Source organism: Sphaerodactylus townsendi, linkage group LG13, assembly GCF_021028975.2.
Source record: "Sphaerodactylus townsendi isolate TG3544 linkage group LG13, MPM_Stown_v2.3, whole genome shotgun sequence".
NCBI lineage: Eukaryota > Metazoa > Chordata > Lepidosauria > Squamata > Sphaerodactylidae > Sphaerodactylus > Sphaerodactylus townsendi.
The window spans coordinates 32,495,449-32,636,516 of record NC_059437.1 but is presented as its reverse complement, the minus strand read 5'-3'; the positions used below and the strand labels follow the sequence as shown (position 1 = coordinate 32,636,516).

Below are 141,068 nucleotides of genomic sequence, written 5' to 3'. Positions count from 1 at the left end.
CCTGCCCCATTTTGTTTTTATTTGTGTTCTTCATTGTTACTTGACCATGCACCGTTTGAACATCTGCAGCACAGCAAATTGTATGTTTTATAAACACAATAATATGTAGCAGTAAGAGTCATTCTGCTAATCCACCCACAACAGATTGTATAGGAACTAATAAATAAAGTACTCTGATTCAACCACTGTCACCTCTGGATTTCAGGCTGCAGGCAGGGCTGGAAGAGATCCTCAGCATTCCCTGCAAAGCACAGAACAACCCCAGGGAAATTCTTTGTGATCCAAGTGACATGTTACATTCTATTGGTGATTGCCAGGGTGATCTGCAGCCAAGCAAAAGCTGCAAGTTTCTCAACTCAATATGGAAATGCTGCAGAGCTCCAATTTGGATTGAGCACACAGTGTGAGGAAGGAAGGGCTCCATTCTTGCCATTCTTCCAATACAAAATGGCCTTGCACCCCAATAAAAGCCTCCCAGAGCCAAGAAAATAGTCCAGCATAGAAGGCAGGATCCCCTCTTTGCCCCACACTGCAGGCCTGACTAGAATGGTGCCCCTGTGGTGCTTCCGAATGGAGTTGGCCTCCTGCTGCAAATCCATAATGAGACCACATGCTAAATATAACATGCAGTTTGATCCACTGTCAAAAGCCAATGTTTTTGGCCCTTTGCAGCCCTCAGGATAGAAGCCAGGCACAAGTTTGCAAGAGTGTTCTTTATTTAAATAAACTTTAGATGCAAATAAGACTGGAGAGAGATAACTTCGCTAGTTTACAATATTTACAGTGGAATGTACTACAGACAAAAAAGCCTTTATCCTCATTCAGCAATAAACAAACATGGGCCACCAAGAGGTATACACTGCTTCTATCATCTTTCTCCATTACTTTCAAGAGGAACCAAATAAATACAAGAACTATTCTTCCAGGCGCACAAATCGATTCCCTCTGTAGACAATGAAGAAGACCCAGCACAAAAGAGTTTCATGTATGCTTTAAACCCTACCCAATTTTAAGTGGTTGTGGAATTGGTTTCAGAAACTTTTAGGGTTTGCGGAGGGAAGTTGGGCAAATGAACAATCTCCATACTTGATGAGATGATGCCCCAGAGTCTCCTCCGAAGAAAGCTGGCATTTGCCTTCCCCTTCCTGCACAGCCTTCTTTGAATTTGTAACTTTCCCCAAGTATTAGTCGAAATTAACGTTGTTCATTGTCATGGGCCAGTTCAATTTAAAAATTATGCAGATTAAAAAATACACCCTCCCCCCAAGCTGATCAAAGGGGTAAACAGCTCCATCATCTTCCTGCTTTCACTGCTGGGTTTGAAGACAGTCAAAATGACAAGCCAGCCTGATTACAAAATTGACTTTTTCTGTTGAAGAGTAGTTGCAATTGGGACTGGTTATTGGAAGAGACACCTGAAGTCTGATGAGATGAAGTTCACTGGTTCTTCAAGGCTGGGTGCTTGATACTACAGCAGACCAGGAGAATCCCTTTCCTTCTGCCCACACAGGACAAAGGTGCAACAGGAAAGTACACCAGCCAGGAAAAGAGGACACGGTCATTCACATCTCTGCAAAACAACCACAACAAAAAGTTATGTATATCTATATAGATACACAAACAGAATAAGTGCGATATCTCTGTGTTCTTTAAAGTACAAGCTTGCTTTGCAGGTCTTTGGCATTCAGAGCAGCCTTCCAAGTCATAAAACCTCCTAGTTTTCATTTCACGAGGAAAGCTTGCATATTAAAAGCTTGCATCACTGTACTTCACAGCGGGTTCACAAGATGCCAGAAATTGCAATTGCCCACACAAATGCCAACATTAACAGCAGAAGGCAAAAGCAGGGCAGATGGCGGACCACAAGGGAACAGAGTTCCTTTCAGTAAAGATTGTGTTGCATTACTGAAATGCAAAGTATGATGAAAGCAAACCAGGCATGCCGGGTTTTATGCAAAGCTCCTCAAAACCTGTCAAATAATTAAAAACAAATTATATACCTTCCAGTACTCTGTCCAGATCTGCAATGAAGTCCTCCAGCTCTCGGGTATCTCCAAGTTTGGCTAGAACACAAAGGAGAACAGCTTGGTCAGCTTTCCACATTCCCTCTCCTCTACCAATCCTACATGAAGTCAGTGAGTTTGCAGAATTTCAAATCTGAAATGCAAGGCTTGAGGTGGAAGAGGAAAATCTGCATATTTTGCCTTTGCAATACATGTCTGAGAGAATAACATTGCACAGACGTTAAGAGTGGTGGAGTATAATCTGGAGAAATGGGTTTGAATCCACACTCTTCCACATGAAGCCTGATGGGTGACCCTGGGCCAGTCCCAGTTCTCTCAGAACTCTCTCAGCCCATGAGGAGGCAGATAATAGAAAACCACCTCCAAACGTCTCTTGCCTTTAAAACTTTACAGGGTTATCATTAGTCAGTTGTGATTTGGAAGAACTTTCCACCACCACTAGTACATGTTTAAGACAAAAAAGGAATGTCTTTGGTCCCATTAAAGTGGCAAGGAAATAGGTTTAGGGGCGAACAGCACAGAAACAGCTAGGCCAGACCTAACTGCATGGTTGGCTTTCATGTAGGCACTGTGGAACATTTCCCAGGACACAGAAATATAGCCAGAGCTACCGAAAGATGGCACAGGAGTCCACCCCCTCTCTGCCATGGTAGAAAGCTGCTCCCGAGACCTTTGGAAATTGCACTTTTTAGGCTGGCTTCTAGCACTGCCCTTTGCTGTACACGCTGGCCTCCTGGCCTTACCAGTGGAGCAGGATGTGGGTGTGTTGAGATCTTCCTCACTGGTGTTCAAGCTGCTTCCAGGAGACGTGCTGTGGCCTGCAGGAAGAAGAACATTAAGTCTCAGTGGCACCGGACTCTTTGTGTGACGGATGGCCTGTCATTCCCAAACTGCAGCCAGTGAAGTATGGTCCCTTCACCCACCTGCTGACACCTTGATGGCAAATGCACTGCTATTGCTTAAGGTTACCATTCAATCAGTACCAGAAGCGTATCTAGGGAAAATGTAGCCCAGTGCAATATCTGAGTTTTCTGCCCCCCTCCCAATGGGTGGCTGCCCTCCACCACCACAACTAAACAACTTTTTTTGCACCAGGTGTTGAAGTCAGTGTATGGACCCAGGGGGAAGGAGGAGGAGTGTGGGGAGTGATTTTCCACCCCTACGTGACTAAATGGCTGCAGCCCGAGGACATTTGACTCCATACGTCCCCCTGGCACCGAAAGCATGCAAAAGGCTTTGCAGCACCAGGAACTATAGCCTGTCTGCCCGCCTAGCTTGCCATTTGGGTTAACTGCAAGGCAGACAAGACGCTGAGAGTGGGAGGGGGCGAGGTGGAAGAGATGTGTTATGAAGGGGCAAGAAGTAATGAAATGACAGGCGTTAATAATATCCTAGCCTATGCATGTGCACCCAGCAGATAACCAGGCGGCAGCAACTGAATTTGCAGCAGGCAGCAACATGCCTGAGGGAGGCTCAACTCTTCTGCCTCAGCGATATCGAGAGCTGGCGCAAGAGAGTGGGAACAGCCCTAACCATAATTGCAGATTCTTTTAGAGACCTTCGAGCTACCCAAGGACACCCCCACAAAGCCAGAGGATGGTGAGCAGCAGGAAAGAAACAGCCTGTCTTTTCCCAGCCACCCACAGAACTGGCTCAGGTCTCTCACTCACTCTCTGAGTCATCGATGCCGCTGTCATACAGGCTGGGCAGGGTCCTCCTCTTCAGCTCCTCCAAATGCTGCTCATACTGTGAAGGTCCCCTCTTGCCGAAGTCCTGCACCACCTGGTCGAACTCCAGCAGAAAGTCATCCAGGTCGCTGGTGGGCAGCCCTGAAGACGGCAAACAGATGGGCTGAGCACATGGACGCTGTTCACCAGAGCTTTCAGTGCAGGTGTCACGGCTTGACAACATTTGGACTGAGTTATATAACAATGTATATTATTACTAAAGCGGGGAGGGTACAACAGAGCTCCTCATATTGAGGGGCCTGCCATCCCCCCCTTCTTGGGGTGAGTTTTTAAATTGAGCCTGGACGCCTCTTGTTTAATTTGCTAATTGTTAGCCGCTGTTTTTATGTATTTTAAGATGTTTTATTGACGGAGCCTATGTTTGTATTGGACCTGCTTATTGTTTATATATTATGTTGTTCATCGCCCGGAGCCCTTTGGGGATCAGGCAGTATAGAAATTGAATTAATAATAATAATAATAATAATAATAATAATAATAATAATAATAATAATAATAATAATAATAATAATAAGGAGGAGGAGGAGGAGGAGGCCTACCTAGATTTTGATTTAAATTTACTGTGAGAGCCCAGATAACTCGAGGAATAATTCTGGCTCAGTCAGGCAAGATGGGAAGCCTCATGTTTCTCTTTGTCGGGCTATTTTGTCTTATTGTTTTGTGTTTGGGTTAGTTTGCATATTTTATGGAATTTTAATTGTAAAGGTGATGTGATTTGTAGTGTTTTATGATTATATTATTGTATACTTGGATTTTTTGTTCCTTTTGTTATTATTATTACCATTGCTTTTGCTGCTTTTTGTACTTGTGTATTTCTGTCTGTCTTATCTTATTTTAACTAAATAAAACACTAATAAAAATTCAGGTCTCTTAGAAGTGGGGGTGGGGTGGTTATTGCAGGCTTTATTTTATTCTGTATGATTTTCATTTGTGATTTGTAAGTCATATTTTTGCTTTGATCAGCAAGCCTCAACTCTACACACCTTTGCTACAAAGACTTTGAAATCATATGGAGCGGTGGCATGGGGGGTGCAGGTAGGGAAGCCCTCCATAGGTCCCCTTCTTTACTTTGTGGCTAAGAATGCTTCAGAAGCAACCTGCACCAGCAAATGAATGCTTAAAGCACATTTCCCCAAATACAAAAAAACCTCTTTTAAGTATGATGCAGACATGATTGCAGACAACAAAACAAAACGAGCTCCAACCCAAAAAAACTTCTGCCCTTTAAGCGTCAGACTCTAAGAGGAGTCACAAAACATAATTTAGGGTCTCTTTCACTGTGACACATTTCACAGCTCTACCTCACTGGAATTTCCTGCCCTGCTTGTGAGCTTCCCACAGGCATCTATTTGACCTCTCTTGGAAACACAACCATGAGCTAAGCTGCCCAGTCCCATTTGTCCCCCCTGGAGTTCCCGCACACACCGACTTCAAAGCAAAGTCGAAGCAAGCCTGAAAGGTGCTGGACATCATCTGTGCGAGAACACATCGCACCACAGACTGCTCTAACTCTGCTAGGTCAAGTCAGAACAATATCCAGGGTGAAGTGTTTGGGTCTCCTGCTGGGGATCTGTTCCAGTGACTTGTGCAGCTCCAGGGAGCCAGACCCATTGGAATGCAAGCCAGGTGAACAACTCACTTCAAACTCCAGAGGTCAATAAAGCTGGAGGAGCAAGTCACCTAACCAGGCACCCAGAACAGGATTCCCCAGCCTTGCTGAACCTGCAGCTACTATGCAGGTGGCCACATTAAAATGGCTGCCAGGAGGGCTGGGCCCAATCACAAAATGTTAGCCTTCTACCATTAACCAAACTGGTACACCTTGCAGACCTCCCTCCTGGGCTTCTCCCACTCGCCACAAGAAAAGCCAGCCCCAGGATGACAGCAGCAGAGAGCAGTTGGGTAACCCCAGGGACCACGCTGGCTGGGGGACTGCTGACCTACAGCAAGTCGAGGGCAGGGTCGGGAAGCAGCCGCCTAGATCTGATCCGGGTTCATTGCAAAGCCCACTTTCAGTTTATGGGTAGAGGCAAGCCAGATAGGCCAGAGGGGAGGTGGGCAGGGCACCAGTCAGCCGGCCTCTGCCCCCCTCACCCTTTGCCCAGAGGAAGGTTCGGGCCAAGGCGCACCCGTTCCCGGAGGGCTGGCCACAGGTTGGCAGGCGGCCGAAGGGGAGAGCGGTCAGTCGGCAGCCAGAGGGGCGGCCGGGCTCCCTGAGGTCCAGGGCCGCGCCTTCGAAGAGGGTCCCGGCCAGTCTCTGTCTTCTCCGGCGTAGCGCTCTGCGCAGGGGGGAAGAGGCGGCACTCCCAGGCCCGAGGGGCTTTCCGCGCCGCTTCCTGCCCGGGGGTTGTGTGACACGTGGACGTGCGCGGGTCTGGACGCCCAGCCCGGCGGGACGGAGCCGGTGGCAGGAGGGTCGCCTCTTCCAACGCTCCCCTCCTTCAACGCGTCGCACAGCCACAGCAGGAGACCCGCATAAAAAGGAGCGAGGCCAGAGGGATTCTCGCACCTCTATTCACACGTGACAGTGCAGGGAGCCCCCACGTACAGGAGTCAAACTTGCTCCTGTGGCCAGGGCAGACCCGCACCTGGATATGCCCCATGCCAGTCTTTCGGGGGAAGCGGCCCAGGGGCAGATCTTGGTCGATCCGCCAGTTCTTTTGCTTCCCCTAGTTGGAGGGAGAGCGCGACCACCCAGAGGTGCCGCCCCTGGTAGCCGGGAGAAGTGGTTCTCTTCCGCAGGGCCGATTCTCCGGTGAGCGGATGGAGGAGCCAGAGAAATTGGCAGCAGCCGAGTCAGCGGCACTCCGCGGGAACAGAACCCGAAGGGGCACGCGGAAGGCCCGCTGCAGTTCCCTCTCCTGGCCTTCCTTTTTACCTATTCACTCTTCAAAGGGTGAGGCCATCAAGAGACTCCCGCTTCACTATCCCACGCCCCCTTGACACCCAGACCGAATTTTGTAACTTCGATGTTCTCCTGTCCTCTGCTAAGACGGAGAATTATTTTGCGTCTTGCAGGTGCCGCAAGATCTCTGGGGAGCAGCCAGGAAGACCCAGCAGGTTTCCACGAAATCTGACCCCCCCGGCCCCCGCCCCCCCCATGCAGCCCCATGCAGGCTGCACATCCCCAACTGCACGCCTGCAAGCCCCGCAGGGGATCAGCAGCATTCACCGTAAAAGAAAAGTCCCGCCACCTGAACCCGTGCCTAGCTGTGCGCGGGCGGTGCCACTGACCGGCCTTGCTGGCGACGTCTCCGTCCATGCTGCACGCGCTGACCCCGGCCAACCTTCCGCGGTTCCTTGCTCTGGACCAGCCCTGAGTCGCGCGGCCACTTTTGTCCCGGAGGCCTCGCCCCCTTCCGCGACCGGCTCAGCCAATCGCCGGACGCTGTGGGCGGGGCTTGTCTGGGATCTGTCATCTTGCAAAGCGCGTGCAGATTCACAGCTCCAAGGAAGGCAGGAAAGAAGCGGAGTTGTTGGACGGCGGTTTTGCGGCTGGGCTGAGCAATTTCTTAGCAAACGGCCTGGGGACGTTTATTGCATTTGGGCAGGCCTGTACGTTAATGAAATCCACAAAGTCTCCAGCGTGATTGCCAGGGGTAACGCTTAACTCGGCACCCTAACAACAGGCGATAGCGCTCCTAAGTACATGCAGAATGCACCTTTTCCAAACCTGCTGATTAGCGTTGGAGGGAAGGGCCTTTGCCGCCTTGAGCTGCCCTATATATTTATCTCCAGATATCAATCGCCGTTTGGTGACTTCTTCATTCATGTATGACTGTATCTGGTTTTGGCAAATAAATGTGATTAAATGCGGGATTCGCTTTCAGACGGTTTTTAAGGGCAGGTTGGACGGATCCTAGGGAATAGGTCCATGAGCTGCTACTAGCCTTGACAGCTGAGACGAATCTCCATCTTCAGAGGCAGTAAACCTCTGAATACCAGTGGCACATCAAGTTGTCTTCTGTCCCTTGTTGTCAACCTTCCAGAGGAACTGGTTAGCCCCTGAGTGCGACAGGAAGCTGGTTTAGATGGACGGACTGCTGATCTGATCCACCAGGGCTCTTCTTATGCTCTTAAATGTATAGAACGAACCAACTGCTGCAACCATCCCAGTTCGGCTAAACTGGGGTTCTGCGCAGAGATCGATCCCACTCCTCAGCGGCTCAGAGACCGATCCCACTCCTCAGTGGCTCAGTGGCTCAAAGATCCCACTCCTGCTGCTGCTTATGAATAAGAGCTGCATCTTCTCTAATTCGTGTGTGCCACTTCAAGTGCTTTTCAGACCTTTCCCTATTGATGGTGTGAACGTCGCGCTAGTTTTCTGAATCCATTGATTGCCACGTCGACGGCTCCAATCCTAAGTACAGTGAAAACACGCAGGAATATTGGAATGGGAATTCTTGCCTTTACGTGCATTCAAAAGCCAGACAGTCCCAGCACATCTAGAAAGGAATCCTACTCAGGTGTATTCAATGGGACCTACTCCCAAGAAAGAGGTGTTAAGATTGCACTGAGTTGCCTTTATCTTTTTCAAACCTACATACCAGAGGGAGACGGGCTAAAAAATGCGTTGAGAGCTGCAAGGAAATATAGAGACATGCATCTCAATATTTATAAGGCGCATGTTTTTTCAAAGGAGCTGTGTAAGGGAAACGTCTCTCTAGCAAACAGTGCATCAGCACCTCCTGGTGGTAAAAAGCTGTTACAACCGCTGCTGTAACCTGTGTTTTGGAAAGCGTATGCGTATTTTTGAGCGTCTAAATTTTTACCAATTCTAGTTTTTAAAAAAGATTGGTAATTGATTGAAAAGTATGCAAGTGAGATTTAAAATGAACTTTGTACAATAAGGATTGGAGGGGAAAAAACATTAACTTCCCATACCGGGAGTCGAACCCGGGCCGCCTGGGTGAAAACCAGGAATCCTAACCGCTAGACCATATGGGAGGCCGTTGTGACAATCTGTTTTTTAGGGTCCTTGTTCTTCATTTTTTAAATATGTTTATGGAAAAGCTGTAGTTACAGATTGTAAAGGTCAGTGAAAGCATGAAATCAGGGGAAGCAAGCAGAAAATAATTCTAGTGGATTTGCACAGTAAGGTATGCCTAATTCTAGTGGATGTGCACAGTAAGGTATGCCTAATTTAATGAAATCAGTCGCTGTGCACTAGATCGGACTGCTCCGTGGAAATATTCGAATAAGACTGGACAGAAGAAATCGGACACAGAACAGCGCGTGGCAAACGCTCGACTTGAGTGGCAGGCGTGACCAGTACAAGCGGGGTTGCTTTCTGTGCTCACGTTGAGTCGTAGCTGAGAAGGCAACTACTTTTCGTTTCACAGCAATACCTGATAATACCAGCTTTTTTGCTTGTTCTACATCTTCGGTTTTGCACGCAGGATATCTTAGAAAACACTCCACGTAAAGCTTTTCCTGGCATGGAGATGAAGTCATTGGGAATACTTATCCTGCCTACTTGCTTCATGTCAGCAACGGAAAAGAGAGAGAACCGTGCGAAGGGAAGGAATCAAAACTTTCCCCTACCTGCCGTCTCCTTCCCACTTCCCTAATCGGCGTCTACCGGGGATCTCCATAAACCAGCTGCAACTGCACAGCAAAAAAGAAAGGAAGAAAGGAAGAAAGGAGGGGGCTTTTTTGCTGTCCTGTTACAGCAGGTTTATGGAGAGCCCGAAGACGTTCGCAGCTGGTTTGCCATCACCTGCCTGAGGCTGCCTCCACATCATGACCCTGGCATTCCTTGGAAGTGTCACATCCAAATATTAGGCAGGGCCGATCCTGGAGATCTAATGAAATCAGGCTAGTTCTGGCCTACCCAGGTCAGGGCTCCCAGATCTCCAGTATGTAGTTTGAAATGTGCCCACAAGAGAAATGGAGCGCCTGGCTTTGCTAAGGGCGGCAGTGATCGCCATTCTAGGCGAATCAATCTTTATGGTTGAGACGGCGCTGGTCACCTGACAGTAGTGGAGGACTAGCTAGGGAAGAGGAGGAGGGGCTGGCTCGGAGTTTGGTCACGTGATAGTCCCGAGACACTCTTGTGGGGTTGGGTTGTCCTGAGCGTCGAAGCTGAAGTCGGCAACACCTGCGCTGGGTGAGTGGATTACGCGAGGCCGGGGCCTGGAGGCCTGCATGCGGAGGAGGGAGCGGAGATCGCCCTCCACACCACGCCACTGCTGCCCAACTCTTTCGCCGGGTCGGATTAGAACAGAGGTGAGGGGGACTGGCAGGGACGGCTGAGGGAGTCTGCTGGGGGCAGCATTGGGGTGCCCCAGGTTCACCTACCTGCCCTCTCCGCTTCTGTGGGTTTCCCCCACAAGGAAGAATGGAGGGAGAGGAAAAGGTTCCGGGGGTTCAAGGCTGCCTGGAGCTGTCTGTGAAATAAAAGCCTCGTCTGGCTATGTCAGCCTCTCCGTACTGGTTCCGCAACTGCTCAGGAACGGTTTTAACATTGGAAGCAGACGCGGTGCTGAAAGTTTAACACAGCACAGGGAAAATGCGGTGGGAGTACAACTCCAAATGTTGCAGGATTTAAACGAGGGTCATTTGCTTCACACCTTAAAGAATTCTTGCATCGAAGGCACTTCTGTATTAGAGTTAACAAACTGTTGTAGAAGATACCTAGGCCCCTTCTGCACATGCAGAATAATGCACTTTCAATCCACTTTCACAATTGTTTATAAGTGGATTTTGCTATCCCACACAATAAAATCCAGCTGCAAAGTGCATTGAAAGTTGAAAGTGCACTATTCTGCATGTGCGGAAGTGGCCCTAGTGGGGATCCTAAATACAAGTCAGTTCCTTGTTTTATATCTATATGGAATCCTGCCTGTGCCAATATATGCATGGAATGTGAACATAAGAGCTGCTATGCAGGATCAGACCAGTGGTCAATCTAGTCCAGCAGCTTGTGTCCTGTTGTGGCTAACTAGATGCCCTTACAAAGCCTACAAGCACGTTACATGAGTCAAAGCATGCCTCTGTACTTGCCCTGAATAAGTTGGCTTTTTTAGTCCTCATGACTAATAGTCACTCGTAGACCCATTTTCTGTGAATTTATTGAATTCCTTTTAAAGCTAACTGAGCGTCTTGCTTGTTTAGAAGCATCTCAGTGTATTGACAAAAAGTAGCCCTTGCTAGGGAAGGAAAAAGCTTTGCTACTAAATAGGGCAAGCCTTTCATAATAAGCTTTGGCACAAAATCCTGGTTTAGGGTACAGTGTAGGAGATCTGCCTCCTTGTGTGCCCAAGAGTGGCCTTATGTCACATCTACCGAAAAGGGTATCCTGAAAGATTCACTGTTACACTTAGATACTTCTTGCTGCAGAGGTTTTCTTGCTTGGGGTGATAATGAAGGACTTGCATACCTTGAAGGACCTAAGGCAGTGTGTTCCCCACTGGCGAAAAAACTGTCTTTCTTGCTGGAATTCTTATGGCTGGGTGTAGCTTCAGAAGAGAAGCATTTGTGAGTGAGGCATTTGGAACAGCTAGCCAACACCCTGTCCATAATCTCTTCATCTGTGTTTGCAGGTGTGGGATGCCGAACACAGCCATGAAGAAGAAGGTAAGACTTGGGTCTGAAGCTTGATTTTGGCTGAAGCAGAAGGATGTTTGCCTACAAAATGCTGAGCTTTGTGTCTTCTAGGGCAATAGTTCACAACCTGGGGTATGTGTACCCCAAAGAGTATGCACCAGAGTGGTTGGCTATGCCAGAGTGGTTATGCAAAAAATTACATAATAGGTTTGCTAATATGAGGGTACAGTTTTAGGGAAATGAGTTGCCAAGGGATATGCAAGTGAAAAAAGATTGGGAACCACAGTTCTAGGGTAAATCTACTGTTGTATGTTTGTGTAAGCAGGAAATTGATGCAGTATATAACTAGGGCAAACATTTTGGAGTCCTTTCCCAACCAAGCAAACAACAGCTGATGGGGGCATTATCAATGACTTTATCTTCATCAAAGAGCTATTAGAAATAATTACGTTTGTTATCAGGTGCTGTTGATGGGAAAAAGTGGGTCTGGCAAGACCAGCATGCGATCCATTATTTTTGCAAACTACATTGCACGGGATACCCGACGCCTCGGAGCTACCAGTAAGAAGTTTTCTTTATTGAGCCTTTGAGGCTTTTCTGTGCCATTTTAAAAATTCAGTTCTCTTCTGTTTTCTACAAACAGAGGCAAATTAGTTTGTTTTGCAGAGTTCCCTAAGTAGGTAGCACTTAAGAGTGTTTGTTGCCAAGGGATAGGGATAGGGAGCCCAGAGCCAGTGCAGTCTGGATAGGGGGCCTCGGGATGTTTGACCTCCCCCTCAGCAAAAGGAGTGAAGAATGTCTGAAAACTGGTTCCACTGAACTCTGTTGCTTAATTCTCTTTTATTTGTGTTAAATCTAGCCATTCCCTAGCATAGGATATTGCTGTTATGCCAGTATGGCCTACTAGATTAGTCAGGGATGTCCTTTTGTGGAACACAGTTGCCCCAGGTTTCTACAGTGGGGCTTACAGAGAGATGTTCTAGGGGATCAACCTGAATATTTCTCCATGCACTGAAGGTTGTTTAAGTTCTGTCTGCTCTTTAGTAGCATGAGAACCTTTGGTTCTGCTCTGGTTAGTGTACTGGCCTCCTTTCTGAAAGGAGGTTTGGTGCGAATGTGGCTCAGTGCTTTACTTGCAGCAGGTATTACATATAATTTCTGGCATCCCTGAATCAAGTAGCAAGTAATGTGAAAGATCTGAGCTGTGGGTAGTCAGAGTAGACCACACCCACTTTAGTCTGATCCTATATGAGGCAGCTTTATGCATTCGTGAGAGATTATTCTGAGCCACAGCAAATGGCACCAGGGCACTGTCGTGGAGCTTCATGGTTTGTTGGGGTTCCTCTGTTGGGAGTTTGGAATCTGACAGCATCACACTCTTTCCGTAACAATAGCTGCGATATGGCAGGAATCTGAAGTGGGTGGACAGGCCAAAAAAAAAGCTGTCTGCTTTGATAGGGAGGGAGCCCTTCAGGGGAGGGCAGTATATAAACTAAAAGTCAAATCAAATCATAATAGTGATAGCACTTGTTTCTGGGGAGTCTTTTGTATGGGTGCCGGATAATATCAAGTGTAGGCCAGTCAAGGCTGTATCAGGCTTGTTTGTGTGTGAGCACTAACTTGCTGTTCTGTGACTAAGTCGATGGTGCTGCTGATCTTTGTTCCTCACCTGCAGTACAATGATCACATTTCTCCTGCCTTGTTTTTCAGTTGATGTGGAGCATTCTCATGTTCGGTTTCTGGGCAACTTGGTGTTAAACTTATGGGACTGTGGAGGGTAGGTATTTCTCATTTGCATGCTTCAAAATATTTGGAAGGCTGGCCAGAGTGTGATGGCAGCAGAGTTTATTTTCTTTAGAGGGCTGTTATGGGAAACTTTTAATAAGGTCAGAAAACATGCATATTGAAATACTTTTGAATGGATAGCCTTGAATATTATTGTATTGATATCAGGAGCAGGATGAATTGGAGAAGGAAACCAGGCTCTTTTTTTTAGAAATGTGAGGGATATGGCAAGACAAGCACATTTAATACCGGAGAAACAAAGGTTTTCATAGTGGTTGCACTGGACTCAATTACTTTCTTCCCCCCTCCAGACAGGACACCTTCATGGAGAATTATTTCACTAGCCAGCGTGATAACATCTTTCGTAACGTGGAGGTTCTGATCTACGTCTTTGATGTGGAGAGCCGGGAGCTTGAGAAGGACATGCACTATTACCAGTCATGTTTGGAAGCCATTCTGCAGAACTCATCAGATGCCAAAATCTTTTGTCTTGTGCATAAGATGGACTTAGTTCAGGAGGACCAGCGTGATCTGGTGAGGCTTGAGACGCCCAAAGTGATGCTGAGGATGCATTTCCCCCCAAAGTGAATTCCTCTTTTCCCCCTCTTTAACTTCTGGCTTGATTCTTAACTTTGGGAAACTTTCTCTCTCCTTTCAAAAGATAGCTATTGGAACAGCAGCTATTAAAAATCATTCAAGAGCTCCTAGGAACAAGACATAGTATTAAAGATGTTCTTGGTCAGCAGTGACCAAACTTGGCAAAGGAAAAGGCCGTAGCTTTATTCGGTACCTGTGTAAAATCCAGTATTAGATGTGTACTTCTTTCTTGCCAATTGCTATTTCAGACCGTAGCCAAAATCCTATGGGCTTTCCAAACTCAAGGCTTAGAAACAGTTGTATAACAATGGAATTATGGACATTTAACTTCCTAAATGGAGTGTCATTGGTAGAGAATTTGGACTCTTTGGGGTTCACAAGCCTTTCTATCATAGAAGGCGAATCACACTTAAAACAGCAAAAAAACTATGTCCTCATCAGAGACTGTCTGATTTTCGTTCTTTAGATTTTCAAAGAGAGAGAAGAAGACTTGAAACGTCTATCCCGTCCTTTGGAGTGTGCCTGCTTTAGAACATCCATCTGGGATGAAACTCTTTACAAGGTTTGTACTACTGTGTCTGCCCCCTGTGTTCATCTGGGCTTTTCCCTCTTATTTACCCAGATGTATTGTAAAGAAGAGGCAGAGTGAACCTTCCGACTGGATGTTCCTAAGGTTCTCTCTTGTACAGCAGCACATTTTTCTGTAGGTTCACCCCACAGCGCTAAAGTAACGTTGAAAAACTGGCTATGGAGTTCTGTTATGTCTTCTCTCTGAGCAGGCTTGGTCCAGTATAGTCTACCAGCTGATTCCCAATGTCCAACAACTGGAGACGAATCTCAGGAACTTTGCTCAGATCATAGAAGCTGATGAAGTTCTTCTGTTTGAAAGAGCCACGTTCCTGGTGAGAGAGAGCGGAATACCTTAGGTTCTGTCAGCTTTGTTACGCATGGTTTTTGGAAGCCTTTACATCACTGACCTGGGTTTAGGAACTTGCTCAATACTTTCCTTTTTCCAGTCTCAATGAGGAGTAGAAGTAATAGGACTATTGCTGAGGAAAAAGCAATTAGCTTTTCACACAAAAACTGATGGTTCATCCTCCTAAGAACCCAGATATAGTTGCTCCATTATTTATATTTTACGGATAAGGTTTTGTCCAAGAAGGGCTCATGGCAGGATATAACTTCTGTTCTCCCAGGATTGAACCACTGTTTTTTCTTTTGCTCATGGATGCAGCACCCAAAAAGACCTGAAAACAATAGTTTTATTGGTCTCCTTCCATTAGCTGAGTTCTTGGAGTTCTCATAGAATCTCTGGCTTGAGCTGTGGTGCTGCTGATTCTGTTCCTACTTATAGCAAATGTCTCTTCCAATAGGTCATTTCCCACTATCAGTGTAAAGAACAGCGTGACATCCACAGATTTGAGAAAATCAGCAACATTATTAAACAATTCAAGTTGAGCTGCAGGTGAGAGAGTGTTTTATTTTGATGGAGGTTGTTTTGAAAAGAGTTTTGTTTTGGAGCACCAAACGGCGCCATTATGCTAATAAATGTTATTTCTGTCTCCTTTCCCACCAGCAAACTGGCTGCCTCTTTCCAGAGCATGGAGGTCAGGAACTCCAACTTTGCAGCCTTCATCGATATCTTTACATCAAACACTTACGTGATGGTTGTCATGTCAGATCCTTCCATACGTATGTTTCAAAGAGCAGAGATTCTACACTGTAGCAGTGGTGGTAGCTACAAGTCATGCTAGCTGAATGGTGTGGGGAGGGGGCTTGGTGCTGAGTACCGACTGAGCAAGCAGCATTGCCAGATTGCCTTAGTTTCTTTGAGGCAGAGGTGCTGTTACGCCTCGCTTGCTATTCCAGTCTCCCTAGTTCAGTTGTCCTTCTCTGCACCAGTGCAGAGAGTCCCCTTTTGCACCTTCTGAATCTGATGCTGTCACTCATATCCTGTCTCTTCTCTTTCTCAGCTTCTGCAGCCACACTGATCAACATTCGCAATGCCAGGAAGCACTTTGAGAAGCTGGAGCGGGTGGATGGGCCAAAGCACAGCCTATTGATGCGCTGAGTAGTCAAGGGGGAGAGAGCACCAGCGGAAGGACTTCTCTGTTCCCAGGAGACTCTAACATTGTGGGTGTCTGTTTTGTGGGCTTTGAAATGAGTGTGCTGCTTTCCACCGCAATCTTGTTCTTTTCTCTTAACGTCGGCTGCTGGTCCACAGGACAATGTTGGGATATGCTGCGGACCTTCCAGAACTGCTTTGAGGAAGGTCTCCTACCGGGGCTAGGATTCAATCCTGGTCTTATAGGCAGCAAAGCCTTTCCCAAATGTCTGCTTAGTTCCAAACAATGATAAACTACAAAGAGGAAATATTTGCTATTTTATCAACAAGTTGCTAGAGTACATTTATAAACTTCTTGTCTTCAATCATGACAATAAATTTTGTTACCAGGAACTTCAGTTTCCATAGCACTGGAAATATGTACAGGGGTGTGTGTGAATACTTTAGCTTTATACTTGTATTACTCTGTGTTCCCAAGGTGTGTTACAGGCTGTTCATCTTAGTATTGCCTTGAGTCGTCACTGCTACTGTATTTGTTTTATTTCTACTCTGCTTTTCTGAAAAGGATCAGCAAAATATACAGAAAATTCTACAAACTGATGTTGAAATGAGCAACAGAATACTCAGTAATGATTGCCTGCTACCAAATTTTAAATTCTCACACCTGTAGAGCTTCCCCTGCCAAAAGAAAAAAAACTAAAGAAAACTTTTGCACATGTCCATAACAGCGATGTGAGATCTTATATCCTTGTACAAAGCTGTTCAGAGAACTGGTGTAACAGAGGAGATTAAACAGAGACCAAAGGAACTCTAGCAGCGGAGGAGTATAATCAAGAGTACTTGATGAGTAGCATTAACTATGTGTAGAAATTCAGGCCAGGAGATATCAGCTAGCATGGTATAGTGGTTAAGAGTAGCAAATTTTAATCTGGAGAACCAGGTTTCATTTCCCCACTCCTCTGCATGAGTGGTGGACTCTAATCTGGTTTTTTCCTACTCCTCCCCATGCAGCCTGCTGGGTGTCCTTGGGCTAGTCACAGTTCTCTCAGAACTCTCAGCTCCACATGTCTCACAAGGTTCCTGTGGTGGGGGGGGGGGGGGGAAGAGAACATGATTGTAAGCTGCTTTCAGGGTAAAAAACCGACTCTTTTCAGAGAGGTGGGCTCTAAGTTACAATGTTTGCAAAGGGCTTTAAAGATTACAACAATTTTGCACTGAATCTGAAATCTTAACTTGTAACCAGTGCTGCTATTTCAGCAATTGTGTGATATGTTTACAAGGACTTGTCTGTGTTGGTCAGTGGCTGCTGTATTGTTCTGCTTGCTGCTCCTGAGGTTTTCAAATGCAGCCTCATGTAGTGGGCATGACTGCAATTCTTGCCTAGAAAATTTTCTGTCCAGATGTAATAGGAAGAAAGGCATTCTTGGTGATGGCTCCCATTTGCTTGTTTCAATTGTACTCTTCATTTAGTGCCCTGCAGCTGTTGTCCAGTTCACTGTTACAGTCCTTAATAGGTCAGCAAACAGGCTTTGGACAGAAGTGCTTTTTGAAATGTTCCTACCCTGATTGCTTCTCTCCCTTGGGAGGCGAGGAGTGAGGTCAGAATTGTTATTATGTACAAGTTGACACCAGTAGTTTCCAGAGATGTATGGGGTAGAGCTGCTTCTAGTGCAGACACCAAGGAAAAAGATGCCCTATACATCAGCCCCAAACACGTCAGTGGAAGGCGAAAATTTGTCCATTGACTTGACCCCAGCTGCTAAGCAAAGGATAAGACTTTATAGTTACCGTTCCATACCACAATAAGCTATGTTTTAAACGCTATACAATTCCTATGCTGTATTTACATCTGCAGAGAAGAGTTTGGAAGATGAGAACTGGGGTGTGACAGTGGTCTTGTGTTTAGGTAGTCAGATACACAGAAGTAACTGGTGATTCTGCTGCTAGCTAAGGCTGAATTGCAGAACGAACGGAGGTGCTTGAGTGTAACAACAAGAGTGTTGGGGAAGGGGCTGAGGGTTCTAAGAACATGTGTATCTATAATCAGCGGTTTGAACTCACAGAAGGGATGGATGGCAGCTGTATTGGGCCACTAACAGGCATCACAACAACCCAAGGAGAGCTTTAATGTTAGACTTGACCAAGATTCTAGTCCAGCATCTTTCTCACTATGGCCAAGGTACTGGTTGTGCAAGAAGCCCATATATACAGAGCATGATGGCATCCATCCTCGCCTAGTGCCTCCAGCATGCTGCTTCTGAACATGGAGGTTCCATTTTGCTATCAAAGCTAATAGCTGTAATCCTGCACGGCTTTGTCCAATCCCTTTCCCCAGGCTAGTCCAATCTTATCAGATCTTGGAAGCTAAGCTGGGTCAGCCCTGGTGGATGGGAAACCACCAAGAAAGTCCAGGGCTGCTATGCAAAAGAAAGTCATGGCAAACCACCTCTGAATTTCTCTTGGCTTGAAAATCCTATGGAGTTGCTGTGAGTCAGCCATGGGTTGACAAACCACATCTTGTAGCACTGAACTCTATAAGTTAATTTTGTTGTGTGAAGAACTTTTTCGTGGGAACTCACAACTTCCCTCTCCCCCATCCCCCATGTTTCATCTTTTCTGCAGAGGAAGGAGTCAGTCCCTGGATTCTTTTCCTACTCCTTTTCCAGCTCTATGATAACCTCCGACTGGGATAACTAGAACTGAATGCAGCCACACCCTGCATTATGGGACTGCCTGTCATTCACTGGAGGCTTGCCTCTGCCCAGCAATCTTAATTGCAACATTTGGGATGGATGATCAGATCCTGTTTTTTTTTTATAAAAAGCAGCTCCAGTAAGGAGTGAGCAGCGTTTGGGGAGGAACTTTTAAAAATTCTTTGCCGCTTTTTTTCTTTGGAGCTGTTGTACCTCCTTGGAGCTGATTTCAAACTCAAATTTGGAAACAGTCAGATATCTGGCGTTCCCTCCCCCTCCCCATGAGGGCTTAAAGGAGACTGGAAAGGACAGTTTTTTGGAGCAAAGAGCTAACTACGTCACTAGTGCTAGACTAGTCTTGCTCCATCTCTCCCCCCCCCCCCCAATGGTTGTTACCTGAGACCAAATCACCGACTGGGAGATCTGATCATGAATCTCCAGCATCGCATGAATTTTGACACCAGGTATTCAATTCTGTTCTGACCTGTCTTATGTCTGGCTTAGTCTTTTGGAGACACTGCTGGATGCTGCCCAAGCTTTTTTGGGGGCCTGCCATGAGCACAGGGACCACAGGCAGAAGACATGCTCTTCGCCCACAAATCTGAGGCCAAGCTCTGCTCCAGTTTTTAAGCTCATACAGAAGGAGGAGGCCGAGGGCGTTGCCTCTGGGCCGTGGGGATGCATCTGCATGCTCCTGTTGTTGTCACTGGCGATGGTGGTTCTTGTGGCAGCTGCAGCTACAGGAACTATTCAAGGGCTTCTCCTGGCTCCTGCAGTGATGGGGCAGGACAGGCTTCTTGGCATCTGGCTTTCCCTTCAGGAGGCGCTGAAGAACTTGCTTGTCCAAGCGTTCCTTCCGGAAGTCATCTTCAAAGATCTTCAGCTACACAAAGGGAGACAGAAAAGGGAGACCAGGTGGCTCTCAGGGGCTAGCAGGAGTATGGCTAAGAAAATTGAAAGTAAAAACACAGAAGGTAGTATAAAGAAGGGGGGAAAGCCAGCTGCTGCCACCATGTTCTACCATTAGCTGTACAGCCCCTGCCCCACAGGGCCTTGTGCCCTGCAGGCAGAGGAGGGGCTGGAAGCAGTGAGAGGCAGGTGAACAAAGTATATTTGCTAAGCCTACAACTGCCCTTTTTCCTTGCATAGAATTTTCCAGTTTTCCATGCTTGCTTGGGACCAAACTACACCTTTTTAACGTGCAGTGTCTTGGTTTTTCTACTCTGACTTTGACTCAGGCACTCACATGTGAGTACAAGGGAATTTGCTTCACAAGTGTGCAGGATCCTGATAAACTTCAAAACCCTGGGATGGGGAGATGGTGCCACCATTCCCTCTGTGCCATTTTCCCCTGAGGAAGGGTGAAGCCACTTCTTCCCCTGAGCTGTGGTCCCAATTCAAATTGAGGCCCCACAAATCTGAAGCCAAGTTTGCTCGCATCCTTCGTTTGATTGCCTGAGTTAGTCAGGTGGGAAATACTGGTAGCCGCACATTAAAAACCATAACGTGTGACATGCTTTGGGCGCGGGGGTGACACGAGAGCGATTCAGTGACCCTACTTCCCCTGCAATCCTGCACAGCAGCCCCAGTCAGACCAGGAGTTGGTCACAGATATACAGAGGCAAGCCTAACAGCATAGGAGCGCATGTGGGATGGGCTGAGGACAGGGAACAGGATCTCATTATGGATTCTTCTTCACTGTCCTTGGAGACATCTTAAGTCAACTCTTCCTTAGCCTTCTTTCTCTCCTTGCTGGAGCCAATATGCCTTTGTGATGTTTGAATCTCTGGAGAAAGCCCAGTGCCATGGGAAGTACAGTCCATCTGCCATAAGGAGGGTTTCTGGCCACCCAGAGATGCCCACTTGCCTCCTTCAAGGTGTGTCTGTGCTCACCTGCTCTTGCAGCAAGGCCATCTGCTGCCTCATCTCCTCCTCCTTCTGCCGGAGCTTTGTGTTCTCTGCCTTGATTCGCTGCTGATCCTTTTGCTCAGTCCTGTAATCTGCCTCAAAAATCTCCGTCTGCAAAAAGCACAAAGCAGAGGCAGGCTGGGCCATCATTTATAAGACTTCTGACCACGTGATACAGCCTTCAAGGTGAATGTCCATGGCCAGATTGCTCTGCCGCTGCTTCTGACAGCTGGAGCTATCAGGCATTCTTGCTAGCAAGGCTCCTGGCCTGTAAACAGCTGAATGATTGACAGAAATTAAAGGGAGCCAGCTTTGCAGGCATAGAAAAAGCTTTACCAACATCGTGCCTGAAGCAGAAAGAGGTTGTGGATAGCCAGCACTGTTTCACATCTCCATTTCAAATGAGGGTGCTGGCAAGCTAAGACTTTACAACTCGTGGCCTGAAATATCTCCACATACACACCCCCATTTAAAGCATCCAGCCTGATGAAAATTTCTGAGGGGCTCAAAAGCTTGCTCATGGTTTGGTGCCATTTTAGTTGTCCCCAGTAAAAGTTATTTTGTGGTTTTTGGATTCTGCATCATTGTTTGTGTGTCATATGGATGTTAGCTGCCTTGATGTACCCCTGATTGGGTACAAAGGCTAAATAGAACTTCTGTAAATGCATTTGGAACAATTGGAAACACAGCAGTAGTACCTGCAAAGCCCTCCCATTTACCCAACCCAGATAGCCATAACTTTTACTGGAAGCCCTGGCTCATTTGACTGTCTCTTGCTTCATTCTACCAGCCAGCTCCCCATCTTGCCTTACAACACACCATGTTGCTCTCCATTGGCAAATGCATCAAGGTGGAGCTAGCTAGGTAGGAAGGTCCTGTCTCCTGCAGCAGTGGCCAAAGTGCTTTTCTCAATTACCTGGCATTTTAAGGCCTCCAAATGTTCTTTGAGGTCAGAGACCTCTTTCTCTGCAGCTGCATCCACACTCTGTAGAACTAAGCACTGATGCTCTTTGGGTTTGGAGTCACAGGTAGCTGGGGATGGTAGGTGGCACTGATTTGGGATGTTCTCTTTTGCGTTCTTTCCAGGAAGTGTGTGTTGGGGAGCTGAGAAGTCTTCAAAGGGGAGGGGAACAAATGCCCGGGATTCCTAAGGAGAATAGGAAGTTTTGGAGTTAGCCTAATCTTGATACAGACACTTCTGTAGACACAATGCAGTAATGACGTTTGTTAGTAATATAGACAAAATTGATGCCTGTGTTTTGAACTGTCTGCATCTTAAATGGTGAAATAAGGGAGATAAGTTCACATTTAATGTACATACAGCATAAAAGAAATAGATAAATTGGGAACATCTGCAATGAAAATGGGCAAAACTGCATACAAATAAATTAAAAGGAGGACATCCCTATTCCAAAGCCCTCTTGACCTGAGGCAGCAATTAGTTAAAGGTTGCTGTTATTTTGTTGGATGGGTGTTGTGAGGAGAAGAAGGGAAAGGAGTTTGTAAGCCTTGAGTCTCCTTAGGAGAGAGCCAGCAGGGGCTGATGGGAATTGTAGTCCATGAACATCTGAAGCGCCAGAGTTGGACACCTCTGCCTTAGAGCCAGGACCATTCAGCAGAGTCAGTGCTGCTGAACTGGGAGGAGCAGGATTTTGATGGTGTGAGGCAGCCCTCCTATCCTGAGAGCTAGCCAGACCAACTTCTCAATCCTCTTCCCATCAGGCCTGCCTTTTCCTTGGGGAGCTTCTGCTGAGTAGTAAACTCTGTAGTTGCAAGAGCCAGTCCCCCTTGGAACTCACAGCATCTGGCTGTCTGTCCATGCTGGAAAGCTGTCGGCGTTCCAGGTGCCTTACGTATTCCTGTAATGCCTGATTCCTCTTCAGCTCCTGGAAGAGGGCTTGTTCATAATACTCCTTCTTGTTCTGTGGCAGAGAGAATGAAGAAGCATAAAACTGCCTGAGAACTTATACGTGGTTCAGTCCCTGGTATTCTTGCCTTTGACTTACTCCAACCTTGACTTCCTTTGACTTACTCCATCCTAGGAAGAACATAGAGCTCCTTCTGTCATTGGAGCATGATAGGGTTGCCAACTTTGGGTTGGGAAGTTCCTGGAGATTCTGGGGGTGGAGCCTGGCAAGTAGGGTTTGAGGAGTGGAGTGACCTTAGCTGTGATTTGATAAGAAAGATTCCACCCTCCAGAAAATCTTGTTTTCTCCAGGAGAAGTGATTTATGCTGCCTGGGGAGTGGTTGTAATTCTGGAAGATCTCCAGGCCTCACCTGGAGGTTAGCAACTCTAGCTATGTGAGGGTTGTCCCACAGCTCTAGTCCTTGGATTATCTCAATGCCTCCTCCACCCTTTGTCCCATCAAAACCAATCTAACTGTTCCCTGCCCAACCCTTATCACAGTAGGTCACAGAACTCATGGGCACCATGGTGACCACTAATGGTTTTCCTGGTGCTCATTTGCTTCTTTTGTTGGCTTTTCTCTACCTCACTGGAGAAGGATGTGCTTCTGAAGATGTCCAGAGACATCAGCTTTGTGTCTGCAGGGAGCACCTTTTCCGGAGCCGCTGCCTCCATCACAGGATGATTGGCTTGAAACCTCTCAAAATCTTGTGATTGGGCCCAGTCAACCATTTTGTGGGTAGTGCCTGCTCCCCATTCTCAAAGTACTAAATAGTACCCAACACACTTAAATGAAATTGTGGAACCCCATCCTATACTGTACAGACTGGGGGGAGGGTAGTGAAGGGGCCAAACCACCACATGCACTCACCTGCTCATGTTCTAGCTTTGCAGAGAGGTTCTGTGCTTGCAGCTTGAGCTCAGCCACCTCCTCCTGTAGGGCACCCACTTTGTGCTGGAGCCCCAGGCTAGTGGAGTGATAGATGAAGTCCCAGTCCTGGTTTAGCTTCAACAGCTTCAGGAGATAGAAAGAGGAGGAAGTTGCAGGCAAGGATTGCATATGAGGGGGGTCTGCTGGAAGGGAGACTTTCCAATGGGAGGGTGAAGAGCACCCAAGAGGGACTGGCATATGTAGCTCTCAAATGGATTTCATAGGAAATCTGGAATGGGACACCTCATGGCTCCTTATTACTGAGCACATTATCCCAAAAGAGCATCTTTCATAAATGTAAAACACCCGACTTTCTGTATTACAGGATCAACTACTTAATAACAATAATAAAAGCATTTTCACAACATCTTTTTAAAAATGTAGACAGAAAACACAAACAGAGCCAGATCAGAAAACTTAAAGGGAACTCTCAGCCCTGGTCCTATAAATCTGCCCAGATCCTGGGCCTGGGAGTGCCCGTCGCCCTCCCTCCTGACACCCACCTCCTTGTTGATTCGACGCAGTTCAGTATTCTTGTTGAGAAGAAGCAGCTTCTCCTCATCAGCTGAAGTCACAGTCGTGTTTTCGGAGATGTAGGTGATAATTTCCTCCGAGTCATTTCTGCGGGGCAAGGCTACCCCAATGTGTACTTGGGGAGGGCCCTGCCTTTGATTAGAAGGGAAGGGGGTGTCAAGACCTCTTTAAAGGGAACGCAATTATCAAAATGGCTGCTGCACTTCTAGATACAGCCTATCTTACATCTACTCTCGCTATTATTTTAACCCCCAAACCCCCAAAAGATTAATCTCCACATGAAGTCACAACATATCATGAAATCACACAGCTTTCCTCCTCTCTTCCCCACCCCACCCCCATATTTGGGTATTTCCCAACCTTGATCTTCCTCTCTGGCTCATTTCTGAAACTCAGTGCAAACTCATTCTGAAAGGTGCGGCTCTTTCCAACTTCTTGCTGGGGGCCTTTGCTGTTGCTTCCCACACCTACTTCTCAGAAGAAGTACATCAGGCTTTCATAGTGAATCAAACCAACACAACCATCCCGAGATCTGTTACAGTAACTGGCCCTCGGTCTCTGAGAATTTCATGAGCAGGCTTGCAACACAATTCACCCTAGCACACATCCGAGAACCCACAAAGCTGAGCAATGCAAACACATCTCCACCCTTCTCCAGAGACCACGGGAGTTATTTAAAGAGATGGGTCTAACCCATTCCCAGTTTAGAAAAGGGGGTGCAGTTGGGAGCTCATCAGGTCCATATAAGAGGTTCGTGACTACAGTAGCCCATTCTGGAGTTCTTCATTCTGGGTATTTGTCCTAGCCCATTCCCCAGGGAGGCATTGTTTGACCCACCTGGGATAAGTCTCTGTATCCAGCCCCTTGGGACTCTTCTCATCTCCTTGAACTAGGACAAAGTCCCCAAGAGGGCTCTGCTTCTCCAGAGCAGCTAGGAGGTCTGTTCCATCATGCTGGAGAGCCAGAAATGAACCTGCCTCCATTGTAGCAGATATCTTTGTGTAGGGAGCTCTGTTCGTTCCTCTGAGACCTTAGAGTGGCTCAGCACCCTTCCACACGTGTAACCACAGCGCCTTGCCAAAGCAGGAAGTCTTGTGGGCTTCTGCAAAGGAAAGGAGTCACTGTCAGCTGCTGGGGAAGTTCCTCTCAAACAGCCCCAGCACAGCATTCTCAATCACTGGGCCTAGTATCAGTTCCCTCACCGCTAGGCTAGTCCCCCACCCATCCCCCAAAAATCATTGTGCCAAGGCAAACTTACAATGGCAAAAGCACATCCTTCAGCCATTAATTTACTGGAATGTTTCTATCAAGCCAATATTTTGCCATCCTCAACTTTCCATCTGTGAAATGGACATCGCAATACTAAAAACAAAAGCCATGCAATATTTTTTATTAAGCTTGCCTAAAAATGAAACAACATTGTGTGTCAGCATATAAGTTCTCCAGAATTCTTCAACTCAAAAATGTGCACACTATTTTGTGACATTGTTCATATTAAAAGGTATTGTTTGGCTTTTGTTTGTGGCTTTTGCTTTGGACCTGCCGCCTCTTCCTGCTGTAATAATATGGTCCTCCTTACAGGGTGTTTGTAAATATTAATGAGCAGCTACATACAGTTGTGTACAAGTGCTTTTTAATAATAATACTTGGAGCAAATATCTGTTTGATGGCCATTAATCACTTCACTGTGTGGGTATTTGAATTTTTAGTGCTTGCATTAATAAAGAGCCCTATGGCACAAAGTGGTAAGCTGCAATACTGCTGTCAGAGCTCTGCTAACGATCTGAGTTGATATAAGGTACCTGCTTAAGGTTGGCTTAGAGCCTACCATCCTTCTTAAGTTCGTAACAGGAGTACCCAGCTTGCTGATGGTAAAATGTGGGCCACCAGAGAAGACAATGGGAAACCACCCTGTAAATAGTCTGCCTAGTAAACGTCATGATGTGATGTCATCCCATGGGTCAGTAATGGTCCGTGCTTGTATCTTTGCCTTTTAATGAAGATTAGTAGAAGTAGAAAAGGGATCCTACTTCTTAAGTTTCAAAATGTGGCAGAGGAACTCCTGAATGACAGACAACAGAGAGCCAATAATAGTCTGTTGGTTTTATGGGGTGAAAGATTGTCCTCCTGAATGCCGGCTATCTCCTCAGCTCTCTTTCACCTAAGAAAGTAACCCTTTTGTCTTAAAGAGAGGCTTCGAATGGCTGGTTGGGGGTTGTTTTCCGGAAGTTGATCTTGTAGATCATATCTTAACAGTTTGAAAGAGGGAATGCATTTGGAACCTCAGAGGCTGTTATGTACTGCTGCAGATGTGGGACGGCTACACTTAAAACCTCATTCATGGAGGTCAAATTGAATGTTCTCCTTACTGTAGGTCCCAGAGTTTTGGGTGTGTTTTTTCCCCCTGCAAAACTAGTTCTTAGCTAGCAGACGCCTGATTTGGATCAGAATTGCAGAAAGAAGGGGTTTAAGTTTACCCCCTGCCTCAGTTTCTTGACCTGAAATGATGTTGTTTGCCCTGCTGGGGAAGTTTACTCAAGCTGAGGGAGCTTGGCAGCATGTGCTGGTAAAACAGCCATGGAAGGAGCGGTTTCAGCTGAAGCATTTCACAATACTGTATTTTGACGAAAGCCTTCACTGGTAGGTTAGTTTGGCAGTCAATTCTGGAGCCTTGGAGCTAAAGGCCTGTGAAGAGATACTTCTCAGGAAAGAGCGGGCAGGTGACAGCCCTATTTGCTATTTTCAGGTAAGGCTGCCCCCTCTCTAGTTGCAATGCAGTTTGCTGCCCACCTGCACACCTTGACTGTGGGGGCTGCTTGCCTTGCACAGAAATTGTATTTTGTGCTCTTAGAATACAGCTCTAGTTCAGTTAAACTTAATGTAGGAATAGAGGGAAAGTTTTGTTCCAACAAGGGCAATTCTTATGTGTGTGGTGGGAAATTTGGAAAAAGGTAAAAATGTATTTCATCCATGTTGTTTCTTTGCTATGGCAGCTCAGCTTGGGTCAGCATGATTTGGAGTACTGAAGCATTTTGTTTAAATAATAGCTACCTGTATAAACTGTAGAAAGGGAGATGAAAAAGGCTAGACAAAATTTCTACTGTTGTGAGGCATAAAATCTGAATGAGCTGCCTGTTGCTATTTACTGCGTAGAATATGAACGATGACTTGCTGAGCCTTGACAACCAAAGGAACATCATAAATTCCCAAATGGTGTGTAAAAATAATGTGATTTGAGACTGTACAATGTAGTGACCTACATTACAAAGTGCAACTGAAAACCAGACATTCTGCAAAAAAAAGTGTTGGAGTCGAAAATGATGGACTCAGAAGAATTACTTCTTGCCAGTCAGCTGAATGTACTAAAATGAATAGTGGAGAACAGCCCTTGGATTCAATTGCTTCCTTCCCAATGACCATAGAGATAACCCCTGGAATGCATTAAAACTAAGGTAACTGATTGTTTACACAGAAATCCCGAGGGGCTATCTCCAAATGGACAGACAGAAGTGTTGTTGTTGTTTTGTTTGTAAAAGTTTCAAGCCTTGGAATAAATGTTAGATCAATCTGTCTCTATTCCAAAAGCCATGGGAAATCATTGGCAAGTGTGAGGATCTTGAATGTAGACCAGAGGTGTTCAACTCTGGCACTTCAGATGTTCATGGACTACAATTCCCACCAGCCAATTGGCCATCCCAGCAGGGGCTGATAGGAATTGTAGTCCATTAACATCTGAAGTACCAGAATTGGACACCCCTGATCTAGACATTCTGGGCTTGGGAAACAAAGCCAGACAAAATTGTGTTTTTCTCATCCAAATAGGTGCATTAAATTAGTGATCTTGCATACTGTGTACAGTCACACTGTGTAATAATGTCAACTCTTAGATCAAAGCTCCCTCCCCTATCCCCTCCCTTTGTCATATGGACAACACTTAGCATTTATTGAGTGGTCTTTCGGGGGGGGGGGGGCGCAGAAATTTAAGTGGTGCTCACAATAATTTTGTCAGGTAGGCCACCTGTAGACACGTATCTTCTTTCCCAGTGCCCACGAAATGCAGTGGAAGGGGTCTGGTGCTGTACTGTTAACTATGAGAAACACTACTGTGATGAGATACAGAAGGGGAGAAGGTGCCCTTTGCTGGATAGAGGATCCTTTTCCAGCTGAGAGGGGTAACACTCCAGCCCTTTAGTATGTTAACAGTCGATTGGATTCAGGTTTGGCCAGGCTTGATTCCTAAGGCTTGGCACCTAGATTGGCTAAAGGCCATGAAGCATAGATGGGCTGGGAGTCTGAAAAGGGGAGAAGAGAGATCCTGGGGAAAACAGGGTCTGTGGTTGAGTGCGTTTGTGCATTTTACTATGAAAGATGAAGAGGAGAATGATGCTAAAGATTACTATTAAGCATGAGGCACTTCTCGTGTTTCCTTTCATCACAGGTACTTTAATAATGTTTGCAGACAGCAAAAAGACATTGGAAAAGACTCTGCTGTTTCCCACGTGTGGTGAATTGGGAAAGGGAAACATTTTAACATGGGAAATTTATGCTAAGCAATGCAAATAGTTTTCTGCCCACATCTCTGCAACTGTGCAAAGAAAGAAACAATGCCAGTCTTAAATAGCAAAACAAAATACTTTGCCTTAATGAGCACTCTACCATGCAAACAATATAAATGTTGCACGTTCTTTTCCATGTGGGTAGCATGGAGCCAATTTCCCCTCTTGCTGCAAAATTCTATTTGGCCTTGTCAGGTAAAGTTACTAGTGCATGATGCTTCATGATGAGTTGAACCTATGCTTTGATCCAAATCTGCTAGTGTCAGTAAGTATAGAATTAGTCACTGATCTCATAGAATAGCATTGATCTCTCTCTTTTCTTTGTTCTGTACAATTGAAGGAATGATTTCCTATGACTAGGCTTGGTCTGACTTCTTTTCCAGGGGCATATGTTGTACTCTGCCACGGTAACACCAATTCTTGTGCCAGCATATGGCCTTCTGACATGTGAATCATTCTTTCCTTCTCAAACGCAACAGAACAGACTTAAATGCTGGAAGCACCCCACGGTCATAATTATTGGATCAATGAATGGAATTTGCACTAGAATAATATTTTATGTGCTGTTCTTGCAAAAACCATTCTGTCTCATCGATCATCTGCTGCAATCCAAAGTGGGTATTTTGCCAGTTCCTTTGTCCCTTTCTCTAGAACTTTTCAAATCCATAATTGCCTGCTTTTCTTTAAAGACCGTGGGTTGAACCCAATCAGCTTTTTCACTCAATCACATCCAACTCTCCTCTTTAATTCAGCCCTCATTGCGCTTGGCTTTTGTGCATGCAGGTCTCATTATCTTCAGCATAGCCTTCTTGGGCGGTCAGAGAGGACTCTTTCTCTCCTTGTCATCCACAGAAAAACTGGTTGGATCCAGCCTTATAACACCTAGGTCAAGGCATCTAGGCCTTCTGCTAACAGCAATGTAGGGAACAAGTTGAGCCTTAATGAATGGTTCTTTGTGATCTAGGAAATGTTCCAACATGCTATGGTAACATATTTGACGTATGCATACTGGACATACTAAGATATTGTCCCTCACATAAAAATGCTTCTTGTAACATCAGGAAACACTGTCCAGGTTCCAGTGGTTTTAGTAGTTCCAATCTCCCTTTCCCTTTTATCTGCAATTCAGCAGGTGTATTCTCAGATCCATTATCTAGCTAAATGATGTTTTATTTTTGGGGTTCTTTTGGTATCAGTTTTGCTGGGAAATGTATTTCTGTTTAGATGGTTCTGAAAGGTCTCATTTAATAAAGAGTGTTATTTCTCAAGGGGACTTCAATTTTATGTTTATTTAAGAGCTTGGAGCGGACATAAAATCCATAAAACTTCTCCTGTGCTTCTGAGATCTTCCATGGTTTCAACAGGATTAATTGCTGATAAAAGATGTCCAGCAATTCAGCTGCCATTCTGGGTAACTTTGCTGTGATAGCAACATCTTGTGCTGATGAAGAAGCAAATATAACTTGCTTTGAGGGCCATGAGCATTGCATATTGCCAAATGTGAAGAATATAGATGCCACCAGCATCTTCAGATTCATTCAGTAGTTTGTCTTCTTTACACTTTCTACTGTAGCATGAACACCAACTTTAATGTCCTCGATTGTTTCAGTGGTGTGAAAAAAAACTTTGAAAAATGTTCTTCTGCTGCATTGTTTCTGAGTGGTGAAAATTCTTCTTTCAACTCATGTCTTCCTAAACCAGCGGTAGGGAACCTTTAACACTCAAAGAGCCATTTGGACCCGTTTTCCACGGGAAAAGAAAACACTTGGAGCCGCAAATAATTTTTGACATTTAAAATAAAGATAACACTATATATATAGTTTTTTTTACCTATTATTATTATTATTATTATTATTATTATTATTATTATTATTATTATTATTATTATTATTATTATTATTATTATTATTATTATTATTATTATTATAAACCGCCCTCCCCCGAAGGGCTCAGGGTGGTGAACAAAACATACTGATAGAGCACACAATTAAATAGCATTAAATAGTGGCTCTATATATGTTAAAAACTACCCCGTTAAAAGCAGCGTTCAGTCAGATAAATAAATAGATGGCGTCCTACTAACAGACTCCGCTCATTCTGAGAAGCGCATGGATGCGCCCGCCCTGCTGCCTGCAGGGCGGACAAGGATGAAGCCGGCGGCTCGGCTCATGGAGCCACAGTGAAAGGGCAGAAGAGCCGCAGGTTCCCTACCCCTGTCCTAAACCAAAACCATAACAAGCTTGCTCACATCCAGTAAAATTTGGCATGGAGAATATAATAAGCATTAAATGGAGGTTCCTTTAAAATGACTTTATACATATTACATCAATTCTTGAATGTATTAGGTTGTTATGAGTCTTTTCTTAAGACAGGATACTGATTTATAATAAAGCAGCTGCATAGGCCACCATCCCATGTTTGTCAAAGAACTGTTTCCAAAACTGACAGTTCTATACTTTTTCATAAAATTCTTGTACGGGCTTGTAATTTATGCTGCATGGCCTTTCACAATTAGAAGGCACACTCCATCCATAATTCTGTCCAAATGGTGATATCTTTTTTGTTTTATTTGGCATACCTCCAGGAACTGTCCATTGGCCCTCCTCCATCATTCTAGTGTACTTTATATAATTTTATTGAGTTATTTCATAAGTTTCAGTGTTTTAATACTTCAAATGCTTTAATGTGTGCCACTTTAGGGGCCCTAATCAGTTGGAAAGATGGCATAAAAGTATTTTAAAAAATACATACATCACTCACAGCTTTCATAGCATCCTCATCTGTTCAAAATGAGGTTTGAATCAATATTGCCCTAAAGAGAAACAAAGGACTGTGAGATTGGCAGTCAAGATGTTTCCTGCTCCCCCAGCTTTCCCTAAGAGTATCAGCATGACATATCCCCATCCGAGGGCAACACATAATTTTCCTTACACTCAGAGGTTCAGCAAGAATTCTTATACAAGACTGCAGAGACAAACCAAACCACAGCAGCTGTGACAATTCCTCAAATGCCTCAGTTACTTCCAGTGCAGACAATCACAGGAATATGAGCTGTAAGAGATGGCACACTGATATTGTGTTCCTTTTTTATGAGATGTCCTTCCACCTGCTTCCTACTGCCTAGCAGAATTCACAAGGATGGAATGGGCTGCATTGGTTATCAATGAGAATTCTACATCAGTTCTGCTCCCCCTCCCCCCTGTAATCAACACCTCTATACAGTCTCCTCATTATAATCCGCAGTATTTAGGTTCAAGGTGTTCATGATACATAGGAGAACAGATTACAGCTGGCAGCAGTCCATCTTTCTTTTGCAAGATGATGTGACCCTTCTTGTTGGATCACTTTATCATGATGCACTAAAACAAACCCCTGCAGTGAGAGGGGCATGGGAGGAAAAAGAACGCATCCATATGTGTGCTTACCCAAATCTTTTATAAAGCCAAGAATTTTTTGGTTCATGCTTGTAGATGCTGTGACTCACAAGCTGGATATAGCCAGCCATTGTCCCTCAGAGCTTTGACCTTCCCCCCTCCCCAACCACACTTGCAACTCAAATAACAGTGGCATTAACCAGCAGTTACTGGTACCTGGTGCATGGCTTTGACCTGTGAAACCTACTTTGTGCAGGTTTGCTTTAGTCCAAGAAGGAATGAGTACAGTCCCCTCCTTCAGTGGCGCAAATCCTGTAAATTATACTTCATGAAGAGCCTGAGCATCCTGATCAGAACTCCCTGAACTCTTCACAACATTCTCAGGATTGCTTCAAGAGACAGAGTGGCTTTCCAGCCAGTTTAAATCTGCTGTGCAGGTAGCAGAAGACGAAGCTTGAGGTTAGATCAGGAGAGTGGGTGGATCAAGAAGGCTTTACTTCCAGGGCAGGCAATCACAGGAATATTTGCTGTAAGAGATGGCACACTGATATTGGGTTCCTTTTTTAATGAGATGCTTCCTGTCATTGGTCCAAGAGAGGTCCCCAATCTCTGCATAAGCACAGAACTACACCTTCTTACCTTTTCTGGTGACATCAGCTGTCAGCTTAGTCTAGAAAGATGCTCTCAAAAATGTACCTGTCACTAGTCTCATACAGAATCTCCCCCATCCAGTGCATGTTCTGCCACTCACCATTCCAAGTGTGAAAGGGTGTCTCTGCTACACACAAACATACCACACACCCCTCCACCCAAGTACCGTACATTTGTGGGCCAGTTTATACACTGAATTTTTCCTGCAACTAGCTGTGTAGAGTGGGAGAGGAGGAGTGTTCACCAAAGTGTACACCATTTGTAGTTACACACAGTTACACACAGTGGCTTCCAAGACAAGTGACAATGTTGTTGCCACAGACCTTCTGTTCATGGCAGTATGCCTGATTCCCTATCCCAAATTTCCATGCTGGGGTGCTGTGTGAAACCTTATGACACTCAATTTGCTTGGGCTGCCTCTCTCTTTTTGGACACCACTGCCATCCAGTGGGCCAGACTGGCATTTTAGCTGGCTGCTTCGAAGAGTAAAACAGCATGGGAAAAAATATCCTCCTGCACATTTCCCAACAGTGGCCAGAAAGCCTTGATTGTGCAAATGTAGGTATTTGTTTTTGTTTGGCAATCTAAGGCTCCCTAACCAATTTATAAGGAAATTCCATCTGAGCCTACCTGCCAGCAGTCTTGGAGGAGAAATATATTGAAGTGCTGACAACGAATTTTGGATGTTACATCGCAGTACACACAATCTCCCACCTGCACGCAGCATCCTGATTGGCGGGGAATTCCTACTCACCATGTCTGAGGCATGTTCCCCCTCTCCCTCGGCACTTTCTTGCCTCTTGTCCATCTTCTCCTTTTTCCGGAGCCCACCTCTGCATCTCTCCACTTTCCTCCTGGCAGAAAGGGATGCTTGTGGTGAGGCTTCCTTACCACCAAAAATTCACTGTAGAGATATATATGCTGATCTGTTAATGTCAGACTTGCATGCAAATACTTAGTGAATTTACCTGCCTGCCTTGTATATTGCCAGATACTTTTCAATATTGTTCTAGGTAGGGCTCCTTTGCCTTTAACAGTTGCCTCCTGAGCTGCTAAAAGCAGAGGAGCTTTGCCAAAACAATTTGGCAGCTGTAGCAGGGATGAGGCAGAGTGCGGGAGCTGCCAAGCACATGAAATCTCCTAGTTACCTGAAGTGCTCCATTCTGGAGCTGGAGCTAGTGGCGTGTGAGAGGGGCAGCTGCTCTGGGCAGCAGGTAGAGAGGGGGCAGTGGCAGCTCAATTGCCCAGAAGAGGTGGCTTGTTCTGCAGCTCATGCACCCTGTTCCCTCAATTAGGCTGCTGCTAGAAGATGGGAGGCAGGGAGTGAAAGAGCCTGGGTCTCAGGGGGGAGTCACTGCCCTTTGTAAGGCAGAAACTGTGGCTGCTAGTCAAGCGATGATCAGAGATGTCAGGGTTCCATGCAGACCTGCAGGTAACCTTCCTTGCCCCGCTAACCTCCCTCCTCCAGCTAAGGTACCCTCCATTCTCCCTCCAGGAGCAGCAGTGGCGTAGGAGGTTAAGATCTTGTGTATCTAATCTGGAGGAACCGGGTTTGATTCTCCGCTCTGCTGCCTGAGCTGTGGAGGCTTATCTGGGGAATTCAGATTAGCCTGTACACTTCCACACACGCCAGCTGGGTGACCTTGGGCTAGTCACAGGTTTTCGGAGCTCTCTGAGCCCCACCCACCTCACAGGGTGTTTGTTGTGAGGGGGGAAGGGCAAGGAGATTGTAAGCCCCTTTGAGTCTCCTACAGGAGAGAAAGGGGGGATGATATAAATCCAAACTCTTCTTCTTCCAAACTCTTCTTCCTTCAAAACCTTCCAATTCCTTGTCGTCCCACCAACCCCCTTTCAAGGACTGCACATTGAAAGTCACTGTAGGGGGCTCTGGGCATGTGAGATGTCGGAGGACAGGGACTTTGGGTGCGTTCTAAACGCTCACAAGGGGGAAAGAGTTTTTTGGGGGGCTGGTGGTGATTGTTAATAGTTTAGAATGCCTGATGCATCCCTCTTTCCTGTCCCCTGCCTCGTGCTCTGTTTAACCTTTGCAACCCTTGAAGCAATCTGCAGTTGAATGGGGTGGTGGGATTCAAATAATTTAACAACCGGTTCTGGTGGTGGGATTCAAATAATTTAACAATTGGTTGTATACAAGCACCATTTTAACAACCGGTTCTGCTGAAGTGGTGCGAACCTGCTGAATCCCACCACTGGGTGTAGGGAAAGAGGATGGCGGTCTCTTCTTTTGCCTCTTCTCCCATTTAAAACTGGGAGTTGTGTTATGCTTAGCTCCGCTCAACTCCTCGAGTACACTTGCACCCTCATCTGATAGGTTTGGACTTGTCCAAAGTGCCTGATTTTATACCTTGAGAAGCCAGGGGGACAAGAATGGAGGACTTGCTCATGTGGGCTGTGTAAGCCACCAAGTAACTTCTGACATATTAATCAATGACCTTCAAACATCCCCTTGTTAACAGCCTTACACGAGTCATGCAAACTGGCTTCCTTGGTTGTGTCAATCTATCTCACAGTGGGTCATGCAAACTGGCTTCCTTGGTTGAGTCAATCTATCTCACAGTGGGTCTTCTTTTTCTACTGTCTTTAACGCTTCCTACCATTATGGCCTTTTCCAATGACTGAAGTACAGTAACTTAGTCACTTTACCTTCTAGCAGCATAATTACCACTTGAAAGCTTTTCTTGGGCTGTATTTTATCAGGCTGCAAAGGAGCATGAGATATGTTGGTGTTTCACATGTCAAAATTATACATGCTATATATTGTAAAAATGTCCAGAGAACGGCTAGGCTGATTTTTTCCTCTCTCATTGGCTTGGGTTTTTATGTGTGCAGAGGGGTTGAGAGAAAATTCCAACATTACAGATAGATAAAATAGTGTAAAAATGTAATTATTCATAGAAGTCAATATAATTTTTCATTTAAAAGAGTTTTTGGTTATATAAATTGATAATATACATGTAGAAAAATATGTATATAATAGACGACAAGATATATCATTTTGTACTTTTGCTCCCCCTCAAAACAAATGTAGATCTGGCTCTGCACCATTCAAAACTACTACTGTTAAGTTTGTGCTTGGAAAACTATTCTACCAATGTCACATGAAAGAGCAAGGGTGATGTGTTGCTCCAGGCAGGACACTTATGCCAGTCTGGGCTAGAGTTGCCCACTGAATAGGATAAAGAATACAGCCTGGTCTGCTCCAGGTTGTATTTTGTATCTTGATTTAGCAGGAGACTCTCCTCTCCCCCACCCCTGAAGCCTGCCTGGAAAAATATTTAAAAGGTATTTTGTAGTATACAAGATAGGTTGGTAAATTCTCATCCTTTCCCACCTATAGTGAACCTGAGTGCCAAGAATGTGAAGAAAGGAGGAGATGCTTCTCACAGCATGGAGATAAAGGTGAATGCCTGAATTACATGGATGTTAAAGGCACAGCTGCAAAGACCAGTTGCAGAGTTAGCAACCCATCTTGAGGTTAGGAGTAGTAAATTAAATGTTGGTGGCTAAGCCACAGGCGGGGGGAAGGAAGTGGAAAATCAGATGTGGAGGGAAATGCTCCTGGAGCATATCTGTAGAAGGCACACATTCCCAACTTTTAAAGAAATTTATGTGGCTGGTTGGCACTGGCAAGGTCCAGTGTACAAGATGGCAGCTGCAAGCAGAGATTGAGCTGCAGAGTGTCTGGCTTGCTTGCAGCCAGACACTTCCTCCCAGGGGCCTTCACAGCCTTCCAGGTGTTTTTCATTCCTACTCCCAGCAGGGTCTAGGCTTGGCCAATGTGCTTCCTTGCTTCCTGACCCATCTCTAGCATGAAAGAAATACAGCAGTATAGAACTTGGAATGGCACATCAGTTGCCATGGCAACCTGGATGGAATTGGGCATCTTGGATTGGCTGCTGGTGACGTCAGACTTTTTTCCCCGTCCTGCTGGGCCACCAGAACTAGAGAAGTTCCTGTTCTCACCCACCCTTTGTACCCTCTCGCCTTCTGGCTTCCTTGTGGCATGTTCTGGCTTGTCTGAGGGAAACTGGCTGCAGTTAAAATTCATGATGGGGTTCAGAAGGATGCTTGAATCTCTTAAAAAGGATTTGCTCTATGCTCTACACTGTTCCTAGTGCCACATTTGGGGTGAGGAGAGGGCTCCTTCTGCCTTGACTGGCCAAATCATTGGGTTTCTTCCCTCCCAGAGTGTGGCTTGACTCAGGGCGTTTCCCCACTCACCCCGATCCCCCCTATGCCGCACACCCGGGCATTCCCACAACCCCTTGCTCTGCGCGGGGTCATCAAAAGGTGCCGTTTACAAGAGCGCCAGGGATGCCGCGCACTGAGGGGGTGCAACAGCGTCAGCGTCGGGGCAGCTGCGCTGTCGTTGGCCCTGTCGTGGGGAGTGTCCCGGGACCCCGCGCTACTTGAGGAGAGTAGCGTGGGGCTTAAGGTAAGTGGGGAAAGGCCCTCACTTGCTAGAACCTTCTGCACAGTGGTGAGATTCAAATAATTTAACAACTGGTTCCAGTGGTGGGATTAAAATAATTTAAGTGGTTGTTTACAAGCACCATTTTAACAACTGGTTCTGCCGAAGTGGTGCGAACCTGCTGAATCCCACCACTGCTTCTGCACCATTTTGTTAGTCTCTGCCTTGTATGGAATGGGTTTATCAGGCATGTAAACTCTTGACCTCTGCTTTCTGGGTACACAAACAGGTCCCATTTAATCTGGGGAAGGCCACTAGGGTGGAGGCTGCAATTTTAGGTTAATTCCACACCTATTGCTGCCTGATGACGTTCTTACTCACACAAGACAATGCAAAGAGAAGCAAAGAGAGTTTGCAAGAACAAAGCCTGGAAGCTGTGGGATTCTGGTTTAACACCTAAAGTCGTGACCCAGGCCAGACCCAGCCCAGTTACTCTGCAGCTTGAACACTGGCAGTCTGTCTGGGTTCTGTGGGACATATTATAGAGAGAGACTGGAGCCCTGCAAACTGAACCCCCCCCCCTACCCCGCATAAAAGCATCCAACCAGCTCTTCAGAAGGAGAACATCCCTTTGGGTTGCTGCAATAAGAGCTGGTCTTCCCTTTCCATTTGTGCCAATGAGGCCAGAATGGCCACTGAGGGTAAAGCCTTCAAGCTCCCCCCTTGGAGGATTTTAACTGCCAACCAGTCAGCTATCAGCAAAGGACATTCCTCTGTCAATATGCAAACCAGACTCTCCCCCCTCCAGGATTCTCTAAGCTGTCAGGAGCTTGAGCTAGTTGATTTCCCCTCCTTCCTCCCCATCCCACCCAGAAGAAACTACGTTTTAGATTATTTATCAACCCCCTTTCGACCCAGTGCTGCTCACAACAGTATATTCGTAAAATAAAACAAACCAATTCCTACAAAATCCCTGCAATCTAGAGAGTTACATGGATCTTCTGCAGAAGAATATGATCACAGGTATGTCTTCCCAAAGCTTTCCCCCTCAACCACACCACTGCTTCACTGGCTTTCAGTGGACTTTGATTCCACATCAGGAATCTTGTCTGCTTGAGTGAATCTTTCCTCTAGTGCTGCAGACTTTACAAGGGTGGGAGTGGAGGTGGTGGCAGTGGTGGCAAACATTTACCATGCCCTAGTCTGTGGTGATTGGCTGCACTGCCTCTGGAGGAGGCTTCCGACTTCTAACACTGTAAACACAAGCATGTATTTCACAAATAAAACATGACCTATAAAAGTAAACCAATTTATTGAACTGTTTTAGCAGTATTAAATGGTATGTTTGCATCTCATCTGTTAAGTCTTCACAGTCTTAATGGGATGGATGTGCTTGATGCAAGGATATCAGCTTCTCAACATCAGGGTGAAAGGCAGCAAGAAGTCTTAAATCGCCACGTTCAGTAGTTATCAGTCTGTTTTTGCTTGGAAAGAAGCAGAGTGACTGCACTCTACTAAATAGGATGTTCATCTTGACTGCATCCCACAGTGCAGGACAGCAGTCAGGATGGTTTTTTTGAGAGAACCATGTAACAGGGCAGAGAGATTGATAATAAAGATGCCTTAGCTCCCACCCACCCCCCGCCCCCGCCACACCACTGGGCTACACAGCAAGGAGAGTGCTGCTGCTGCTTTTCCTTTAACCAAATCTTGCCTTGCAAAGCAGCAGTGATGGGGCTCTTTGCCTTGGCTCCTTCCCCACCCCCGCCAGGCTACACAGTGAGGAGAGTGCTGCTTTTCCTTAACCCCTGCCCCCCATCTTGCCTTGCAAAACAGCAATGGAGATCTTTGCCTTGGCTCTCTCCCCTCCCCCCCTTACATAGTGAAGAGAGTGTTATTGCAAAAAACAACAACAAAACCTCTTGCCTGGCTTGCAAAGCAGCAGTGAAGAGGCTCTTTGGCTTGACTTCCACCCTCCCCTCACCACGACACAGTGAGAACAGTTCTGCTGCAAAAAAATCAAACTCGTCCCATGCGCAGCAGCACCAATGGGGTTCTTTGCTTTGGCTCCCCCACCCTGGGCTACACAGTGAGGGGAGTGCTGCTGCTTTTCCTTTAAAACTCACCAGGCACCAGGTTGGAAGGACAAGACCTTTTCCCCATCAGCTGGCCCAGTGAGGAGAGTGCTGCCCCCTCCCCTACTGACCCAAACTTCTCTGCTGCCCCCCCTACTGCTCCCAAATTCCTCACTACCCTCATGGATGTTTCCATGGTACTGTCCCCTTTGGTAATCCCTATTCTACTTCATGCATTTGCTGGTTCTGATTCCCCCTGCAGGGTATGCTTCTGACCATCTGCAACATGCCCCTTAACCTGACAGGTATCTTTCATGGGTTCCCATAGAGATCTAAGCTAAAGCTCCTTTTATAGTGGCATGCTTAGCTGTCCAAACTCGCCACCTCTGGAACGCTGCTCACCCTTCCTCAGCTTCCCTGCGTCTATCTGTATTTGCTGGAGAGATGAATCTTTGCAGATTCACACTCAAATGGCTACAGGCCTCGCTGACATTTGCAAACAATAGGTTGCAGCTCATCCTTCTCACAGACGTGAAGAACTTGGTGGTGCACACTGGATCTATGATTGCTGCCTTCCATGACCGTCCTTGCATTTTGGCAGCTGTTGGAAATTCTTGTGTTATCTGCTCCTCAGTGGAAAGTATTTATAGCAACAAACCAAGGGAGGATTCCTGTCAGCCCCTCCCTTGCCCTGCCCAGCCTTAAGCCTGAACTGGTGCAAAGCAAGCTCCCTAGCATGCTACTTGGGTGGAGTGAAGCAGGGTGTGGTGGACCACAGGATCCCTTTCTTGTGTAGTGCAAGAATGAAGGCCAGAGAGCACCCTCTGAATTACACAACCATTCTGCAAAATATCAGACTAAATCGTAGTCACCAATGAGGAGGTCAAAGCCCACTGCAAGTCGAGAGAGTATCAAATACACCTTAGTCCAGTTATAGATATAAAATGTCTAATGTTGGCCTGTCCACAGGGTTCACTTTTATGGATTGGTTTTGTTGCCTGAAAAAAGCAGCAATATCTGAATGACAATGACAGTGCTGGTCAGGAACTGTGCTGGCACCTACAATATGGGTCTATTTCTTGTGTCAAAGATGTAAACCATCCTATAAGCCTTCATCCTAATTCCTGGATGAAGTCAATACACAATGCAAAAACCTGTAGGACTGATGTGGTTAACAGCAGAGTGACAGATTTTAATCTGGAGAACTGGGTCTGATTCCCCACTCCTCCACATGTGTGACCTTGGACCAGTCCCAGTTTTCTCAGAACTCTCTCAGCCCAAATGGAGACACACAATAGTAAACCACATCCAAATGTCTCTTGCCTTGAAAATACTATGAGGTTGCCATAAGTCAGCTGTGACTCAGAGGTGTACCTCCAAGGGGGTGGGGGGTGCACAATGCACCGGGGGGATGTGGCGGGGGCATTCCAGGGTGGGACGGGGATGTTCTGGGGGCGGAGGATGCACCAGTGCACAGGGTGCTTTCCCCCCTTGCTACGCCTCTGCTGTGACTTGATGCCACTTTCTACCTCTACCACCAAGTTCTTCCATGCATAATATCCCAGATGTCTTTACAAGAATAGTCAGTATCCTCCATCCAAGAGGCAACAAAGAACTTCCTACAAGGTGAGGCCCACTCAAACATTATCCTAAACATTATCCTGTCTCCTCTCTCTGCATTGACAGATAGAACCCTAGCCCAGTTTTCCACTATCTGGTTTGCTGTCAAAGTGGTATTGTGGCGAGAGTGTCTCAGGATCTGGGAGACCAAGGTTCAAATTCTCACTCTGCCATGGAAGCTTGCCGGGTGACCTTGGGCCAGCCACACATGCTCAGGGAATCGACCTCACAGTATTGTCATCATGAGGATAAAATGGAGGAGAGGAGAAAGATATAAACTGCTTTGAATTCCCATTGGGGAAAAAGAAGGGGTATAAATGAAGCAAATAATCATATAAATCTCTGGTTCTGAGCTACTGCAGATCTAAATCCAGTTTTCGGAAGTCTTTTTATTTTTAGCATGAGTAGAGTGTCCTGTGCCATTAAACACTTGAAATCCAGCAGAACAAAGACTCTACCACCAAAAGGCTAATCCCAGCAAGCTACTAATATTATTTATTTCATAGTTTGCCTATGTTTAAACTTCACTCAGAATTGAAGACATGGAGAAGGGAAAAAATAAATGCCAACTCGCAGGACCAAAAATGATAAAATTAGCCTATTTTGATTGATTTCCGCTAGCACCATATCTAACGCTAGGCCTCAGAAGTCTTTCCGGCAGAATGAAGTTAACAAGGGAAGGTGAAACCAGAAAGAAAAAGGTTGCAGGTGGGTGCATGGGTCCAAGCAAAACTCTAACACAAAAACCACATACATACATATTGAGAGCCAACATGGTGTAGTGGTTAAGAGCAGGTGCACTCTAATCTGGTGAACTGGGTTTGATTTCCTGCTTTGTCACCTGAGCTGTGGAGACTTATCTTGTGAACCAAATTAGCTTGTGCCCTCCAACAGGTGGCCTTGGGCTAGTCATAGTTCTTCGGAGCTCTCTCAGCCCCACCCACCCCACAGGGTGTTGGTGGGGGGGGGGGGGAAGGGAAAGGAGATTGTAAGCCTCTTTGAGTCTCCTTACGGGATAGAAAGGGGGGATATAAATCCAAACTCTTCTTCTTCATTAGAACCAAACAGCACAAAACAATGTGCAAGTTTTCAAGTTATCCAGAAGTCTTCATCAGGCTGGATGTTTTTTTAAAAAGGGGGGAAATGTTTCAGGCCTTGTCTTACAAGCAATCTATGTACAATGCTGAGCAGATATGCAGATTTAAAGTGATTCTGATGCCAGGAAGTTGACCCTCAGGATCCAGAACAGATTTGTGACCCCTGAGGTGAGATGGATGGCTCTCACTTGATGGGTCTGCCTGACCAATACCACTTGATGGGTCTGCCTTGCCCTAGTGGGGTCTCTCTTCTCCCATTTGGCCTCTCACTATACTTGTTGTCATGCTGACCCTGCAAAAAAGCAGCTGCAAATCAATACCAAACCCAGGCAGAGATGAAACACCTTGGAGAACCGATTCTTCTTGCAGAGAACAGCAGCTGAGCAAGAAGGAATGAGGGGACGGCTGCTGGTTCAGCCGGTTCCACTCCACTGTAGATTTGTGGCCCTCACAATGGAAGGTGAAATTCTGGAAACACCCTCACTACAAAGTATGGTATGTTGACATCTCCCCTTCCTCATGGAGACACAGGTCCTTCTGGTCAGTGGAGCTGTTAAAAAACAAGACAGGCATACCCAGTGGTGGGATCCAAAAATTTTAGTAACAGGTTCCCGTGGTGGTGGGATTCAAACTGTGGTGTAGCGCCAATGGGGCTGGGCGGGGCACGACAGGGGTGTGGTGGGGCATTCCTGGGCGGGGCTGTGGCAAGGACGCAGCCACTGCGCCGGTCCTTGGGTGGGAAACAAATGCACGCAGGCGCAGGCTGCCACGCACGCCGATGCACCTCCTGCTAGACTGCTTCAAGTTCTGCATGCTACTGCTGAGAGGAGGGGCATAACTAAGGCAAAAATCACATGGCAAAATCACCAATTAGTAACCCCCTCTCGGCACACACAAATAATTAGTAACCTACTCTCGGGAACCTGTGAGAACCTGCTGGATCCCACCTCTGGCCTTACCCCTGGAACTCTGGGAAGCGTGACCAGCAGCCAGAAAGGATGTATTGGGGAGCCTCATGATGCCGCGAATGCATGTTTGTGGACCAGTGGGCACGAGGAAGAAGATTGATAGGAAGCACAACATTTTGTTAGGGTGTATCAAACTATTTCTCATTTGCATATGTAATACCCATTGCTATTGCTTAAGTTTTTTAAATTGCTCTTTGACATTGCTGATCAAGCACTATAGCCCTAATCCAAAAGCTGCAGTCACTACAGGTATGGGACAAAGCAGGATGGGTGGCTTTTGCCTGCAGTAGTTTCAGGTCACTATAACCCTGGAGATCTTGCTTCATCCTCTGAATCATCTTTCTTGGATTCTTTGGGCAAATAGTCGGGTTGGCCTTTGTTGTTGGTGCTTCTTCCCAGGCAGGGCCCCATGGCAATGAGCCTGGACAACTAAGGTGGACTTTGATTACACAGCCCTTTTTTTGATGGTACCTGCAATATGAGGCTTGTGCTGGCCATGATGCACCATGTCCTTCTGCCCCTCTGAAGTACCTGCAGCTCTTCCATTTTTAAAGCATCTCTTCCCACTTGCCTGCGGTGCACATAGCAATGGGGTGGGGGGAGGCGGTTTCCATGGGAAAGCCAGGAGCTGCTTCTTCCAGCATGACTTGCTGGGGGTTGCCATGGAGAAGTGGGATGGATTGCAGAAACACTGGTGCTGGATGACATGGGCATAGCAGGTGCTTTCCAAAGGTGGGGTAGAAAGGGAGACGTGGGGAAGCGAATGTTGCAGCAATGCAAGCAATCACTGGGCAAGCCTCCTAATACCACAGCAACTCCCTTTGCCCTGACTGTAAGCAGGGGACATGGCTGCCAGTGCCACTAGCTCTTGTGCCCACGGCCAGTTTCCTCCTGGCTGCTGCTCAGCTGCCTGTATTGTCTCCTTGTCCCCCTCACCAGCTGCTCACTTTGCCATGCCCACATTGAAGCGCGGCTCCTAAACCCTCCAACCCATTTCCTGCTCACTCCCAAAGCAGAGGACAGCATTCATGGGGTTATTCATTGCACAGCCACAAAAGCCCTGTACAAGAAGTTAGCCTGAGCAGGAGCGTAACGAGGCAAACTGGAGCCCTTTTAAAAACCTGAGTTTGATGCTCCCATGGGCAGTGGAAGGAGGTGGAGCTCCCCTGTCCTCCTCCCCTGGTGGCTTGTGGCTTCCCCCCTCCCTGCCGGCTGAACTTAGGCACCCCTCTTACCGGCGAAATGGTGCAAGATGCGGGGGGGGGGGGGAGGCAAGTGGCAGCAGGCAGCGGCAGCATCCAGGGGAGAGCAGTGCGGTCGGTGGGTCGGCCAGGTGCATGTGCGCCCGACTGCTAGTCCTGGCACCCCACAAAGATCCATCCGGGGACGCAGCAGGGCTGGCAAGAGGCGGAGTACAGGCAGCAAGGCTTGGTGGTTCGGCTGAGCCAGTTCGGAGCTGAGGTTCGGAGGGACTAGGAGGGCCAAGGGCCCGAGCCCGCCCCCTCCGAGCTCTGCGTGATCCGAACTTGCGGTAACATCTGAGATTCTCTGATGCTTTTTTATTTTTTTGTATTTTTCGCATTTCGGCCTGCAGGGGACGCATTTTTAGAGGTATCAGCACCAAAATGTTAGGGCAGTGGTGGTGAACCTTTGGCACTCCAGATGTTATGGACTACAATTCCCACCAGCCCTTGCCAGCATAGCCAATTGGCCATGGTGGCAGGGGCTGATGGGGATTGTAGTCCATAACATCTGGAGTGCCAAAGGTTCGCCACCACTGTGTTAGGGTATCTTCAGGAGACTGTCCTAATGATGCCCCCAAGTTTGGTGCAGTTTGGTTCAGGGGTCCAAAGTTGTGAACCCCCAAAGGGGTAGCCCCTATCCCCCATTGTTTCCAATGGGAGCTAAGGAGGTGGGGCTGCACCTTTGAGGGCCCATAACTTTGCCCCCCCAAACCAAATTTCACCAAACTTAGGGGGTGTCATCAGGACAGTCTCCTGATGATACCCTGACATTTTGGTGTCACTAGCTTTAAAATGCTGTTTTTGTGTTTAATTGCTCCTGCACATGAAACCTGCCGGGTTCCACAAAAAAAACAGCATTTTTAAAGCTAGTGACACCAACATTTCAGGGTATATTCAGGAGACCATCCTGATGACACCCCCAATTTTGGTTCAGGGGGGCCAAAGTTATGGACTCCCAAAAGGGGTGCCCCATTCCCCCATTGTTTCCAATGGAAGCTAATAGAAGATATGGGCTGCCGCTTTGAGGTTCCATAACTTTAGCCCCCCTGAATAAAACTTCATCAAACTTGGGGGGGTGTCATTAGGACAGTCTCCTGAAGATACCCTGAAAGTTTTGTGACTGTGCTTTCAGAGATGTGCACTCCACAGGCTGTACCAGAAATTCCCCATTGACATCAATGGAAAAAATCAATGCAGAAGTAAGATTCTTGGCCAAATTTCTGGGAGTGCCTGTGAGGCGTGCAATTGTTAAGCTAGTGACACCATAATTTCAGGGTACCATCAGGAGACTGTCCTGATGACACTCCCTAAGTTTGGTGAAGTTTGGTTTAGTGGGGCCAAAGTTATGGACCCTCAAATGTGCAGCCCCATCTCCTTAGCTCCCATTGGAAACAATGGGGGATAGGGGCTACCCCTTTGGGGGTTCATAACTTTGGATCCCCTGAACCAAACTGCACCCAACCTGGGGGGTATCATCAAGACAGTCTCCTGATGATACCCTGAAATTTTGGTGCCAATACCTCTAAAAATGCGCCCCCTGCAGGCCGAAACGTGAAAAAAACACAAAAAAATAAAAACGCAGGAGCATGCACTGCAAAATTCCTGAACCCTGGGCAGTTGTCCATTTTGCCCAATGGACATTATGCCACTGAGCCTGAGAAGCATAATGTCTTGTTTAAAGGCTGCCTGGTACTTCCCACATCCAAACTCAACACACACACATTGCTTCGGGATGCTGGGTCAGTGCTCTGGGTTCATCACAGCACAGTCCTATGGACCAGTGTGTGAGAGTAAGTACCAATGAATCCACGTTAGTAGGACTATGCACTAGCTTAGGGTGACATTAGCAGTAGCCAGTGGGAGATGTTCTGGTTCAGTGACATACCAAATGCTTTGCATGCGGAAAATCTCAGGTGAAAAGGCTCTCAGGAAGCTCACGTTGGGAAACACCTTTCTGTGTCTGAGTCAGGGGAGCACTGCTGCCAGTCAGGAGATCATTTTGTAGCCTAGATGGAGCAGTGGTTTTTCTCATTATAAGGCAGTACAGTACATATTCATGTTCCTGAGAAGCCCACATGCAAGGCAGAGGGACCTTCTCTTTTTTGTCCCCATCCCTTGGTAATCTGAGTAATGCTGCCCTTGAACATGGAGGTTCCATTCAACTATGATAGACAATAGCAACTGGAATTGTTTTAAGTCACTTTCCATAAGCAATCAGAGCTGAAATCAATTACTTTTGCCTACAAAGGTGTCCCCAATTCAATAAGGCAGCACATTTTAAAAGAAAAATTATACAAGTATTTTTACAACGTTGACAGGTAGCAGGACAGCATAGTGGAAGACTCTGCACTGTTCTTCACACTGGCAAAAATGCCTGTTCCAGTGTGATTGTAATGTGCAAGTGTGCCCAAAAATGCATTTTCTCCCTTCACAACTGTGGATTTGTCTGAAACTGTATGCAGACTTAATCCACTAAAGCCCATAAATTAATTGACTACAAACTGATTAGGTGAAAGGCTGTGACAAGCCAAGCTTCAATCAGTTTGTGCGTTTTCCAGGTCTGTGTAAGGCACAGCATTCACATGTGATAGGTCCCCACCCACTGGCATCTCCGAGAAACAACACTAAGGAACGTCCTTGCAACCTTGGCTTTCGTCACTTGTGAACACTTGTTGCTGAGTGAGTAGTCTTGAGCCGACAGTTCCTGCTGCAAGCGCATGAAGTGTTGGAGCAACATTCTCCGGAACACCTAGGCACACGCATCTAGAACCCAGGGCTTCCCTGGTTATTCTGCAGCCCAAGTTTGGACTAAGCAGCTGAAGGTGTACAATGGGGCCCTGCCTAACTCTTCTCCGCACTTTCCCGGATGCAAAACGGTGGCATGCACCCTTCCTCAGGCGTACATTCCTTTGCACACAATAGGACGTACTTCAAAGTGAGATGTCCCTATAACTGCAGCCCCAGCGTAGTTAAAACCGGACTTCATTTACTTGAGAACTAGCAGGGCTGGGGCGGGGCTCCAGCAGCAGCCCTGTGCCGAGCGCGCGAAGGTGGAGCCAGGCAGGGAGGGGCACAGGACTGCCCCCCCACCTGCGCCCAACCGGAGAGGGGGTCCAGTCTTTTTTTTGGGGGGGGGGGACCTGGCGCAGGGGCCAGCCCTCTCCCCGCAGCAGCCGCCGCCTACGCCGATGTGGCCATTGCAGCTTTGCAAGGGTCGGGTGATTGACAGCCCGTGCGGCAGAGGCTGGGTGGAGCCGCTGGGTGGGGTCAGGGACAGGCGGCTGGGTGGGGAGCCAGCGCCGAGCGGAGAAGCGGCTGAGCCGGGTGGCCGGAGAGCCAGCGCCCGCCGTGTGCCCGTATTAGCCCTGCCGGGGAGGCCGGTGGGGCAGGAGTCTGGGGGCGCCGCCCTCGGGATCCCCTCCGCGGCCGACCCCACCCAGCCACCCCCTCCCGCCGCAGCTCGGAGGAGGCGCGCGGAGAGAAAGTAAGTCGCTTCCTTCGCTGGGTGCAGGCGCGGGCGGAGAAAGGGCTGGGCGGGCGGAGGAGGCGCCAGTCCAGGAAGCGGCCACCCGGCGCGCCTGGCACCAGGGGGCGGGCAGGCGGGCGGGCTGCTCGCTCCCTCCTTCGGCCCAGGGCTGCTGGGCGGGTGCTCGCGGCGCTCCCCACCGCCCAGCCTGCCTCGCCTTCTCTCTGCCGACGGCGGCTCCATCTTGGTCGCCTCCTTAAAGAGGAAGCGCCCCGGAGCAGGCGGGGGCGCTGCTGCTGCTTCTGCCGGCCCTCGGGGCTTCTGGGCAGCAGGGGCGACTCCTGGGGCGCCGTCGGGGCTTCTGGGCACCTGGCTGGGCGGGGCTGCGGATGGCTTTCTCAGGGGCTTGGCGGGCCCCAAGTTTGTTGGCGCGGGGCTGAGCCGCTTCCTGACAGGTCGGCCCCTCCCACCCCCGCGGGGCCTGCCAGGCGGCGGAGGAGGCGCGGAGCTGACAGCTGGGCGGGCTGAGGGGAGGCGGGCGGCGCAGGTGTCAGGGAAGGAGCCGGCGCTCCGAAGATCAAAGTCGGACTCGCGCCTGGTCCTTCTGGGGGCGGAGGGGAGGCAGGAGCGGGTATCTGGCTGTTGGTCCTTGTTACCCGCGCGGGTTGTCTCCCCCCGCAACCTGCCTTGTCCACCTGGACAGGTACAGCTCAGAATGAAGATGGGCATTTGAACTGTCAAGGGCTCTAAAAGACAGAATTGGGGTGGGATGGGCACTAATGTGACTGTGATGGTAATTTATGGCAGGCAGACTGAGTTCTTGAAAGTCTGTGAAGACCCCCCTCCCCCAACACCCCAGTTCAAACCCACAAATGCCACCCTCTCATGTTTGCTAGGGACATTGGCCGTGTCTTGCTGGTTTTTGCTTTTGTAGAAGCCAAGTGTTCCAGGAAAAGATTTTCGCACCTTCTGGGTGTCTGTCCTGTGGCTAGGAGTTCCAAAATTCACAGGACATTCTGTGCATGCCTGGAAGTGCTCTTGTGACAGCCTCTTTGTGGCCTCCGGCAGGCTATGATAGTTTTCCAGCCATACGAACAAGAAAACAGCCTGTGTTTAATTGATAGGTGGACATGGGAGAGAGAAAAATTATGTGTAAAGTGCTATTGAGTCTCAGCCAACTTATGGTGACCTCAGCAAGGGATTTCTAAGGCAAGCAAGAAGCCCAGGTGATCTGCCATTGCCTTCCTCTGCAATCTTCCAACCTCAGCTTCTGAGATCTGACAAGATTGGTCTCTACCATGCTGCCTTGAACATAAGTTCCTAGCATTCATGTAACCTGTGGTGGAACGTCAGCCCTTTCCCAGGCTGACTGAAGCTGCTTCCTCTGTCTCCTTCTTCCTTAGCACTGAATGTCTGGTGGTGGCCCTGGGAAATCCTAGCTAAACAGCATGCTGCAGCTATACAATACAGAAATGCTGGAATGTGTTGGGTCTTAGCTTCAAATTCACCCTTCTTGGTGGCGTGGTGAAGGGTGGGCCAGGGGACAGATAAGGGAAGCAAGCGTGAATAGCAGTCACCTATTCAGCTTTTTTGCTCCCAAAGATCAGAGCTTATTCCGACCCTGACTGCGGATGTTGGGAATGAGCTTTGTTGGTGACTGAGTCTGCATTTTCTGTTCTGAAGTCTGTGTTGGAGTGACTGGGACGGACCATATCCCCTGGCTTGGGTTTGCAGTTCAAAATCAGATTGCAGTTCAGATCTCCCATTATGAAAACTGATCTCCAGGGTTCATCTGGAGGAAGAAGAGGAGGAGTTTGGATTTATATCCCCCCTTTCTCTCCCATATGGAGACTCAAAGGGGCTTACAATCTCATTGCCCTCCCCCCCACAGACACCCTGTGGGGTGGGTGGGGCTGAGAGAGCTCTGAAGAACTGTGACTAGCCCAAGGCCACCCAGCTGGCAGAACGGGGAATCAAACCTGGTTCTCCAGATTAGAGTGCACCTGCTCTTAACCACTACACCATGCTGACTCCGTCTCAAATGGCTGCTTTGGAAGGTGACTCTATGGCAAACCCCGCTGAAGTCCCTCCCCTCCCCAAAACCTTCCCTTCTCTGGCTCCAGCTTCAACATCTCCAGGTTTTTCCCAACCTGCAGCTGGCAATCTACATGGACGGAGTGCCCTGCTGTTAGACCATTGCTGGAATGGCCTGCTATTAGATCTTCTGAATGGTGCCCATGGGCATGATGGTGCCTGCTGATGAGTTTCTTGATACCCATTTCTTTTTGACAGGGCATTTTTTATATAAACCTTGTTTTCGTCCGCCTCATTCGAGAAGGAGGTGCTTCAGAGAAGCTCAGGAGGCATCACCTTTGTGTCTGCAGGGAGCACCCATTCTGCAACAGCTGCCTCCTTTGCAGGGAAAATGCTTGGCTTGCAGCCACCCAACATTTTTTGCTGAGCCCCAAGACCTATTATCAAAATTCCCAAAGAGCCTGCGAGCTCAACAAGAATATTGCTGCACTAGACTGAAGAGGGGCTTGTATGATGCTGTATTTGTGACTTTCCCAGTGGAACTGGGACACGAGCGTCATCTTGGATAATTTCTGTAAATTTCACAGGCTGGTCCATGATGAGAACATTCAGTGCCTTGCTGGGGCCCTGACTTCTCTTCTCATCCCTTGTAGATCAAGCTATGTGGACGCATAGCACAGTTCTGCCCTTTTAAAAAGTTCTAGAAGTCAGCTGCAGGAAACTCTTGGTTTATTGTGTAGAATGGAATCCTTATGTTCTTTGTTTGAAGAGTGTGTGTTGACCCTTCAGCAGAGACCTTCAGTTTAGTTTTTGCTTGCTAGTGTGGCATAAATGGATGGGCTGAGCAGTAAAGGAGGAGGTTCCTTCTCCCCTTTTAACCTCACTTTGGCCATGAACTTGTAATGTTGGTGGGAGGAGAATAATTTTACCCTGTAAAATATCAGCTGTTTGTTTAAAATATTCCCTTTTGTTTCCCCTGTGATCCAAAACCAGAGGTGAGCTCAGCTGTGGAAGATTGGTAATGGTCATTGCAGGTGACTATTAATGCAGGAGGTGGAAGAAATGCTGACCTGCTTTGTTGATCCTGGGAGGGAGTTATTGAGATAACCACATGCAAGGTATTCACAACTCTCTTGTGCTGTGAAATTTTAACTGTCTCTAGTGCCAGATAAGTGCAATTTGGTGTCTGTGAATACATCTTGGCAAGGGCAGGTGAATTAATGTCTGCGCTAAGGCCCCTTCCGCACATGCAGAATAATGCACTTTTAAAATTGTTTGCAAGTGGTTTTTGATATTTCGCACAGTAAAATCCAGTTGCAAAGTGGATTGAAAGTGTATTATTCTGCATGTGCAGAAGGGACCTAAACCATTAAGTATTTGATTCTAAATACTTCCATTGGTTTTCCAAATGGGACCATTTTTGAACTGTTATTTTGAGAACTCTGTTGAGGAACGGCTGGATAATCCCAGTCCCTGCCTTTGGTTTCCTGCAAGGATGAGACAAGTGGCCCTGAGCTGGCATTGCAGGGTCTGAACTGTGCAGGTGGGCATGCGTCCTAAGGTACCAGCTGGCTTGGTGGCTGCCTTAACTTCAGGGTTGCAATTCTCTTCTGGAATCTGTCAGCTGTTTTGAGCCTTAGCAAGCACTTGTAGACTTTACATCCTTTCTTGGTCTTGGAAAGGAAACATTCAGGTCATAACCTGAATTTTTGGAGATTTTTAAATTGTTTGTTGCCAAACTTGTGATTAACTGTCTCTGGGGAAAGGCATTTCCCCCAATTAATGTCTTATGTTCACAGTGTACATACCCCACTTAAGTTTAAGAGTTTGTGATGTAGGCTGACTGGTATTGGCAGTGTCAAATTTAATGCTGCCATTTGGGTGGCAACTCTATCAGTGCCAGCAAATGGACTTGTATTACAGAGCTGCCCAACTAGGCTGTCTTTTCCTTATTTGAATCATGAGCGCTCAGGGAGGTGTATCATTAGCTGGAGGGCTGGGTTGTCAGTACAACTTCATTATAGCTGTTTCAGGCTCCTTGCAAATTCAGACAGCTTTATTCTAGTGTCCTAGATATGAAGAAGAGTGAGGGAAAGGCTCCTTCAAATGATTAATGATGGGGGGCGGGGCACAGAGGAGGGAGGCGGCTCTAGACTGCTTAGTCATTATTCCTTTTTGGAAGCCTCCTTTGGGTGCGTTTGGGTCAGTCACTCCTCCCTCCCTCCCTCCCTCCCTCCCTCCCTCCCTCCCTCTTTCTCTCTGCTGGTCTGACCTACTCCACTTGCTTCCCTCTCTTCTGACTTCTTTGTTTCACCTGGGGCTTTGAATCTGAAGTTACTCCTGGGTGAAAGGCTTGGGAAGAGGGGATGTTTGGACGTCTGTTGTGGGAAGGGAGAGGTTCAGCTCTGCTTTTGTTTGATTTTCATACTGAATGTCCGTTTTCTCCTTGTATCAACAGGGGTTGGGGCAGTTCTGTGCATTTTGCCCAGAGCCTGTTGTTGTCATAGCTACACTGGGTTAAAAATTCCTCTTCTGTGTCTGCAGGGAGCTGAGGGCTGGATCTTGTGTGTGCAAGAAACCACAGGGAACTGAGTTCAGACTGGGCAGAGCTTAGATTTCTTCTGAAACAGCAAGCTGCCAGTCCTCAGGGATGACCCATCTACACAACACTCAGAAAGATCTGCCAAAGGCTCTTCTTGTTTAAGAGGAACTCAGGGCCTCTAGGCACATTTTGTTATTTGGGACTGCTCTTCACTTGCTTGGATGTTTTCCAGCTCTGTCTTGTCACCTCGCTTTGCCAGAGATGTCAACTTTGCAAAAAACAAACAAAAACAAACCTAAAGCAAAGTTTGTTTAAACAAATGGTGCAAGCATCAAAACAGTTATCAGTGCAAAAGCTATTCCAAGAACTGTGTGTGTGCATGCCATTTTGAGTTGGGGTGTTTGTGTTGTGTGCAATGGGTAAATAGGCTTGCTTGTATATTTTGTGAGTGGGTTGGGTCTAGTGGCTGGCCATTAAGATTCCTGGATCTTATCATGTAGGCTGGTTCCACCTCACCGAGCTTGCTTTGCCCTGAGCAGCACTGTAATTATTTAGCAGCCTGGCTGGTTACTGCACAGAGAATTGGCCTCTTCTGCCCTGAGGGATGCCTATGATGTTACAGGGAAGGGTCTGCTGTGCACGTGGAACCCTCTAAGGCCACGTTCTTCTTGGGCGTCTCAGACCTGCTGGAATGATTCCACAGAGATTGTTGAACACAGTGAGGGCTTCCTGACACTGACAACTTGCAGGACTTTGTTGACATTCCAGGCATCCAAACTGGGACCTCCCTGTTGCTGCCTGGCTTGTGGCTCTGAAACCAAAACAGGAATGAAAGCCAGTGGCCGGGGTAGTTGTTCTGGCCTCTGCATTTCAGGGAAAATAACTTCTAAGTGGAAATGAATGGAGGCAAATTCCTAGTTTATTTAATTTATTTTAAAGTGTTTATATGCCTGCCTTTGGCCTGGGCATCTTTGAATCCCAGGCAGGTAGTTCTCATTATTTCTCATTATTTTTTGTTATTCTGAAACAGGTAGACAGTATCTTTGTATAGCTAAAAACTGAAAGGACAACGATGGAAGTAACTCACAATAGAATTGCAGTATGTCCCTTAACTGTGGCTGAGCCTGGTTTCTTTCCAGCTTCTTGAGTGGACTTACAGACATGCTGCACGACGGCAAATGAAACACACAATCAGTGATCTGTTTTGCTCAATCTCTTCTTGCGCACCTCTCTTTTTGGAGCTCAGCCTTAGAGAGCAAAAGATGAGTTTGGACTTTGCTCACTGAGAGCACTTTCAGGGCAGACCTGCTGGTCACTACATGTTACATCTCTCCCTTCATAGCTGTGCCCAACTGAGAAATCCTCTAAATCAGAAATGTTGCTTGTATTGCTGAATGCTTATTCTTTGCTTATACAAGTGTGTGTGTGATCTTTTGTGTGGCACAGTACCCAATTGCAGGTTGGAGGTCCAGGCACTGAAATTCCACTTGCTGGATGTTGCCAGCCATATTCCCTCCCCTGCACTTGTTGAGTCATTACCAGTAATTCTCTACAGATTTCGAACTTTCTCTTACCAGCAGGACTGGGAAGGCAATATATTTCTTTGAAAAACAGAATTTATTAAGCTAACAGATTGCAATCATGCATGGCATGCCATTGGAGGGGCACAATATATATTAAGGTTAAAGACAGTCCCCCTGTGCAACTGGGTCATTACTGATCCATGGGGTGATGTCACATCAGAACATATGTATAGATATACACACAGACCCATATATCCATGCACACATGCCCAAAGATATACAAGCCTACTAAATTGTTGTTGGATAATCTGTTGTTGGCTGAAATCTGCATTGAATATGGTGTATATCTCCACAAGACTTCCCCAGGGAGAATTGGGAGGGGGCGGGGGTGGAAGTGAAGGCTGCTTTCACCCTGCTTTCTGCTTCTTGCTCCTTTCCTGACCTCGTTGCAGAAGAATAAATGGAGAGGAGGACAAATTCCAGGTTGATCCAAAGAAGGACTTTGCCCTTGGCCCTGAGCTTTTACTGTCACAAGACTGTGGAGGTATTGAGAATTCACAGAGGACTGGGGCTGGCCTACTTAGAGTACAGTCTGGTTTTCCCTTCTGGCCCCCACTAAGCTTCTTGCTGGTGGCCAGAGTGTGGAGTGACCCAGTGTGGCCTGCTATAGGGCTGAGCCTGCCTTTTCTCCTTGCACACTGTTGTAGCTTCCTCCTTCCCTGTGCTTCATTGTACTCCCCACACCCAAGCTGGCTTTCAGGCCCAGATTGCTTCTTTTGGCGGCCTGTAAATTTGCATACATCTGTCCACCTCCAAATCCCCCACCTGAGCCTTGTTCCTAGAGACCTTTCTCTATGTTGCCCTTCTACTGGGGACTGGACCGGCGGCCTTTTTGGCTTTGCAGAGGGGTGCTGACGGTGCCTGGTAACCCCAGTGTGTTCCAGCCAGGCCAGGGTTGTGCAAGGCACCCTGTGCCTCTCCCAGCATTAGGCAGGTCAGAGAGATCAGGACAAGCAAGCAAAATCCGCTCCCTTGGCTTGGCTCCCCTCCAAGTTCAGTAGCCTTGTGGAGCTGCAGCTGGCTCTTGTCCTGCCAGTCTCTGAGGCAGAAGAAAGATAATTTTGGGGTTGACTCGGCTTCTTTTCCCCAACATCACTGCTCACTGCTGGGCTTCCAAGAGCTGCAAGGCAGCTTTTCCTTTGGTCAGTGCGCTGGTGCTTCAGCCTGCTGTTGCAAGCTGTCAGCAGTTTGCTTCAGTCTTCAACATCTTGCTGCTTTAGTTTCAAATTACACTTTTTACCTTTTTGTGGAGGATGTTTGGTGGCCCCAAGTTTTCAATAGTACCTACAGCATATCCTCTGTGTGTCTATTGAGCTACTAGAAATAGGGAGCGCTCTCAACATGGAGGATGTAAACAAACTGCTTTTTGAGGGAAAAAATAGTTCTGTCCATAGAGCAGGTTGTGGGCTGTGCACGTTCATGTGAGCAAGTTCTAAGCACACCAGAACCTTTGGGTGCAGGTAAGGTATCATAAGCAATCCTAATGCACCTCTGCTTCTTTCTCATAGCCCACCTGCTGAATTGCGTGTGTTGCGTGGGCAGGATGCCTTATCCTCCGACATTATAAAGGGGTCATCCTGAGGCAGGTCATTAAACTGTACCCTACATCACTGGATTCCTTACCTGATTCTACATTCTAAATGTCTGATTGGTTCTTCCGTGTCCCAAAGTTAGCTGCAGTTGCTTCTGTTTCTCTCAGGCTCATCCACGTTGAATCTTCTGCTGTTTCCCCCACCACTGTGATCTTGGGCTAGCCACATTCTTCTGAGCCAGGGGTCTGCAACCTGCGGCTCTCCAGATGTTCATGGACTACAAATCCCATCAGCCCCAATTGGCCATGTTGGCAGGGGCTGATGGGAGTTGTAGTCCATGAACATCTGGAGAGCCGCAGGTTGCAGACCCCTGTTCTGAGCTCTCTCAGCCCCACCTACCTCACAGGGTGTTTGTTATGAGGGGAGAAGGGAAATGAGTTTGTAAGCCCCTTTGAGTCTCCTATAGGAGAGAAAGGGGGGCTATAAATCCAACTCTTCTTCTTCTCCAGCAAATTAATTCTCCCTAATTCCCTGCCCCCCACACACATATCCCTGCCTTTGTTTCAGCCCTGTGTTCTACCCCTAGCTAATTTCTGAAGCTTTCCCATCTGAACTCTGTCCCACCAGCGAGAGAATCTGATACCCCAGCTAACAAACTGTACCAATAAGGATTTGAGGCTAGAAGGAGCACTGACTGGCCTGTCCCCTCACTGACCCTCTGTGGTGCAATCCTGTTTGGAGAGGGAGAGTGTCCTTGCTGTGGCTCTTGGGCAGAAAGCAATGCCTCTGCTTAAAGGGCAAGGCAGACTGCCTGAGGAGGGAGGATTTTTAATGGCCATACCAGAGTTCTGCTTTTCGAGGTGCACCCCACTTCTTGAGCCCTCAGCTGTACCCATTTAAGAATACAGGACTTGGGGATTCATTATAAGCCCGTGCAGGATTGTGCCAGGATCTGCTCAATGCTGAGGCTTTCCTAAGGACAGTGCCTGCCTTTTGCTGGCGCTGGACTGTCTGACCTACTTGAGAACACTACTTTGCAAGTGTGCTGCATTTCTGTAAACTGCATCAAATTGCAGGAGAAACAGTGTTTTCTGGTCTTGAAACCATCTTTTCTCTGCCAAAGGTGTATTTTTTAAGAATATATGTTCTGCTAAGAAACAGAGGCAAAACCAAACCAAAAACTGAGCAAAAATGCACAAAAGGTACATAAAGTCACAATGTAAGAGAAGAGGTAAGGCTTCTGACTTCACCTGTACCAAATGTAAACAGTAGTAAAAATTTACTACTTGCTGTCAAATTACACGTATACAATTAATTGTTAATTATTCTTACTAATAAAGTTCACACTTTTGTCTACTATATTTTCTTGTTGTTCTATTCCTGAAATCCATAAATCATCAATTCATTTTTTTCTTATCCAAAAAGTCTATCAGAGGTTTCCTATTATCAGTGAATTTAGATAAGTTCTCTTCTCTAATCAAAGAAGTACGTTTAGCTATTTCCACCAATTTTGGCAACTTCTCAAGCCATTTTTCTATTGTAGGTATACATGAAGTTTTCCATTTTTGCTCCTATAATATCCTTGATGCTGATGCCATGTATAAAAACAAAGCTCCATGTTTTCCTATCCATAAGACCCCCAAGGAAAAACTCTGGTTTCATTCATATATTGGTCTGTAAAATCTTCTGAATTGTTGAATTTATTTGTATCCAGGTTTTTTTAGCTTCATTATAAGTCCCCCATAAATAATGAAAATACCCTTCATGATGTTCACACTTTCAACATACATTGGGGACATTTTTATACATTTTTGTCAATTTCTCCAATGTCAAATACCACCAATACATCATTTTATAAGGATTCTCTTTCAGACCAGTACATAAAGTAAATTTGAGAACCTTTAACCACAGATTTTCCTGTTGTTCCATTTTTATATTGTAACCAAAGTTAATAGCTCATTTAGTCGTATAATCTTTTACTCAGTCTTCTTTCTCAAATCTCAACAAAAGCTTACATACATTTCGGTAATAATATGATCATAATTTGAACACAATATTACCTCAAATTCAGTCTTAGAATATTCAAAACCAAAGGATCTTTTTATTTGTTTCAAATTTTTCTAATAATTGTGCCATTAATTCTTCTCTGAATTTCATTCTACATTGTCCATATGAGAAATCTACAATATAAGTTATCTGCCTATTTTCAAATGTATTTTTTTGCCTGAATAAGGCTTCTTGTGAGAGCCATATAGGTGGGTGGGGGGGGGGGGGGGTTGGACATAGTATAGGTTTAAACTTGTCCCATATTCTCAGAATGGCATACTTAATATAATGATTGTTAAAATCCTTATTGACTTTAATTTTGTTACACCATAGATAAACATGCCATCCAAACCTCAAATTGTGTTCCTCTAAATCAAGTAATTTTCTATTTTTCAATTGTAACCTATTATTTCATCCAAATTAAACAGCAGGTTGCAAAATATAATTTTACATCAGGTAAACCTCAAACACTTTTTTCCTTTGCATCTTGCAAGATTTTATATTTCATCTGAGGCGTTTTCTCTTGCCAGACAAAATTTGATATGTCCTTCTGTCATTTTTTAAATGGAGTATCAGTTGCCAATAAGGCTGGGCTCATTTTTTCAGTACTTTTTGGGTTCAAGTTTAAAAAACCCATAATTAAAAAAAGAAGAAGCTGGTGCAGAACTGAACACTTGCCCCATTGGGCTAAGCGCAGCATTCAGCTTTCTGCCACCTGTTGCCTCCAAGCCCATGTGGACTGTGGCAGTGGTCAGCAGGTAAGTGATTGTGAAGGAGCGGGGAAAAGTGTTCCCTCCATCTTTTAAAAAAATGGCAGCAAGACCAAAGTGCCCCCAAAATGCCAAAACCCCGCAGTATTTTTCAGGTCTGTTTTTTGGCTTCCTTGTATTGCTGCTGTTTCTTTTTGGAGAAACCCCCCGAAAAATACTGATAAGGTGTTGTTTTTAGTTCTGTTTTGCCAAATGCACACTAATATTGTTTGAAACAAAAATATCATTTTTGGTAATACATTCATATTAATTACAGCAGTTCTCACAATGAAAACTGAAGTTTGTTCCATCTTGACAAATCTTTTTTTTTAACTTTGTTCCTTATGTGGACATAGTTATTTTGAACTAACATTTATTTTATATTTGTCTGTGTAATACCCAGATATTTCACGTTTTTTCCAATTTTAAAATCGGTTAACTCATCAGCTCTTTTTGATCTTGTAATTTCATATGTTTTGTTAAAACCTTTTGTGCTGTCTCATGACACCTTTGTTTTCTGTTTATTAATTTTAAAATCCACGAATGCACCAAGTTCTTTCAATTTTACTCTTAAGAACTCAGCTCCCTTTAAGGGGTTTTCAAAAACCAACACCAAGTAATCTGCAAATGGACTTAATTCATGTCTCTTTCTTAATTTTTATACCTCCAATCCCTCATCAAGTCTTATATCTGTATTCAGCACTTCAGGAACTGGTATAAGCGAGAGAGGAGATAATAGGCAACCTTGTCTTGTTGCTTTCCATGTCTCACGTGGTTTTGTCAAATCTCCAGTAACAAAGATTTGAGTTGACTGTGATAGGCACAGGGCAAGCTACTATATAGCTTAAAACACTATAAACTTATATATGTGTACATATCAACTGTGATATATAAATTGATTTCTCCCATCCATATTTTCCAAGACCTTGAACAAAAAAGACTAATTCACATTATCAAACACTTTATCTGCATCTAGAAAGACCAAAGCAGCTTGTTTTCCATTATTAAAGGTGTATTTTTGTTTGTTTGTTTGGTTTTTTTTTTACCCCATTGCCCCTTGCTTCCCAAATCTGAAAAAATACTGAAAAAATGGGACATTTGAAGTTTGTAACATAACATGTATTAGAAGAACATATTGTAATGGTAAAAAATGTACAGACCTGTGTCAGAGAAGTACCAAAGAGTGGGCAAGGAACAGCAATTCCTATTTGTGCTAGTTGTGTTTTTTTTTAAGTACTACATTCATGTATTTGCTATCACCATTAGCTCTCTGACATGAAGAAGATACTGGTCACTGTGGCCTATAGTGTCATCTGCCCATATGAACAAGTTTAAGATTTGCAAGTGAGAGATATTGCCTTCCTGAGCTATCCAGCCACTTCATTCTTCTGGTGCAGAAAAATTAAGAGTGGCGCTTTTTTTTCTCTTGTGGGGTGTGTGTGTTGTGAGCAGGTAATTTCATCATTCCTCAGCCACGAACTGACTGCTTTTAGTATGTCATTCCTCACCTGAGGATACTGATGCCAGGCTCCTCAGTCTGACCAGTTCCTGCAGAGAAATGTGCCCCTGCGTCTTTAAGAGTAGGCTGACTTCCCTGTGGAGCAAGGAGGCAAAGCGGGTGACATGCTTGGAAGGTCACAGCTGTGAGCAGGGAGGGTGTGTGAATATGTGGGGGAGATTGTGGGAGGTTCCCGAGCACGGTGTCGCTGGGCTGCACTGTGCAGAAGCTGACTTAGATGCAGAGGCGCTCTGTTTGGCAGGAAGTACCAGGTGCTCACAGAAGGACCTTCGTTTCTTAGCAGTTTCCCCAGGTTTAAAATCCTTTAAGCTGTGCAGCTTAGAGGTGTTCTAAGAAGTGGGTGGTTCATTGCTCTGGGAGGGTGTTCTACTTTCCAGTGTGCCAGTTCGATAGAGAGAAGGTATCCAGAGTTAGACCACCATCCCAAACCCATGCCAACAGTATGATCCTGCACATATGGGGTGCTAGCTGTGGGCGAAGGCACAGAGGAGGTGGTTCAGTGCAGGGTGTGGCTTTATGACATCTGCTCTCCCCCATGGCTGGTATACTTCAATCATTTGTTATTTTGGCTACTGGCAAGGGTATAGAGTCCCAGGCAACCGAGACAGGCAAGCCCCAGTGACCAGTGTTACTTGGTGTGATGAACTAGCTCTTGTGAATGCCCCAGTTGTCAACTCCTCAGCCCAGTTTCCTGGTGGGGATACTGGTGAGTTAGCCCTAGAGATTTGCCTATGCTGGTTACAGGCTCTGAAGATTCCCTCTGGCTGCCGCAGCCTCTCCACCACCCAAATGACCTCTGCATGTGCAGAAAAGGGAGCTGAAGGATGGTGAGTGTGGGCTGGGCTCCAGGGCTCACTTGGTGCCAGGGCTAAGTGCCCTGGAACATTTGTAACGAGATCTTTAATGTGTGTCTGTGTTGTCTGCCCTGAGTGGGCAGCACCAACCAGACCTTCCTAGCACCTTTTCCTAGACACAACTGCTTCTGCTTTGCAGGGCTTCCCCAAGCCGGTTCTCCGCCGTCACCAGTGCAGCAGCAGTAGAAAAAGCAGTTTGAATGCCCCCTTCCCTCACACAAAAACAGCCCATTCTGTCTGCTATTTTGAGGCCCGTTTATTTTTAGTCACTGTTGTTAGACTGGGGGAGGGGAGTGTAATGTCTGTGGGAGTCTCTGAGCATAGGCAGAGCACCATTCTCTTTCCCTCCTCACTGAATTACCAGAGCTTCCTGGCTAGTTTCAGCTCCCATCGGCTCTCCTTCTGGAGAAAACAAGTTGAAACGCCTCTTCTCCGTCTACCTTGCTGTGCTGGCCCTTGCCCTGTGTCATTTTACCCCATGCAGTTATCTTTCTGAGGCTGTCTTCTTTCACGGCTCTCAGGTAGTATTCATGCAAGGCTAGCTTTCTTCTCTCCTTCCAGATGTGCCCCCATGTGCCTTTTTTTGGAGCTGCTGCTCTAAAGCAAAACCTGCCTCTCTCCCAAGGAGCTGTAACCTCACCAGCAGATCACTTTCAGCCATTAATATTTCAGGCAGGTGGGCAGTGCCAGAGTAGGCCACGTGGGTTATGCTGTATACCTGTCATATGAGCCACAAGGCTGCTGCTCATCAATTTCTACTTTGCTGTGTTTAATCAGAGTATGTAAATGTCACGTAATTCCTATCTGGCAGTATCCACATAGTGGTTGTTACCATCAAGCACTTGGAATAGTGTGGTGAATGTTTAGCAATGAATGTGCACTTGTGTGTGTGTGCATAAGTGTGACTCTTGTGGATGTTAAGACCCCCTCCTGGCCCTCACTGGCCCTCTGCAGTTCTTCAGTGTATCGTTGAAGGCTTTCATGGTTAGAATCAGCTGGCTGTTGTGGCTTTTCTGGACTGTGTAGCTGTGGTCTGGTAATTTTAGCTCCTAACGTTTCACATGCATCTGGTGCTGGCATCTTCAGAGGCACGTAATAGTAAAACATGTTTCTCTCCAGGGCACAGTGTGGAGTGTTTTGTGTAGTTGACTATTTGTTTTGTCCACATCTGAGGTGGGAGGGGGATGAGGTGCATTTGCATTTGTCCGGGTGGAGTTCATTTGTAGTTGCATTTTTATGTGTATGTCCTGGTGGTTTGAATGTACGTGACTTATCTGAGAAATCAAAGTGAGGTGAAGCATCTAGTAGTGGATTGTTGAGTGGTGTATGAAAAGTTGACTGCTTTTTGGTTTTGGTTTTTTTTAGTACTGGTAGCCAGATTTTGTTGATTTTCAAACGCTCTTCGTTTTGGTTGAATCTGTCTTGACATTTGTGGATTTCAACAGCTTCCCTGTGATAGTAGCTTTTGGAGTTGTCAAGAATGTCTGTGTCATCAAATAAGATCCTATGTCCGGTTTGGGTTAGAGTGGGTTCAGCTGTTGCATACCATGCAGTTGTGGACAAGCATACACATGGATGACAAAACACAGCATTCTGACAAGAATAAAAGAACATGAAAGGCACTGCAGACTAAACCAACCTGAGAAAGCTGCAGTAGTTATGAGCTAAAACTACCAGACCACGGCCATGCAGCTCAGAAAAACCCGCAACATCCAGTCTACAGCTTCTCTTCATTGCAGTTTGTCTATTTAGCTTCATGTCTCTCTTGACACACAGTCCCTTTATTATTGCAATTCCCGAGCACAGTTGTAGCTGTTTGAAGAATGGAGAGCATTGTTTCCGTTCATACTATTCCTCTGTCGTCTATTTTTTTGCCATCAGGTATAAAGTGACAACCCTGCCCTGTATAGCCTCAGGCTAGCCTGATCTCTTTAGGACTCATAAGCTAAGCAGGGTCGGCGTTGGCTAGGATTCGGACCTCCAAGGAATAGCAGAGTTTTGATGTGGATATGGACAATGGCAAACCACCTCTGGATGTTTTTTGCTTTGAAAACCCTATGGGGGTTGCCATAACTCATCTATGGCTTGATGACAAAAAAGGCGGGGTGGAGGTACTGCCACTTGAGGCTTTGAAAGTGTCTCATTGGAGAGTTAGATTCTGGGCCTTTGTGATTTCTGCCTGCTACACCAACAATCCTGTCCCTCTCCAGCTTCAGCTATTGTTCTCTCTGCATTACAAGAGGGTAGCTTGATACTTACCGGCTCCCCTGCTAAAGACAGCGTGGGTTGCAGCAGCTCCATGGCAGCTGCACATGCCCTGTTACATTGCAGCCTGTCAAAGCCTGTAATTTATTCTAATTGGTCATTGTGCAGTCTGTGCTGAGAACAGTGCGCCAGTACTGGCACCTGGGATAAGTGAAGCCACCTGGACTGCTTCTGAGCATCCTCTGCTGAATTGGTACTTTACATTTTGTTGTGTCCCCTCCCCCTAAAAAGAAATGCTCGGCATGTGCATGGAATATCTCTTTAATCGAGGAATGTGCCTACCTACAAAAGGTCCTTGAACGGCAGGGGGTTTAGCATCTTCCTACAGCAGGGATCCCCAAGCTTTTTGTTCCTGTGGACATCTTTGGAATTTTGAGAGCAGGTGGCAAGCACTTCCTCAAAATGGCTGCCAAAGGAATGGAGCCAAACTCCCAAATGACTGGCGCTGGCCGTGAAGGCAAATAAAATGTCGCATTCTTGCACTCCCTGGGAGGAAGGAAAGCCTGAGGGGGGATTGGAACCACACACTGACTAAGGAGAGCCCAGTTACTAACTAGTCCTCTTGATCCTATGGCATCTGTTAAAAGCCTGTTTGTTTGAATAAGGGCAGTCAATAAAAGCCCTGCCTCATAATGGCCCCACCCATACTGCAGGCATTAAGGGAAGTACTGGTGGGTGTCTTGAGGCTCATTGACAAACAGGCCCCGCCCCACAGTCTTCAAAGGGCTTAGAGTTGTTTGCTTTGAGGATCGAAAGAGCAAGAACGTGAACTGTGTCATCTGTTCCCATGGGCTACTCGGAAGGCACAAATTTGTTTTATTTATTTATTTACTTCATTTATGCCACAGTTTCGTTCCAGTAGGGACCCAAAGTAGTTCACACCCTTCTCCTGTCTTCTGTTTTGCCACATCTTTGTAAGGTAGGCAAGGCTGTGTGACTGGTCCAGCGTCCCCGAGACCCAGTAAGCTTCCAAGGCAGAGTGAAGATTTGAACCTGGGTCTTCCCTGGTCCTGGTCCAACTCTCTGACCTCTACAGCACACTGGTTTATGGTTGATCTAGGACAGTGGTGACGAACCTTTGGCAACGCGTGCCAGAGGTGGCACTCAGAGCCCTCTCTGTGGGCACGCACACACACACAGGTTGTCATGTAGGGGGAGCAGAAAATCACCCCCCCACACACACACACACATATCTAGGCTGGCCTTGCTTCTGAGCAAACCCCCCCTAGGGTCGTGATTCACCCATTCAAAGCGTTGCACGGTTGCTTCACCAAGCTTACTCCTGAGTAAAGCACGCCTTGGAGCAAACTGTTTTTTCTAAACTGAAACCTCAGTATTCAGGTTAAATTGCCATGTTGGCACTTTGTGATAAATAAGTGGGTTTTGGGTTGCAATTTGGGCACTCGGTCTCGAAAAGGTTCGCCATCACTGATCTAGGAGTACAGGCACCTGTCACCTGGTGCTGAACTGTTCTCCCTCAGTGCTGAGATAGGGTTGCTGATAAGAGCTTTTCTTGAACTGTTCTGATCTAGTGCAGGGTGAAGAAAAGGAGAAAAGCCAGGAAGGAAGAGACCGGAATAGGAGCTTATATATTTTTAAAAGGCAGAGGAGAGCATCCTCCATAGTGTACCAAGCTCTTTCTCTGCAGACATCCCTGATGGGAGGAGGCTTCTGACTGCCTCATGACCTGGCAGCCGCCTCTTTAACATCGTATCCCTTTGAGGCTGAAACCAATTCATCTCCACAGGTACCTGCTTGGGAAAGCAGAGAGGTTTCAGCTAAGAACTTGTCTATCTTCCCTTCCTCATGTTGCTTTAATCATTAAAACATTTTCACTGATTTTGGCATTCCCCAGAGTGACTTGCAATCTAATAAAAATATGCCAAACTGGATAGTTGGAAAGCAATTGAAAAAATATTTTTAAACACAAAACTGCATAAAAATGCCCACCAGCCATTTCTAAATTCTACATCCTGGGCTACTGTGAATGAATGCTTTTATGAATGAAAAAGTTTCCACTGCCATCCTACAAACTGTGAAGAATGTTCCTGGGGGAACATTTTACAACCTTTGTGCCACTACCAAAAAGGCCATGTAATACACTGCCACCAGCCGGGTACCTCTGGTCATGGATTTTGCTGGACTTCACTAAGATGGCCTTAGTGTTTGGGTAGGCTGATGCTAGAGCAGTCAGTCCTTCAGACACTATGAGGTCAAACTTTCTGGGTGAAAACAAGCAAATTGAATTGTGTCCTGAAGTGAACTGGGAACCATTTTAGGCTCATTTTCTTTCCCTGTTTATCTCCATGTCTTTCTTCTCCTTTGCTGTTTGCTTGAAAGCAGTTTTTATTCTGAAAGCTCATTGGAACAGAGACCCTGTACTCCACAAAGCCTCACATACCTATAAATGGCAGTGGTAATAAAGTCAGGTCAGGTCTGATGTAACATGATTCCAGGGGGTTAGTACAAGACAATAACTGGGAAGCCATGTTTTTCGACTAATGGGAATTTCTGAGAACTTTCTAGTGGCAGCTCCATGTTAATGCTTTTGCAGTATGTTCTGCAGGGGACAGCGCATGTTCTACTAATTCTAGTTCCCTTGTTTAGGGACAACTTGGTGCCTGGTAGCTGACTCTGTAAAGGGGTGGGGGTAGGGTTTGCAGCAGTCTAGCTAGCAGATGCTCAGCTGTGAGGGAAGGATGCTGAAGCATTTGGGCCACCCAGGAAGCTGTTATGGAGTGGAAGGGACTCCAGCCAGTTGGCTGGGAAAAGGCTTGCCGATGAAAGATGCTGTCATGGGGTGTGATCTGCCTGAAGAAGGCCTTACTGCCCCTCCAGTTTTGCCTGTTCTTATTATACACATGCAGAATGTAGAGATGGGCTCACCAGTAGTGGAGACAGATCTGGTACTGCTGTGAGAGAACAGTCGTTCTCCCATCTAGCCAGTGTGCCTGGTACAGATTTGTTACCCTGCATTGAAAAAAGAAGTATTCTCCAATATATCTGCACAGTACATTAAACTTTCCTCCCTACTGATTTCATACCAGTGCCTTGCCTAAAAGCCTTCACCCTCTGCACATGGCTTGCTTTTAATGGAACCTCACTGTACAGAAGCAGTGTATCAAGGATGGCCGTTGCCTTCATGCCCTACTTGTGAGTTTCTCAGAGGCATCTGTTGGAAACAGAATGCTGGATAAGCTGAGCCTGGGTCTGATCCAGCAAAGCAGTTCCTGTGGTTGAGCAGTGAGATTACTTAAATGGATTTGTAATTTTTGTGATGCAGTCTCTACATACAACATTCACCTGCATGTCTTTTTTGCTCATCTTTGTGGTCCAATGAAGAGTTGTAAGTTCACATGAAACTTTCTTATACTGAGTCAGACAACTGGTCCATGAAGGTCAATGCTGTCTACTCAGCAGCAGTGGCGTAGGAGGTTAAGAGCTCATGTATCTAATCTGGAGGAACCGGGTTTGATTCCCAGCTCTGCCGCCTGAGCTGTGGAGGCTTCTCTGGGGAATTCAGATTAGCCTGTACACTCCCACACACGCCAGCTGGGTGACCTTGGGCTAGTCACAGCTCTTCTGAGCTCTCTCAGCCCCACCCACCTCACAGGGTGTTTGTTGTGAGGGGGGAAGGGCAAGGAGATTGTAAGCCCCTTTGAGTCTCCTGCAGGAGAGAAAGGGGGGATATAAATCCAAACTCTTCTTCTTCTTCTTCTACTCTCATTAATTTTGGTTCTCCAGGGTCTCAGGTTGAGGTCTTTTGCATCACTAAGTACCTGATATTTTTACCTGGAGATGCCAGGAGTTGAACCTCTATGACCTTCCGGATAAAAAGCAGATCTTCTACCTTTTAGCCAGAACCTCTCCCTGTTCCAGCAACTTTGACTGTTATTAACAAGTCTTCTTTGACCATGAATAAGAGTTGTTTCCACAGACACTTACAGTATAATAAGAACTGCAGGCAGAAAAAACTGTGACCTGTGGGCACAGCCTGCTTTGGATTCTTGTCCTCCTTTCTGCATCAAAGAGTGAGAAGTTATTGCTTCCATTGCCTTGATCTTCTGCACAGTGATTCAGAGCTACTGCAGTGGTGATGGTGTTCAGGAAGACAAGAAGTAACTAGTGCAACAGGTGTTTCTTTACCAACAGACATCAGGCTTCTGGTGAAGCAAGGGAGAAGCAAGTACCACACCCATAAATACATGGGGAGCTATGAAAGGGTGGTGAATTCTTTTGCAGAGCTTTTCCAGGTCTTGTCTTTGGAGTCTCAGTCTTCAGAGTTGCATCCTGTGTGTTTGAGATTAGGGTGTCAGCTAAACCTTGTGAAAGAATCAGTCTTCCTGAGGTTGCCCTCTTCTCCCCCATACAGTCTATGCAGCTTCCTCCTTCCCTTCTCCATAGACTGCATTGCCAGCTGGAAGTCTCTGCCCTTGCAGCCAGCCACGTGCCACACACTGTACCAGCCCTTTAGTGCAAGGTCTGGCATGCCTAGGCAGTTCTGGGTAGCACACCCAGCCTGGGTCAGCAGCAGATTGGGTGGAGTACCTCTCTGTGTTTTTCCACTCCTGGTAGGGACTGGGTCAGGGTTATGGAGAGCTTGCATGGAGGAAGGTGGTACCACACTTCATGCTACACTCCTACCTGGGTGGCTCTTTGAAGAAGAGTTGGTTTTTATAGCCTGCTTTTCTTGACTTCTAAGGAATCTCAGAGCGGCTTAAAAATTACTTTCCCTTCCTCTCCCCAGAACAGACACTTTGTGAGGTAGGTGGGACTGAGAGAGTTCTGAGAGAACTGTGGCTAGCCCAAGGTCACCCAGCTGGCTTCATATAGAGGTGGGGAGTCAAACCCAGTTCTCCAGATCAGCTGCTCTTAGTCGCTACACGGTGCTAGCTCTTTGGAGCTTGGGCTTGCATTTTCCTTCTTACAGCCAGTTGGGAAGTAGGTGTGGAAGCAGAGCAAGGTTGGTGGCATGACAGGAAGCAGCATGAACGTTGAAGAACTGAGAGAAAACTCTGCTCTTCTGCTACCTGGTGGGGCATGTCACTTCCCTTTTCAGCTTCTGTTCCTGTAAAAAATATGGACAGCAAGACTCCCTCTGTCAACCAGAAATGGAGCTATCTGTAACTTGCCCAGCGCTTATGGACTTGAACATATTTGGGATCCTTCAGCAAAGACATGGCTTACGCTTTTTCCATTGCCATGCCCTACATGAGATGGCTGAAGTGGCTCTTGACAAATGATCCCGGTCATCTGCACTGGTAGAGTCCACTGACCAACTGATTGTTGTGGGCACCTTGTAGCACAGCAGCAAGACCAAATGCATATTCACTGACAGCAACAGGGTCACCTGTTCAGCTTCTGGGAGAGTACCATCTGGAGATGACTGCTCTCGGTTTTGCAGCCTGATGTCTCCAGTGGTGAGGAAATAGGTAATGGTTTTAAGTAATGTAGGGTGGATGGTATTCTAATGGCCAGGAATGCCATGGGATTACACTGAGCTAGGCTAAAGGGTTTTTATGTGTGCCTGGTCCATAAACTCCATGCCATTCTTCAGCTGGCACAGCATCTGCATGTGAAATCTTCTGTTCTTTAGTTGACATTACCAGTCTACCACTGTAGTGTGCAAATTGGGACTATGCTATCTAGATTTCCTCTTGTTCCTGGATAGTAGCAGAAAAGGGAAGGGAAGCACAGAGCGGTTGGGCTATGCACTGACACAGCAAGATCCAGCTTCACTTTAATATTAATAACCTGCAATTGGGGCCCTTGCTTACCTTTTAGGCTTGTGGTATCCACACTCTTCCTCTGTGATATCAATGTACTTAAATGGGTGTATGGCATCATGAGGTTTGTGGGGGCAGACTGACTCATAGCTTTTACCCCATAAATTTCTGGGAGTTAATGGCTCTTTGATTCAATATCTATTGCCATCTAGAGGGCAGCTGTCCATCTGAGGAGAGCCTACAAGCTCCTTCTGGATTCTCTCCCTCTCTAGGCAGCAGTTTATGGCTTCTCTAAGAAGGAACCATTTTGTGCCCCAGATGGGGAATGAGGAGGAAAATACAGGGTGAAACTGGCATTTTGCCTATACAGTCTTATGATGCTGGCTTATTTTTGACTACTGATCCACCCTTGTTGACTGGCAGCAGCTTTTCAGGGTCTCAGAAAGATCTCCCTTGCCACCTGAGATGTCAGGAACATGCGCTCTCAAAATTAGCTCCTTCTCTACATTACTCTGCATTGTGACAAGCAGCAGCAGCAGCAGCAGCAGCACCTGGGTTGCAGGGCCAAATGGCAGAGCCTGCAGGATACAGCAACACTTCTGTTCTCATGTTCCAGGAAGGACGGGTGCTGTGATGGAGGGCGGTGGTGGAGGTTGTGGCTGGAGGTGGGTGCGGGTAGAATGGAAGCATAACCCTGGGGTGGGGCAGAATGGAAGCAGCTGGTTACACTCAACTGCTTTGCCACCCACACCCTCTCCTGCAACCTGGTTTGCAAACTAGGGGGTGGGGGATTTTCCAGTCTATCCAGAGATAGATTTTTTGGAAGCATGAGAGCCCGGGGTGGGAGAGCATCGCTGAGGTACTAGCATATGAAAGCCAGACTCGTCCAATGAGTGCAAAAAATTAACTTGTTTAAGAATAAGCTGTTTGGAAATTATCAGGTTTGATTGTTTTCAAATTCAGTTTAAAAACAAACCTGCTTATCATGCAGGATGCCTTTTAGTTCTGGTGCTGATAATTAAAATTATTTCTGCTAAACATTCTGCCTCAAATGGTTACCCAATCTTGGGGAAAACGCAATGACTTTGCTGCTACACAAGTGTTAGATGCATTCTGCAGCTTTGTTAGGAAACATGTCCTGCAGTTATAGCAAATGCAACCTCCTCCCTTTTTCCCCTGCTCCCACAGGGCTTTGGTCCTGGCAGAATGAGAGCCAAATATAAAAGGAGAGAGGAGGGCTTGGAAATGCACCTTGACCGGAAAATATGGGGGTGCCACTGAGGCAAGGGGACAGGCACAGAGCAAGAGGGCTGAGACGTTGTGCTGTTGTGCTGCTTTCCCCCCCCCCCCTTCATGTTCTGCAGGTTGTGTAACAACAATTCCCAACAAATGCAAAGTGACAGCTTGGCCAGCTAGAAAGATAAAAATTGTGGTAGGGTGAGGACAACAACAGTGGGACCTGACACCTTCTCCCATCAAGTGATGGCTTGGCACAGTGACCTCCCTGCCCTACCCATAATCCTCAGAGTCTAGGGCCCTCACTTCCGTGCCCTACCCATAATCCTATAAGGCAACTCATGTTGCTCGCTTCCTGAAAACATGCTCATTCTGTAAGATATGAAAAACTGCCTCCTCGGAGTCCATTTTAGAAGTTGCTGATTGAGCTGAGCTCTGTACAACATCTCCTGCCTGTTGCGCATGTGTGCTGTGCACATGGCTGACTTCACTTCCCAGCTTCCCACCCACCGGGTTCCTTCTGCAGCTTGTATACTGCCTAGAAAACGTCATGGCTGTTTTTCCTACTCACTTTCCATGACCCTCCCCTCCCCCAAAAAACTTTTTGCCAGATTGAAGCTTTGATCCTCAGCTGGCTTCATGCATTTGTGTGTCTGGTGAGGAGAAGAAGTGGTTGGCTTCTTTCCCACACTGACCCCCTTCCCTGCCTCTTCTTTATCCTGCGGGGGCTGTGGGTCCCAGCTGGCTAGCCGGGGAGGGGGGTGGGGGGGTGGCCATGGCTGAGCTGGCTATTGGTGCCATGTCCCTGTTGGATGGGCCAGCAGCCAAAGGAGGCTGCTATGGGAAGAAGTGGTGGTGGGGGGGCATGGAAGTTAAGGGAGGGAGAAGGCAAATTTGTATGTACTGGGGGAGCTTTTTGAACAGCTTGATTTGACTGATATCCTCTTTATGTGGGCTGCAACAATCTGTCCATGGTGCCAACTCCTCTCCCACCTTTATCAGTGAGACTAGTTATTTCTGTCTTTAGGGGGATGCGTGGACCATAGGGCAAGGACGCTGAGCTGTGCTCCCTCCCTCCCTCTCTCTCTTCCTTCCCCTTCCTATTTGAAACCTTGAGAGCAAGAAGGGATGAATGAGACAGCTGTCTAGCAAGGTCAATCCCTGCTGAGGCCTTACTGCTTCAAAGGCGTGGTTGCTTCCTAGCAGTATGGCTGTGATTCCCGGTGCAAATAGTGATTGGCCTGTGATTTCCTGGGACAGGTTGCCTCTAACTGTTTTGTCTGCCTGCCAGGAGGGCAAAGGAAGCTTTCCTTCTGCTGGTGGAAACTGGCTTTGCTAGTGCTCTAGCAACTGACCCCGGCTCTGCTGGGATCCGACCTAGTACCAGCTCGGTTGGGTGTATGCAGTTGCCAAGACAACCAAGCAAGCAGGCTGGCTGCCTCTGGCCCCTCCCCTGCTCTCTGCCTTGAAATAGCATCTGTGCCTGACAGCATCTTTGCTCGCTGGCAGAGGAGGGTGAGGCTGAGTTGGGGCTGGGAGGAAATTCCTGCAGGAGGCGTGGACGCGAAAGAGCTTGGGTGTGCTCCCTCTCTGCAGCCCTCATTAAAATAGCAAAAAAGGCTCCGGGTATCTTACTGCTTGCAGCTGTGCTGGAGAGCAAAGCTGGGGCCAGGAGGGGAGTCACAGCAGGCTTCCCGTGGTGGGAGGATGGCATGTGGGCACCGCCCTCTCCTCCGTGAATGTGGGGCTGTGGCTCTTGCCAAGGAGAGGGAAGGGACTTGCTGCAGGTCTTGGTGGGGCTCAGCATCCAAGTCCCCTGGGTGGGGCAGTTCCTGGCCAACAATTTGATTACCAGACTGCATCCAATTAATTTTTTGCCATTTGCAAGCATTTCTACCCTCTCCAGATCAGTTACGATTCTGCAAGAATAAACAGCAAGCCACTCGAAACCTATTGCGGGCTCCTCTGTCTCTGGTACAACAAGAACCAAGTCCTCAGCTCTGATGGGACTGCCAACTCTGTGAGGGCAAAGTTGCTGAGTCATGCCGCTGACTTTGGAAATGTTGAGACCAGCTTTTTAAAAATGAGGGTTAAGAGAGGCATCCTTAACTTTCTTCAAACAAAGTCTTGTGGTTTTTGAGTCTTTAAAGGTCACATTTCATGTCGGCAGGAGATAAGTAATGTACGGGGGGAAGCAATCGATGGAAATGGGATTGTGTGGCTTTAGGGCTCTTATTGGATCCTGGGAGGTTGAAATGCTGAGCTGTCATTCACGAAGAAGAAGATAGCATTGGCAGAGGTTTGGAAGGCTCTCACGGAAAAGCGTTTCTGCCTCTTTTTCTTCTAAAGAGTGTGATGTAATTGGCCTTGGCTTAGGGTTAATTGTGACTTGAAATTTTGCCTCTTTGGGTTTCTTCTTGTGGATGGATAACTGTTAAACTTCCATATCCTATCACCAGATATTGAGTATTTCCAGAATTCCCTTGAGTACACTGGCTGGGGTTTTAGGATGAGTCTCTGTTTCTGCAACTGTGGGAACTTCCACTAGAGTTATTTTCTGCCCTTTTGGAAAGTGTTTTTCTTTTCCTGCTTCCCCATGGCATCATGATGCACTCATACACCTCTAGGAATTCCCCCAGCTTTTCTCTGATCTTTCTCAAACCTGCTTTGCTCCAAAGTTTTGGGGAAGGTTGTGGTGGTAAAGCCAGGTGGCTGCTGTGTCAGTTGGATTTTCTGGCCCTTGATCCTTGTTCCCACCGCAGCCATTTCCTCCCCCTGCCATGGGAGACTTTGTTTTCGAATTCATCACTAGACTATCACTGATATACCATTGTAACAATAGTTGAACAAAGTCTCTGAATTCTCATCATTCATTTTAAGAAAAAGTCTCTATTCCCTTTCCTTGTGGAGATGTAAGGAAAAGATACTTTAAAAAAAGGAAAACTGGGAATTCAGAGAACCTGCTACACCTATTGTTATGAATGAACGAAGATTTTATTTATGGGCTCAAGGCAGCTTACATTAGAATACTACAATAATATATAATATTTAAATACAGTTAGATTTAAAACCATCTATTTAATCAAAATAATTGAAATACATTCTTATATAATACAATTGGTACATGTCCCAGTAATCTATCCAGTGAATGGTCTACTGGTGGCCACATAGTAATGTGTACAGAAGAAACCAGAGCACCAGCACAGGGGTCAGGTGGGAAGAACGAAGTAGAAGGCCAGCTTGAATTTCCAACCATTCCTATCCTTATCCATATGCCTGTCTGTCTTACAGGCCCTGAGGAATTTAGTTAAATCCCACAGGGCTTTGGTTTCACTAGACAAAAAAGTTCCACCAGGTTGGAGCTAAGGCTGGAAAAATCCCTGGCTCTGGTTGAAGACAACAGATATGTTTCAGGCCAGGAATCATTAAAAGAAAGAAAGAAAGAAAGAAAGAAAGAAAGAAAGAAAGAAAGAAAGAAAGAAAGAAAGAAAGAAAGAAAGAAAGAAAGAAAGAAAGAAAGAAAGAAAGAAAGAAAGAAAGAAAGAAAGAAAGAAAGGAGGAGTAGTAGTTTGGATTTATATCCCCCTTTCTCTCCTGTAAGGAGATTCAAAGGGGCGTACAATCTCCTTTCCCTTCCCCCTCACAACTCCCTTCCCCCCTCACAACAAACACCCTGTGAGGTAGGTGGGGCTGAGAGAGCTCTGAAGAACTGACTAGCCCAAGGTCACCCAGCTGGCATGTATTGGAGTGCACAAGCTAATTTGGTTCACCGGATAAGCCTCCACCGCTCAAGTGACAGAGCGGGGAATCAAACCCAGTTCTCCAGATTAGGGTGTACTGCTCTTAACCACTACACCACGCTGGAATTAGATGAGCCTAACATAGGCTGACCAGACGTCCCGCTTTTGGCAGGACAGTCCTGCCTTCACACAATTTGTCCCGTGTCCCGTGGGTTATTTCCATTGTCCCGATTTTGGGGGAATTGCCGCGTTGCCTTCTGAGGTTACCCAAAGGCCTGAGGCAGCCTCTACGTGTGCGCGACGCGGGAACGCGACTTGGCTTCTGGGGCCGCCTACCCCATCCCGGTTTACAAAGTGACCATCTGGTCACCTTAGCCTAACACTCTCTGAGAGGTATAGAGAGAGAGGTAGTCCTGAAGAGATAATAGTCCTGGACTGTTTAGGACTTTAAATGTTAAAAGCCAGCACCTTGAACCTGATCTGGAACTCAATCTGGAGCCAGCGCAGGTGGCAGAGTTACGTGGGCTGTATATGGGGTCCCTGTCAGGAATTGTGCCACCACATTCTGACCAGCTGTAGTTTCCAGAGCAGTCTCAGGAGTAACCCTGTGTAGAACAAGTTACAGTCATCTAATATAGAGGGGACTGTTGCATGGATCACTGTGCCTAGGTTAGTATGGACCATGTAGCAGGTCAGCTGCCAAGCCTGTTGGAGATGGAAAAATGCTGCTCTTATTGGGAGGCATCCAGAATCACTTACAAATTACAGACAGTGGAACTGGTTCCAACTGAATCCCATACAGAATGAAAAGCTGAGCTTCCTGATCCAAGACCACCTGACCCAGACACAGTACCTCCATCTTCATCAGGTTCAATTTAAGATGGTTCTGCCGTAACCATCTCACCACAGCCTCCAGACACCCAGCCAGATTTTCTGGGATGGTAGTCAGCCAGCCATCTACTAACAGATGCAGCTGGGTGTCATCAGCATACTGATGACAGCCCAGCCTGAAACTTTTAACTAACTGGTCAAATGAGTTCATATAGATTTTAAAAAGCATTGGAGAGAGGATTGCCCCTTGCTGGACTTTGGACTTCGCATACCAAAGGGTAGTGTGTTGAAATCTCCTCATCAAGGGCCATACTATGTCCCCAGTCTTGGAAAAATGAGTTCAGCCACTGAAGAACCATCCCACGGAATCCAGTGCTAACAAGGTGGTGGGTCAGCAACTCATGGTCGACCATGTCAAACACTGCTGAGGGACTGAACAAAATCAGCAGTGCAGACCTGCCTTCATCCAGCTGTCTACAAAGGTTGTGTGTTAGAGTGACTAGCATAGCTTGTGGGTGCAATATAGGCTGTATAATAATTTTTCTTAGTGATCTTCACTGCCACTTCATAGGTCTCATAAGCATCCTAAAATGTGCTCTTGCTCTAGTCACCCTGCTTGCTCTAGCTGTCTAAACCATTTCATCTCCCTTAGCCCTGTAATATGCCAAGGGGCCAGTCTACAGCCGGGTATGTGTGTGAAGAGGATGTCAGAGAGGGAGTGTGTCTATTTCCAGGGAATTGTGGCGGGGAAGCTGCAGGCAACACCACCATGTGCAGGCCCTGCTGCTGCTGGACTTTATCTGCAGCCTCACAAACAATGGCAAAAGCACAAAATTCCATCCCTGTGTAGAAGACACCGTTGTAAACCAGGAGATGGCATCCTGGTGAGGCAATATGGGATTGAACTGCAGATTTCTCAGAGACAGAACAATGGCTGCAGCTCCCCCGTGCGCCAGGCATATTTTCATCCACCTTGCTTTGTTTGCAAATGTCAGCTAATAAAGTTTGAATCCCCTGGTTAGTAGGCTTCTTGTTACTCAGTTTATCCAACAGTTTTATTAAGAAGGTTCTACCTTTCTCTTCTCTATGCAGAAAAATCTTCCCTCCCTAGAGCAGTGCTGATAAAGAGGAGAAATATTTGGGGCTGGAGCAGGGATGGGAGGTTATTATACAGTTAATGTGTTAAGGAGCAGCAGTGGCGTAGGAGGTTAAGAGCTCGTGTATCTAATCTGGAGGAACCGGGTTTGATTCCCCGCTCTGCCGCCTGAGCTGTGGAGGCTTATCTGGGGAATTCAGATTAGCCTGTGCACTCCCACACACGCCAGCTGGGTGACCTTGGGCTAGTCACAGCTTCTCGGAGCTCTCTCAGCCCCACCCACCTCACAGGGTGTTTGTTGTGAGGGGGGAAGGGCTAGGAGATTGTAAGCCCCTTTGAGTCTCCTTCAGGAGAGAAAGGGGGGATATAAATCCAAACTCCTCTTCCTCCTCCTCCTCCTCCTCCTCCTCCTCCTCCTCCTCCTCCTCCTCCTCTTCTTCTTCTTCTTCTTCTTCTTCTTCTTCTTCTTCTTCTTCTTCTTCTTCTTCTTCTTCTTCTTCTTCTTCTTCTTCTTCTTCTTCTTCTTCTTCTTCTTCTTCTTCTTCTATGCTTGGAAAGGCAGCCATGGCTACCATTTTAGATTCACCCAATCTGATCAGTTATTGACTGAAACAATTCCACTCCTAGGTTCCCAAACAGTATTGGGCTAAAACTTATTCTTATTGCTGTCTGGGATGACTGAACACTTGCTTGTCCTGGATTGTCTACAGAAGACTTAAGTATTTGGGGGAGTCGTACTTTGTTTCCTCCAGTATTTTGATATTTTTTATTTATAATATTTGTCTTGCTTTTTAACCCGCATAGATCCACAAAGTTGGTTTTCAACAAAACTGTAGCTCTGTTCAAAACACCAGCTACCCCTAAAAAGACCCCCTCCCTGAATGTGTAAACAATTAGAAAACAACAGAAAAGGACAAACAAGAGATCTGTTCCAGAATATCCAAGAAATGAAAGGGAAATTTAAAGCATTGTTAGGCATGTTGAAAGATTAACATGGAAGTCAGGACAAAATAAAGAAAAGGTGGGAACAATACAGAGCTATACAGAAGAGATTAAAGGATAATCAATTCCTTCCAAGAAGACTCTTTTGAAGAAAAACTTTTAAAGTGAAGTAAAATCTGCACTGAGAGCAATTGGGAGAAACAAATCACCAGGAGCAGATGGGATATTAACAGAGCTATTCCAAACCACAAAAATGGAGTCCATCAAAATCATGACAAGAATATGCCAACAAATATGGAAAACAAAACAATGGCCCACAGACTGGAAATGGCCAATTTACATTCCAGTTCCCCAAAAAGGAGACATCAAAGATTACAGCAACTATTGGTACATCACATTAATGTCTTATGTGAGTAAAGTGATTCTCAACATCTTACAACAAAGACTATTTCTTTATATGGAATGAAAAATGTCTGGTGTTCAAGCTGGATTTAGAAAAGGAAGAGGCAGTAGAGATCATATTACAAATTTATAATGATTACAAGAGAATTTCAGAAAAAATCAGCTTCATAGATTACAGCAAAGCTTATGGCTGCATGGATCTTCAAAAACTATGGCTGGTTTTAAAGGAAATGGGTGTGCCACAGCGTCTGGTTGTTTTGATCACAACCTGTGGACAAGAGGCTATTGTGAGGACAGAATGTGGAGAAACACAGTGGTTTCCAATTGGCAAAGGTGTTAGACAAGGCTGTATTTTATGTCCATATATGTTCAGTCTGTATGCAGAAATTATCCTAAGGAAAACTGGATTAGATTTAGATGAAGGCGGAGTTAAAATTGGGGGCAGGAACGCTCACAATTTGAGATATGTCAATGATACTGCATTACTGGCAGAAAATAGTGAAGACTTGAAACAACTACTGCTGAAAGGTAAAGGAAAAAGTGCCCAAACTGGACTACAACTGAACATCAAGAAGACAAATGTAGTGACTGCTGGAAATTACTCATCTTTAGGGTAGATAATGAGGAAATTGAAACTGCTCAAGACTTTATATTCCTTGGCTCCATCATCAACCGTAAGGGAGATTGTAATCAGGAAATCAGAATAAGGTTGAGACTAGGAAAGGCAACCATGAAGGAGCTAGAGAAGATTCTTCAGAGTAAGGATGTATCACTGGCAACCAAGATCAAGTTAATTCGTGTCATGGTATTCCCTATTATTATGTATGAGTGTGAAAGCAGGACAATGCAGAAAGCTGACAGAAAGAAAGTAGATTCCTTTGAAATGTGATGTTGGAGGAGAGCGTTACTGATACTGTGGACAGTGGAAAAAATAAATAAGTGAGTTTTAGATCAAATCAAGCCTAAGAAAAGACACGGTTGCATGTCTAGTTCTACATTGGCTGTAGGCCATAATATAAACGTTCTAGTTGATCAGAAGAGACACTTTGGTGTCATAATCCTAAAAATGTTCTCTTCTTCCGAGGCAGGCTGCTTATATTGCCTGTGTGAAAAGGTGACCTTGTTCAGGGCAATATCCTCTGACATTACCCAGATATAGGAACAGCTTTGGGATGCATCTGTTAGATATGCTCAGGAGCCATGCTTATCTTCTCTGTATTTTAGTGTATGTATCACCAAAGCCAGAAATTCTATTAAAAATGTGCACCTCAAGTGATGAGTAAATTGTGGGCATCAGAAAGCCAGTGCGGTATAGCAGTTAGTGGGCCTTTCCCCACTTACCTTAAACCCCGCGCTACTTGAGGAGAGTAGCGCGGGGTTCCCCGGCACTCCCCACAAGAGGGGCAGTGACAGTGCAGCCACCCTGACGCTGCTGCTGTTGCGCCCCCTCAGCGCGCGGCATCCCTGGCGCTCTTGCAAAGGGCACCTTTTGATGACCCCGTGCAGAGCGCGGGGTCGTGGGGATGCCGGGACGCGCGGCATAGGGGGGATAGGGGAGAGTGGGGAAAGGCCCAGTGTCAGATTAGAATCTTGGAGAGGCAGATGTGAGTTGTTGTAAGGATAAAACAAACTATGTAAGCTGTTCCGGGTTTCCATTGACAAGAAAGGTGGGATATAAATGAAGTACATACATTTTGTTCTAGCTTCTCAATCACAAAGAGCAGCAGTGGCGTAGGAGGTTAAGAGCTCGTGTATCTAATCTGGAAGAACCGGGTTTGATTCCCAGCTCTGCTGCCTGAGCTGTGGAGGCTTATCTAGGGAATTCAGATTAGCCTGTACACTCCCACACACGCCAGCTGGGTGACCTTGGGCTAGTCACAGCTTCTCGGAGCTCTCTCAGCCCCACCTACCTCACAGGGTGTTTGTTGTGAGGAGGGAAGGGCAAGGAGATTGTAAGCCCTTTGAGTCTCCTGCAGGAGAGAAAGGGGGGATATAAATCCAAACTCCTCCTCCTCCTCCTCCTCCTCCTTCTTCTTCTTCTTCTTCTTCATCATCATCTCCATAACCATCATTTTCAGGATCCAAATACTTAAAAAGCTTAAGCAAAACCAGGAGTAATCGTGTAGTCGGTAAAGAGAAGGTCCATGCTCATGTTTAATATCATTCAAAAATAACTGCAATCTTAGCAAGTCGATGCAAATAGGCCAGAGTTGCTCAGCATCTTTTCCCAGACTTGAATCATCAACCCAGTGTTCAGCAATGCTTATATCTGCAAGTTTTGTGGGCAGATGTCAGCTGTTGGAAAAGACATGCTTCGTTTTCTTTAAGGCTATTTTCAAATGTAAAATGGCTTCCAAGTTGAAGGGAGGTGTATTTTGCCACTGTGATCAGTATTTGTCAGAAATGGGGACGAAGCCTTTGGCTTCTTTTGCATCTGAACTGCTTTTTCCCAAATTCTGGAAAAACTCATGTGTCATTGTAAGACTCGAGGATGTAAATGGTGCAGATTTATGTAGAAATGAGTCAACTTGCATATATTTTGTTGCTTTCCATAATTTATTTTGAATGTAAAGTTTAGGCACAACATTTTGAGTTTGGATAGATCCAGAGATGTGTTTGACTGCAGGTCCATCCTAAGAAGTTGTTGTACCATTCCCTTCCTTGTGGAGGCTCTCTCTGGAATAGAATTGCATGGGAGATAACATGGATGCTCTGGAAACTGCTACCTCCTCTGGATTTTTGGCACTTAGGTGCTGTTGGGATTTCCCTCTGAGCCTAGTGTTGTGAACCGTCCTATGCAGGATTCTTTCGAACACTCTCTCCAGAACTTGGAAGTGAGGCCTGATGTTCTTGCCTACCCTGCTACCACTTTTTCCTTCTCGTGTGGGATCTCCTGCTTCCTGAAAGCAAAAGCAGTCAACATTTACCTTTCCTCTTTTCTCAGATGGAGTTCCAGAGGCTGTTGGAGAGGAAGTGACGTGCAGCTACCTGTGGATGCAGAGGCAGAGTCTGGAGAAGAGAGTCTCTGTTGACAGGTAGGTCTCTTGCCTCCTACCTACCCATGCAGGCAAGTGAGTAGTATAATTATTCTTTCTGATGAGGAAACTGAGGCACAGTGAAAATGAAGACCAGCATTGGAAGTTGGGCTCTAATGCTGGCTCTGTTCACAGAGTGATCTCCTGTGAAGCCAGACTTTGAGGTCAACCATTCTTCAGGCCATTGAGGTAGGCCTGGCTGGATCTGTTCTTCACTTTGCAGGTACCTCTGGAAAAGGATCCTCTTGATCCTGCAGATCTCCCAAACAGTAGCACAAAGAGGACTGGGAGAAAGAACTCCTTCTGTGAACTATGTCCCCAGAGGTGGGGAGAAGACAGGATTTGGGATGATCTTGTAAGATGGAAGGAGCTCATGTGAGCCTTTGGAGTAGAGAGGGGCAGAACAAGGAGAAGAGGCTTTCTTGATGCAGAACTAAACTATGGATTTCTTTGTCTCAAGATGTGGTGAGAACCAGGTATACAGGATGACAAATTCATGAGCTATTTCTACAAGGCTGGTGGCTGCAAAGACAAAAAAAATCAAACCTCTTTGTTCAGGGTAATATAACTCTGAGCTCCTGAGAAGAACAAGAGTGGGGTGGCTAACCTCCTGCTGTTTGTTCCCTAGCTGATGCTTGTCACAGCCTAGAGAGTTAGAAAGCAGAGCATAGCTACTGTGCCTTTTAAAAAGCTGTTGGGGGAGGGAGGAAAAGCTGGAGGCATTCTGGTAAAGGGGGAATCGAGAGAGAACTGCCTTCTTGGTAGATGCAGACCTAATTGGCCCAGTGCTTTTCTCGCACTCCCTCCCTTTTCAACCCCCTCCCAGGTTCAAAGAGCCATGCTGCATGACCTGAGAAAAAAGTCATAGGAAGCTTAGTGGGGTTTTGTTCCCAATGGAAGCAGAGCCCCTCCATTCCCACAGGGTTAAATTTTATAATCAGAAACCCTGAATATCAGGAGGCAGGAAGCGGCTATTTTGTCGAAGGGTGTGGGAGCAACGCCTAATGAAGTGTTCTTGTAAAATGAAAGAGCAAGAGGGAAGCCCCTTTGCTTCCTGTGCTGTTCTTCTAAGTAAGGGAGGACTGGTTAAGATTTGTCAGCAGGAGGAGTGGGACTTCATACTTCCTCCGAAGCAGTCTTCCCTTCACGCACATTCCTGGGCCTGTTGTTGAAAAAGATTCTGGGTTGGAGCTCTCCTATCAATGAAGCTTTGTAACACAACAAAAGCCATTTTTGAGGCACTGGGAAATACTGAACAGGGTAGAATCCTAGTTTTGCAGTGGGAGCCAGAGGTCAGCAGCAGAACACCTGCTTTAAAAGCTGAAGCTCCTCAGTTCAGTGTTGGCATTTCCAGTTGAACAATCTCAGGTAACCTGGTTTGCAGAAGAAACTGAGAAACTGGAGATCTGCTACCCTGTAAAGCAGACAGTACTAATTTGGTTGGATTGGCCTCTGAAAATTGCCAAGAACTCTTTTGGAAGGTGTCATAAAGGAATCCCAATGAGAGAGCCATTGATTGATTGATTGATTGATTGATTGATTGATTGATTGATTGATAGCCACTCTTCCCATACCCCTCTTTCTGGCAGCATACAACATCAATCAAACAACAATAGATAAATGTTTAAACACTCTTGTTTATACCTGTTGCCACTTAAGTCTGATAAGAGATGCCAATTAAAATCTAACTGTACCCCCTAAAATCAACATTCTTGCAGAAATTAAGGGAATGGACGAAAGGGGGGGGGAAGGAGGCAGGAAGAAGAAGGAGAAGCGAGACCAGCTAGAAAGGACTGTCGCTGTTCTCAGCCATAGGCCTGAGGGAACAGCTCTGTCTTACAGGTCTTACGAAATTCAATTAAGGTCGATTCCCCACTGAGGATTAGGTGCGTGCTCGTCACACAAAATATCCAGGTTTCCAGCCGAACTCCCCACTACACCAGCAATGAACACTGTTCATCCCGTTTCTGGCGCTCCCCCCCCCCCCCCCCCCCCCCCCCAAAAAAACCTTTTCACCCCTTTTTTGGCCCCCCCCCCCCCCCCCCCAAGCACGTGTTATTTTAGATTAGAACCTGGAAGAAAGCAGACCTTTTCAAAAAATGTGTGGGCAATTTAGAGCTGTGGGGAAGTTGTGGGGGGTGAACCCGGATTAGTTTTTCCAGCTGCTGGTAGTGACATGGAGCCTCCCATCCAATGAGAACGCAGTGGGCTGTGCACGATGCTTGCATAGCCTTTTTTTTTTTTTTTTTTGGCGGACCGGAGATCCACGTGGATACGAAGCAACATGGGGCTGATTTTCACTGATTGACTGAGTACAAGGCAATACAAAGCATTGCTACACGTCGTATCCACATGGATCCGACTACATGGAGGTGCGCGGAAACAGGGATTTGCTTTAATCACCCGTTTCTTCGTCTCTGTGTAGAGTTGTTCTGCGCATGCTCGCGCAGACATGGATCCGCAAGATTAACAATAAAAAAAATTCCCACCCCAACACAATGCAGCAGCCAATCAGGGTAGCCCCTGAGCAGATCTCGTGTTCAATCCGCCTCAGTGGGGAATCCTTTGTTGCTGCTGTGTTTCTGGGAACAAGGATCATTTGTGGGGCAGAAGCTGCATTTGGGACACTGAAACCATGCTCAAAAGGTCCCGGTTTTTCCCAAACTGTTTAGTATCTACAATATTTTTTCCGGTGGGGAATCGACCTAAGTCTCAGAGGGTTCAGGTCTCCCTTGACAGAACAGTCAAGCTCATGGTCAAGCCTTTTTATTAAGAACAAACAAGGGAGCAGACTAGTATACATGTTGTCTTTAGGAGAGTGCACATTTTTCCACTGAGAAAGTGTCATTCCATGACTTAAAAAAAATTAATCAATTATAAATATAAACAGAACAGAAAGGACAAAAAGAATCAAAATAAGTATTACAATTATATCAGAAGACTAAAAAAAAGTGTGCATATATTATGCAAGATAATCTGATAAACAATAGGCACTTAATTATAATAGCTGTTATTGCCAGTAGTGAACGACATAATAATAAACCTGAAATAATGTTTATCATAATAATGTAACAAAAATAATAAAATACCCTATGCAATATATGATAAAGCTGATAATATCCGGCAGTGTTATAATATACATTCAAATAGATCAAGTAGATAAAAAATGACCAGTAAGTGATTGCTGTTATACAGCTCTAAGAATAATGCTCATATATTAAACATTGAATACTCATATTATTATCATCTATTCATAATATATTTAAATGTTGTATGTCTTCTCTTTGGACTTCATTTCAATATTTAGCATACAATGAGAATTATTAATAAGCAATAACATTTGTATGCTTCTCCCCTTGAAGAAAGGATTGTTTCTCTCATTGAAATGTCATCAGATTCTGACTACATGTTAGAGGGAGTCTGACCAGAGACAGAGACCAGAGACTCGTCTGATTTTTGTGGGGCAGCTGATAACAGATAATGGTTTGTATTGTATCAGAGTTTGATGATGGGGCTCAGTGGACTCAGGAGCAAAAATACCTTGCTATCTGCCCAGTTTGAGTGTAGACCAAGAGGGCTGTCCAGTCAACAGGGCATGTTGGTTCTCTCTAAAACTGCACGTTTGGATTTTGAGAGCAGCAGACAGCACGGAGCTCATGTTTGCCTATGGTGCATCGGCTGTGGCACAAACTGAGGCCTTTCCCAAGTGACCCTGATCTTGCCACCGTTATCTATATTTCAGATTAGATTGGTGAAATCTGTCCTGCATGAGACTGCCTTGGGAAAAACATGTAGACATTTCAGCTGGTTCAAAATAAACTAAATCACCACTGGATGCTTCCGTACTTGGTCACATTTTACCCAGTGGTTAAAGATTTTCATGGACTACCAATTTCCTGGCTCAATTCAGAGTGCCAGTTCTTAGCTTTTAGAGCAGCCTACACCCAAAGTAGCTGGAGGAGGGCCTGTTCCTATATAAACTGCCCTTCTGCTAGCACCTTGGACCCAGGACACACACCCCGCCCCAATCCCAGGAGTAAAAGTGAGCAGTTGCCAGAGGCAAAGCCTTATCTGGGGTAGCGTCCAGACTTTGGTAACCTACTCTCTTGGCATTTATAAAGCATGCATTCTGTTGTTCTTTGAGCTGCCTGTCACGGTTTTATCCTAGCTTTCTTAAAGGGGATCTCAGGTTGGCTTACATGGCTCTCCCCTCATTTATTTTATCTTCAGCAATCCTCTGAGCTAGATTAGGCTGAGAGAGAATGACTGGCCCTGGATCACTCAGCAAGTTGTGTGGCTGAGGTCAGAAAGTCTGACCAGTACTGCTTATTGGAATAAAACATTTTTTAAAGTTCAGACACACCTTTTATGGCATGGGATATTTTAAGGAGAGACAGTCTTCTTCATCTTTTTATTTATTGGTGGATTATTTTGATCCAGTGCAAAACCTAGATCCAGTGCAAAGACAACACAAATATGTTAATAAAAACATTACATGATTATGTTGTTATGTATATTATTTTGCTTCCAATATCTGCGTATGAAGAACTGTTCTCTATGACTCTCAGACGTTTATGTCCAGCTTTTTAACCATTCAATTAAAACCTGCTTTCACTTGTTTGGGGTTTGTTTTTTTTCAAATATTTTTTTAAAAAATTATTTAATTTATTTAATTTTTATTTTATCAAGAAAAGATTACAGAAAAATATAAGAAAGTTAACAGTAATAACAGTAACAACAACAACAATATATTTTCTAAAAGATAAAAAGGGAAAATATAAGAGAAAAGAAAAAAGACTAACAAGGAGAACAACAAAGAGGAGGGGGAGGCTGTTTCCAAGAGCCCAACCGCTCACACTGCTGAGTCTAGATTTTCTCAGAGCTAGTGGGTCTAAATCCAAACCCTTCCAATCCACCTGTCAAATTCAAGGTCCCCAATATCTGGGGAGGCGAGGGCTAAGAAAAACTTGCTCTACAGCCGGCATAGCCCCTATCAGCAGTGTGTAGTCTGAAAGCTCTCAGAAGTTCAGCCAGCTTGAAATGGCATTCTACCGGAAGTCTGACTATACTTATTTAGTGAAGTTAGTGGGCATTAAAACTTGGGCATATTTGCGGGATGTGTCTCTACCGAATACCGTATGTCTTGCAATTGTGGGACCTTTAAAGCAAGTTTCTGTGCGGGGAAGCACACCTTTCAGCTACACTGGAGCTGGATGCATGCACAGGCTGGTGTGGCAGATTTGCAAAAAGCTTCAGTTAGCCCTGGAGACCCATCACCCTAAAAGACTTTGAGCCCAAACATGAGGGAGAAAGAACATTAAGTGATTTTTGTCACCCTTTTTGATATGCTTAGGATCTGTAGAATATTGTCAAGTACTACTAAAATGAATGATCTTGCAAAGTCCATTGTACCTCTGCCTTAACTGAAATAGCAAGAAAGACCAACATAGGCTGGAGGCAAAAAAACTGAGATGGCTGTACATTTTACCCATACGTACAGTATGCACACGAGCACAAGCCTAGCCTTCCTCCTCCATGGAGGTGCTTCTTGGATGGTGGTAAGGTTGCACATCTGCATGCAGGCTTCATAAATCTTTGCTCCTGTCTCATTTAATCATTGGGGGATAATCCATCTTGTTTTGCCCAGTGAGGCCCAAGGCAACACTGGGGAAGAGCATAAGGCAAAAATGCCTGGTGAGTTTCCCCTTCCTCTCCCACTGTGCCTCCACCCTTTAATTCCCATAAGTCACTTATAGTATCCATCAAGCACCTTTGGCTAACAGTGATGGAGCAGAGTTTAAGGGTAGGAGCTTGCCAGAGAGTGTCAAAGGCTATGTAGGTGTTATGCTTGTGATGGGAGCATTGCTGTTCCCAGTTGTGGAAGGAGGGGGTGGGGGTCAGTGCTCATTGGGCCAATTATACACTGGTGCTGTGACACACGGTCAGGGTACGTTTCCTTCACAGCAGAGTTTTCATTGCAGATGCACTCATGCTTATGGCACCACATATCCTGGAAGCCCCTTTTCCCACCTTCCAGGCTCCTGTTGCTTTCTTTGGGGGGGGGGGGAGGGATGGAGAAACAGGGGCTTTCCCAGGTGTGGCATCCTCGTTCTCCACCAATGATCATATGGCCTCCCTCCCTCCCTCTCCAGCTTTTTATTTTATTTATTTACTTAGCTAGTGGGAACCCAAGGCAGCTTCCATTATTCTCCATTTTGATCCTCATAGCCATCATGAAGTAGATGAGAGAGAGTGACTGGACTATGGTCACCCAACAAGCTTCCATGTCAGAGCAGAGATTCAAACCTGAGCTCCCAGGTCGTAGTCTGATATTCTGATCACCACATCACTCTGGCTTTCACAAGAGGAATGGTCCATCACCAAAGAGAGCAGAATGCATGTGTTAACTCATTGTGACACTAACCAATCATGTCTTGCTCAAATACAGTGGAACCTCAGTTTTCGTTGGTAATCCGTCCAAAACGAATCGATGAAAACTGAAACGGATAAAAACCAAGGCAAACTTTTCCATAGGAATCAGTGTAAATCCAATTAATCCGTTCTAGGCACTCCAAAAAACATACCAAAAACACATTTTTGGTGAATAAACATAGTGTTTAGTGCTGAAAACAGTAACAAACAATAACACTAGGACCAGCTTCAGAGCCAGTGGACCAATGTCGCACCAGAAAGCAGTCCAAAGATGTCTGTTTCTGACGCCTCTTTAAGATTTGTCTGAAATGGGGCAAGACATTGTCATTAAACAAGTTGCAGACATAGCCTGCAACAGCTTTGTCTGGGTAATTTTTCTCCACAAACCCCTGCACCTTTTACGCACAAATCAATGAAAACCCGGTATCGACACATTTTTCACTGAAACAAATCCGAAACCGAGGAAACCAAATGTATTTTAGAAAACCAAAGGCAATTAAAACCGAGGTTCCACTGTATTCTTTGGTCCTATTCTCAGCTTTCCTCTCTCTCCACCACTGAGGAGGAGGCTGCTGCTATGACAATTGGTCTTGACTGAGGGATAAGAGGGGGATGGCTGCTTCACAGGAGCAGGAATTACTTGCTGATCATGGGTGAAGTGGTCTGGGTATATAGACATGTATGTGTGTGTTGAGCTTCTCATTCCCTGTGCTGCAATGGTGAGATCTGCCATTTGCTTTGGCCTTTCTTCCCTACAGCATGTCTCTTGTCCAAGATAGCTCGGAGCTTTTTTATTTTGCATTGTTAGCTTTCTCTTCTGAATGCACATTTTTGCCTTCCTCTATATGCTCCCTGGAATTGGGTTACTTCTGTTTCCTTCTAAGAATGCATGCTCAGGACTTGGACTCTTAGTTTGCATCTTACTCTTTTTTTGAATTTCACAGTCTTTGTACAAAATGGGAAGAGGGGACAGCAAAGCAAACAGAGAGTGTATAAATCTTAGAGTGGTGCAGTTGCACACACTGCAGTTTTTAGGTGTCTTTTCCTGAAAAGGGCCAGCATGGAATTGGGCTGCCTGAGTAGCTCAAACGAAGCTTGACTGGGTGGTAGGGGAATGACTCCCTTAATACCGGCAAGTTCTCTGTCTCTCCAAGAGATGGGCTGACACGGCTATCATGTCACCAACTAACTTCCTGTGCAAACTTGCTGGGTCTCTTGTACATGTTGCAGGGCTGGTTCTGTGTCGAGTAAGCTGGTGTATGAAGTGGGGCTATGCAGCAGTCTGGATATTCCTGCAACTTTGGTCAGTCTTTTGAGCAGGCTTTCCTGTTGTTGCTCCAGGCCATTGGTATGGACAACAAAGGGCATTTTCTTGCCAGAGGTACAACTGTGTTGGGGCTGTCTTTTGCTCAAGGCAATAGCTGGCAGAATTCCAGAGATGGGCCTGCTATATCTTTGTCTCTCTATAACTTTGTCTGTATACAACTATGCCGGTTTTGCACATGGAAAAGACATTGGAAGATGAAAGGGTGATCCGGACTGCATTTGTAGCGGATCTGAACTTGAGGCTTTGTGATTGTGAGATACATTGTCATTGATATAGCATCATGCCATTTAGCTTAGCCCTTTTGCAGTCTTCCATCAGAGTTGTGTTGGAGTAAGGAGGGGCGCAAGACTGTCACATACTTCTATGCAGCATTGATCCTGAGCTGCATTACTGGTGATACTCTAGATTACTGAGCATGGGCTTTTGGCTACCTGGTCAGTGCTCTTGTGGCTTGGTTGTCCTGTGCCCCAGTAGTGAAACAGACCCCGCCCTATTCTACCCACTGTGAATAATCTCCAGGGGTTTTTTCCCACCAAAAGGAAGGCTGGGATCTAGCACAAACAGATGCCCAGAAAGTCAGAAGGAAGGGCTCTGTGTGGACACCTGTCTACAGTCTACACATGGATGGCTAGATTTTCCTTTCCGCTGAGGAATATTTCTTTCCAATCAAACTTCTGTGAAGAACACTCTTCCTGAGGCTTGAAAAGTTATGCTATGTGGTGGTAAACTGCTGCTCCAAAACTGAGATATGATATACCAAACCAGGGAATGGGCTTTACGTCAGATGCCTTGGAATCACAATTAGGTGGGCATCTCTCCCCATCCCTCCCCCATATTTGAGAACCTCTGTTTAGAAGGAATGGGGAAGAGTTGGAGATCTTCACTGATTGGGCTAATTATGTATCCCAATGATTACTTTGTTGGGAGTGGGCAGCTGACTCCGACTAGCTCCACCCTGGAACTGGGACAAGGGACTCTTGCTATTCAGATACAGCATCTGTTTGGAACCCTTTCTGTTTCTCTGCAATTTGATACTTCCCTTTGTGATGGGGAGGGGGGGCTGTTGGACCCATCTTCTTTTAGTTTGTTGATGACAGTTGACCCCAGCAGTTGCCACATTTAGTGGGCTACACGTGTAGGGTGGTATCCAGCACTGCAGGATTTGATCTAGGATGCAAGCAATTGGATGCCCAATTATTGGAGGCAGTGCAGTTGATCACCCGTTTGCATGTAGTAGTTTGCATGCATGTAGTTTGCATGCATGTAGTTGATCACCCGTTTGGGATGTTCTGCTTCAGCCCAGTGGGCAGTAACTGACTTACACCACACTAGAAATCTGGTTGAAGTTTTTAGGGCAGATACTGGGCAAGCTCAAATATGTTAATTGCCCTGTGGAACAAATTCTTTAAATCTTCCAGTTCTGTGAGTGATGTGAAAGCCATAGGTTCTCCTTTGTCCAGGATAATCCCCAGACTACTGGGAAGAAGAAGCAGTTGCTGTAGTGGGCAGACTAACCAGGGATTCCCAGATTGTGTTTGAGTGGGGATATCTTGCCCTGGCCTGAATGTCCCAGACTAACCTGATCTCATCAGATTTTGAAAGCTAAGCAGGTTTGACCCTGGTTAGTACTTGGATGAGAGACCACCAAGGAACTCTAGGGCTGCTTTGCAGAGGCAGGGAATGGCAAACCATCTCTGAATGACTCTTGCCTTGAAAATCGCACAGAGTCGCCATAAATCAGCTGTGACTTGTTGGCAAAAAAAGAGGGGGATGTCTTAGATCAATGAAGTTGCATTTCTGCTGGCAGTTTGTCTGCTTCTCATGAAAGCTTCTGTGAGGACTCAAAAACCTGAACAGTGCATCAGGAAAACAGAACCGTCAGACTTCTAGAAGGTTCCTGTTATCCCCCATGTTACACTGAGGTGTGCCAGAAATGAGAGGGAGATGCAGAAAGAGAGAAACATTGCTGAGGAGGACATATTTGTTAGCTCCTAGCTGAGGGTGAAGCTTAGTTTGCCTACTTAAGCATCTTGGAAAGAACTACAGGAAGGCTTTATGGTATATACTTCTTTTTGCAATGAATTTGGGTCCTTGGCCCTTCTCAAATGTTGCATTTGAAAATCTAAACCCCTCCCCACCCCTCCCTCTGTACCTCAGCCTGTGACTGCCCTCTCTGGTGACCGCATGACTAGCTCTGGTGGTAGTCCAGAGGTGACAGAGAGCTATTTACATGATACACAGTGTATAACAGTGTGTAGCAGACTTCTGTCTGTAATACACCTCTGAAGATGCCAGCCACAGATGCAGGCCAAACGTTAGGAACAAGATCCACCAGACCACGGCCACACAGCCCAGAAAACCCACCAGAACCAGTATTTACATGATGTTTGCAGTCTGGCCATTCTGGCTGATGGATAAGTGGACACAGGAGTCCCAGTCTGTCCTGCCATAGCACATATACATGCAGCAAAGGTGTAGTTCTCCCCCTGTCTTGGATGAGCCATTGAAACTGGATTGAGCCAGGCCCAGTTACTGAATGGGAAAAGTGAGAGGGTTCCTGTGCCATTCCTGGCACAATGAATCCTGCCTTCTTGGCCAAGTTGGCTGTGCCCAATTCTCCAGCTCCTTCTGAATAGGCAAGCTGTCATGCAGCTCTAGGGTGACCTCTCCCAATCTATGCCGCCCATAAATAACAGGGCCCAAATACAGGCAGCTCTCTCACCCCACCTTTCCTTGCCCCTCTCCCCACGCTGGGCCTCTGCAAGGTTTTGTTTGTTCAGGCTAGGAACAAAGAGGGTGGAAGCCTGCCAGTGAGGCTTTTCATTCCTGTCTCACCCACTGCCCAGGCCCCAGCCTGCAGAAGAAACACCCCCAGCAACTGCCCCAGAGGGTGGCGTTGGCCCCCGACACTTCGCTTTCGACCAAGCTGATTGCAAATTGCCACACACACAAATGGTTGCAGGGCTGTGCTTCAGTCGCGGAATGGTGTTGATCAAGTTGGGTGTGGGTGAAGGGTCTCTTCCTGTATATATCAGCAGTGGGAAGGGGAGGGGGCTGTTCCCTAACACAATGGGGTGTGTGAGGTTTGGAGCGTGGTCAGTAGGGATGGTTTGAGCGGCGGCTTGCCAAGGAAGGGATTTGAATCTCCTTTTCATTTCAACTACTTTCCTTAAAAAGGGGGGGGGGGGCTGATTCTGCTCAGCGCAGCTGATTCCTGCTCCCCAAATCTCCTCTTATCCAAGTACCAGTTGGCTTGGAAGTTAGCATCTTTATTCTTCCTTGCTTTGAGCCTCTTCATGTTCCTCTTCCAGGTATTTCATTCACCAGTATCTACATTTCTAGTGGCTTTGGCAGCGGGTTTTCTCCAGCTCCTCACTTGCTTCACCAGGGTGATGACACTGTGTTAGCAACAAGCAGGGGTGTGTCTTTGCCCATTTGCTATTCTGAAGGTCCTCACATGCTGAAGTAGGCCAGGTTAAAAGGGTGGCCACTGGCCCAGTCTTTCAGATCAGGGCAGAATTGCAGCACTCTGTGTGGTTGGTCTGGCTCAGGCAGAATCCCTAGAAAACCACGCATAAGCTTCTTGGGGGAGATTTTGCACCTGATGTCCTGTCCAGTCTCACTCTCTGTTAGATCTTGGTGCCAGTGCAAATAATAATCTGCCCAACCTTGAAGCCCCACTGAAAGGGGCAACTGCTGTTGTACATGCGACAGGATTGTTATTTCATATTGAAGTGGGTAGGGAGCTGAAAATAAGTATCCAAACTAGTTTCTGAGTTTTCTGCTTGAACAAACATATTCAAGTGATTACACTGATAAACTATGATGTGGAAGACCCAGGTTCAAATCCTCACTTTGCCATGGAAACACAATGGGTGACCTTGGGTTGGTCACACATGCTCAGTCTAATCTACCTCACAGGGTCATTGTGAAGAGAAAATGGAGGAGCGGAAAATGACAGACTGATTTGGTTTCCCGTTGGGGGAAAGGTGTGGAAGTAAATATAACATAAATGAATCACATAAACATGTGACTCGTGTTCTCCTTTATTATGCCTGGTGGCAATCTATCCCACTGTTCTTACAAGGAGCTGAGGATAACCTTTTTCCCTCTGCGACAACCCTGCGAGCTAGCTTACTATGTGAGAGTGTGGCTGGCCCAAGAGCACCCACAGAAGGTCATGTTAGAATGATACAGGGGTGAAACTTGTATTCTAAGTAAATATAAACTTATGGCCCTGTGCCACTGGCGGACTGCCTATAGGGTATGCCGCTGCAGCATTGCTGCAGGTACTGGAGCCTAGTGGGCCTAGTGAGCCGGGCGGGAAGCGGGGTTGGGAGGCCTGGCCGTTGCCTGCGACGCACGTGAGGACAGGAGGGCGCCACCCCGCCGCCCTTCTCCCTTCCTGGCGCCCGGTGCGCGGCGGGCCAGGGCTGCTCGGTGAGGCGGCGGCAGTGGCGCCACCGTTGCCATGGCGAGCTTTCCGTAGCCTGCTGGCCCAAGAGGAACGCCTCTCCTCGTCCTTCCCGCCCTGCTGGAGCAAGCCAGTGACCCATTTTCCCCCGCGCCGCCGCCGCGCCCACGAGCGAGGGCGACGCCCTGGGCAACGCCCACCTCCTCGGCTGCGCCTGGCCAAGCCTCCCTAGGGTGGGGCTGCCAGTTGCACACACCCAGCCCGACGGCTCCAGAGTGCATCGCGCAGGCAGAGTCTGCTCGCTCGCTCGCCTCGTTGACTCGCGTCCTGCTGGCATTGCCGGCCATCGCGGTGCCCGCCGCTGCCCACCGGCTCGTGTCCGCCGCGCCTTCTTGCAGCCCGGCTCGGGATGATCCTCCCCGCGCAAGGGACGAGCGCCGTGCACGGAGCCTGGGCGGTGAGTTGAACTGTTGGCTCGGCCAGGTCGGGCCACCCTGCCGCCGCGCTTACAGAAGGCTGCCTTGAGCATGTGCAGAGGGCTGCGGGTCAGAGGAGGCAGCTGTGAAGCGCGGCAGTACTTCGCTGTGCCTTTTAGGATTGGGGGGCGGGTCGTGTTTGGAGGCAGCCCTCCGGCGTGCTTTGGTGCCTTCGGTGCCGGCGGGCGTCGTGAGATTGTACGTCCCCTAAACCCAATTTTTGCTTTCCTGTAGTCCAACTGGCAGGGGTCGTCTTATGGAACCGCCGCCGCTGATGGGGGGTCAACCTGGCCGCTGTCCCTTTGCCTAAAAGTTTGGACAAATTTTCCTTAGCTGCTGGACGCTGCAGGACTCTTCGGCCCCCAGTGGACACCGGCAGCTTCATTAGATGTGGCCTGTAGGGCTTGGTTTCTTTCCCCGTGCTGGTAGTGAAGCATTTTCTTTTAACCCCTGCCAAACTGTGGTAGCGCAATAGAGCATCCGTGTTAGGCAGCGTATCTCTGAATAGTACTTACTGGATGCACAACGTAGGGGACGGCAATAGCAGACTTTGAACCATGCGCTTGGCCCCTGTGGAAAGGCCAGGGTCGGAGACCCTTGGTCCCAGCTGGCAGGGTCTTCTTAGGTTCGAGCCGGGCCGTCGGTGGTGGAGAGGCCGCCTCCTCTGGCTCTCTTGCGGGGCCGGTGCCTCTCTGTGACCTTTTAGCTGCCGCGGAGCTTCATTGCAGGGGCAGGGCAAGGAGTGCCGTCGGGTGGGGCTCGGATGAAAGTCGACTCTGGTAACAAAGTGGAGCCATCAGCCAGTGAATGACTTTGGACTCAACTTTTAACTGATGGGTTCCTAGCCAGTTGGTTTGATTACCTTTCCCTCTAAGTTAGTGCTTTCAGGTTTTTGGACGGGTGGGTGGGGGGAATCTTGGTGATTTATAAACCCTAGGCTCTGGTAATTTTTCTGGGCATGAGTTGTAGTCTCAGAGGCATGTGCTAGGGCTGTTATAATACCACACTTGTCATGGGTGCCAGAAATGTGAGAGGCACTTCCATGCTAGGGGCCAGGAGTCTCTGGGTGGGGTTTTCCCCCTTATCCATAGCAGCAGTGTGTTTGTGTGATTTTGCCATCAAATCCCAGCTGACTTATGACAACGCCATACGATTTTCAAGGCAAGAGATGTTCAGAGGTGGTTTGTCATTGCCTCCCCCTGTGTGGGCTGAGAGAATTCTGAGAGAACTGTGAATGGTCCGGAGTCACCCAGCAGGCTTCATGTGGAGGAGTGAGGAATCGAACCTAGTTCTCCAGATTAGAATCTGCTGCTCCTAACCACTACACCAGCACAGTGGGTAAAAAGAGGCGGTTTCTCCTTCTGAAATCAAGACTTACCGGAGGTGCGCATAAGCAAGCTGTGATTTAAAACCAGCCCAGTGACATCTTACATGACTAACAACAATAATTCCAGCATGAACTTTTGTGAGTCAGCTGACTTTCAGCTGCTGCTTTTGTTTTGACCGGCAAATAAACAGTTAAACATCTGATGGCATTTAAATAGCTGGCGTCATGGCTGGGGCGTCTGGAGTTAACGCCCCACCAAGAGCGAGGTGTGTGGACAGTCTCCGCCCTTCTGCAGACTTCTCTCTGCTCTGTCAGTTCACACTGAGTTGGTGTAGGTTTCTGGGGTTTGAATGATGCAGCACTTGCTTGTGGAGCTGTTCTTGCAGGAGGAAGAGCTCAGTCCCTCATGCACCGTCTTGGCAGCAAAGGGTCTTGCAGCTGCCTGTGTACGCAGCGAGACCCATTCTCTTGGGGAAGATAAAGGGCAGTCCTGGTTGTAAGACCCAGTGGTTCTGCCATGGACATTTTGCTGGTTCATGCAGCAAGCAACAAAAACTGGCTCAGAACTGATGTTGATGATCCCCCCCTCCCCGCTTCCCATGTTTGGAGTTCCAGGTGATGGGTGGCTTTGCTTAGCCCTCCCTCCCCAGTAAAGCTCACAGATGGAGGAGGAGGAGCTGCATTTTGGTGTGATGCCCCTTTCTCTGCCTCCCACATAACTCTGCAACAAAGCCGCCTCTTTTTTGGCATTCATCCCCATGCAAGCAGAGGCTGCGCAAGGCATTTCCTGTGTTGGAGTTCAGGCCTTTGCTGGGTTTCCATGACCTCTGGCCCTTGGGTGCTGGGAGGCAGCAGGAACTGGGGAAGCTGACTGCCCTTTGCACGGCAGCTGTGACCTTTGGCCTGAATGAGAGACCAGGTTGAATGGGTGTCTTGGGAGAACAGTGTTGAGTGCCCCTGTCCCTTGACCAAGCTTCCGACTGGGCACTGCATGGCTGAGTGGTGGCAGGGGAGGAGAAAGAGATTTCTAGTCCTTTTGCTTATGGATCTGACAAGTAGGAGGCCCTAGCAGCCATAGTGGGAATCAATCAACCCTTGGGGAGGTTGGCCACTGTACTGCCTCTGTCTGAGGATGATACAGCGAATGCACTGTTAACTGGTGCTGGTCTGATACTGGGGAGGTTACAATTGCTTGTTCTGAAATCTGGATTGTGCTTTGAACAACGAATGGCTTTGGGTGACATTTTGTCAGGAGCAAGACTGTCAATTGGCGCAGATGCTGAGTCGTAGGGCAATGCTACTTGCCTCGGGTCCCTCCCCCAGAGGGTCTTTCTCTAGATATTTTGCTTACTAGTTCTTTCCCAGTTTTTAGTTTGGAGGTACTGAGTGTGTTGTTGTCACATAGGGCTCAAGATGTTTTTATCTGCTTCGTTAATACCTCAGTGGGGACTCTAAAGAGGTTTATGCCATTCTTCTCTCCTCCATTTTATCTTCACAACATTCCTGTGAGGTAGGTTAAGCTGAAAGCGTGTGACTGGCCTGAGGTCACCCAGTGAGCTTCCGTGAAAGACTGAGGATCTGAACTCAGGTCTGCCACTTTCTAGTCCAAATCGCCAGTCACTACACCACTAGCGATCCTCACCTGCAGTGAGACTGCTGGGTAAGTCAGGGAGGAGAAAGTTCAGCTCGTGAGCCTTGTTCCCTGCCTTCTCTCTCTTTCAGCAAATTCCCTGGAGGATGCAGAGGTGGGTGGAGAGGCTGTTGGTGTTGGCTGCAGCAGCAGCTTTCTAACCAGCAGTGCTTAAAGACAGGGTGTGTCTGAGGAGCTGAGTCCCAGGTGGAAGGAAGAGAGCAGCAGGCTGGCTGGAGCTTCAAGGTGGAGGAAGCAGCAAGTGTTGCAGGAGGGTTGGGGAAGATAGGGACCGCAGAGGCGCCTTGGAGGTGCCCTGTGGAAGGACTGGTGTTTGTAAGTGTCCTCTACAAAATGTGTCAGGTGTCTTTAGAAAAAGGTTAACCTTATGCTGGACCGTTCAGTAAGGTGTTGCATTAAAAACAAGCTCAGAAGCTGAAAACGGGTGTGTGTGTGTGACTATCCATCCGTCTTCCTGGCTGCGCTCTTTGATAGATTATTAACCTGTGAATAGAAGATACGTGGCATAAGAGTTCACTGCCTCCAAAACTCTAAGGGACCAGGAAGGTTGAATGAAGAAAAGGTGCTCCCTTAAACTAGCGCTGAGCATTTGTCTGGTTGTGCTTTTTCATGTTTGGCCCATGCCATCCAGAGCTTTACAATAACGGTAACTGCCACTTTGAATTGGAAAGGGTGTTGGAGTCTCCCAACCTTATGGTAGCCACATGTTAAGGCTTAGCTCATAGGCCACTGATGGTGCACTGGTTAAAGTGTTGGGCTGGTTAGTAGGTGAGCAACTTAGTGTAAAATCCCAACTCTGCCATGAAAGCTTCCTGGGTGACCTTGAGCCAGTCACGTGCTTTCAGCCAAGCCAACCTCACAGGGTTGTTGTGAGAATGAAATGCAGGAGGGGGGAACAAAGGTATAAGCAGTGGTGAGATTCAAATAATTCAACAGCCGGTTCCGGTGGTGGGGCTCAAATAATTTAACAACTGGTTGTTTACAAACACCATTTTAACAACTGGTTCTGGCGAAGTGGTGCGAACCTGCTGAATCCCATCACTGGGGGTGTAAGCTGCCGTGGGTTCCCAACTAGGGAGAAAAGCATATAGCTGAAATAAAATTAAGAAAACCGTCCCACCCGTGCGACAGAAAACAAGGCGATGTGATCAGGGATCTTTTACATGATGTCTGTTTCATCCCTCTTGCTACTACTGATTCTGGCAATTGGCAAAGTTTTTTTAAAAGTAGCCTGGTTATTATTTCTTCTCAGACTGGTTGCCAGAAAAGCACTGGTGACGCTCTCTCCTGCAGTCTGTGGCATTTTGATTTAGGTGAATAGGTAGCTTTTGGGCTAAGCTTCTCCCAGGCCGTACCCCCAGCCCTTCTCTGCCCCAAACCTCCTTCCCATTTGAGGTTTGGTCACCCAGAGAGGTCAGGTGCCTCCTGGCCAGCAGGATGGGGCTCTCTGGTCAAGCAACCTGCCTCCCTTGGCACAATTACTGGGCAGCAGAAGGGAGCCGCTGGTGCCCTGGAAGGAAGGGCAAAGCCCACCCCCCACCCTTACCCCAAAGCTGGAACAGGGGATCAAAGGCAGTTTGGCATCCCTTGGGGCTGAGGGCGGGTCTGGGGTGTGAAGCAGATGGAAGGAAGGAGCCCCACTGGCAGAGGCTGGAAATGTGGCCAAGTGGGGGTCTGGAAGGGAGCACCGAGTTCCCGGAGCCGAGGTTGTTTTAGTTCTCACCCTTTGGTCAGAGGACAGGCTCTGGCAGGGAGGTGGGAACTGGAGCTCTATTGTCCTGGCTCCTGACAGGGAGGGAGGAGGCCAGGCAGGCAAGCAGCCAGGGCTCAGGGGAGGGGAGGGGAGGGGGTGGCTAGATGTGGGTGAGGCCGGCCCAGCTGGGGGAGGGGAGCCTCCTGGGCTTGCCAAAGGACAGAGGGGTGTGTTTTGCACTGGAAGAGGAGAGGGGAGTGTCTTGGAACCACCCATGTAGGGCATGTAGCGGAGGCTCTGTTAGGGAAGGCGGGAGCAGGGGAGTTGCTGAGGTGTTCATTGATCCCAGGAACTGACTGTGTGTTTGGGGGGTGGGAGGGAGGGCTTGCCTAATTTCTCTGCCAGTCCTGGATTCTTCAGCTTTGCAAACATTTAAAGGGTGCCCCTCTCACACCACACCACGTGGTTGGAGAGTTCTGTCCCTGCAGCACAGCTTGGCACTGATCTGCTGGGCAGCGTGCCAAGCTCAGACAGGCCAGCTGGTGCTGCCACTGATCCTGGGCATCTGTGCACCGGGACAGGGGGTCAGCATGCATGCGCCTGTGCGCGTACTCCCTGGTCTGGAAATTGGGCCAGGACACCTCTAGGCCAGTCTCCGAACAACAGCCTTGTCCTAGTCCAGGGGTAGGGAACCTGCGGCTCTCCAGATGTTCAGGAACTACAATTCCCATCAGCCTCTGTCAGCATGGCCAATTGGCCATGCTGGTAGGAAGACTGATAAGGAGTAGTCCCTGAGTCTGGAAAACCCTGGGGTCCCCAATCGAAATCAAAGAGCCGGGGGGACGGGACTCCTCGGTGGGTGGAATGCCCTCCCCTTTCCTAGCTTGCCATTCTGCTTGAGCACCCAGAGGGGGGCAGCTCCTGGGCAGTGCTGGGCGTTTGAGGTTGCGGCTTCTTGGGTAGCCTCTTTACCTTCTGCAAACTCACAGGCTCTTGTAAGCAGCCGCCTCTGAATCCACTTCCTGTGGCTTCTGCCTCCCTCTCCGCCTGGAGCCTCCCAGTCTGCCTGCCTTTCCCTGCAGTGCGGTGGACCGGGAGGGGCATCTGCAGTTTTTCTTGGAAGTCGCCCTTTTCACAAACACCCCTCCCCCCCCCCCCAACTAACCTCCTGGTTCAAACTCCGTGCTCCTGGCTGTGTCCACAGCTGCAAAAAACAGGCTAAGATCCGAGAGGATAAAATCTGTTGCCCCCTGCAGGAGGTCCACCTTTATTATTTATTATTACTATTATTTATTAACACAGAATAACAGTCCCCCCTGATTGGTCGGGGTTGTATTTGGGAATCATTTGTGCATCTCAGACTGCATGGATTGACAGGGTAGGAAAACGCACCTTTTACCACTTGGTTCCAGGCAGGGCTGCTGAGGGGTCTTGTAGTCGCAGCAACTGTGCCGGTCCTCCTGCCTCTTTTCCTGGAGGCCTCTTGCACTTCTCAGGATACAATTAAAGGTGTTTGCCTTCCAGACGAGCCCATCTTCTTCTTGTCCCGCCTCCAGCCTCATCACATGTCAGGGAGTGTCCCAGGCTGGTTACTGGCTTACTGAATGGGAAAGCTGTGCCTTGTGAAACTGGGTGCCCTTGCTGGAGAACAGGAATTCCCACTTCCATCCACATTTTGCCCTGCCTGCTTTCTGGTTGCCAGGCAGCTTCCGGCACAATTCGAAGCACTAGTTTTGACCTGTGGAGCCCTGTGAATCCCTGAAGCCTCAGTGTCTGCAAGACTGACTTCTTCCATATGAAACTGAGATCTTTTTTGGAGGGGCTTCCTTAGATACGATACCCCCCGCCTTCTGAGCTTAGGTGGCTATCAATGAAAGGGAAGCCATCTTAGTGTAGTGGTTAAGAGCAGGTGAACTCTAATCTGGAGAACTGGGTTTGATTCCCCACTCTGCCACTTGAGCTGTGGAGGCATATCTGGTGAACTAGATTAGCTTGTTCACTCCAAACACATGCCAGCTGGGTGGCCTTGAGCTAGTCACAGTTCTTTGGAGCTTTCTCAGCCCCACCTACCTCACAGGCCGTTTGTTGTGGGGGGTGGGTGGGAAGGGAAAGGAGATTGTAAGCCCCTTTGAGTCTCCTTTACAGGAGAGGAAGGGGGGGGGGGTATAAATCCAAACTCTTCCTCTGTCTCCTTCCTGGTAGTGCCCTGGCATCAAGAGGGATCTGCGTGGTTCCATCTTTATCATTTACATGATAGTTTAAGATTGTCCTTTTAACCTGACCATTCAATCAGGTTTACTTGCTGCAGTTAGAATTCTCTGTTTATTTTGACTCTTTTGTAGCATTGTCCTTATTAGAGTTTTCTGATCTTCATACATGCGAGTTGCCTTGAAGATACTTTGAAAATGCAATACACTTGACCAAATAACAGTCTCTCCCCTTCTGTGAATCTTTTGACTAGGCTGTGCTTGTGATGGCAGATGACAGGCACTGGCCGCAGCTTCCTGTTCCAGCTTTGGAGCACGCTGGTGGAAGCTGCTTCGGACCTGATCTCTCGCTGTGCAAACCCTTGGAGGTGGAGTCCAGAGAAGCAAGAGAGGAAGCTCCCCCCCCCCCCCCGTGGCTCCCCCTCACCCTTTTGTGTTAACTGCTTGTAGTCCCTTAGAATTGTTAGCGGAAGGGAAGGGCTCAGAATGAAGCAATCACGGAAAAGCAGGTCTGGGCTGCTGAGAAGGTGCAAGCAGTCCACAGTTGGTTGCGTGAGCCAGGAATGGGTAGAGAAGTGCAAACCGAGGGGGACAGTCTCAGAGCCCCTGAAGTGCTATAAAAGATGCTGAGATGCACCACTCTGTGCAGCCGCTTGGCCGGAGTGGGGAGAAGCTGTGCCTTTCTCTCCCCATGCTTGGCCATGAAGAAGAGAGGTCTCATCCTTCTCCCTGCACCCCTGTCGTCTCAAAGGCGGAGAAGGGAATGGTCCAGCTAGACGATCTTTGGCTTTCCAGAAATACCATCCCCTCCCCACAGCTGGGGAAGTGGGTGTGAGTTGCACCAGCCTCCTTTTACACTGGGTGGAGCCCAGTCCGGATTCCCTGCTGTTCCCATAGCAACACACAGTGCATGCCTTCGTGCACTATGGGGGAGGAGGGGGGTGTCTTTTGTTCAGCCTTTCCCTGCCCCCCTTTTCTGAAAAAAGGGGATGTTTGGGAGGGATAGAGAAGAAGTTCTGGCTGGTCCCCCTCCTTCAGTTTCCTTCCCCTTCGAGCACAGTTGGCTGTTCCAGTGCATGGAAACGCCTTGAGTTCTTTTATCATCCAGGTATCCAACTGTTGATCTGCGGAAGGGAAGGGTCAGTGGGTGGCCCCTTATGGGCATTGGCAGGGAAAGCAAGGCATACCTGGGCTTCAGAGGGACCCTAAGAGCCGCAGTCTCTGCTGTGGCAGCCAAGAGATCTTGCAGAGAAATTTGGTGCTGTTATCTGCTGGGGAGGTGAGGGTGGGTCACCCTAGAGCCCACAGATGGGGAGAGACTCCACAAGTATCCTTTGCACCAACCCTTATTTGTACCTGGCAGTGGCTGGCCCAGTGACGGACAGGTTTTTCAGCATGGTTCCGCCTCTCCTCGCTTTCTGTTTGTCACCTTTTCAGCAGGAAAATCTTGCCTGCTTAGAAACCTCTGTTTTGCGTCTGCAAGGATCTTCCTCTGGCTTTGTGAGTCTGGAGGGAAATCAGGGAGGTTTCCAGAAGTGTGTTGGGGCCCCACAGAACTTTGGCAAGAAAGTCACGCTCCCTGCCCCAAGGATCTTACAGTCTATTGGATCTCTTGTGCTCTGAGCTTGAGCCTCGGAGGAGACAGTGGAAGAGCCAGCAGCCCCCTCCTTTCTTGGTGTCTTTTCTGCCCCCACTTAGGAGGCACCATACCCAGAGGGGAGGGGCACATTTTAGAGTGGGGAGAGTGAAGGCGTCTGCGAGGAGTGTTGGGAGGCTGTAGAGCTCAAGGAGGGGAGTCTGTCTGTGCGATGCTAAGCCAGCCAGTCTTTTCATCTGCCCATTAACCTCTTGATCCTGCGTCCTCCACCTCTTTGGGCAAACCCCTGCTTCTTCTGCTGGACCAGTTGAGTCTCTCCAAGTGACCCCAGCTCCAAATGTCCTGCCGGAGGTCTCCTGGGGCTGAATGGAGCTCTGTCCTACCACTTTCTTGAGGAGTGGTGCAAAAAAAGACACTTGCATTGTGGGGCTGAGTAGCAGACATATTCTGGTAGGTGGGTCAGATTCTTCCCCCACCTCTGCTCTTTCCCCCTCAACACCGGAGCTGCTGCTGTGGGGCAGGCTGTTGCGTACCAGAGCTTGATTTCTGGCTCCTACCGGTGCAGCCGGAGGCTTCTGCTGCCAGGGGGATGGGCTCTTTGTCCTTCAAGCGCCACCTGTTCTGGGGGGCGGGGGGGGGGGGGGGCGGCAGCATGTGTGGAGGCTCAGTGCCAGCCCTCCCTCTGCAGCTGGAAATGCCAAGACTGCCTGTCCGTGACTCCCCCATCCCTCCTGTCTCCCCAGCCTGGCTTCTTCCATCTCCTATGGGCTGCCTCTCTGCCTGGCCTTTGGAAACTGGCTCTTTAGCAAGGGGCTAGCCATAAAATACCACTGCTGAGTCAGTTTGGATTGACCTCACTCACCCCACCCCCTCTCCTCTGGGGAGGACGGCATCCATGCTTTTTTCCTGAATTGACTGGGCTGAGCTGCATCCGTGGCATGGGATGTTGGTCTCCCAAGTCCAGGGTGTGGTGCTTGGCCAATGGGGAATGCTTCATGTGGGGAGCTCTCACCCAGGGAATTGTGCGTTTGCACAGTCACCTTCTTTCTCCGCACAAGATATATTTGTGTGTGTGTTTGTGTGCATCATCGTTGTCTTGACAGTTGTGAGGATTCTTGTTCAACGACTATTGGATTCTGTTGCAGAACGACTCTTTCTTTAGTTCTACTTTGGAGAAAAGTCACAACAGCTTTAAATTTGTGTTTCCAGCATTCTTCCTTAATCCTCCATAGTTTCCTAAAGATTAATCTGCATAGGATGTGACAACAAGCTCTGTATTTACAGCCAAACAGGGTGAGTTGCTGTCATCAGGTCTCCCCACTCTTTCAAATTCTGTAAGTAGCAACCCCTGGCGCAGAGCAGTTTGGATCAGGACCCGAGTGCTGGGTGAGGGTAGGACTGTTAGCCCTTCCCTCCCTCCCCGTTCTCTGCTCCTGACATGAATTGGCAGTGCTGTCCGCCCTAGTTGGGAAAACGTGCGACATTGTAGGTGCCACCATGAAATCTTCACTCTGTGCCTCAGCTTCCCTGGTCGGTTCTCAGCATCCATGTTTCGTTAGCTCCCTCAAGTGGAGGTTGTGGGAACTGCCTCGTGAGTCACAATCCACTCATGGCTCCCTTCTTTCTTGCAGGCTGCAGGCTCGACCCACGGCAAGGCCTTGCTCAAGATGAGCTCCTCGTCGCTGCTGGAGGAGAGCTCCATTGAGCCGCCGGTGCTACTGAGCGACATCAAAACGGAACCGCCAGAGGAGCTCCTGGCCAGCGACTGCAGCCAGCCCCAGGCCGAGCCAGTTGACCTGTCCCTCAACAAGCCCAAGGCTTCCCTGCAGACTTCCTTGCTGCTGCCCTCCTCCATCCGCTCCTCGCCCATGCTGGCCGCACCCCCTGTCCAGGCCCCCGTTGTCTCCATGTCGCCCACGGGGCTGGGTTCATCCTCGGCCATCCCTGCGGTGCTTTCCCCGGGGTCCATCCTGGCGTCCACCCAGGGCAGCAGCGGGCAGCAGATCTTGCACGTCATCCACACCATCCCTTCCGTCAACCTCCCCAGCAAGATGGGCAACCTTCAGACAATCCCTGTGGTGGTGCAGTCCCTTCCAGTGGTGTACACGACGATGCCGAGTGACAACGTCACTGCTGCCATCACCGTGCCGCTTATTGGTGGTGATGGCAAGAATGCTGGCTCTGGTGAGGCTCTTCTGTGTGTCTGGTGTGCTTGTGGAGCGAGGCCACCTTCCCTTAGATTCTGTCTGTCTGTCTTACTGGCGTATTTCAGGCTCTGCTAGCCTAGCCCTTTATTTCCTGTCTGCCTACTGCTCTGTTCAGCCAAGAAAATCCCAGTGGGATCAGCAAGGCCAAGCTTCTGTTCTAAGCTGGCTGGGAACTGGGCTTCTCCATTGCCCGACTCCTTGATTCGTGATGTGGAGAGGCAACCAAGGGGGAACAGTGGTCTTTAAACGTGTGCTCTTCTTTCTTTTTTAACAAAAAAAATTGCATGAGCGCATCAATGGAATGAGACTTGGAATCATAGAGTTGGAAGAGATCCCAAGGGCCATCAAGTCCAACCCCCTACAATGCAGAAACACAAAATCAAAGCACTCCAGACAGATGGCCATCCAGCCTCTCTTTAAAAACCTCCAAAGAAGGAAACTCCACCACACTCCGAGGTAGTTCATTCCACTGTCGAACAGCCCTTACTGTCAGGAAGTTTTTCCTGATGTTTAGGTGGAATCTCTTTTCCTTCACCTTGAACCCATTACTCCTGGTCCTAGTCTCTGGAGCAGCAGAAAACAAGCTTGCTCCCTCACCAACATGACATCCCTTCAAATATCTAAACACAGCTATCATCCTGGAGATCCTGGTTTTCACGACTGTGTATCTGGCAGAGCTTGGTATGCAGTGTGAGAGTACTCTCCATAGCAATACTCCTGCCATTAGTCATGATACCGGTAGAGATATTGTGGTGGGGGGATGGGGAAGGGTCAGAACTGTAAGAATGTTTGATTCTGAAGTCTCACATGTGCCACCCCCCCCCCCCCCCCGGCATGCCTTTTGGAATTGCCTGAGCTAGTGTGGATGTCCGGCAACCAATATGAGCCCTCAGTGTGTGCGTGCCTGTCTCTTCTCTGAACTCCTTTCCACTTTCCTCCACAGTGAAAGTCGACCCAAGTTCCATGTGTCCCATGGAGATGAACAGTGACAGTGAAGACAGTGCTGTGGAGAGCGGCCCGGCATTCTTCTCAGACTTGCAGAGAGAGTGAGTACTGGGTTTCAGAAGAGAGGTACTGGGAGGGAACTCATGGAAGCCAAGGTTTGGAATTTGTACGAGCATTTTGTTTTAGATTAATCTCTTTAAAAAAGAGAAAAGTTCCCTACTTTCAGTAGCCTTCCCTCAACCACCGTTCTGCTTGCAGTTTTGAATGTTACCCCATCAATCTACGTGCAGGTGCAAAGGCAAAAATATCTCTACCCTAAAGCACTCGTGATGATCCCCTTTGCTGAGATCATGGAGGAGGTGGTAGGGGCAGTAGCTTATACATGGATCTGCACCTGCCAACCTGACGTATATGTGGGACTCATGAATGGCTGCAACTTGGGACTTCCCTGGCAGGGGTGAGGTTGGGAAGTTGCACTGGTGTAGTCTCTGATGGGGATGGGACTTTTGTGCTGGAGCAGTACACTGATCCCCCCCCCCCCCCAATCTCTGGCTAGGCCCTCAATGGGACGGATGCAGCTGGCAGAGTCTCCTGACCTGAAGAAGAGGCGGATCCACCAGTGTGACTTTGAGGGCTGCAACAAAGTTTACACAAAAAGTTCACACTTAAAAGCACACAGGAGGATACATACAGGTAAGTGCTTGTGGAGAAGCATTCTTGGGAAACAGAAACCAGTCTCTCATCCCCTTAGAATTGTTCCCCAGTTACCACTTTACCTTACCTTTAGATGCCAGGTACCCCAAACATGACTGATGTACCAGAATTGTGTGGTGTAGTGGTTAAGAGCGGGTGGATTCTAATCTGGGGAACCGGGTTTGATTCCCCACTCCTCCACCTCAGGGGCAGAGGCTTATCTGGTGAACCAGATGTGTTTCCGCACTCCTACAGGGTGACCTTGGGCTAGTCACAGTTCTTTGGAACTCTCTCAGCCCCACCTACCTCACAAGGGGTCTATTGTGGGGTGAGGAAGGGAAAGAAGCTTGTAAGCCACCTTGAGTCTCCTTACAGGAGAAAAAGGTGGGATATAAATCTGCTCTCAGTTCCACTCGCTTCCTCCTGCCTTTCTGCTTTTTTGTGGCTAGAATAGGCCTCTCCATTTCCTCCTGCTAACCAGCTTGCTCTCCTCCTTCAGATCTTTCCAGACCTGCACCTTCTAGGCCAGGGGTAGGGAACCTTTTACACTCAAAGAGCCATTTGGACCCGTTTTCCATGGGAAAAGAAAACACTTGGAGCCGCAAATAATTTTTGATGTTGAAAATAAAGATAACACTATACATATAGGATTTTTTTTACCTTTTACTCCGCTCATTCTGAGAAGCGCATGGATGCACCCGCCCTGCTGCCTGCAGGGCGGGCAAGGATGAAGCTGGCGGCGCCAACGGGGCAGGTGAGAGGGGAAGCCCGCGGCGCGGCCCAGCCGACCATGGGCAGTTGGTGCGCCCGCTCTGCTGCCTGCAGAGCGGGCAAGGATGGGGCCAGCGGCTCGGCTCGTGGAGCCACAGTGCAAGGGCAGAAGAGCCGCTTGCGGCTCTCGAGCCGCAGGTTCCCTACCCCTGTTCTAGGCAGCCTTTCTAGGATATCACCTCTGTCATGTTGTGGCTGCTAGGTAGCCCAAGCGGTGAAAGCAAAGGGTTGCCCTGCACACTTGCTGGTTTCAGTTTTGGGTCCACAGAGTGAGTTAGGGGGAGTGGGGGCTGAAGTATATCTTGGGGGGGGGGGGGGAACCCTTAATAGTCAATGTACTTTTCTAAGGCAGTTCTTCATCTCCTGCTTTGGTTTTTGTCTATTTGTCTAAATCGGGCTTCTTTTGTCATCCTGGAGGGATCCCAGTCAGTCAGGATGACCTGGTGAAAGTAACAGCATGGTAGCTGACATGAATGCACCCACAGTCCCTTTGTTCACCCCATTTCTTGCTGTGCTTTCTCCTCTCCTCCCAAGAAAATCATTGAGGGTTATGTGCATTTTTGTCACCAGTGAAAGGGTTTGGTTTTTTTTACAAAAGGTACCTCAGCCCTAAAAGTTACATATGGTAGTAAGAAGCTCTTGGTAGGTGTATCAGTCCAAAGTAAAATTAAAAACCAGGAACTCTATCCACAAAATAGAACCAACAGAGTAGCAAGGTGGCTTTCAGGTTCACCAGCGTGCACTTTTCTTTATGCCATTGTGGATTGTCCTAATGGAAGATGTTATTATGATAGGGTTCTTGTTTTGGATAGCAGTAGTGAAGCATTGTGTCCTGACCTGGATAGTCCAGGTTAATGGTCTCATCAGATCTTGGAAGCTAAGCAAGGTTGGCCCTGGTCAGTATTTGGATGGGGGACCACCGGAATTGCTACACAGAGGCAGGCAATGGCAAACCACCTCTGGACATCTCTTGTCTTGAAAACCCGTGTGGGTCACCATAAATTGGCTGCAACTTGACAGCAATATATATAAATATTTAATGAATAGTTGTTGTTACATCAACTGTCCACTAGATGGCTGCTGTTGCACTTTCAAATGGAGGATATCTGGATTTCCAGGTCTGCTCCTTCCAGCACTTATAATAACAATGACAGATCCAGGGAGGCTGTGGCTACTCCTGCTGGGGTCCAATGTGCTTCTGATTGTATTTTATCACTCTAGATCCAAATATGGAGCAACCTTGCCCTGATTCTATCAGAGCCACATGTGAGACTCCTAGGCCATCCCTAGCTTTGAGACCTCTCTGTAATGCCTTTCCTGGGCAAGCCAAGGATTTTACCTTCTGAATATTTGAGATCATCACTTTTTGCCACAAACACACCCAGTGGGGGAAGTCAGCAACTCATTTCTCAGCAACAACTCGGGCTCTCTCCCAGTGAGGCTGTCATGTTCCTGCACAGCTCAGATTTGCAGCAGCTGCGGCAGCATGGGTTGCCAGTGCTGAGCAGCCATCCTTGTAACCCCTTCCATCCTCCAGATCCTCCCACACAGGTTTCCTAGCAACCTGTTCCATCCTCTAGGTTGGAATCCTCGCAGCCCTCCGGTATCCTAGCAACTCCCCTCCCCTCCACCAGCTTTTCATCACAGCCCCCTTTCTTCCTCTGTACCAACAACAACATCCTTTGAAGAGCCAAGGAACCCCTTCTGCCTGACCCAGGGATGCAGTTGGTGCTCCCTGCCAAGCCAGGCTGTCTGCCTGAGTTTCACCTGTGAGGGAAAACCACAGGTGTGGGTGTGGGAGAGCTGCCTTCCAGTCCTAATTTTTCCTAGAGGGAGCTTCAAAAAGGTCATGGACTCGCTCAGCTCAGGTGGCAAATGTAGTCGAGGGCCCACATGTTCCCCTGTCTTTCTCTTCCGTGAATGTAGGAGAGTTGCAAGGAAGAATGGGCCTTGATTGGATTTTTAAATTAAAAAAAATAAAATACTATTGATTTGTTCCTGATTTGCAAGTGTGTATTCGGGGATATTGGCAAGATTTCCTGGAATGGAGGACAGGGACTGATTGGCTTTGCATTCAGAAGGCTGCTAGTTCGATCCCTGGCATCAGGGGGTGTGAAAGAGCTTTCTTTGCCTGTGTGCACAGAGAGCTGCTGTTAGCCAGAGGAGACAATATTAAGCTGGAAGGACCAGAGGTCCACCTTGACCTTTCAGGAGCTTCATATATTCAGTCCTGTGCCTAGGGGAAACCTAAAAACCATCCAGTCCATCCCCATTTTCCAGGGTATTCTTCAGCCTCAGTTGCCTATAAGTTACCTGAGTTGAATCCTGGGGAGTACAGAGATGCAAGTGAGCACGGCAAAACAAGATTTGGGGAAATTTTTGCCTGTTTTGCAAACAAAATAAACTTATTTGCTTAATGATGTTCATGGTTCCAGTTAGTGTAGTTAACAGTGCATATGCTCCCTTGAGGATCTGCAGAGGGCAGGCATCCCATGCTAGTTTATGCTCACTTGTCAGATTCAAAACAGAACACTGGACGGGAGGGGGCAGTAGAAGACTCAAGGAAGTCGGCCCTCATAGTCTTCCTCATCCAAGGCTGCAGCTGTGATTGCTTTAACTCTGCCCCACTGGCTTTTTTCTCTCTGTTGAAATGAGCATGGGGCGCCCCCTGATCACCCTCCTCTCTCCCCTGCAGGAGAGAAGCCGTACAAATGCACCTGGGAGGGCTGCACCTGGAAGTTCGCTCGCTCCGATGAGCTGACTCGGCACTTCCGAAAGCACACGGGCATCAAGCCTTTCCGTTGCTCGGACTGCGACCGCAGCTTTTCTCGCTCTGACCACTTGGCTTTGCATCGCCGGAGGCACATCATGATGTGAGGGGGCTCACCCTTGACCCCACTGGCCATGGAAGGAGGAGAACCAGTCCCCGCAGCTGGCTAAATTCCTGCCTGATCGTTGTGGCTGCTGTGGACAGAGCCCCGTTCCCCCTCCCGGTCCTTGCTATCTACAGAACTTCATGGAAAGAGCTGCAGCCCGAACTAGGACAATGCCGTTCCCAGGGTTGGCAAGTGCTGGAGACTGTGGGCACCCGAGTGGCCAGACCTGGTGGATGCATCACTGGTTGGAACGGATGGTTTGGTTTGCAGGGCAGTTGCTGCAGGGGAATCTGGGTGAAGGCTGTGTCTGGCTCCTCCTTTCTCTGTGGCAGCTTTTGAGGATTTCCCTGAGCTTCAGCCCCATCTCTCCAGGAAGCAGTTTGGATTTTCATTCACTGCAGTCTTGAGTGTTCAACCTGCAGTTTCTGGTAGTGTATATACATACACACAAACACAAGAAAACCAACCCTGAAGCCCTAGAAACTAGAACACAGGGGGGGGGAAACAAAACTTGGAATGAATTTTTTTTAAGAAAAAAGTTTTAAGGAGCACTGAAACAAAGTCTATATTTGAAATCTAACTTGGTATCCAGCTGTCAGTCTTCAAATGCCCAAGATTTGTTTGATGCTATTCAGTTCTTTTTGGGAATTTCCATTTTTGGCCCTTTAAAGTTTGCAATTCGATGTTCCATTTGCTCCCTTCCCCTCCTCCCCCCAAACTGGTGACCTCAACTATGCCGTGAAAAGCCTGGCTTCAGCAGAGGTTGCAGAACCTCCTGAGATCAATGAAATTTCAGAATTCGGCGAGTTTGAATTTTATCATTTGGGGAAGGGGGGGCTGGAAAGGTGAGCTGTACTTAATCTGATGTGATCAGGATGCGGCAAGGACAGACCCCCTTCGGTGCCCGCTGCATTCTTTCTTCCCTTTGATCATGTGGGTGGTTGACAAAGGGAGCTCCTTGCTCCAGGGAAGATGATGGGGGAGGGGCTGAAAACCACAAAAAGGGAAAACTTGCGGAACACAGAACTGTGACGACTCAACAGGTTATGGGTGTATGTGTGGGGGATTCTGCATTCTGCCTTCATTGATGTGGCAGGGGGAAAACCCCAGGAGCTTTTCCCAGCATGGTCCTCTGCCCATGGATGGACTTGCGACTTTCTCCTCCTTTCAGAAGGCTGGACCTGGCAGCAGCTTTGAACTGCAGGACTTGAACTTGGGGTTTGGAGGTCTGAGGGCCGCTTTTGATTGATGGACGCATGTTGGGATTTTTAGAACTCGCTTTCTTTGTCCCTGCTCTTGAGGGGAGTCAAATATGAACATGGTTTTCCAGAAAGCTGCTCTGTGTGTCTGTCTCATCTTTCCCAAACGCAGCATATCAGCCAAATTCACATGGAGGGAAATGCCCTCCCCCTTTGTGCCAGTTTCATAGGAATGCTTTGCTCAGCACCCTGACAGTTAGGATTGGTGTGATCAGGAAGGTGGAGAAAAGGGAGGGGCCTCTGCCTCTACGGGGCTGAAGGAGATCAAGGCATGAGAATTTTTTTTTGGGGGGGGGAGTTTGGGAGCCAACCTGTGGTAGTTCAGGTTGCTGGGATGTCAGGATCTTCCTTATGCCCAAGGCTGTGTCTGCCCTGGAGAAGGCAGTAGTTATTTGCAAGAGTAAATCATGCCATTTATGTGCGCGTTGAATGTGGGAGGTCTTCAGGGAATGAAATTCTGGTAACCCGGGCCAGCCTTGCCTTGGCCTGTGCATTTTTCACCTGGCACTGCTGTACCTCCCCTTCTGTTCTTTGTTGGTGGCATGAAATGATGTCTGTACATGGCATGGACAAGTGTGCGGGTTCTTTTACCGAGTTACTTCAATTCTCGTGTTTCTGCCTGCGCCAACCTTTGCCAGCATGTCTCAGATCCAGGCTCTCTGGCAAATGATAACACTGATTATTTCTTGAGCTCCTCAAAGTGATGGTTGCCTTCACGACGTCCCCTGTGATGCAGGAACTAAGGAGAATCTTGTGGCACCTTTAAAGCTATCAAATGGGTCAGACGTTTTTATGGACTGGAGCCCTCTTGGCCAAATGCGTGAAGCGGTTCATCAGTTGGCAAAAGCGTCTGGGGCTAGGTGCCAAGCAAAATGGCCGCTGCCCTGCCTGCTGGGGTAGGCGCCTGTGCCTGGTTTTAGCTCATTTAATATCAAGGATACTTCAGTGCAAGATGTTTTGAGACCTCTGAATGAATGGCATATTTTTCCTTCTAAAAATCCCAGGTAGGATGTTTTTGGTTGAATGCTAAATTATTTTAACACATGCTTTGAGTAGTCCACATTTGGGAGTTGTGCCACTGATTTATCTGGGAGCAGGACATTTGCACTGGAAGAAGGACAGAGAGTTTCCATAGATTGTGGTGTTTTCATAGATAGTGGTGTGGTGGGTAAGGGTGGCAGACTCTGATCTTATAAACTGAGTTCAATTCCCCATGCCTCCACACGAAATCTGCTGAGTGACCTTGGACCTGTCACAGTTGTCTCAGAATTCTCAGCCCAGGTGGAGACAGGCAATAGAAAACCACCTCAAAACGTCCCTTGCCTTGAAAACTGACTGGGGTTGCCATAAGTCAGCTGTGACTGGATGGAACTTTCCACCACCAAACGGGTTGCCGTGTTCAGATGTTTCTCTGTCTTGGCTGCTGATTTTGAACCCTGTTTTTAATATCCTGTGGAGGACTGGTTCATTGGCCAAAATCTTCCAGGCCTCGTCCTGTGCTATGAAATCAGGCCTTGCAAGTGTGGGTGCCATTTTCTGCCAGAAGAGGGCGCTTCTGGATTCACATACAGAGAACTGGAACTACTGAGGGTGCCAAAGCCCTATCAAACCTCCCAGAAAGCAGATTTATTGCTAGAATTGCCTGCTGGAATCAAAGCAGAGCAACGTAAGCTTTGCAGAGGGAGTTGGAGAGAGGCAGAAGAGCACTGGCTGGCCTAGATTCAGATCTTGCATGTTAATGCTTGCATAGCTTAAGTTTTTTTAAAATATAAAAAAATCTTAGAAAGTGCTCAGAATTAAATTGAACTGGTAATTTCACAGGGGTAGCCAGATTACTCTGTTGTAGCTAAAACTGCTCTTGGAGCCCCTGAAAGACTGATTAGTTTTGATACTAGCATGATTAAAAGCCACTTCATCAGCTGTGCATGTGGTATGTCCTCACTAGGCAGATGTAAATACATATATACACGTTTATAAAAGACACACACACACCGTAAGCTGCAAGGTCCAGGGATCACGGCATGCAGGGTGCAATGTAAATTATATAAAATGCCCCCAAATTACATAAAGTGAACCCAAATCTGAGCTGGTCTTTTATCTTTTGGCCAGGTGTATTGACCATGGCAGGTATTTTGGGGGAGTGGGGGATGAAACCTCCATCTTCCAACCTCCCAGCAGACAATCCAGCTAGCTTGAACTGTCTGATAAATGACCTCCTTTGACTTTTCTGTTTAATCACAGCCTTGACATGATTAAATGCAAGCGAGGAGGGTAATTGAGTGCAGCTGGATCATAAACCTGTCCCCCCACCCACCCCAGACTTTGTGGTTCCACGTATAGGAGCCAGGTTGGGGGAGGAAATAGTGCATGCTCAGAGTTCTACTCCTGTCGGGTTTGTTTTGCCACCATATCTGTGGATGATGGTTGCCATTGGGAGGTTACCGAATGAGCTTCATCTACAGAAGGCTTTCGCCCCTTTCTCACCTGTGTGCTCAAAAACCATGAGAACCGTTGCTGCAGTTGTCGTTGCTGTGTAGGGCTGATGCTGGCCAGGCAGAATGGAATAGAAAGCCTTGCCTGGGTTGTGATTTGAATTTAAGAGGAGCATCATATGCCAGACTCTGGCAAAAAGTGAATTGCTTGACTGAGGTAAGGGTGGGTTAAAGTCATGGGCCCACTTTGGGACAGGATGAGGACAAAACTACAGAGGAGCTGGAACATATGTGGTGCTGAATAAAGGGCTGAGGCAACCTGAGAGTTGGGGAGGGGGAGTTACCTCAGTGGGCTTGCAGGCCTGAAAAGCCCTCTTAAGGCTTTTCAGCCCTTATCCTGCTGCAGGCTCACCGGTCCAGGTGCTGCCGCCACCACCACCCCGTCCCATTCTGGAGCCAGCCAAGGCAGGCACTCCCCAAGCCACATTTATGTCATATCCAGCCCTTGTACCAAATGGATTCGACACCCCTAGTCTACACTTCAGCGCTGCAAATGGACATCAGGTCTTCAACCATGTTCCAGTGCTTCTAGCAGGGCTCAAAACGGACAAGAGTCTAGTGGCTTATTTAGCCTTGGTTTCGTCTTGGGGACAACTAGCCAACAAATCAGCAACTAGGGCTGGCGGGCAGGAGGCCGCGTCACCTGGCGCAGTGAAGCTGATGCTTTGATCAAGCAGCTGTGGATTCCCAAACTTGCTGGCTCCAGCCTTTCCAGCACACTTCCAGCCTACACCTTTTGGTTTCTTGAAATCAAAGAAGGTAATTAACCACGCATCCGATGCTGTGTACCTGGTTGTCGAGGAAACAAACAAACACATTGGTGTTGAAGTGACATGTGAGTATTTGCTTCTGGGGGAAATCCACATGAGGATCTGCATAAGGGACAGTGGAAGAAACTGAGTCACCCAACTCAAGAGTCTGTTACTGTTGTGTGAATAGGGGTGAGGGGGAGGCAGAGCCTGGGGCAAAAGTCCTATTGGGCCCCTTTTAAAACGGGTGCTCCCAACTTTTATTTTGGTGAGTGTTGAGAGGAGTGCAAATTAAAGAAAAATAGAACAGTCAGAAGGAAAAGACTCTCAAAGGCAAGTTGAGCACAGGCTGGACAGATTTTTAGCTCACAAAATATGAGCAAAAGGCAGAATGTGGCAGATGTTTATAAAATCATGTAGAAATGATCAGTTCCATTTTTGTAGGAGTTCATTTGCTGAAACAGAAGCCCACTGACACAAAGGAAAGGAAAAGGCTGCAAGTGACCCATTCTGGGTGGAAGGCAGTTAATTATCTGAGGCTAACTTAGAAAGATCAGATAAGTCATCATCTACCTTAGTGCTGCTATGCATTGATGGGGCTATCAGGCCTGGGCAACACCTGAAGCACCTACAGGTGTCGCCTCTCCCTCTTATTCCACAAATAAGGAGCCTATAAATCTGCAGGATTCTACAACTTCTGGGTTCTTTAATTAATTCCTACTATTGTATTCAACCTGGTCCACTTTCCAGGTCAGCTTTTGAAATGTGCTGTTTAATACACATATGCACACACATGCACACACATATATACACGTGCGTGTGTGTGCTAATATTACCATAAATATACTGAATGCATTTCACTTGTACCATTACCCTTATGAGATGGAGGGATATGGGAACCTGTGGCAAGGTCAAAAATTACCTGGAGAAGGACCTTGGTTCAGAACCAGAGTATCTGGCGTGCATGCAGAAGATCCCAGGCGTAAGCCTTGGAATCTCCAGACCCAAGGATGCGGTAATAGATGATGCAAAAGGCCTTTGCCTGCTACCCTGCAGAGCTGCTGCAGGTCAAAGTAGCCAGTCCTGACTTGGGTGGACCAAGGGTCTGACAGTAAAAGACAACTTCATGCAGTCTCACAGCTTCTGCCCCAAGGGACAGCCACTCTGTGCTGTGTTTTATTTCTTTTCTGCAGCTGTGTTGTATTTGCATTTCCACAAACGAGGACCAACCAGTTCCTAACTCCAGTGTTTTGTAGGTTGCCGTAAGCATCACAGGTGAAAGTTCATTGGAATAGGCAGCTCCTTGTGCAGCCCCCTCCCCCACATCCTCACACAACCAGCCAGGCTTTCTTTGATGTTTCCGGTTTTTCTGCCTTCCTGCAGAGATTCCAGGGTCAGGCATTCATTTGAAATCTGAGTGTGACCTTCCCCAAACTCCCCACCAGGCTCCTTTATGGCTTCAACCCAGGCTCAAGGAACAGGATTTGCTGCTGAGATTATGCCACAAGGGAATTGAAACGTGGCTGGCCTCTTAACTGGGCTCTAGAAGGATTTCAACAGACTGCTAGCTGTGCTCTTCTAGGGCACCCACATTCTTTCCAGCTACGCTTACCAAGGGAGTCGGCCCGCTTCATTGGAAAAGGAGAGCTACAAGAATGCAATGGGACACAGACCTTTTCAGATACATGGCGGGGGTACGGGGGGGGGGGACTGAGGAAAGGGCTGAAGGAGGACACTACCCCCTGTCCCCTCCACCTTGAATAAGTTCTCTTAAATTTTGGGAAAGGAGAAGTGAATAGGGTGCCTCTTGAAAAGAGCTCCTTCAAAGAGCTGAGAATTGGCTCCCAGTCCTATTGGACTTGGATTCCAGAGCAGTCTTAGCTACAGGGAATTTGGGGCAGCTTCCTTGGGTCTTGCACTGAAGGGGGCTCTGCACTAGGAGTCCCCACTGTCTTGCAACCAGCTGCCCCAGCCACGCCTAGACTTTGCTGCTGCTGTGAGAAACAGCTTACCCCCTCCCTCCACTCTCTTGCATGCCACCCCTCACTCCCTCCCATTCCCGCACTCCCCTTCCCTTGCATGGCACCCCTCCCTCTCCCTGGTAGTGGTGGAGGGCAATCTGCTAAAAGGTGGGGGGGGGGCTTCCAACTCCCCTATTACAGCTGATCCCCTGACCCTCCTCCTCCACCCACTGCCTGATTCTGGGGCACCATCTTTAAGTTTTGCAGGAACCCCAGCATAACTAAAAAAAAAAACCTCTGCCTGCTTGTATGTATATAATTTAAAAGGTGTTCTCATTGTGTGTGTGTGTGTGTAATTGGAGTCAGCTTCTGAGTTTCACAGAACTCCTTGTTCAGCACAGGGAAAAACTCATTTTCTGTTCCACCTATTACGTTCTGTGAAACCTGCACACTGGCTGAGTAACCCATACCAGTTTGCCCACTTACAATCATGCTGACCAGCAGGAATTTCAGAAACATTTAGCTATCTCAGATAAACAGTGAAGTGAGTCCTCTACCCCAGTCCATCTAGGTAGAAAGTGGGCTTGGCAGCTTCTGGCTGTGTCAAATTGCTGTGTGTTTTTTGAGTGTGAGGAGGTTAAATGAGGAATGGGATGTGTCTTTTGAAGGATGACTATCATACCCTTTTAACAGCATCATTTTATTATAAAACATTAGGAAATTAACAAATATATTTATTTAGCAAAAGAAGCAAACACAAATTCCCAGAAGACAACCCTTTAACCCACAAACAGATTTCCAGATTCTATTTTGGGTTCATATGGAAGATACAATTCTATGATGTTTGCGCACATATAATTCTGTACAGCTGTTCTTCATATATACATAGATGACCCCACAATTGGGCACACAAAGAAATCATGGAAGACATCGGAGCCCTGTAGTTTGTTCTGCATGACATTGGTGGATGTGGAGAAGATGTGTTTTCAGCCATTACCCCAGTCTTTCAAATGCCTGAAAGTTCCGTGGCAGAATCTGCTAGCCTTGCTGAAAGGGAATTTAGCAGGGCACTGGCCTTGGGATAACTCCCTCCAACTTTAAACTTCTGTCATCCTGCTCAGACTTCCCCCCCAACAAGGGAAAGAAGAGGGTACCAATTTGTGCTGCCTTTGGTCTAGTGTTACTTCATGGGGATTCTCTGATCTGGAGGTGCGGTGACTGCTGAAGAGGGGAAAACATGCATAACTGAGAATCAAACCCGAAGGGAATGTATGCTCAATGCAAAGGAGACCACGTGTGCATAAGTGGTTTTTTGTTCCTTTTGTTTGCATCTCTTCATTTGGCTATGTAAATTTGGGGGAAGGGGTCTCAGTGGGGAACCATTTACCATGAAGAATTTGCAAACAATTGAGCCTCAAAACTCTTGGAGCCAAGTGCTGCCCATTTGCGATCAGCAACTACGCAGTCTAAAAAAGTGCCTTTTGAAGGAGGACAAGAAAAATGCTGCACAAAGGTAGACGAGTTGTCTGGTTGCATTGGCATTAATGAACTGACGTTGGACAGGCAATTCGATTGTGAGCATTCGTCCTCCTTTCAATAAGAGCACTTGAAGACTAATGGCGAGGCACCAGAGCCATCATCTTATGATCTGACTGAAACAGACAGATGATCTCACGTTTGCATGTGTGTAGTTGAGACTGTTTCCTTTGGCAAGCTTCACTGTTCACCTGCTTCTGTTCTCATTTCCATAAGAAGTTCAGGGCAGCGGGCTGGTGAGAATGGCAAGAAGCACTCTGGTAAATATCCCTCAGGCAATAATGACATGGCTGGAGAAACCTTAAGTCAATCAAGGAAACCTCCAGATGAAAGCAGGAAGGCCAGGACCCAAATGGCATTTTGCACAAGCTCATTTTTTTAGAAATCTGAACTTTTCATAAATTTGAATTTCAATATAATACCATTTCGAGGGTAGCAAAAGGTGGGGGGGCATGAGTCAGCCAAAGAAGCAATTGCAAGGAAGCCCTTTTAAGGAAGTATATCTTGGGAAGTGCTGAGGAACTTACTGTCAGATGTAGCAGTGACTATTGACTTGAATGGATACTGTAGTGTAGAAGCTTGGACAGATGTATGAAGTTATTGTTAGCTATTAGCCATGATAGCTGAATGAGACCTCCAGGTTCAGAGGGAAAATACTGAATTTTACCCCTTGCAGGTTTCCATGTGACATCTGACCAACCAATGTTGCAAACGGGATTCTGGATTAGAGGACCTTTATTCTGATCCAGCATGGCTACTCATAAATCCCATTGACTTCAAATGGAAAGTTAACACACGTGTATCTCCTTTTGACAACTGTGAGACTTAAAATGAATCAGGAAGACTTCATCTGGATTGTGACCTAAATCTAAAACATTTTAAGGCACTAAGTATTGACATTTCACAAATTGATCTTTCTTTTTGTTCCCACTGCTTAAAACCCCTTTGTGGCACATGAGGGCTGAAGAACCCTGAGTGCTAATACCTGGCCAATGCAAACAGTTGAAATCTGCAGGTTCCTTCCATTGCTCTGGTTTTGATCCCGCATTTATACCTGTACAAAACAAATCAAGGAGCCAGAAGTGAAGGAGACCCATACATTGTGTCCACCAACCTGTGACCAAAGAGGAATGACGGAAGACAACTTTGCACTATATAGATGTAACCACCTGTATGCCTACATGCTGAAATTTGCAAGCAATCTTTTCTTGCTGTACAGTAAATTAACTGCAGCCAAAGACTCGTGTGTCAGAGTTCTCCAGATCCATGGAGTTACAGTCAGGGCAGTGCTTGCCCTCGTGGGACAAAAGAGGCAAGAGGGTGCATGTTCTGTCTATGTTCTTATATTCACTTTTTTGTTTGGGCTATGGCAATGATCGCCGCTGTCAGCTGATTGATGAGCTTAGCTGGGATGACTGTCTTCTGCCAGAGTCAGACCTAAAGGTTCTCATGGGACAGGCATGGGGAAAGTGTGTGTTACAAAGGTGGCCAACTAGTCCTTCTTGACAGATTGTCCAGGGCAAACCAAAGAACTTGCTTCCACAGTTGAACATGGGAGGGGCTACCCCATAACTAGCATCACTAAATCCAGAAGGCACAGAAGAGGAGTCTGAACTGGAGTGGGTGTACTTTGTTGTGTTTTAAGTTGTTCTTGCTAGTGCTTCAAGTGGCAAATTCTGTATAGTTCCTGTGTCGTCTTGGGGGACCTCCTGGAATCTTCTCAGCAGTTCCTCCAAGGCATGAGAGAAAGTCTCCTGAAGAGCAAAACAAGTTGCGCGCGTTCTAGAGATGGAGCTCTGAGATTCCAGAACTTCTCCTGGACCCTTCCCTTTCGCAGCTCAATTTCCTTTCAAAGCACTCACGGTGTTAAGAAGCAAAGCCAGATGTGTAGCCATTTGATCACAGTGCGGTTGGTTTGTATGTACAAAGGGAGAGGGGGGGTCACCTCTGCAGGACAACCATGCTCCAGTCTTTAACTCTGGTGCCTCTTCATGTGCAGAGCCAGGTGGTCAGAGCGGGAGAAGCAGCGGCCACAAGCAACGCACTTGAAAGGCTTGGCTCCGGTGTGCTTGCGGTAGTGTCGGGTGAGCTCATCCGAGCGGGCAAAGCGCCAGTCGCAGCTATCCCACGTGCACTTGTAGGGCTTCTCGCCTAGAAGGGAGGACCCAAAGGAAACCTGTTATTACATCTGCACACCTGTTGGCTGCCATCCAGCCTTCTCCCAGGGTGGATTCAGGCCACTATGATTGGCTGTCGAGAGAGAAAACCTTTGCTGTCAGGATGGGCACTAGGTTTGCTGGCTATTCAAGAGAAGGACGACAAGGGAATGCATGGTTACAGAGCCCCTTGGATCGCAGGGCCAAGAAAATAGTCAGGCCAAGGGTTCTGCAACAAAGGTGGTTGGGAATGACAGGCAGCAAATGGGAAAAGTAGGATGTAGCCAAAATCCCACTGTAGTCTGCCTCTTCTTGGGAAATGGCTCAGCTGCAAGAGCAGCAAACCTGTATTGGCTTTCATCAGATGCTGGTCACACACTCTCAGTCCATTCTGCTGTGAAAACTAGCAGAACATTGAAAAATAACAATTCCGGTATTCAAAATGTTCTACTGCAAGGAAGTTTCAGAGGATGGCCATGTTGGTTTGCAGTAGAACATTTAGGTTTGAGTTAACATTTTAGAGGATGGTGATTCATAGGGTCACCGTGAGTTGGAAGCAGCTTGAAGGCATGTAATACATGCATGCATGCGTGCATACAGAGAGTGAGTGAGTGAGTGAGAGAGCTCCTTAGAGACCAAGAGGAGTTTCAGGCTCTTGAGAGTCAAAGTTCCCTTTGTCAGACACTGTGGAATAAAGGTTCTATTCTACTGACTTTGACTGTCATAAGCTTAGACTAGGAAACCCCTCTTGGTCTCTAAGATGCTACTGGACTCAAATCTAACCTGTCCAAGAAAAACTCAGCTGGTGCATGAGAGGGGAATGAGCTGGCAGCTGTCTCAAACAGGAAATGTAAGGATCCCCAGTTTTTTTTACTAGGGCCATGGTACTCAGGATTTGGGGAGAGTGAGGCTAATCTTTTCCTTTGCACCATGTCCCTGATAGGAATCAGTCCCCCCACCCATACTGTCCTAAATAGAACCAGAGAAAGGCCGAGTGTCTTCTGCTCCAGTGCTGCCCTTAAAAATGCATGTTGGGAAATCTTATTGCAGATTCCAAGCATAAACTGCAGTTCCGTCCTCCTGGCTGTCTATAGAAGCCCTAGCTTTGGTGGCTGAGTTGGAGTCCTTGGGTGTGGTCCTCTTCAGTCTTAACCCTGGCTCGAATTCAAAACAGCCCCCATTCTCCTGACCTCAAAGACTTATGTATTGACTACATCACTGTGTGAACCAGGGGGAATACACAGGATTGAAGGGGAAGGCATATCGTTCAGTGAGTTTCACATATGTGTCTGTGCTTGTACATAATTATCCCGTTTATATTTGTTTTACATATGGCTACCCATATCCTCAGTCAGTGTGCAAGCGAAGATAGGCTGAGGGGCAACAGCTGCCACAACCCAGCTCTTTTCAGGGCCACTGTCCTGCACTGACTCTCTCCTGACAACTGAGCATGCCTATCCAGTGCACACCCTCCTCAGAGTGGCGAAAATAACATGCCTGCCTCCTGGGAGACAGCATGCAAAAATGCACGTCCGCATGCACTAAGGCACACGTGCGCGCGCGTAGCCAGGCAGGTGTGAAACTGGTTGCAGTCTGGATCAGACCAGCACCAGAAGGGAACTTTGGCCATGGGAGGGGAGATATGGTTTTATAGCTCCATTATAGAAGAATTTCTGCTCAATTTATGAGCACCCTACTGAGAATTTTACAACCGTTTCTGGAACACGTTGCTTTGAGAAAGTCTATGTTCGCAGGTTATTTTCAGCCTTGAGACAAAGGCAAGGTTTGCCTCAATCAGCCGGAGTCATTGTCCCAGGTAGGGTCACTGGGTTCCAAACAATAGCCAAGCTGGATTCCAGGATAGAAACAAAACGCTCTCCATTGTCCCCAGTGCAGACTCCTTCTCCCGGGGCAGCACGGCAGGGCAGGCAGAAACAATAGTCTAACTGCCATTCCAGTCCCAAACACTGCCTGAGTTTTATATTTAATCTCCCAAGGCTGCTAGTGCAAGGAGCTGGACCCCCCGCAGATGAACGGCCCCAGCCTTCTGGGAAAGGGAGCAGAAGACCACTTGACCCATATCCTGGCTGTGGTGCACGAATGGAAAGCTGAACCGCAGCTGGCAGGCCTGTTGCAACATTCTGGTGGCTGCGTAGACCCCTCAACAGCTGTCCAGCACAATGGGAGTCCTTGGAGGGGAAGTGTATATCATCCTTCAAAAGCCACAGAGAAGCCCCTGGAGACCTTTCCCCAAGGGTCCTGTCCTTATGAGAGTTCTTTGGGGGGGGGGGTTTAGAGGAATAGACTGGTGAGACATGACTCAAAGACTATTCATCCCTTGGCTTTGCTGCAGAAGGCACACTTTACTGGGGGTGTCTGAGGGTGTCCTGGGATTTCAACTGATCTCTAGGCAACAGGGATGAGTTCCCCTGGAGATCTGACCCAGGGCTTTTCTGTTTCTGTTTGGCTTTATGCAGGCTAAGGCTATAAGGTGTAAAAACAATGAACAGAACCACTGAAAAGTTATTCTTTTGGTAATAGTAGATTTTAGAAATATAGAATGAGGGTGGGATTTTGAGGAGCTGGAAAAAAATCCCTCTGCATTGATCTTCCTTTTGAAAACTCTCAAGTTAAACATCCAATTCTATTTTTTGAGAAAGTCTGAAATGAAAAAGAGTTATTTTCCTGAGCCTTCACCTACCAGTATGTGTTCTCTGATGTGCCTTCAGGTGCGAACTTTTGGTGTAGACCTTTGAGCAACCTGTGAAAAACAGAAGAGTGAGAAGCAGTTCCAAATACAATCACTAAGGCCGAAGCAGTTGGCAGTGAAGGGATTTTCCTCAGGGAGAAAAGTGCCCAGTATTACCTGAGTCACTTTCCTTTTCTTTCTTTCCCTCGCCATGGCTTCCCCTTTATCTTGGCTCAAGTTGTCCTGCCCCACACCCATCTTGACTGGAGATGAACTTCACCTGAATAATTCCGCTTTCCTTTGGTCTGCTGTCTGGATTGCTAGGGAAAACGGCCAATTTGGAAAATGTGCCATTTAAGAAGCAACCGATTTCTAATCTGGTAAAAGAAGTGATCTAGGATTCTTTGAGCTGCTTTGTACATGTGGTAAAGGGGTTGTATGTCTGCGTTGTCATATTATGCTCAGTTTATAATACGTCACACATTTAAGGAGGAGGCAGCGCTACCAGTGAGAGGCTGCTCAAGATGTGACAATTGGAAGTTAAGTGCTTTGGAGAGGCTTGCATTGTATGTACAGGTGGTTGAGAGAGTCACACATGTACACGAAACCACCTTTAAAGTGATGCCAGTCGCTAAAGAGTCAGCTTCTACAGGGCTCAGCAGTAACCATTTGCTTGCATTCACGGGACCACTGTATGAGGCCTACTGACATGAGCAAGCAAATGGGCAGCAAAAATGGCTTAGCCACCCCACCCCCCACTTCAGAAAACTGGCTGGGGATTCTAGTCTCCAGGTGATAGCTAGAGATCTCCAGCTGTTACAACTGATCTCCAGGCAACAGAGATCAGTTCACCTGAAGAAAATGGCCGCTTTGGAAGGTTGACTCTATAGCATTGACCTAGAGATTTTGGAAGGTTGACTCTATGGGTTGACCTAGAGGTTTTGAGGATAGAACCTGAGAAGGGCAGGGTTTGGGGCAGATAGGGACTTCAGTGGGGCATAAGTCCCTATCTGTCTCAAACCCTGCCTTTCTCAGGTTCCATCCTCAAAATCTCTAGGTCAACCCAACCCAGAGTTGGCAACCTTAGAATTGTCTGGGCCTGTAAAATTTTGGCCAGATATTAATTTTAAGGTGGTAGTTGTGTAGAGTAGGGCTGCCAGGACTGAGCTGAGAAACTCCTGGAGATTTGGGGGTAGAGTCCAGGAAGGACAGGGTTTGGGTGGGGGAAGACCTCATCTGACCTCATACAAACTACCTCCAGAGCAGCCATTTTCTCCTGGAAACCAGCTGTAATTCTGGGAGATCTCCAGCCCTCACGTGGAGAACACCAACCCTAGTTCATGGTGTCTGGTGAACTGTGTGCTAAATTGCTTCTGAATCTTTGCAAGCATCCCTCATTCTTAGCCCCCGGTTTAGTTTTGTGAGCAGACCCTTGGACAGGGGGATTTCAAATTCTTGCTGCTTTAGAGAACAGCATGAAAGATCCAATGCAAGATATTAAGACACACTTCTGGCTCTACCAGTGCACCCCTAAGCAGCATTACACTTTTCTAAGTTCACCACAATCAAAGAACTTAGAAGGGTCGGTTGACTCTCCTAGAGGGTGGAGCACATAAAAATAGGGTGGAGCAGATAAAAATAGGTTCTGGAAGCAGCAGGTGCCCAGATCTACGTGGGTCCAAGAGAAAGCCTGGGTGTGGCTCATGAGGCTGTACATTACTTGGGCTCACTTTAAAACCTCTCCTGTGACTTGTCTGGCAGTGGGACCTGACTCATGATTGCTGATGTAAGACTGAAAAGGCCTTTGCTTGGCACTGAGATAGTTTGACTTCTGAATCATGCATCTGAGGACCATTCATGCTGCAAGCTTCTGCTGCCAAACAAAAGAATGTTTTTTTGGAGCCCTACCAGGGTAATCGCAGTGGTGGATTCTCCTTTTTTCCAACTCTGGGTTGTTCCTCCGGTTGTATTTGGGCGTGGGCATGATGACGTGCCCCTGGGAAAGGTTCCCCAGGCCATTCGGAAGAGGTGGGATCTGGGCTGGCTGAGCCAATTTCAGTCCAAAAGCAGCTTCATAGGAAGGCGGAGGAGAGATGGTGTTGATGAGCTCCGGCTGGTTCTCGGGGCTGCCAGGTTGTGAGTTGGGAGGCGAAGGGGGCAGGCTCACCCCTGGCACAGGGTAGAATTGTCCTGCTAAGTGGAAACTGGCTTGCCCTTGGGAGGGGGGTTGGAATGGCTTGGCCTGCCCTCCTGGCCTTGTGTGTCTGGGAAGGGGTCTGGTGTCCAGCAAGGAGCTGCCGGTGGACATGGCAACTCCAGTGACGGCGCTGATGGCGGTGGTGTTGCATGCCGGGTGTGCCATTCTGGTCATTTCCCCTCCACTGTGGCTAGATGGCAACTGGTAAAGCAGGCTTGAAGCCAGAGGGATCTCAGAGGGCATTTCTTGTTTGACGAAGATATTGTTTGCGGCCACTGAGTGGGGCATGCTGAAGACACTGGTGAAGTCTGGCAGAGTCTGTACTGGGCCCGTTGCAGATGAACAGGGTTGGGCAAAGCTGGTGCCAGGTTCCATTTTGATCTGGGGGAAGGGGGCAAGGGCCTTGGTGGGCCGATAGAGTCCTGTGCGCAGGTGAGTGGTGTCTGGAAGGATCACATTGATATTCACACTGTAGGGAGTGGAAGGCAGCTTCTCCGTTGAGAAAAACTCATCCACCACCGAGGCACTCTCCCGGCGATACTTCTTATCAGATTCCATGGCCACTGATGACTCTTGGCCAGAGAGGTACTTGTCCATTTCAGCTTGTGCCTAAAGAAGAGATGCAGAAAAGGAATAACTTGACTTTGGCTAAAGTCACAATGTGCCTCAGGGCGACAGAGATTGTGCACAGAGTCCCATTGGCTGCTCAGCCCCATGTAGCATCTCATCATAAAAAAACAAGTGTGAACTGTGAGGTCAATTTACAAGTGAAAACGTACCAGAATGCAGATGCAAAAGAATCTGATTTCCGGTAAAATGGCTAAAATAAGTAGGCACCCAAGCAAAGCTGTTCTCCTTGGAGAAAGCCATTCTGAAAAGACTGGGAAAAATCTGAGGGGAGGGGGGCTATGTGTGCAAAGGGTTGCTGCTTTACATGGCTCAGATGATCCACCAGGGCCCAACAGATGACAATTTTCCAAGTACCCACATGTGCTGTTTTGTTTTGTTTTGTGTGGGTGTCAATAGTCCCAACCAATGCATTCTGCAACAGAAGGCCTGGGCAATTTATTTTTCCCCATCTTTATGTGCATGGCAGAAATGCCTTGACTTGGAGAACATCTCTCTGCTGCCTGCTGTCGATTGCTCCAGCTGCACTGTGTGACTTTCCAGGCAATTGTTTCTAAACCCAAGAGCAAAACCCTGCCAGGCAGTACCAGGGAACCACCCTAACGAAGGAGTCAAATGCCACACATACCTGAGCTACAGAAGGACCTGCTTGCTCAGGTATGGCGGCAAGTGGCGGCTTTCCAAGCCTCTTTGCTTCCTTTATCTCTGAACTTCACAAAGGAAGAGCCTCTTTCAGAGGCCATAGCTGGTATGAGCCAGGCCTACCCAATTCACCATGCATGTCCTCTGTTTAGGATATGTGGAGTGCCTTTCTGTTTGATCATTTTGTTTCTCTTTTATTGTGCTTGAAGTTGTGCCTTTTGGAAAGGGAGAGGAAGAAGAAGAGGAGGAGTTTGGATTTATATCCCACCTTTCTCTCCTAAGGAGACTCAAGGTAGCTTACAAAGCTCCTTTCCGTTCCTCTCCCCACAACAGACACCTTGTGAGGTAGGTTGGGCTGAGAGAGTTCCGAAGAACTGTGACTAGCCCAAGGTCACCCAGCAGGAATGTAGGAGTGTGGAAACACATCTGGCTCACCAGATAAGTCTCTAACACTCAGATGGAGGAGTGGGGAATCAAACCTGGTTCTCCATATTAGAATCTACCTGCTCTTAACCACTACACCACACTGGCTTTTATACTGCCTTTTTGCCCAGTTTTGCGTAGCAGTGGTTGAAAACAGAATGCTGGATCTGACGTTTAGTTTAATCCAGGGGGACTCTTCTCATGGTCACACTTCCTGCTGTAACCATACAAACATAAGAAGCTGCCTTATGCTATGTCAGACCATTGATGCTCACGACTCACAATCATGTATTCTGGTGGGCAACAGCTCTGCAAGTTGCTAGGCAAGGAAAGGTTTTTCCTGCCTTGGGATGCAAGGCACAGCCAGGCAACTGGTAGGAGATGGAGGAGGAAAAGGACTTCTGTATTGTGTGTGTGTGCACCCCCAGCACAATGATATTACTCCCAGCACAGCACAGGAACTGGCAGCAGAGAGACACACCATAAGGGAAGTAAAAGATGGTTGAACGTTGGACTGTTTTGCAAAGATGCCTGCATCCCACACTGATTTCTGCACTTAGCTGTGGTACAGGGCACATTGCAAGAAGACACTTACATTTTTGACTTCTGGATTTAAAAATAGAGAGCATAACATTAGCTCCTAGGAACAGTATTTTGGATCTGCACACATCTGTAGGCTTCCGTGGCCTTCTCTTCTATACAGAATGCAGATCTGGGATGAGGTTCAGCTTGGCTAGCTGAGATGTCTTCCTTTTGACTGACTAGCTTTTCTGTAGATTTGCCTTTTCTCCTAAGGCAAAGGCTGCTTTAACTCCTTGTACCCAGTACCCTCCCTGTCTAAACATTCCAAGCAGATTATCCTGAATAATAGAAGATCATGGCCTTTGATCATCCAGATTACAGCAGGCCATAGGCAGATAGCAGAAGGGACCAAGGTACACCTCACTAGGGGGGCACAGATGACACAAACATAAATAAAATCCATACAATGCAAGAAACCAGGCTTTCTTGCTCCAACATATAGAGATAGAAAGACTGAAGACACATTCGTTTTACCCCATCCCCAGAAGTAATTTCAAGAAAGCTGAAGGAAGAAAAAAAAATGCAGATTAAAAGCCATACTTGTGGAATTATTATCAATCTCTTGCGTGACATTCCTTTACAAGAACCCCATTTTTGCACAGAATACAGCTAGCTATATATTCCTTTGGCTCAATGTCAATCTTTATTGTCTTTCTCTAGTAAAATATTGACCAAGGTAAATATTTGCCTCTCTGATCATTCAGTCTTGGTATTGACCTCCATCTCAGCCGGTTTCTATTTATTGATGTTTTCTGCCTTCTAGAACTCGCTAAGTTCAGAAGCTGGAGCAGCAGAATGGTCCTACAGAGGGGACCTCCAAAGCCTAGACTGTCTCTATCAAACACAGCATGCAGAGTGGTGTAATAGTCACCTGGGGAAGCCCAGTCTGCAGGGAAATGGCAGCCCAAAGGCCAAGCTAGATATAGACAACAATGAACTATCTGAAGGCCAAAGAGAACCATCCACTTCTTGTTACTTCCTCAGAGCTTGCGGGGGTGTGTGTGTGTCAAAACTGCTGTTTGCCTGGGGTGGGGTGGGGTGGGGTGGGGTGGGGGGTGGGAAGAAGTATGCTGTTGCCCATCTACCCTGAAATGTTACAGCCACAGGTTGAGATCCAGCAGCAACAAGTCACATTCCCAGTCTGATGGGGCCATTGGCTGTCACCCTGGTTACAGGTAGATTGCCTTTATGGCCCCTTCCAGCTCTATGATTTCTAGGTTCTACATTTTCCTTACACTTTGAAAACTGATGCCAGGTAGGTTATTATGAAATCACACAACCTTAGTCCAAGTAGTCCAGTATCCCTCTTTGAAAACCACCATCTACTGACTGTGACAACTGTGATCAACTGTCTTGTAAGCTGTAAAAAAGATCACAACCCCAGACACCGGAGAACTTGTTCTGAGGCTCCAGTCTCACTGGGTGTACTGCTTCTTCTTTTCTTTAGAAAACCAGCCCCTGCTCGGGGGACTTGATTGCTTAAAAGGAAACTGATCTCCATTTGCTATGTGTTTTTCTAACATACCAGGAAATAAGCAATGAGAATTTGCTAAGCCAGATTCGTCCCCTTTTCTTTCAAGTGGCATTCTTTCAAGTGGCAAAAATCTTTGCCAGTTTCCTGGCCAGTGATGCCAGATGGAGGTTTTGTGACAGAGTGTGCTCTATTCCTTCTGGAAAGGCTGTAGGAAATCACATCTGGAATATGACCTCGATCGTGCAATTCCCAGGAAGTGGTGTCTAATAGGAAGCATTTGGATTTGGAGAAGATTGTGTCATAAATTGTTTGATCTGGCACGAGTAGTGTGTGCCCTTGTCAACTGTATGTAATGCTGAATTGCATGGACATATTATGGAAGCACTATTATTCATGAGTGGCACTCCATTGGGAGGAAAATATGGAGGGGCTGCCTTATACCACCTAGATCAAGCTGTAATGGGTTACACTGGATCTGGAGACTACATGTCCCAACAACCCATGCCTCTTGGCTGTGACTTAAAAATCTCCCATTCCTCAGGGAAAGAAAGGAGAAGTGAAAGCACAGAAGGAAGAGAAAAAACATGAGGACAAAAAAGGAGGAAGAGGAAAACACAGGACTGTGAGGCCTAGTGCCACCAGGGATTTTGGCAGAAGAGCGGGCTAATACCAAAGTGATTCAAATTAGGATTGCCAGCCAGGGGCATACCACCCTAGGGACATGGGGGCACACCTTTTGGTCAAGCGGCACCCTACCCCGCTCCTGGGCTCCCTGCAGGTTGGCTTGGCTTCTGCCCTCCCCAGCGCCTGGGGAGAGCAGGAGCTGGCCTGCAGGTACACGGAGTGTGTGTGTGTGTGGGGCGCGGTCTCCTCCCCGGCTTCTGTGCTTTGAAAAGCTGACCTGCACGGAGGCTGGGGCGGGGCTTAGGGGTGGGGCCACATCCTGAGCACTGCCCCCAAACTCCAGGGGGTGCCTGGAGAAGGAGTTGTCTCTGTGCGCCATCCCCCCCCCCCCCTACGCCTCTACTGCCAGCCACTGGAAGGGCCAGGCATTCTCCTGGAATTCCAGCTGATCTCCAGACTGCAGAGGTGAGTTGCCTTTTCCTGGAGCAAATGGCAACTTTGGAGGGCAGTCTCTATGGCATTATATTTTTACTGAGTTCTTTTCCATCCCCAAACTCCACCTTTCCCAAATACCACCCCAAATCTCCAGGAATTTCCCAAACCAGAGTTGGCAACTATGATCCAAATGCTGACTGTGTCATTTTCTCTGTGCCAGGGCTGTCAAGCTTCCCACTTCAGCAGGATGACTCATCCGGGCAGCCTGAGTTGCCTGCCACCAGGATTTTTTTAATGGCAAAATTACCTACACCACTATGTCATTTCCAATACAGGGTAGCTCGAGGAATTGCTGGAAACCCTGTAGTTTTTCTGCAGAGTTTCCAGCGATTTCTAGAGCTACTGTACATCACTTCTGGGTTTTCCCTAGAAATGATGTTGCCATGCAGACAATGTTCCACCCCCACCCCCCACCTTCCACCTCGAACCCTCCCACTGGTTGCCAGACTGGGCAACCCTAATAGGATTTGATTTACTGTTCAGCCCGTGCAAGGTCACTGCTGAACTGAAGCATAATTAAAACCTTGAATGATTTTATTGTGAATATCAGCTATTAACTGCCCCCCCCCCTTTTGGTGGCCACAAGATACATCACACTCTGATACCTAGAACCAGGTGCTAAGTAGGGTGGCCAGCAAGCAACTGGCAGGAGTCGGGTGGGCAGGAGAAACAGGAAGTACCAGGGGCAATGGCATTGCATCACTTCTGGGGGTAACTTGGGAATGAAATCATACTTTTGTCAAAATTGCTGGAAATTCTGTTTTCCTCTGGAAGTGATGTCATGCTATTGCCTGGTGGTGATTTTTAATTTCCCCCCTTCCTACCAGCGACCGGAGCATCAACTGGCAACGGGAGCCCATGGCAGGAGTAGATCTCCTTTGCCCAAATGGACAAATGACAAGTCCGTTATCAATCTGAACTGGGGAAATGTCTGGAGATTTGGGGGTTGTTCCTAGGGAGCATAGATTTTGTGGTAGGGTTGGAGTTCAGCAGGGACCGTGGCGTCTGCCGTCTAAAGCAGCCATTTCCTCCAGCAAAACTGTTCTCTGTTGTCTGAAGACTAGCTGTAATGTCAGGAGGAGTTCAGGTTTCACCTGGAGGTTGGTAACCTTAGATGGAATCCATCAGGGGTAGTATAGAATCTGCTAATCCTTGATTTGTCACATGATACAGTATTGTCTACTACAGCTGGCAGTGACTGTCCACAATCACAAATAGAAGGGATCTATTCCAACCCTCTTCTCTGAGGTGAGATCCTTCTGATTTAATACACCAGAGATGGAAACTGGGACCTTCTGCATGCCAACAGGACCTGTCCCCCCCCCCTCACGTGACCAAGTGGTGTGCGCCCAGGAACATGGGATACCCCATGTCCCTATGGGTGGTTCACCCCTGAAACAGGTACTTAGTCGTGAGTCATGGCTCTCTCCTGCACAAGGAAATTAACAAATGTGTTACTTTTCAGTAACATGTTTGGATGACCCTACGCCCCAAGCATTTTGAAAACAACCATGTGGATGAGGCCCAAGAGGGGGAATGAAAAGAACTTGCAGCATTCTAGGCAGAAAATCTCTTTTCTGATGTTACTGGAGACGATCTGGATCACTCAAGGTTATCTGTCCTCCAGTCTCAAATCTCTTCGATCTGCCTACAGTTTCCCTAGTCAATCAAAGGAGGTTTTTTTTGGGGGGGGGGAAACAACATTAGGATCTTTCACAATCAGCTCTGTAGCTCCCTGAAGGACAATTTATATATAAATCGATTAATCATCACATGCAAAGAGACAATGCCGTGCTTGCAAGCCCACTCTAGTTGCCACGAGTGTAATGGCTGGCACATCAATCTCCTGGTCCTTTGGGGCATTCAGGGCAATGGGAGAAGCAGGAATGTTTTCCCTTTCATGGCATGAAGGTGTTAACCTCCACTTCTACCTGCCTCTGCTACGTGTTCATTTCCTTCTGAAGGTTCTTGGAACCTGAGCGCTCTGTACATTATCTCATCCTTGCTGGCACCTACCCAGAAAAGGCCAGTTCAATTGGAGTAGTCTATGTGTGTTCTAACAGGAAAATGACGCAGAAATCGGAGGGGAGAATTGCCACCGGAAACCAGAGTGGGAAGGGGTTTTGTCCAGTGCGGAGGCTATGCTTTGTCATTGAGATGGATGACTAACAGAATACTGAACCTTTCATAGGAGCTAAGTGTACACAGTGGCCACCAAGTTTTTTTCAGGGAATTTGGATGACGTTCCCTCTGCTATCACATCAAGACAACCAGGATATTGTAGGCTACGAGGTCCTGGGTCAGGGTGGGTCAAGTTATTGAGGTTGTAAAGCTATGTGAATCATAGCCGCAGCACCTGCGCTTATCCAGTTTCATGAAGAGACTAAGAACTTTAATGTGTTGTCGAAGGCTTTCACGGCCGGCTTCAACTGGTTGTGGTGGGTTTTCCGGGCTGTGTGGCCATGGTCTGGTAGATCTTGTTCCTAACATTTCACCTGCATCTGTGGCTGGCATCTTCAGAGATGTATCACAGAGGGAAGTCTGTTACACATGATGTCCAGTGCTTTAACCTTTCAGCACCAGAGACCAGGCTTGGCTGAGACCTGGAGACACCTAGCTGAATGGGATCAGGACCTGAATGTAAATCCATGCCCTCCAGCAGTACATTTTCCCTGGCCTTCTCTTCCCACTCTGCCACTGTTGTAGAATGAATTTAAACTTACTACTGAGGCACACATGGCCATTGGTCTTGGCTAGACCTCACCAGTAACAGTCTGAAGTTCTGAAGCATTCATACTTTGTATTGTAGAATAGCAGAAATGTACACTTTTGACAGCTAGACAAGAAAACGTGCTCTTTAGCTACAGAGATAAGTGCATTTAAAAGTTAATATTTCAAAAATATTTTGGCAGGCCAGCAAGTTTCATGGAAGAGTCTTGTTCACTACTGTGCTGCAAATCCCTTGTTTACTTAACGTCAGGCACGTAGGCCAGTATTCCCGGCACTTTAAGGTATGCAAATCTCCCCTTCCCATACAGTGTCTTCAGTGAGTTATAAGAAATCTACCAGCAACATTTCTTGAAGAATCAAGTAGGACGCCAGCATGTTACAGGGGGAAAAGGGATAGGCAGAAAAGTCCCGTCCTTGGCAGCAGCAGAGACAGAAAGAGAGATCTAGCAATCTCCTGCAGATTCCTAGAGGTCTCTGGAGGAACACATAACAGTTAATATTCAATGAAACCATACTTTCCCCTAGATTCTCCACTATTCAGTCCTATCCCCATAATCTTCCAAAGTACAACCAATTTTCTGCATCTCCTGTTTACTTTGCTTCTAGTTCGCACCTCCGTTTCATGCAAATGAAAACCTGCCTTGTGATGAAGGAGCAACTGTTTACATTCAGACCTTATAAGGAACATATTCTAAAAATCCGAGGGAGAGAAAAGTGAAGGGTCCTTTCTACCTGGGCCACTGCATGTCTCTGCAACAGCATTAAACCCTGCCTTACCTAACCTAAACTTTAATCCAGCCTTGGCTCCACACAGCAGGAAAATTAAGGTGCTTTAGGAACCAGTGGAAGTTGGCCAGATGTCACCAGGCATCTCTTGGCTTAAGCATTTGAGTAGGAACCCACCGGAGAAGAGAAAACTGACCAGAAAAGTGGCTGTTATTCATAGCTGGCCAAGAGCTGAGTTTAGCCAGTTCAATTAAAGCAAAATTAGTCTGAAGCACAGCTCCTTTCCTTCGACAGATGTATTTATCCGGGAAAGCTAAGGTTTTGCAAGTAGGTCTTGTGTTTAGGATGGGAAAATGTGTGAAAACATCAAGCTCGGAAAAGAACTTTATTAGTGTGATCCAGAGAAGAGTTTCACCCTTCTAAATCAATGGAAGTGAATGAGTTTAGCAGGGTGTGACTCTGTTAGGGATTTTATCACAAATTTTGATCTTCTGAATTTTCAAAAGCTGGAAGGCATTAGGCATATACATGAATCTAGGAAATTAGTTCCCATGCTTTTCCAGAGACACACCTGAATGCATGTTTTAGTGGCAAATCTAGCCACTAATCTCCCAAGTTGCCTTGCTTGGTAGGTAAAGCAAACTCCTCACTTCAGAGATCAAAGGAGCAAACTAATCAAAGGTCAAGATCTTGGCTTTGGAAGATACTGCTGATTGTGCATTCCAGGAAATCCCAGGGATAAGAAACAAACGGAGGCTCCTATTTCTAGGGAATGATTATGGAAATCTAACTGCATATCTTGCATCTTCCAGCCCACATCAGGGATGTTTCTGTTTTGAGCTCCTTGCAGTACTTGTGAACTGCCATTCTCTGTTGTTCTTTATGCACATTGCTTCGAGAGGTGGTTTACCACAGGAGTCACCACCCAGCTGAATAGTGGGTTGAAAGAACGGTGGTTCTAATTCTGATCACAGACAACCACAGTAACAGAGCCATATCCATATAGATGCACACATTCTTATAAAGTGGTAAGGAGCATCCATAAATATTTGTTCCACAGGGCAATACAATGTTAACAGCTATCGAATACAAAATGTCAGCACTAGGTGGGTCGCTTATCGCTACACAGTGGCGCTCTGCCTTTTCCTCTCCAAATCACTCCATGCTAAGTAGACCTGCAGTCTTTTCTAAATTCTGTCAACAAGATGGCGCTGGGAAGGCTTCTACATGGGGGTTAATAATTAGCTAACAGCCTGCATTGCCTTAGCAAGAGAAAATGGAGGAGGATTTTGAAACATTGAGCAACAAAAGAGAGAATTCATCATCTCAAAGTGGGAATTACACATCTCGAAGAACAAGCTGTGCAAATCTAATTCTTCTGAGGTCAAAATCATCCTTGACATTTCCCAATCCCTCATCTGAACAATACAAACTGGATCCCCAATGTAAGTACTCTTATCACTGGCAAAGTGGCAACTGAAGCAGATTTCTTTCAACTGGCTTCAATTCCTCCCTTGAGAATCTTTCCTGGACTGCCCAGAAAAATGCTAAAAGTAACAGACAGACTCCCAAGTGTGGCTGTAATAGACACTTGAGTATCCTGCCAGCCAGTTCATTACTTAAAGGGGCAGCTCAGGATGAGCAAGGGGTCATCTCAGAAATTTGAGTGTGGTCATGGTTCCCCCAAGGACGGTTGGCAAGGCCACTCAGGGTGCAGTGGAATGGCATAGGAGATTCCTACTGTGGGAATGGCCCATGATGAATATGTCCTGGGGGAAAAGTACAGTGCACGTGCTGCATTCAAACTATGGACAGTGCCTGAAATTGCTTATTTGTTACCTGCCACTATGTACAGACATTGAATTAGTATGTTAATTATCAATTTACAAACCATTTTCAGACTCTCACCCCAGTGGCATGGACGGGGAAATGACTGCTGCAGGGACTGGGGCAAGAAAAGCACAGGGAAATCTGCCATGTGGACGCCCCATGGTTGTCGTCCTGCACTGGCATTTGCAGTAACAATGAAGAAACCACAGGAAAGCATCCCCATGTGGAAAGAGTCATGACATTTGCCACTTCATGGCAAACCATTCTTGTATGCTGGGGTCACCACATAAGCCAGGCCATTAAAAAAGTTTTTGGCACAGAGAAAAATTACCTGCTCGGGATGATGAGCATGTGTGCATTAATAGCTTGCCGTGTGGCAACAGCTGCCAGGTAGAGAGAGTGCAAGCAGTGACCACACAGTGGGTGCTGTAATGTGCTCAGGGACCCAGAAGATTAGTAATCTGGACAAACAAGGCTTTCAAGAGGAATGGCATGAGCTGGAGACAGATTAGGCAAGGCATGAGCAGCCATGGGGATGTACCCCAGCGCTAGTACTTAGTGTAATTTCTGGACAGATGGAGAGGACCTCTATCTCTTCCTCACCCATGCAGAAGAACACCCCACTTTGTAAGCCAGAAAAAGACAAGATGAGCCAAAGAGTCTCCTGCCCCTTCCCCCAAATGACACAACTCTGAGTGTAGCAGGAGATGAATGTGCGTAACGGCATGCCCAAAGTTGCAGGCATTGCGTTGAAATGTTGCAATCCTCCCACCGAGTTCAATCGTGCCTTATAGAGAGGCTACCTAGCTGTTTTCTTTGCTGCCATTTCCACATCTGAAATAGAAGTGGAAAAGGCATTTGTTTGCTGAAATGAAGTGTGTGCGTGTGGCACTTGGCTCCCTTTAGCCTCCTTATCCAAGTCTTTATCTCTCCCGCTGCTGCTCACGGGAAAGCCAAGCTGTAGAGTGGAGAATTTCAAGGAGAATTCCATTCTTTTGATTTGAAAAACAAGAGATCAGATGGCCAGAATGGCACGTAATCCTCAGCTCTTTGGAGCAATTGCTCTCTTGCAGCTCTGAAACACCCTCCAGGGCACTTGACCAAAACACCTTCCTCTTCCAAAGGAAAGCAGCCCTTCCCAAACTTTTCTCAACAAGCAGTTAACAAAACAACCAAAACAACACTCAGCCCGGCAGCTTTCAGAAGCACCCCTTTGATCCCGCTTATTCCGTCAGGCTCTGCCGCCAAAACATGTCACCACTTTTGGAAATTTCAGATTGGAAAGTTACTTTTACAAGCCTGGAGTCAAATACTGCCCAAACTAAAACTCCGTAATTTATTCAGTGCCTGTTTAAAGGACATGTTTCTGCCCAGAAAAAGTCAGGACGCACATTTACTCGTGGGCATAGAATATTTGCCTTTTCCCTCACCCGGTCAAGTCCTTATTCAGCATGAATCACATCGAGCAACTTCAGCCAGCTCAGTAACTTTTCATCTGCCTGAAATCAAATGCAATCATGCCCTTCAATCCTATGCAGGAAAAGGGTTCCCCACACCTTAAACCTTGTCTGTAATTTATTTCCACATCCTATCTGGCAAAAAGTCTCAACCAAGAGCAAGTCTTTGGCCATCTAACCCACAGTCTGGCTTTCTGTCGCAAGTCAAGGATTCCGGGGTGCCTTGGACACTCCCAGTGTGTCACTTACCTGTGCCAAATCATGTTGATTGTCCAGGATCCGTATTGGGGGTTTGATGTCATCAAAGACAGACGTCTCTTCTGTAGACTCCCTGGGCATTGTGACTGGCTTGAGTGGTGTAAATGCTGTACTTTCGTCTGAATTTGGAGTGCTTAATACAAGCCTCCCACCACTCATCCTGCCTGCCTTCCGTCACTCTCACTCAGTCAAGGTGTGAAATGCAATTCAGGAAAGAAAAAACACACTTTGGGACAAGGCAGTAAGAGGCACAGGCGCTCGGAAGCACGCCTGCCTGTTGCTAATCTTTAGGAATCCAGGTGCTCTGTAGCCTTAAGAATCTCAATCTGTTGCAGAAAAACTTCACCTGTCCTGATGTGGGAGGCACTCTAACCTGGCAAATGTCTGTGACAGACCGGCTGAACCAATCAGGGAGGAAGCGAGCACTGCTCAGGCCAATGAAGGAGCCAAATGCTTTTTCCTTAAGGCAACACAAGATAGAATGAGCAGTGCAGGGAGTCTGGCTGCTGGGGCGGCATCCATTAGCCATGTTACAGGTAGTGAAAGAAAAGAAATGGTGATTTTGTTGTCGGGTGCTTCTAGGAACAATTCTCAGCTACACCTCTGTTGGATTGTTTGTGCACCCCGGAATTACCTGGACCATCTTGCTGCTTTGAAAGCCCTAACTTGCCTTTCCTCTTCTCTCCCTTCATATGTGGCATCGTTTCACTACTGTGTTAACAATATAGTGAATCGTTTTTGTCTCTGCCTTCTGTGAGGCCAATGGAATCTTCATTTTTTCCATGGTGAACACAAAATAATAATTAAGACTATATATCAACAGTGCTTGAATCCAACCTACCAACTCTGCATTCCCTGGGCCTCACTGGCTTTCTAGTGAAAGACTTTTTCTTGACCTTGCCTGGTAGACAGAAGGAGTACAATAGAGCACAGTGACCATGTTATTCCTAGAGAATCTCTCCCTAAATTACATTACTTTCTAAAACAGCATCTAAAGTGATGAGCAAGAAAAGTGAGCACAGGAAACAGGATATGACAAGTCGATATAGCAGTATGCCAGATTCTCTGAGCACTTTCACACGTGCAGAATAATGTACTTTCAATCCACTTTCAATGCACTTTGCAGCTGGATTTTACTGTGCAAAATAGCAAAATCCATTTACAAACAATTGTGAAAATAGATTTAAAGTGCATTATTCTGCATGTGCAAAAGTGCCCATGTTACACTGAACTCTCTATCACAAGGAGGCTATATAATGTTGCCATTTCTTTAAAAACCCAAGAGCTAGTGCAGGGCCTACTATCAAAGAATCTTCATCACCTTACCTACATTTTTTTTGCAGTGTCTAAAATGATGAGTTTGCTGTACAAGAAGAGATAAGGTTCCTTTCAAACTGTTATCGCAGAACTCAGAAGCAGGCAGCTACCTGGAAAAAGGTAGGGTTACTGGTGTAAGGGCAGCTGATATTGCTGCTGCAGCTGCAGAATTCCTTATTTCATTCATTTTTGGCCCTTGTTGATTACAGTGAATTTACCTTGGATATTTGCATCTGGGCTGCTTCCTGTTTACCTTATGCTGTTCTACATACTTCAGAGTTTTGTTGAGTAAACTGACCAGGAGGGTTCAAGCAGGGCTTGCTTATTTCAAAAATATCCCCCCCCCCCATGTCAGAAGTGTTTAAGCACATGCTTTCTCAAAGCAGCAGTACCTCTTGCAACTTTGGTTTCTTTATTTAAAATATTTTTTAAAAAAATTGTGCCTTATAAACTCTCAAGGCCTGCAAGACAAAGAGAAATAAAATAAAATATCAGATGTTTTAAAAATGCATGATAGGACCAAAACCAGTATTACAAAATTTATCAAACAAACTGCCAGTACCAGTAAATACAACTCAGGAGAAAACCAAAGCCCCAAATTAAGTAGCAGCAGTTAATGAATGTAGTTTGAGCCCCGGGGGGAATTTTCCCACAAATCCTTTCTGTTTTGCTGCAATTTTCTGAAAGTAGGAAGAAATGAGACATGATGGGCCTTCTTGGAAAGCGAATTCCATTCTCCTGAGATTGTCACTTGGGAATGTTGCACTGTGCTTTTGATGGAGTCTGTGTGTGTGTGTGTGGGGGGGGGGGCATGTAACAGGTCTTTCCTGAAGACCCAGGTATGTGGGTTGCTTTTATGGAAAGAGCTGCCCTTTGGGCATTCCAGTCCTAGACTGTTTAGAGCTGTAAAGATTGAAATAGCAGTTTTTTCGAAGCTTGGCACAATGATAGGACAGGCTGTCTCTGCATGAGGAGTCACCACAAAACAAAAGATAAGGTCCCTGAACACTGGAACAGTCTTGGCTTGGTGCGTGAATCTATTTTGAGTCACTGAGAGTGGCCAAAAGCAGCAGAAGTGGTGAGCCAAAGCCAAGAGTGAGCAAAGACAGGCAGCAAGGTCTAAACATGACAGTATTATTTTTTGTCCAAGTGAGGCTGTGTGATCCACACACTGAACACAGTAGCCATGCTCACCAGAGCTGAAATGGAAAACCGTTCTGGAAATTCTTCACTGTGAAGTTTAATGGGGAATATTCTCAGCATCAGCGGAGTTCCAAGCAATGTTCAACATTCATCAACGTCTGATGTTTAGCAAGTTGCAGCAGTGCGTATTTGACACTACCTGACAGATAACTTGCATTAGGTTGCAATCAATGTTATGTTCACTTCATTGATTTAACTCAGACCAAGAAATGTTTGAACTTTGATGTAAAACTTCTTTTTTTGAAATTCAAATGGCTTGATGAAATGTCACTGCTTCTCCAACCTGCTGCGGTCCCAAATGCATAGATTGCCAGGTCCCCTGCAGGCCAGATTGCCTTCAACTCTGACCTACAACAATGTTATCATGTAGACAAGCCCTCTGGCAAATTTTGTGACATCAGGCAGCACTCCAAGTGCCCCAGGCTTCTGAACAACACACCCCAAAGAGACCCAACGAGGTCTACGCACGACTAGATCCACAACTCTGGACACCAGAGCCCTCATCAATGAACTCTTGTCCCTTCAGAGAATGAATGGAGAGAATAAGGTCACATTTGTGGTGTTGTATCATGACACATTAATGGGGCAGCATCCCAAAACAGGAGGAGATGGGAATGGAGCAGGGACCAGGGTGGTGGAAAGTGCCATCATGTCACAGTTGCCACAGTAGATAACCCCCATATAGTGTCCAAGGCAAAAGATAAACAGAGGTGGTTTGCCATTGTCTGACTCAGCATAGCAATCCTGGACTTTCTCAGTGATCTTCCATCCAAGTAGCAACGAGAACTGACCCGGGTTAGCTTCCAAGATCTGATGAGATTGGGCCAGCCTGGGCCAGTCAGGTCATTCATTTATTAAAGGACCAAATAACTCATTGCAAACAGAACCTTGTAACTGGGAAAGGTTGTAGATGAATGTAGCAAGATTTCAAAAATAATTATTCCACTTGCAATTCATTTCTGCTGGGTCCCCAAATGACAAGGTAACCATTCAGGCCCATTATGCATGGAGTGTTTTCCTTGGAGGTCTTCACTGTGCAACAGGGTCTCCTTACCTTTCTCTGTTTACACTTGAGGAGGTGCTTCACTGCGTGCTCTGTTGCTTGCCTGCCCCCACTTCTGGGTTGCTCCAAGACATCACAAGAGTGCCAGCTTTGTCTTTAAAGTCCTTTAGAGTTTTATATCGATATTTCTATGCTATGTCGATATTTCTGTGTTATATTGATATTTTTGTGCTTTTTGCAAAACCTGGCTGAAGATCCCCTGGAAATTCCCGTGCAGAGTGGTGGTGGTGGAGAATGGAAGGAGCAGAAACCCCAAAGCATGGAACAACATCGGGGTTTCCCCACTCATACTAACCTTGGGGCTTTTGGAATTTGTGGCAGTATACAGTGTGCCAGTACAGAAATCTCTGCCCTGAAGGAAACATTCCCACACTTCAGGCCAGAACAGCATTGTATAATTGGCCTGAAAATGCACACATTCATTGTCATATCAGTATCACTTGGTTGCTTATACCAGCTGTATTTTTACCTTCTGCTATTTCATATCAAACTGTCTCTCAGTGCCCTGATATCCCATGTTTACATGTATAATCCATGCCATATCCACCATATTGCAGCCATCTTGGATCAGCGGTGAGTAGCCCATGGTGGGGAGAGAACCTCCCAGAGTGGTTCCTCATGGACCAAAATTCCCATGGCCGAAGCAAAGAAGTTGCTTGACTGGTGTGAAGGCACTAGTCTTATTAGCAGGCCATGCTATGAGTGGGAGTCAGGGACATGGCCCTTGATCCCTACTCCCTTGATCTCTGACTCCATTTACAAAGTAGCCCAGAATGAAATCTAATAGCTGACTGTGGACAGAGCATATTCTGGTCTGATAGGCCTTTTTATGCCTTCAAACATCAGAATTTTCAGAAGGGAAAATAACCTCCAAATGACAAAAGTAAAATAAGAACCTTGTTTTTCAAAAGCTGTGATTTGATGCAAAAGGTGTAAAATGAAGATGCCAGCTCAGCTTCTTTGGAGAGCCTCCGGAGCCACTCCTGAGAAGGCACTGCAGAGACTTCCTCACAAAGATTCCAGAATCTGTCGGTTTGTCTGTCTAGTCCTTTTTTTTAACCCATTGTTCCTCCAAGGAGTTCTAAGTGGCATACATAATCCTCTTGTTTTCAGTTTATCCTCATTACAAGGATAAACTACTTGTGAGGTAGGTTAAAGAGAGGCAAGCTTGATGGCAGTGTGAGGATTTGAACTCAAGTCTCTAGTCTAACACCTTGGAAGGCTGTTTTGCGGGGTCATTCATGCAGGGAGGCAAAGCAAGAAGCAGGGAGGGGTACAGATCTTCCAGAGACATGTTTGAATCTTGATTTGCTTTCCAGGTTTAAATGAACTGCTTACACATTCTCTATGTTGGAGAGCTCTGTGATACTCCAAAGGTTGTCCTACTGTTATGCCAATAGCAGCTGCACTAGGTTCTGCAAAAGGGATAATTGCCTCTCTTGGATAACTCAAGATGCGGGTCTCTGATAGAATCAAGGCCGAACTTTTGCAAGCAAATCTATGGGCAGATAAGAAGTGTGCATGTTGTTTTTATTGCTGAAATCAGAAGATCCTTTTAGCTGGGAAATCATTTACAGAGGCAATGTGGAGCTGGATCTGGAGTGCTGGCGACAGGGGGTGAAGTGCCAAGACTGATAGCAGACTGGAAATTCCCACAGAGATCTGGAAAAGGCAAACACTGAAAAGCCCATTATGCCACTCAACCAACCGTCAGTTATTCTACTCCAGCCTCAGAGAATGCTAGCTGTGCCACCTTCTGCAAGGGGCTGCTTCCAAGGTTGCCCTTGTGAGGCTGCAGAAAACTGAATGAGGCATCATTGACCCAACATAGAGCTCTCCAACACTTGCAAAACCATAAGATTCCCACCCACCCATGCACACACCCACACTCTGCACAATGGCTGTCCACGTTTAGCTTCCTGTGACTGTTATCCCCCCATTTTAGGACTTCCAGACTTTTCCACACTGGTAAAAATTCCCTCAATGAATTGATGATTTTATATTTTAAATTTTTAAATTTGAACAGTTATTTGTTGTACTGAAGAACTTGATGGATATATCTTTTAGCTTTCAAATGTATTCTTCTGACTTCCCATGAGATTGTTGTGGGTTTTCCTGGTTGTATGGCCATGTTCCAGTAGCATTTTCTCCTGATGTTTCACCTGCATCTGTGGCTGCTTACACATTCTCTATGTTGGAGAGCTCTGTGATACTCCAAAGGTTGTCCTACTGTTATGCCAATAGCAGCTGCACTAGGTTCTGCAAAAGGGATAATTGCCTCTCTTGGATAACTCACAGATGCAGGCGAAACATCAGGAGAAAATGCTACTAGAACAGGGCCATACAACCAGGAAACAACGCCCTAGTGATTCCGGCCATGAAAGTCTTCGACAATACATTAATACGAGGTTGTACAATAGTTGCTGAGAGTTCAATGGGAAGAGAGTTCTGGTTCTTGGGAGGCTAAATGCTTGCAGCACCAGGAAAGGATGGTACTTCGGTTTACTGCTGATTCACTTGTCCCCTGTTATGGTGCCTTGCTGTCTCAGCTAAAAGCAGAGACAAAGTTTTGAAAAATTGCATGTTTCACTTAGTGCTTTCAGCCCT

At 47.1% G+C, this 141,068-nt stretch overlaps 4 protein-coding genes and 1 non-coding gene across 8 annotated transcripts; 2 read left to right on the top strand and 3 right to left on the bottom strand.

Annotated features, from left to right (window-relative positions):
- Window positions 1-698: 698 nt before the first annotated feature.
- Window positions 699-7,121, bottom strand: LOC125442793 (regulator of cell cycle RGCC-like). 2 transcript variants are annotated; one of them, XM_048514500.1, is made up of 5 exons: window positions 7,007-7,121; window positions 3,695-3,853; window positions 2,768-2,842; window positions 2,001-2,063; window positions 699-1,570 (listed from the first exon to the last, which is right to left on the bottom strand). In XM_048514500.1, the coding sequence occupies exons 1-5, from the start codon at window positions 7,032-7,034 to the stop codon at window positions 1,563-1,565; spliced, it is 333 nt and encodes a 110-aa protein (XP_048370457.1). In that variant the 5' UTR covers window positions 7,035-7,121; the 3' UTR covers window positions 699-1,562. The 2 variants fall into 2 exon arrangements, with proteins under 2 accessions (XP_048370457.1, XP_048370458.1); XM_048514501.1 differs by lacking the exon at window positions 699-1,570 and having other exon boundaries at window positions 1,993-2,063.
- A 1,526-nt stretch (window positions 7,122-8,647) lies between these two features.
- Window positions 8,648-8,719, bottom strand: TRNAE-UUC. The gene has a single exon. It is a non-coding gene; the product is annotated as a tRNA-Glu (tRNA).
- Window positions 8,720-9,764: 1,045 nt separating this feature from the next.
- LOC125443118 (ras-related GTP-binding protein A) lies at window positions 9,765-16,160 on the top strand. Of its 2 annotated transcripts, none has more exons than XM_048515033.1 (10): window positions 9,765-10,000; window positions 11,317-11,350; window positions 11,782-11,881; window positions 13,031-13,097; window positions 13,417-13,639; window positions 14,169-14,264; window positions 14,482-14,604; window positions 15,076-15,167; window positions 15,279-15,394; window positions 15,676-16,160. In XM_048515033.1, exons 2-10 carry the CDS (start codon window positions 11,324-11,326, stop codon window positions 15,771-15,773), a joined length of 942 nt encoding a protein of 313 aa, XP_048370990.1. In that variant the 5' UTR covers window positions 9,765-10,000; window positions 11,317-11,323; the 3' UTR covers window positions 15,774-16,160. The 2 variants fall into 2 exon arrangements, with proteins under 2 accessions (XP_048370990.1, XP_048370992.1); XM_048515035.1 differs by having other exon boundaries at window positions 9,770-9,881.
- A 30,797-nt stretch (window positions 16,161-46,957) lies between these two features.
- KLF8 (Kruppel like factor 8) lies at window positions 46,958-109,308 on the top strand. Of its 2 annotated transcripts, XM_048514909.1 has the most exons (6): window positions 46,958-47,241; window positions 79,265-79,355; window positions 102,111-102,663; window positions 103,630-103,732; window positions 104,188-104,324; window positions 107,791-109,308. In XM_048514909.1, exons 3-6 carry the CDS (start codon window positions 102,147-102,149, stop codon window positions 107,970-107,972), a joined length of 939 nt encoding a protein of 312 aa, XP_048370866.1. In that variant the 5' UTR covers window positions 46,958-47,241; window positions 79,265-79,355; window positions 102,111-102,146; the 3' UTR covers window positions 107,973-109,308. The 2 variants fall into 2 exon arrangements, with proteins under 2 accessions (XP_048370866.1, XP_048370864.1); XM_048514907.1 differs by lacking the exons at window positions 46,958-47,241; window positions 79,265-79,355 and adding an exon at window positions 91,757-91,985.
- Window positions 109,309-115,116: 5,808 nt separating this feature from the next.
- Window positions 115,117-135,189, bottom strand: LOC125443140 (Krueppel-like factor 5). Its single transcript, XM_048515080.1, has 4 exons — window positions 134,870-135,189; window positions 122,722-123,619; window positions 120,826-120,885; window positions 115,117-118,119 (listed from the first exon to the last, which is right to left on the bottom strand). Exons 1-4 carry the CDS (start codon window positions 135,035-135,037, stop codon window positions 117,941-117,943), a joined length of 1,305 nt encoding a protein of 434 aa, XP_048371037.1. The 5' UTR covers window positions 135,038-135,189; the 3' UTR covers window positions 115,117-117,940.
- Window positions 135,190-141,068: the final 5,879 nt, after the last annotated feature.

What these genes read in the sequence shown, in the direction of transcription:
- LOC125443118 (XM_048515033.1), top strand. Translation starts at nt 11,324, where the DNA reads ATGCCGAACACAGCCATGAAGAAGAAG. An exon ending in ACACAGCCATGAAGAAGAAG is followed by an intron (nt 11,351 to 11,781) that starts GTAAGACTTGGG and finishes GTTTGTTATCAG; the next exon opens with GTGCTGTTGATGGGAAAAAG. An exon ending in AACTTATGGGACTGTGGAGG is followed by an intron (nt 13,098 to 13,416) that starts GTAGGTATTTCT and finishes TCCCCCCTCCAG; the next exon opens with ACAGGACACCTTCATGGAGA.
- LOC125442793 (XM_048514500.1), bottom strand. Translation starts at nt 7,034, where the DNA reads ATGGACGGAGACGTCGCCAGCAAGGCCG. An exon ending in AGACGTCGCCAGCAAGGCCG is followed by an intron (nt 3,854 to 7,006) that starts GTCAGTGGCACC and finishes TGCCGTCTTCAG; the next exon opens with GGCTGCCCACCAGCGACCTG. An exon ending in CGGCATCGATGACTCAGAGA is followed by an intron (nt 2,843 to 3,694) that starts GTGAGTGAGAGA and finishes TTCTTCCTGCAG; the next exon opens with GCCACAGCACGTCTCCTGGA.
- LOC125443140 (XM_048515080.1), bottom strand. Translation starts at nt 135,037, where the DNA reads ATGAGTGGTGGGAGGCTTGTATTAAGCACTCCAAATTCAGACGAAAGT. An exon ending in CCACCACTGCGATTACCCTG is followed by an intron (nt 120,886 to 122,721) that starts GTAGGGCTCCAA and finishes TGTTTTTCACAG; the next exon opens with GTTGCTCAAAGGTCTACACC. An exon ending in ACATCAGAGAACACATACTG is followed by an intron (nt 118,120 to 120,825) that starts GTAGGTGAAGGC and finishes CCTCCCTTCTAG; the next exon opens with GCGAGAAGCCCTACAAGTGC.
- KLF8 (XM_048514907.1), top strand. Translation starts at nt 91,938, where the DNA reads ATGATCCTCCCCGCGCAAGGGACGAGCGCCGTGCACGGAGCCTGGGCG. An exon ending in CCGTGCACGGAGCCTGGGCG is followed by an intron (nt 91,986 to 102,110) that starts GTGAGTTGAACT and finishes TCTTTCTTGCAG; the next exon opens with GCTGCAGGCTCGACCCACGG. An exon ending in TGGCAAGAATGCTGGCTCTG is followed by an intron (nt 102,664 to 103,629) that starts GTGAGGCTCTTC and finishes TTTCCTCCACAG; the next exon opens with TGAAAGTCGACCCAAGTTCC.